General features: G+C 40.2%; 1 protein-coding gene across 1 annotated transcript; it reads left to right on the forward strand.

Moving 5' to 3' along the window:
• Nucleotides 1-4,247: 4,247 nt before the first annotated feature.
• On the forward strand, nt 4,248-86,984 carry adamts3 (ADAM metallopeptidase with thrombospondin type 1 motif, 3). The gene is made up of 22 exons (XM_036526971.1): nt 4,248-4,577; nt 5,285-5,306; nt 7,396-7,817; nt 19,298-19,454; nt 40,451-40,638; nt 46,415-46,498; nt 46,899-47,055; nt 49,595-49,700; nt 51,598-51,741; nt 53,559-53,691; nt 55,941-56,054; nt 56,149-56,294; nt 57,950-58,125; nt 59,139-59,272; nt 60,803-60,926; nt 65,797-65,877; nt 68,231-68,394; nt 70,913-71,069; nt 71,154-71,286; nt 80,054-80,261; nt 80,867-80,984; nt 86,437-86,984. Exons 1-22 carry the CDS (start codon nt 4,512-4,514, stop codon nt 86,958-86,960), a joined length of 3,558 nt encoding a protein of 1,185 aa, XP_036382864.1. The 5' UTR covers nt 4,248-4,511; the 3' UTR covers nt 86,961-86,984.
• The last annotated feature ends 57,195 nt before the right edge of the window (nt 86,985-144,179 follow it).

A 144,179-nucleotide genomic window follows, 5' to 3' on the forward strand; every position in this document is an offset into this window, starting at 1 on the left:
TCTTCTGGGTATTAGAACCAATAAATAGTCCCTCTATTTGTATGCAAACTATTACACATTCAGGCTTTTCTCTTCCCTCTCTCTCTGTTTTTTTTTTCTTTTTAGCAAGACCATTTATGGGCATTCATGCTTGTGTAATAGCATGGAAAAACCAAAGAATAAGCTGTGATCTGCCAGGAAGGGAGGGGAAAGGGTTTCCTTTCACAATATGACAAGCATGTTTTAAATTATGTCAAAATGTGTTGCTCCCCTGGTTCGTCTCTATTAGTACCAAAGAATTTGAATACTATACCTTTTCTCCATTCTAGTGACACGTAGAAACAAAACTGCCATTGATCCAAGGAAGGTCTGGACCCTGACCATTTCCATGTACATTGTCAGTGTGGCAAATCTTCATTGGCCGATCAGTACCCATTGTTTGCCGCAGTTTTGTTTAAGAACAAAGATAAAGGCAGAGAAACAGAGAGTAAAAAAAAACCCTTTAAGTGCCTGTTTCACATTCATTGGCTTGTTCAGCTTTTTGTAATGTAAGCATGGTCAGCATTGTCCAATTTGCTCTTTGTCGGAATCTGAGACAACTATCTCTTTCAAACCACAGACCGTCTTCTTGACCACTAATTGCTGCATGTGATGGAGTAAGCATTGAGGATATTCAACAATATGACAAACAGCGTAATCAACCCTCATTGTTTATTTTCACTGTTTTTTCCCCACAACCATATGGCTTTGAATCAGATTAGCTAAGTAAAGTCACTGTGATTTTATGAAGAACAGAAACATGTTGGTTCTAACACAGTTCCCACATATGTAAACACTTTAGATATTTTGGCACACATCTACACACATAGACATACAACTCTAAACATACACTAAGTGGTATTTTACAGTAGAATAACACTGGCTATGAAGCAATTTCTGGCTTGTACAGCCCAGTACACAAGAATGTTGGGTCTTGGTCTTCTGAAAAGACACACTTTCCTCAAGGATAGCAGTGTGTTAACATTTTTCAAATGTAAATACTATTGAAGACAGTTGCACTTCACTCTTCCAGTTTATGACCTCATTTTGCTGTTGATGTTTACAACTTCAATTCAGTCTGAACTGAAAGGAAACCCAAATGGGAGCTGGTTTATAGAATTAGAATTATAGAGTAAATCAAAAGACGTCACATTTTACTCTATAATGAAATCTCCAGGGCCCAGAAACCTGGACAGAAATGCTTTGTCATGTTCCCTTAGTGCTGCCTTTAATCAGCAATTCCAACAGTGTTGGAATTTTACAAAAGCTACCCACTTGCTACAGGAAATACAGCCACCCGCGGGCTCATACAAGGAAATCCTGTCATGATTTCCTCTCATAAATTAATCGAAAGGTGTGATCAATATTTCCCAGTCATTATCCTGTCTCCAGAATCTTCATATCAGGAGGGCCACAACATGCCCATATTAACCCAAATTAAATTTTCAAAATTGAATTGCTCCTTCTGTTGGAATGGACTGTGTGATTGCTATGTTGTTATTATTTGCATACTTAGTGCACACATGTATCCAGGATGGCAAATGCAGTTCACAGTTACAATATTATACATATATATTCAACAGGATTTTTAATGAGGGAATACTGTACCTTTTTCCAGGGTAAAATGACAGTGCCCACAGCAGCAAGAGAACCTGCAGCCTTGAGAGGATTACAAGCTCAGTTCATTGGTACCCGTTCTCAGAGAACCAAATGAGTGTAAATGTTCGCCATATTGTCCATGGAAAAGTTATGGCTGATTGGGAGATGCAGCAGTTCGCCGTCTGGATGGCGACTGGAAGCTTACCCACGTTTTGCGGCCCCAGAGGATGTTATTGGTGGAGTCTCTGGGCCCATGAGGTGTGCAGATGTGTGAGGGGGTTACACCTCCAGAACTGTGGCTCACCTGCATGCCAGCTGGAGAAACACATGGACTGAAGTACTTGTTTATGACAACGAATATGCGTGGAGAGAAAGTATATTAGTGTATTAGCACGGATGTCGGATCAGCTCTGTTATTGTTGTGAGTTAGTCTTCTGTTAGTCTTCTCCTCCATGTCTGGGGGAAAGGAGAAAGGAGAAAGATTTATTTGCCGCAAACAGAATTTCTTGACATTGCATGGATGGCCTCTTAGTTGTGTTCAGGAGAAAAATGCAGTGTGCGGTCATGTGTCGCACATGTGCGTTGTAGGCCCATCTCTCACAGATTACCTTTACTGCTACCGTAAATCCTCTGAGGTTTTTGGGAGTAGAGAAGATAGAGTGAGGAGAGAGGAGCACTCCAAACAAGAAAATCAAGTGGACACTACTGTCCTAATTAAATACAAAAAGAGAAATTGTATATGGCATTATAGATTGTTTCATATAAATCAGCATATTTCTTTACCATAAGCATATGTTTTGGATAGGTTTTGGTATGACCAGAAAACAGGCAATACATTGAGTAGCATATGGCTCCGCACATGCTCAGTTTAAAATCCTGTTATTCTTTTCCATTCTGTAATCAAATGGACCTAAGCGATTTCAGGAAAAAAAAAATGCTAACGCAGCTGTTCTTGAGACAAATACTGCTAGGACAGGCATTATACAATCAAAATTGAGGATTTATTTTGTGTTCTTCACATTCCAATTTATTGGACCTAAGCAACCTTGGAAAACACAGCTGTGCTCAAGAGAGACTAGTAACCGGGCAGTTGTTAATGGAACACTGGTGAATATATTTACCAGTATATACAGTGTGTGAGGCTTCTACTCAGAGAGAAATACCTGAGGCTAAGATACTGTCTGTATAGTACACAGAGAATACTGTTCAGTTTGCTACATTATTTTTAGTGTTAAGCCAATCTGGTGCTTTATGCCAATGATGTCATTGTTATATGATACATGAGAGCATAAGACGTGTCCTTAACTTTGTTATTATTATTTAATGTGAGAACAGTGTGTGTAGTTTGGCAGCTGTCTGGATGAGATATTTAACTTTTGCTGGCTTGATTACAGTTTGTGATGTAAATTCAAATTTTCCTTTTTTCAGCCACAGATTATTTTATGGTTGTTATTTCAACGTATATAAAGCTGAGACCTACCAAAACAGAAATACATAAAATACTGTATATCTAGTTACATTTCTTTCAGTGTCATAACTTGCCATATTTATATAGCAATCATAAATAGAAATGCAAGAAAGTACAAAGCTGTCAATAAAAATGTGATATAACTGCCCGGTGTTTATCTGTCTGGTAGTGCACCCTCTCATACTTTTTATGTATTTCAGAGGAGACGTTAAAATGATCCCTTGAATTCAGGGCAACCTTTGCAATCCACCTGCAGTAGTGTTGCTGCCCCCTGCTTGAAGAAACGAAGATAGAACTTCTCAACACAACGAGTGTATCTTGCCATAAAACACTCACTTCAAAGGGTATACACTGCAATGCGTGTGTGCTTCCAGTGAAGGTACATTTATTGTAAAGTCTACGAAATGTGTGTGTGTGTTTTTCAGTTTATTAGGAAAAGGCATTTGAGTCAAGTGTGTTTCAGGTTCAAACCCCATTAGTTGTGAAAGAAAAACCTCAACTAAAATTAATTTTTTTTCTGAAAAATACATGAAAAATCATTCATCTCTAAAATGAATATCTCCTTGAAAGCCACCATAGTCTTATTGTTGTAGTAATATGGCTAAATTGTTCAATCTGATTTTTTGTGCTTTACGGTATGTGCCGACACAGCGTAGATGGCCTTTGAATTCAGAGAAAACCATGGAATCATGCGCGCGTGAGAGAGGAAAATCCCATTGTTTTATTGTTCCTATGGTTGTTTGCCGTTTTTCTATGAATAATCAATTTCTTACTGAGACATACACTGGGCTATAATTAAAAACGAGCATATAACCACAGGCGTCGTTTTGGACTGGTTTATTTCCATCTAGTTGTAAAGCCTTGCTAGTTGCTTAAGGTGTCAAGCGCTGCTTGTTTGGTCAAAACAAAAACTTTTGTAAACTCTTTTAAGCTGTTAGTATGGTGTCAGCGGCCTGTCCTTCACACTAGTTCACTTCGAGGGAAAGTGCTACCATGTGTTTCTTTCCATCTTTCCGTCTTTTTTTTTTTTTTTACCATGTGTTCGGTGAAAAAAGGGAGACAGTGACGTCACATCAGGGCTGGTCTGTAGTTTATTAGCCAGACCGAAGTGCCAGGTTGCAAGAGCTCAGATACTGCTCTGTACAGAAAGCAGAGCTCACACTAACAGTCTTTTAGGAATTTTTTCCTACTAACAACTTTCCATACTCAAAAATAAAAAGATATACTGGCCCAAGATCTGCAACTTTGTAAACTAAATTTGAGTTTTAATTACTATCTAGAACGCTTGTTGAATATTCATTGAAGAGTAGAACTTTTGAACAAGGTGGACACTTTTTTCGTTTTGCTGGAGTGGAACATATACTCAGCACACATCAAATTTGGAACCAGTTTTCTTCGTTTTATAGCTAAGTGAAATCGACTCGTGATGGTTCTCCTGTCACTGTGTTTAGTTGTAGCTGGAATTACAGTGAGCCTGACTTCAGCTGACAAGGTAAGTGACCTCCTTCTTTTGCTTTGCATAGAGAGTATGGAGTTTTCAAGTTAGTCCACGTATGAAAAACAGCCTACTCGAACGTTAACGTGAACTCTTGAGTGCATCTGCGACCCACAGTGTTACAATAGAAGCAAAGCAGTGTAGATATGTATAGGATCGTCTGCTATACTATTATAACGGCAATGCTTGTAACGGGACGATATTGAAAATACCACAAACGCCGTGGAGCAGTAGTTTAAAATTTACCCGTTTGTGTGAAAATAACTGTATGGAAGTGCGTTTTTTGGTACAATATCTATTACGAAAGTTGTGCGCTGGAGCTGTTAAGTGCAGCTGAAGTTCACCAAGTACTCACAAAATAAAGTTGTCTCTGACCCACCTCTAGGAGAGAGCTGAGGATTCACCCTGAGCGTTCTGTCTGTATTACTCTCTTAATTGCTCTGCAGAATGAATACTTGCGCACGTGAATGTTTGTTGTTATTGGGTGAACAGTTTTACACTATCCTCTGAGCACGTGAAATCGAAAGTTGAACTTTTGCCAGCTCACTCATTATCCACTGGGGCTCCAGAATAAATCTGGTTTCTAGGCACGATCAGATGAATTAAGATTTAGCCAATGCATGTCTCATTTTGTGAAGGTTATTGTTGTTACTCATTTGTGTCACTACTGATTAAAAATATACTTTTTGGTTTCCCTTTTTCAGGCTGGCGAAGTAGATAAAGAAGGTAAGAATCAATTTGCATGAATCAACTCTTGATGGCCCTGATGATATTAAACGTTGGCTTATAATAAGTGTGTCATTCTAAGTCCATGTACACTCTGGTACTTACACTTTTTCTTGTTCCAGATTAAATACGATCACATTTCAGAAAAGTCTCACTGTTCTTTGTTTCATGGTGACATTTGAGAAAATGGGCACCATCGGGCGAGTGGTTTTATTGCAGATGGGGCTTATCCTCCCTTGCCCTATCCTCCCTAGCATAACACATCATTTTGTTGCTTTAGGTCCCCGTACATCTTTTACATCTTACATGTCTTGTTACTCATTTACACAGCCGGGGTTGGGCGGGCTGGAGCAAATGAGGTAAAGCACCAAGGGTGCCACAGCATTGACCCACCTGGGATTCAAAACCAAAAACTCTTTCCAGTTTCCCAACCAGCTACACACTCTGTCTTTTTATTAGAAAATGTTATGCAAAAGGACCTTTGACCTCACGGTCTCAAGTGGTGATGCCAACTTGTCTGGATGGTCAGATGGCCATGTGTGGCCACATTTCAGCCTTTGTACAGCATGTCACAGGTAGATTGGTATTTATTGATACATTTGATGTGGTTCCTCAGCTGCAATATGTAGAGTATCTATAGCGATAACACAGAAAAATTCGTAAGATGCCCAAAACTGCCGCCAAAAAAGTATGTTTTCAGTTCAGTGGTGCATTGTGTTGTAGGCTATGTGTGCCCACTCGTTCATCATAAATTTCAGTTTTAGGAATCCCCATCTGCAGTTTACTCACAAGCCGTTTATGACTTTTAGTTTTGGACACCCTTAGATGTCTTTAGCCAGACTACAAAAGAACATTGTCCATTGACCAGTAATCCAAATGTACTTGATTATCATCAGTCATTCAAGAAATGTCATGTGTAGAGTGAAAAGGTTTTATCTATATACCATACACATACAAAATAGTATTTAATTTTATTAAGCCCTGGATTCAATCATACATGATTGTGAGTGGTACTTAATTTTGTTTTAGGCATTTAAGCAACTGGGTCTGTTAAAATCCATTGATAAAAAACTGTGATAAAACAATACTTTAGCATGAACACATGTTTTAAGAAAACATTTGCTTACAATCTGAATGTCTGGTGTAAAGCTTGAAATATTGTCACAGGGCAATTTATGATCATCATTATTCTACAGACCACAGAGTGAAAAGAAAATCAATACTTTAATTTTTTTAAATCTAGTGTGTCAAAATGACTTCAAAGAAAGGAATTTTCACTGTGGGTATATAAGAGGAGCTTTCCTGTTAGTAGTATGATTATTAAGCCCTTATAACATGACATGATACTTATCTTAATATAGCCCACAATAAGACCCTGTTAAGTGGAGAGCTATTTCAGATCTGAACCAAAACCTAAACCAGAACTATCCTACAAGAAACTGGAAAGGAAATTGAAATTTGGCTGTTGGACAAGAAATATGAATTGGAAATTAGCTGGTAAATTTATTTACAGCATCAGTATGCATCAAGAAACAGAACACATTGCTGTGGTTTTCAGAGCATATCATTTGCTCAAGTGCATATTTCCAAATATCTCAAACAATGACATCTGCTTTTATTTCTTCTTCAGCGTAGATTACCTACAGTAAATCATTACCATCTTCAGAAAATCTGGCAGAGTTTTTTTTCCTCTCTCTTTCTTCTTTACATGCTTACCTGTTCGAAAGCCATCATTCTTGGGTCAAGAAGGCAGGCCAAACTTAGGTGGAAAATTGCTTTGAAATGAAAGAGACTATTTGAGGGTTATAAACTTCCTTTCACTGCTACCCTGACCACAAATGAGAGACTGAATGAGGATCTCAGTGTAAATCAAACAGTGTGTCCAGTTCAGATTAATTGCCACCCGGCATCGGATACCCTCGTTTTGGCCCTGCAGGTTTTCTCTGGCTATGCTCAGGGAAGTGGTGGAGCATTGACTGGATGGGGTCCTCACCCGTGCTAATTGCCTCGTTTTTAACAGCTCGTTTCTAACCTGTGGTGTCCAGGACTCAGCGTAATGTGTGACCTCTCGTGTGCCCGACTCTTGTAGAATTCCTGAAGAGCAGGCTGAGAGAGTATGGACTGATCACGCCCATCAGCACGGACTCGGAGGGACACTACCTGTCGCACCTTCTCTCCGCCAACCACAAGCAGCGCGTCAAGAGGGACTTGACCCAGGGGTGGGCGCCGAAGAGCGAGCAGCTCTTCTTCAACGTCACGGCCTTCGGGAAGGAGTTCCACCTGCGCCTGCGCCCCAACAACAGGCTGGTGGCCCCCGGCGCCATGGTGGAGTGGCATGACGAGGTCGAGGGCTTCGGGATCTTCATCAACGACACCGAGGGTGGGAACCAGACCAGCACCAGTGCGGAGAGGATACTGAAGAGGGAGCTCCTCCAAACCGACTGCACATTTATTGGAGACATCACCGACGTCCCTGGGGGCTCTGTCGCCATTAACAACTGTGACGGACTGGTATGTGGTTGATTTGTTGTCCCCCCATCCTCTATCGCTCCTCAAATTGCTGGTTTTCGGATACTTATTATCTTCACTCCAGAAAGTTTAACATTACACATCACATAGCACAAAGAATTATGTAGTGTACATGCAAACCCGCATAATTATTATAAAGCTGGCATGTGGCATTGGGATGACTGAACAGGTATTTGGAGGGGTGTTTGAGGAATGACACTTAAAGGTTTGGTTCAGCCCCATGGAGGATGAAATTTAAAATGGATCATTAGGGACAGTGCACCAGAGGATCTTCATGAACTCATGAATGATGAATCCTGCACTACAGATGAGCAGACTGTCATTACCAAATGATTTTAGAATATGTAATTATTGTCTGTATTTGAAAAAAAATGTTCCTGAAATTCCTAATGTGATGTGGTAATACCACATGCCCAGTTAGAGTACTGTGTTGTAAATACAGTACTTAACCTGCTTGGCCCCTAGTTGTTGCTCCTTGCCTCTTCCCGATAAAGTTTAAGATTGCCACAGATTAATGATGAAGGTTTGAATTTGAATCACTGAGATCAAGGCGAGGATGGACAGAATCTTTCTGAACAGCTGCACTGGGGAGTTCTGGCTTTCATAGGAAAAATCACAGCTTGCACAACATTAGCTAAGGGCATAGGTTGAAACCAAGTCAGTGAGTTTAGCTTTATAATTTTTAAAATTAAAACATGTCTGTTCATTTCTCAAGGAGGTCTTGCCTTCATGGTAATATTAGTTCCCTCCCCGCTCACAGCTATTACGCACAGGCCCCGCTACGTCAGACCCTATGAGGTCTTTTTATGTCCAGATGGATTTCTCATGGCTTTGGCCTTTATTCACTATGAACCATGTAACCTTGGAGCTAACAGCCAAGGGGAGGTCCTGCTTTGACTAACCCAGGATCACCCTGGTTTGCATGCATATTGGCTCTCTTCTGTGCCCCCTTGGGGTTTAATTTCGACCATGGGCTAAGCAGTCACTTCCTGAGCTAAACCCCTGGGGGGGGAGTTCCCCCTGTGGGGCTCCAGCATAGCACTGCGCCCAAACCAAGCGGCGGACAGTTCAGAGCATTCACAGAGGGAAGCGTGGAAAGCTCTTTTAAATTTAGCTAATAAGAAGCAAAATAAGAGATGTTTAGTAATCACAGGATGACCAGCATTGGTTTCGTCTGACCTCAGCTTAGCCTTTTAAGGTTCAGCCTGAGCTGCATATCTAATCAAGTTAGGGAAGAAACAGCACATTTTCTCTGCGCAAGAAAGTCAGTGGAATGTGCAGGAATGTCCCCATTTAATTGTCAAGAGTTACGCTGCAAAGGAAGTTTACTGTGGGACACATGGATCCGGAGCCTCGCAGTACCCGACTGCCTGTTTCCTGTGGTTGGTGTGTACAGTTTGTCCGTGCACAGCTGCGATTAGCATTCACTTCCTGTGTATTTGTATGACGGCGGCCAACGTCATTATCTGCCCACTTCAAATGAATCACTTTTGCAGTAGGAAGTTCTTGCACAATGTCAGAACCAACACTTTAACCATTAACTAACAGAGGGCAGGGACCCGAGGGAGAGGAATGACATATTGGGGCAAGCAGGGTGAGCTATAAGCGGATTTCATGCGCAAAAGTTAGTGGGTTTTTGACATAAGGGGTGCATCTGACACCTGGCATTGCACACATCATAAAATCCTACATGGATGGTTAAGGAATGACTGAGATTCTCTGTGAAAAGTTTGAAAGACATTTGTGGAATGTATCTGGGTTTGTGTGTGCATATTTGTGTGTGTGTGTGTGTGTGAGATAGAGAGAGAGAGAGAGAGAGAGAGAGAGAGAGAGAGAGAGAGAGAGAGAGAGAGAGAAAAAGTGAGTGTGAGAACTTCATATGCAACCCTGCAAACCTCACAGAGGCAAGATTGTCTGTTAACATCCAAAAAAGAATTGGCTGCAGTTGGAGCTGGTCACCCCGTGCTTTCCCTCTGAGGGTGGATATTGGGATGACTAAAACATTAGCAGTTCACAGGTCCCTCTGCTTGTGGGTAACACCACTGTGGTAATAGTTGTGGTTAACCAGCAGGACTGAACCTTCTTAAATGTTCACATCAGTGACTAATTTCCTTAAGAACATTACCTTGCCCCAGGGGTATAGGCCAGCTCAGTGCCTATTTAGGCATCTTGTACCTTGAGAGTTCTTATAAGAATATTATTGATATCATATTTTTTTTTACTCTGGTACATTTGTACAAAGGCTGAAAACATCATAAAGCCAAGGGATGTAGGGATCAAACAGAGTTGAAAGAAATCACCTTTGATCTTAAGCAGTACTTTTGGTTGTCTCTAGGTGTGTATTTTACAGGTGTTAATTATAGGCATTTTCAGAAGGGGATACTTGGCTACGACCTCATCGCTAATGCACATGTACCCAGTGTTTCCTTTCTTCAGAGAAATCGTAAAGGGATCAGGTTCCTCTGTGGCACAGATGTTTGATACTTCTGGAAATTGCTGTGCTGGTGTTAACTGCACTATACTGAGAAGGCATGCATCATTGCATTTTCCGAGCTTTTAGTTTGTGGGCTCTGCTTTAGCAGAACAGTTAAGGCCATAATTGGCCGAGACATTAATGCTGTAAGACCAGTCCTCACAAGATGATTTTGGCAAAGACTGCACATTTGTGCAGAGTGTACACCCTGTACATATCGTTGTGCATGTACAGGACATTGTTTAACAGTGTAATGCATGAATAAAAGATGTGTATAAAAGAATCCTGAACAGAGGTCATAGAGGCAGTGTTATTTACACAGGCCGACATAACGAACGCTAAACTGAGAGGTTGTCTGGATTAGACTGCGGTTTGTTTCATATTAAGCTGTCTTCAGTTAATCGTGTTGGCATAAATTCTATAAAAGTACATATTATGCATACCATTGAGATGTATTGTGAAACAGGGGAGTTAGCAAAACTCACTTGCACTCATAGCAATTTCACCCTGTCGGGGTCAGGCTTCTAGAGGAACTTTATTCCTGTCATTGATCGTTCATGTTGTACTGCAGTACACCATGCTTCATAGACCAACATCAGAAACCATCAACGGATCAGCCCATAAATACCGTCGTTGGATTAATGACACCAGCAGTCCCAGGACTCTACTTTATCTTGCACTACCAATAGCCATTTCATGTTCAGCTCCAGCATTTTTGGAACACAGTCAGACCCCGCAAAGGTCTTTGAACTCGACTGTTTCTCCCTTCATTCATGCCTAGCATTCCAGCCAAGTTGAACAAAGAGTATAGTGTTGAAATCAGCTTTGCTTCTGAATCTTAAATATGAGTTTGTGACATTTACGGTGTCTGCAGCCCGAAGATGAATTTGTAAACGCGGTTTCCGACAGTCCAGGGGAGCTAATTGCGGCCTTTGGGTTCGAGGCACACCTGTTCTCTGTTTAACTGGTTGAAGATGGGTGATTTACAAGCGATCTTCAGTCAAGCGTAAACACATCGGCGAAGAGGATTGATAGCCTCCGATGCCGTCATGTGCTCCGATGCCATATGTAACCCACAACAAGCAGAATAACACAAGCAAAGGGGGAATGCGGGGGCCCTGAAATTTCACAAGTGGGTGTAAACACGCTTTTCCTCTCTGACTGTTAACATTGCAGTGCGTCTTAACAGCGGTAATATATTGGTGTTCTCCCAATGTGAAGTGTTCAAACTCTCAGGCTCATATTTTCTGGCTCCTGTTAATTACCTTACTGTTACCATGCTCAGATCAGTGTGATATTCCTGAACAGCAGCATACAGTACTTTATACATTTTATACAATACATACATACACACTTTATACAATACATTTTGGTGAATGACATGGATACGTGGAAATTATTTAGTAGAATGTTTCAGGTGGATATAATATTTTGAAGTAAACTGTGCAACATTGCAACATTAAAGACATTTCATGGAATTGATAAGTTCATATTAAACAGTGAGTTTTGATGTCGGAAGAGTATCAGCCGCTGAAGACAAATATGGGAGTTACTTGATAAAACCATTCACACCTCATTTCAATTATTTGCGCACTATTCCAAAATCATCCGCCTTTGTCCAAAGGGTAATATTAAGTAAAAAATGTAGCAGCACAGTTCGAAGAATGCTGAAAGTAGCTTATATACCGTACGCTTAACAGTTGTAGCTGAAATGGAATATTTTTGATAAGACATGGTGTTTACAGAAGTTGCAAGATAACATCTCAGCTCCAGTCATCAAAACAATGGAATGCTACATTAGCCAGGTAACTAGTGCTGCCTGTCATTTTTTTCCAGAATAAATCAGCATTAATATGTATTAGGCATTATTAAGTTACAAACAATTGTGAAGTTAAGTGACATTTAGTGCCATTATATATGCATACCACCTGGCTAGTTACATATTAATACTGCAGAATGCATATTTGTGCAACTCATATTTCTCTCCAAAAAGAAATCCATCACCTCAGTGTATAAAATAACTGTAGAAAATACATGCTCAATTTCAGGGTCTGAGGACAAACTCAAGAGTGTGAAATATGCAAAGAATTTTACACTGAGCAGGACTACTGTAATAAAATGCCAAACCCTGTCACTCGTGGAAGTATGTCCCACATACTTGTGTGAATGTCTACAAAATATTGGCAGAAGTAATTGTTTTTCTGTGTCATCAATGACAGAAACCTGGATACACTTAGGTTCCCTGAGGTGCTAGGGCATAAACACAACCTCCATTGCACAACAGATTAATTAAGACAAATTAAGACACATTCTGGTTGTTGTTTTCTAGTTGCAATACTGACCTTTATTTATTTATATAACGGGCGATGTGAGTTTAATTACTCAATGACGTGTGCGTTACACCTGTGGACATTTTCAGCCTCTGAAGAACTGGTAGCGTGTGGAACACATAATGATATTTAGCCACCAGCACTAAAGGCGAATAGGCTGCTGCTATACATCAGCTCAAAAGACAACCTGTCTTTGAAATAAAACTCTGTCTCCTTTAATGTGTAATAAAAAGAGTTTTAAAAGTTTTATCGCTCGCTGCACGTTCCCCCATGCACCTTAAATGGAACTGAATGAGCATTTCCAGACTCTGTTAAGGAACTGGCCCCTTTCCCAAGATCCCCAGTGGGCACGGCTACAGTGGCAAAGTTTACTGTGGAGAGCATTAAGAAAAGTGACAAAGCAACTAAAGGAGGCTGTGCAAATAAACTTTGTACATTTCCAGTGGGGTCCAGTCCATACATCGAGTTTATTGTTTTTCCAGTTTGCTGCATGTCGTGCACTTTCACATAAAACACTCGCCCGTCGGACATAAAGACGTGATTTAGACGTGCAGCGGCTGACGTTTCTGGAGCTTTTGCAGGTTTTTTTAAATGTTCCTTTTGATTTCAAGAAGTGTACCCAGTTCCTTTTCCCGCTGAACTGTAGTAGGCACAAGAGTTGTATTCACTAATAGTTATTGATGTTCCTTGTTGATTCAGCTAAGGACTTGCCTGTTGCAGGAGTTTGACCCCAAAGCTGTTTTGGTATATGGTTTGAGGTACGAGAGGGGAGCTGCAGGAGGAAATGCAGAGGCAAGCTATTTCTTAAAGTTCTCTTCAGGAGATGTACTGCTCCTCAGTTCCAGCAAACTTTGCTGGCTGCTTTTATCAATGTATTTATACTCGTCTGCATTTTAATCATGGCCTTTGTAAACTGTATAACAGCCTACATGTGGTGTTGTTGTTGAACCGGACACAGCTGGAACTTGGTGTATGCAGTATTTTACTCAGACGCAAATCTGTATTGTTTTCTCTAATTAAATTACTGGAGCGGTTTGAGGTGACACTAATGCTTTTTTACTTTGGCTTGTAAATTTAGTGTCATCTTAACTCCCACCAGCAAGATGTTCGTCCTTCGCGGTGTAAAGCACCAGGGCCTGAAAAATTTGTTTAAGTTTCTTCAATAAAAAAGAGCTTGGCATTGACAGACGTGCTTGAATGGCATGCAGTGGTGTACTGTGAGAAGACACATGTGTTTCCATGTGTTTGAGTGTTTTTCTTCAGCTACGAATGTGTGACGTCTATGATAACATCTTATTCAAATAAATTGGAGTCTCATTTTATAAAATAAATAAACAGCCAAAAAAACTCCGTAGAGTTTACAGAGGAGGGGGGGGTTCTTTATTATGTTAATTCTCCCTAAGTATGCCTGTGAAATATTTTCGCTGGGTCTTGTTTGTTATTATTTTCCTTCCTAGAAATACAGAGATTCTACTCTTTCCTCTCCGAGACCGGTGACTTTTGCTTTTCTTTTTTCAGATCGAAAAGAAATTAGTTGGTGTAATTTTTCCTTAAAGTTCCTTTTAAAAGGGGATGAAAATGGCAGGTAATGATGACGAAGGTTTGCACACATTTCTAAACCAAACACACCTTTAAACAACACAGAGGGTGAAAGGTAGCAGTGTCTCGCCTGAATCCATGCCTTTTTTGCAAAGCGGCAGTACCTTTTTAAATAAAGCACGTTCATACCGGCTCCTTAAGAAGTTTAGACTGGAGGGCCGTCTTAGAAAACTGGACCCCTTCAGCTGAATCCCATATGTTTGTCTTGGCAGTGCAGCGATGTCTGCTTGGCGGGCTCTGATGCTGGGATATTAAACTGATGGAACACAGAACTCCTGATCCCTTTCAGAGGGGTTCTATTTAGGTATCAGCAGGCTAAGGCTCTGTCACCCACCTACAATTGTCTGCTCCACAGTGCCCTGTCCTTATTGGCTAGTGTGCACCAGCATGGGGTGGTGACGGTGGCCACGAGCAATTGCAGCCACAATAACGCCACACCTCTGTGGGTTAATTTTACTCTTTTCTGGTTATTTACCTTTACAAAATTGCACTTATTCTTAATAGCATGCATTCTTTATGCAATGAGGGGATTTATGTGAATGCAGTTCCACATGCGGTTATATCGTTTAGTACATAGTAAGAGTACATGGATCATACTTTTTGCTGTACATACTCGTTACTGTATTGTCAGCATCCTTTTTTGGAATGTTAGGTCATAATTTAGAAGCCTGTTTTCCTTCTTTTGTGAATGGAAGCTGTTGCACACACATTTGAAAATAGCAACATAGAAGCACTTCAAACATGCTGTGCATGAATTGAGCTGTGTTTCTTCAGGAATGCTTTATTACTGCAGCTGGAGTGAGCAGCCCAAGAGCTGGTGGAGTCCCTCACTCACTCACACACTCACTCAGTGCCCACTGAGACCACTTTGTAGTGTGAGTTATTCAGGAAATACCTAGTTATACTATTAGGCATTCAAGCCTGAAAGCCCATTGTTGTGGTCCTGCTTTTTTCAGGGTCCCTCAATTTCTCTTTCTTTTTCTCTTTTTCTTTTTTCATTTCTGCTTTTATTTCTTGTATAACTTGACAGAAATGTCTGCTTTAGTTTTCTCTCATATTTTCCACGCCCAGCAGCCACAATACGTATGCATGAAAACATTTAGACAGGTCTGATGTCACATCAGTGATGTCCAGTACAGTGACCAGTTATGTTATTCACACATGACAATATTATTTTACAGCATTCTCTTATCCTTATTTTACATCTGGCACATTTGTCAGGCATGGACTGTACATCGGAGCCAACTGCTCATCATAGTCATTGGTCCTTGGATAAACCCATCCGTGTCCAGCATGGTGTCAAAAAATGATTTTGCAGTTACTTCACTTACTGGGCAAGTGCATTTCTTCACAAGTGTCAGAGGTTTGACTCATTCATTTTACATTTTGCACTTTCATCAGTTTCTTTAATGTTAGGTTGTCAAGGCTCTAGCAAAAGCACAGTATGCTCACAAAGCACAGCATTTGCACATTTTCATAGGATGACTTCATTTAATTTGGAACATGTATTGCTCATAATGTCTAGATGTAAGTATGTGAAGCACATTTTCTTGTAGTTATAATGTGGTCATAATGCCCACCCAGTAGACCACCGGACGTGTTTTACGCTCATGAGCATAACTTCTCACAGCATTCACTCACTCCTCCCACATTTAGTACATGAAACAGGGATTGCATTAAATGGCATTTAAATTAGGTTTCCAAACTCCTGTCCCTGGCCATGTGCAATATGTACATTGCTAAACATACTTTTTACTGACCTTCATTCATTTATTCAGCCAATAGCGTTTCTCAATGCAATGAAGTTGAATCGCAAAGTAACCAGCAATGTTTTTGTTTTCATAAATTTCCACAAAGACCAGGATTTGCCAGGTATTAAATTGTCATGGTAATGCCATAGTGACATCCTTTTACGGACCACTTGCTTCAGCAAATGAGGAGTAGCTGTGTTTTCTTCTGTTTTGTGGTCTGACAGCACATGTAGTAATTTTAAAATCTAGTCAAATACTATAACCTGATACGCAAGAAATTAAATTTAATGTGAAAAGTTAATACCTTCTAAAAAATTATTTTTTAAATGCTACTTTATTGCATGTTTATATGGTATTATACTTTAATGCTGTATTACAGTTGTCCCATTAATGCTGTATTACAGTTGTCCCACTGGAGTACATAAAGACAACGTAAGATATTGTACACTGAACAGAAATTTTGCAAGGTTCATCTAACCACTTATATCAATGCCACAACTGACTAACAAGTGAAACAGTAAGTGGTGTGATAAATATTACCTGGACAGCAATATTAAACAAAATACAAGTAGTGTGCTGGCGGCAGCACAGACCCAGGTGTGCTGATACTTCAGTGCTTCTTGCCCAATGTCAAACATGCCAGGATCTCAAGTGTTCAAACACTAAAGCCCGTCTGGTTCTAATCACAAAAGCAAATCAGGAACAATGTATTGGGAAGAGGAAATGCTGCAGAAATGTGTTGTAAAAGCTCAGTCTGGAAGTGTGATTTGGAGATTACTCTCCCAACTGCAAGCTGCTGACCTTGTCAGATATCACAGTATAGGACTTCCTGCTGTTGTTTGGTGGAGGAGGGCTTCATACGGTATCAGTGCAGGCCAGACAAGACTCAGGTCTGTGGCTGAAACGTATATTCTGAAATCAATGTTCCATACATGTTAGAATATGACGCTGGGAAGATGTGACATCTTAAAAAGTGTCTCAGTCTCTCACGCTCTTGAAACTGTGGCACACCCTATTTTAATTCAGTGACAATTTTGTAATCTGACACAGAAAACATTTAAGTTTAGGTTCTGTGCATCGTACATTACATGTTGTTATTATGTTTTGTTTTGGCATTAAATAGGATCAATATATATCGTAAAGTGCATGTGTACTTCACGCTGCTGCTGTACAAAAGACATTTCAGACGATACTTCTAAGTACGCGGTTCCCCAAAACATATGGTGACTATAAAATGGCTGTCTAAACAGCGCACGGCACTACTCCGTCAAGTTGCTTCTATGGATTCCATGTTCCATCAGTAATTTGAATCATGTTTGGTATCCTTGTGGAGTTTCTGCTTTTTTGAATGTGTAGTCTTCACTTTTTTGTTATGAGCTGCAGACTGTAATCTCGTGTGTGTACAGTGATGAAATTGTACATCTGCATTGTTAAGCATGTTTTCGCTGACAAAAATGAATGCTTTTCAATCAAGGCACCTATGTACTTGTCATATAACTAACGGCATACATCAGTTGTTGACAGATTTTGTAATGTCTAGATCTCTGTGCACATTTGGTGATGTTTTATCATCTACCAGCACATGTGCACACGAGTGGTTCACTGTTAAGTACGTTTTTACCTTCAGGTTGCTACTTTACTCTCTCTGGGATATCTGATTGCTGAAGCTGCTGAGACATTCTAAGAACCAAGCAAGGCTACCAGTTTCCCATTCATTTTCCAAGCGGTTAAAAACATTCGCGTCTTACTGCCTCTCTGTGTTCAGACAGATAAGGCTGAAAGTCACAGGAAGTAGGAGGGAGAGGTTGTGCAAGGCCCTTGTGGAATTAAGTGAATGAGCCGCGCTCTCAGAGCACACAGGACGGCACTGACGAGGCCAGGGGGAGGCACGGTGATGGGAAGTGAGAAATGAAATCATGAGTGCATTCCAACGCCACTCTGAGAACTGAGGCTGTGTATATGAGGCCTGCACTGGGACCTGACTCACTGAGGGGCTGTTTCAGAGGGCCAGTGGGGAAGTCACACACACAAATACACACACACACACACAAGCACACGCACACACACGCAAACACACACACACACACACACACACACACACACACACACGTGCAAACACATGCACACACAACCACACGCAAACACACACACACGCGCATGCAGGCACACACACACACACTCTGACTCACACTGACACAAACACACAAATTAATGTGTTTATAACACACACATTCTCAAAACATATGCAAATGTGCTTACACAAAAGCATACATACTCAAGCACACGCATGTGAGTGCATGCACCGTCACACACATATGGACAACCATTTCTGCCTCAGGAATGGGCAATGAATGATGTAATGTTTTACTGAAACCTGTAATATGGGGTTGTTTTATGGCCAATTTATTTTAAAATGGAAAATTGCTCTACAATGAATTAATGGTTTGTAATATGTTGTTAGGAAATCAAGCATTATAAATCTTCAAAGCCTGTTCTTCAAAGAACAGTATGAAGATTCACTGTGTCTGCCTGTGACAGAAGACGTGTAGGACTATAAAAAAATGAACAGAGGAATATGAAGATCAAAAAGTAAAACAGACCAGTATAACATCACAGTATTTTCCTTGAATTGGTTGCGTTTGGCTGGGCTTTTCTGTCTTACCGTCTGTCCTATCTATCTGTTTTCTTGAAAGTTTATATCAAACCAGTCTGCAATCTGTAATTCTACTTATTGTGAGCCATTAGTCAAAATATTCAAATGTATCAATTTACCCAATTATTAGAAATACAATATCATTATTATTGTTCAGCTAAGATTAAAAAATAAATGACACGTTTGTCATGAAAGATGATGTGGAAGAATGACAAATCTATCTGTGTCTGATCAAGCCGAATCATTGATTAATGTCTGAAAACATCTGTGAAATGACAGTACATTTTAGTACAATTTATAATTTATAATTTAGAGTTTACACTTAAAACAGCATCCTCTCATGTTGCTTGATATTAGCTGATGTCAAGCATGTCGTGAATGTGAAAAGAAAAGATTCAAAGATAGTACCAGGCCAGCTCTTCTTGGAAGAAACTCCATGGTAAAAGCGGATGTATGAAGTCTCCTTCAAAGTAGTAGGAGTACAGGTTATCTGTCAGCATTCCTAATTTAACATGAAGGAAGAACGGGGTCTTTAGCCTGAAGAGGATTTACATTATCGTTCATGTTCAGCGGCCGTATCTCGTCAATCGCTGTGAAAATGCTGAGCAAAGTTGACCCGGAGTTGCTTAATGCTTTGCCTTGTTTTGTGTGACCAGGCTGGTATGATTCGCACCGACTCGGATGAATACTTCATTGAGCCGCTGGAGAGAGGCACACAGGAGCACGAGGAGCAGGGGCGGGTCCACGTGGTTTACAGGAGATCGGCCGTCCTGAAGCCTTCCTCAGACGTGTCCATTGACTACCAGGTCAACGGTAGGTTGCCTCCTGCTTTCTGTCAACAGCCTGTAAAACTCCCATTGCCAAAGACTGCAGGTTGGGTGCCTCAGACGAGTGCAGTACCAGTTTATTTAGCGCTTTACACAACACACTGGGGAGATACGAGACCGCTGATTTTTGATTAGAGACTTATTTCTTTAGCGATAGCAGAATCTGTCTTTCACAGCTTTGCATCAGATGCTTGGCTGCTCATTCGGTGAGAGACACTTCAGGAATGCAACCTTTTCCCATACTTGAGCTGTCACAAGGCTGAGGAAGACATTCATTTGCTCTGCTTTCCCAGGGACTGGTGCACTGCGTGTCCTGCTTTACTGTTGGGTTTACCAACAGCAGACCAAGCAGAAGGAAGTACAGTGTAGCACTCACAGTTAGAAACTTAGGAGCCACTGGGAGATATCTCAAGGTCCGTAAAGTGCAATCGCATTATTCTGAGCTCAATTTAAACCTAAGCACAATCGCATTATTCTGAACTGAGTTTGAATCTAAAAGAAAGAAAGTGGTTTGTTTTAGTAGCAGATTAATGGTTTTCATTATCCATGATTAATGACTGATTATTGGATTATTAAGGAACAAAAGCATCAAGAGAATGGTTCAGAGTTTACAAACAGCTGAGAAAGACCCAAATGTCAACTGCTATAGGTTAAGTACCCTTTGAATGCAATGCAGGATGGGGCTGTAGGTTGGTTTGAGGCACTTGCTCCAGATTTAAGCTCGCCAACTTCACTGTTATGCCCAGGTCCCACAGAAAACACAGTCCACAGCTAACAAAGTGATGCATGAATTCTGGAGGAACGACAAGAAGCTGTAACGCTTTGTGGTTGTATCTTTCACATACACATGTATATACACATGTACACACACACACACACAGATACAGACACACACACACACAGGACTGAAGAGGCTGAACTATTGCCAGTTCTTACTGTGCTGATTAAGATCTTACTGTGGCGTTTACATACTTACACAATGTCAACTTGGCTCTGCTGGGAAAATGAAAGACCCCAGATGTTGAGGAGTTTGTTTTTGAGGAGGTTTGTTTTTGTTTCGGAAGAAACTCTTTTGCAAACCTCTACCAACCTTGTCACAAAAGCATATGTTTCCTGTTGCAATCAGGCAAGCAGTTGGATTTTTGTGTTAATTCTGTGTCCTTGTGTTGAGGGGAGTTCACCCTCAACACAAGGACACAGAATTAACACAAGAGTTATCACAAAAATAGTGACTAATGCAATTTGAGTGCAAGCAATTTGGGTGGCTGTATTTACGGACTGGAGACATTCATCTCAAACAACTCAAGTAACATTGGTCTTTGTGAAGTGCCACAGAGGAACAAAGCAGACCAGCAATTGCAAAAAGAAGCACTCGCTGTCAGAAAAAAAGATGATTCTCGAATTTCTCTGAAGACATTTGGTCAGTGTTGGTGGCCTACCTTCTTATGTCTTACTCTTGGCCAGCAACTTTGCTGGCAGGTTTAGTTCACCCCTTCATGGTTCATCATCAGATAGCCTCGACAGCAGACCATCCCATTGAGTCCTGCGCATTCATTCAGAAACAGCTTTTTTTTTGTTTGGTTGTTGAAGTAATTTTGTAATTACATTCGAACAGTGGGAAACTCGGGGCCGGTCGGCCTTTATCGTTCCGTTCCCTTTCAACATTTCCTTATTCACTGGCTCTAAAGGGCCAAGTGCTTGTGTGGTTGTTGCTGTTGCCATGACAATGCGGTGGAGTGTCTTTGTCTCAGGTGGGAAATGCACAGGAGTGAGGAATGATTATGGAGTTGCTCCTGGTTGCTAGGAAATGGCAGCCGAGGAACAACAGGCAGGGGAAGGGACTGCTGTCCACGCAAAAGACCCCACAGATTTCCCAGACATCTTGCTGTTGTGTCTGACAATACAAATAGCCATACTGTAGGTGGCTTGCCCTCCTTTCTTCTCTCTGTCTTGTTAGTGTTCAGCTAAGGACAAAGGCAAATAACTTGGTTTGCTTTAGTTGTTATGCATATTAGAGGGCACAAGCAAGAATCCAAAACTTGAACCATTAAATGCCCCGGCTTGACAAAGAAGTTAACATTTTTTTCCCCCACCCCTCACCTGGACCTAAAGTAATTTATTTTTGCATACAACTTTGTCACACATAATTTGCAATATGTTTTCTTAAATTCTTCAGGATGTCACTGAACAACTAGTGAGAAAGTTGTCGCTTTTAATTATTGAATGAGTTTGTTTTTATTAGGAACATTTTGTTGTTTATAGCCTATATGTATGCATATACTTACTATATACACATTATATTCATATGTTGTTAAAATGGATGTTTATTCACTGCATGTTGCTTTACAGTCTATGTGTAAAATCACAGCTTGCATTTACAATCATAGAACAACACATTTAACCACGGTGGAATTGTATAATGGTCATCCTCTCACCTTGAACACCATGTGCTAGAGTATATTCTACAATCACAAAATATGACGTGAACTTGTTGCGCAGTTATGGCTGAGCAGTGAGGATAATTTTTTTTTTAACTGAAAACCGAACTTGTGGGGGGTGGGAGTGATGACGTGAGGAAAACAACGTGGGAATGTACTGAGTTCACACATCGCTGCCTGGTACACAGTTTGCTTTTGATTGGTGTGTTGGTGATTCATCTCCCCCCACCCCCCCCCTCACATCTTCTCCAGAAACCATCAATCCCTGTACACCAGCTGTTTCAATGTTGTTATTGCAAAAGCAAAGGAGATTTTGGGGACATGTTCCCTGCTCTGGGGATGCGCATCCCTGTCAAGGCTGTTCTTGATTCTTAGCCCCCCCCCACAGTGATGGAGTGAGCTCCTTGTATCAGCCAGAACAGCAAAGTTGCTGGCCATATTCCAGTGCAGACTGAAAACTCCCCTCTCCAGTATAGCACTTTTATATTTGGCACATTTTATGAAGTTCCCTTCACTGTGGTGCTTATGCTTAACATAAAGTGCTTGGCAACATTTTACTTATGTTATTGTAAGTTTTTTGTTTCTATATTAATGTCCATCTACTTTATCACTTTGCTCTGGAAAAGAGCATCTGATAAATTTGAAAAGTAATGTAAATGTGCAATACATCTTAAAAACCAGCGAGTAAGTTAATGAGATGGGAAGAGTTCATGTGATGCTTGTTAGCCCGAAAAATATGAAAAGGTTTCGCAGGTATGACTCACATACAGATAAAGAGAGCACAAAATATGGAAGTGTAACATGTAACTACAGATCATGTGTGGTTGATATGGTCCCTGATATGTAGTTGTCATCCTTCAGTGTCCTTTATGGCTTGAAACATAATTATCTGTTCTCAAAGGTAAGGTAACACTGACAATACATTTTCTCTTAGTAACAGGCAACCGTTTTCATAGATCAGGGGCAGTGTTTCTTTGAAGATAAAATGAATCCTTGAAGTGGATGGATGCAGTTGCATGAATAATGGAGGTACAAAGCAACTAGCCATTAGCTTCCAAAAAAGACACAAAGAAATGTCAAAGGCAATAGCACCAATGTCTTCTTAGGATAGCTAGTATGCTCTGTATTGTCAAATCAAATTTTAAGACAGCTGAAAGCATGTTTTTTCTAAACGACTGACTCATTTTTCACGTGAGGATGAACAACCCTGTAAAGTATTTATGTGAATATAGATGTATTTTTAAATTGCTTTAAAATGTTTGTTGGTGAGGCACCCACGACTGGAAGTGATTTTTCGGAGGTGAGCATGTTGGTGCAATGCGTTGAACATAGTTCAGTGTAGCAGGGAAGGTGTGTCAATAAGCCAGTGAATGGGTCCCTTAGTGAAGCCTCCTCTGCAGGGTTTTTCAGGGCCATTCACTTCACAGTCTCACTTGAATACCTGTGAAGTGGTTCAGCTCAGCACTACAGAGCTCTGGCATGCCAAAGGGCGGCTTTTTAATCTGCTCAATCCTGAGGGAACGTCTGGCCTAAAACACAGGGGCAAGGTCTTTGACCCAAGGTAGGAGAGTCCTGGCCTGGTTATTCGGATGTTTAGCTAATGAAGTTGGGACCAAGGTGATGTGAGAATAAGTCAACAATCTGGTAACGTCAAGAGCAGAAATTTACTTTTTTCCCTTTACTCTTTTTTCCCTTTGCATTAGCATTGTTCTGCATTTGTATACAACATGCATTTTCATTTTCATTTTTCACTTCATTTTCATGCATTTTCATTTTATATGAACATCAAATAGATTAAAACATATTGGGCCTCATGCAGCAATATTCTCTTAAATTTATCTTATATTTTCTCTTAATTTTCTGTTAAGAGAAAAAGTAAGAGAAGTCATCTCCAGATGCACCAAACTTTCTTAACCATCCAAATCTGCTCTTACTCAGGCATGTTGAATGATGAATCCACCTTGATCATAACTAGGAGGGGCGTGGCAGATTATTTGTTATTAGCATAGGTAACGCCCCCTAAACACTATATAAGGGCAGGTGTTGTGCCGTGTTCAAATACTCTGGCACATGCCCAAGAATTGGAGAGATGCCGCCAAAAAAAGGCTGTAAGAAGAAGAACTTCAGCAGTAGTGAAATTGACGTGCTGTTAAATAAACTTAAACAAAGTAAACATGATTTTCCAGAGCGTCAGTACTGGTGTTACAGGAAAATCAAAAACCCAGCAATGGCAAAACATTTGTGATGCTGTAAGTCATGATGCCGTGTCAGCAGAGGAACGCACAGTAACTGAAATTAAAAGAAAATGGTTTGACATTAAAATGGAAGCAAAAAAACGCATTGCCCAAGCCAAGCGCCCCATGATGACAACTGGAGGAGGACAGGAGGAGGTGAGCTCCTAAGAATTCAAGAAATAAGTGGAGCGGTGGCACTGACAGGTGTCCAGTCAGACGCTCCGCTTGACAGCGATGCCGCTGCAGGTGCACGGGGATTTGACCGGCGTGTGTTTCGCCTAGGTTGAGGATCCAGAGTACTGCACAAATCTAAAAGCAGTGCTCAGAAACGGCACAGCAGCCATCCGTCTCATCAAATAGATCTGTTCGATCTCTAGAAACGCATTCTCTGCGTAAGGCCTGGATGGCCAAAGCATCTAAGAGCAGTATGTAAGCCATTCAGAAGCTTAACGCACGCAATATCATCCAAGGGTTTTTATCGTCTTCATTGGGATCAATGGACCAATAGTATTTCTTTAGCCCATGAATTTAATAATCCAATCATTATAATTACTCTAAAACATATTATAATCTAAATTTGATTATATGATATTCATGCGCTTTTTATGTTCCTCAAATTTAAAACTTATGTTTCCTTGTGTTGGACAAACAATTTGTGGACTGTGAAAATGAGATTTTTTTTATTATCTTGGTAAGAGTGCTCTCGAACACTCGTAAAATTTTCTCTTACCTCAGAGAAGAGCAAAAGTAAGAAAACATTGGTGAATCCCAGAGATCAATGGGTACTAACAAAATAAGAACAAATCGTGGATATGAACAAAAATAAGAGGAAATTTGTTCGCATATTGCTTTCTGCATAAGGCCCAATGTTAATCTCTAATCTACATCGTGTGAGCTACTGGACATCTGAATTTCCCCAAGGGGATGAATAAAGTGTCTATCTGTCTATCTGTCTATCTACATGTTTTCTAAGAAAGCAAATTGTGCTTGTATATGTAAGGTTATGCAAGAGTTGTTGTATAAGTCTTTTTATATAAACTTTGTTTAACAGTATTAGTTGAGTGTTTCATGTCAACCTAATTTATTGTCAGTGTGTATAGCGCCCCTGGTGGTTATAAGGATGAGCTCACATGTCACAGTCTCAGCTGGTCAAATGGCTTTTTCAATACAGTTAATAAATAGGTTTAAAAACAAATAAGCACTACCTTTTCACCCCGTCTCTCGGTCCAACACTGTTAGCATAGAGAATAACACTGAACGCACACTCCCTTAACCTAAACAATCATGATCCAGCTCTGGTGCCGAGTAAAACACTTTCTGTGTTATTGAACTCCCGTGAAAACAAGACAGAAAGCAAGATTACTTGTCAGAAGTGCTAATGATCAAGTAAACTTTCTTACTTTCAAGTCTGATATTGTATAAAAATGGTGCTTAGTGAGCAGGTCAAGCAGCAATAGCACAGAATAACATCCTGCATGTCATTGTCCGAGAAACACTAAGGTTTGGATCTGAGGGAAGCACTCTTTAGACTGGACTGTCATTTGTTATATTCCTAAGCAGTTTCATGGAAATAGGAATGAGAATAACCTCTTCCCAGTTCACGAGAACAGATCAGAGAGACAGGGGGGACATTATTATGTTTTGTTTGTAAGTAATTTCCATATGATGTGCTCTGAATCTGAATGTAACAAAATTAATATCAATAAACTTAAAATTATTAGTTGTTAAAACTTGTTACTCAAAGGATAAAATGCCCTCCTGGTTAGATTGAATGCTGAAACGCACCCCCCCCCCCAAAGTTAATTTGTGAATTATACCAAAGTTTATAGCATATATATATTAATATATTAAAATAATGGTGTGTTATTAGTGTTGTATAACTTCATTAATGCAGAAAATGTGTGGTAATGTGCCTCAAGAACTCATAAGTTGTATATTTAGTCTTTTTTTTAGTAATGCGTGTTCTTATTGCATGTTTAGTATGTAACTCTATTGTCTGGGAATGTCGATTTTTTTTGTAGGTAGTATCAGTTCTCATAAAATTTATAATATGCAGAATTGAGTTAAGTCTTGGATCTAGGCTACTAGGTTTTTGCCAGCTGTGCTGTTTTGGTCTTTCATATTGAATTTACTGATGTCTATGAGCAGTAGAAAGGTCAGCATCCAAAACAATGGTTCTTAAAATGTTGTTGTTACATCATCTGTAGCCTTCCGGCTAGTTTGGCAGTCCTTCATCATCCACTAACTTATCAAGCAAACCAAATGTTGATTCGAGATTAGGGCATTTGGATGTGACGTTTTGAGTACACAAGCACAGTGCCGACCATCCAAACCCACAAACTCCTTCGGGGTCAGGATCGTAAACACGCCTCTGTGTTTATCCACTGTGGAAGTGTGGTGGTGTTGAAGATTTAGCTGATGAACAATTGAAAACAGACACGCCGCAGATGCCCTGGCTTGGGTGTCCCGCCCCACCATGGCAAATGGCACATTCAGTGCGGATGCAGCCTCAACCGTGGGTGTAGCCAAAGCCATCTGATACGCAATAAAGATGTGGCACCAGATCACATCAAAACACTGATGGATCCATTAGGTGTAAATTGCAGACAAGGCACCGGCAGCAGCACTTTGCTTCCCTCCTGAGGGAATCTGCCACTGCTTATGTGTCTATAATTTGTTATCCCGGGGTGGGGGGGTGGGGGTGGTGGTTGATTGAGCCTTGTTGCCAGTCTAGGAGAGATATTGAGGAAAAAACAATTAAGTTATTGACATTGATTTCCTGCCCTGTTCCCCCCATGGTGGGCCAAAATAAGATGTATTAGCGTTCCGCAGCCTGCGCAGACAGAAGGGAATATCTGAAACCATGTGGGTACGTGTGTTTGAGTAAACACACGGCGAGCTCGCCTCTGAAGGAGACTCATTTAAAAGCGGGTGAGACAGTAATTTCTGTAACAAGTGCCTTGATGACTTCCATTCTTTAAGGCCTAGGGAGCCATGCAGATAGGCAGAGCCTGGGGCGAGCGGTGGGGGCGAGGTGGTCTGGATTTCCACACTGCAGTTTCCAAGGGAGAAGCTCCTGAACTCTGGGGTGGAAAATCGTGATTTATATTTGTCACACAGCTGTGTTAGGCAGAGCGAGGGCTGCCGCGCTTGGAGGAATTTGGTGAGCTGGCAGGAATGAAAAACATTCAATGTAGGGAAAAAAGGAGGGGGAAAGGGGGTCTCTTAAATGCGTAATCCTTTTAGAATGTGCAAATGATGAAGAGAAAAAAAGTATTAAAAAAGTGAAGCAGTGCTAAAAATAAAGCCCTTTATAACTTTGTTCATACTTCAGATAAGTCGGCGTAATTAATCAAAGTTAAGCCGCTTAACAGTGTTTTTTTCATTAACTTTAACAGCAGTTGTGCAGTTAATTTTAATGCTGCAAGTGAAAAGTATTCTGTCACCTGTACTGAAAGATAATTTCCCACTGGATTGTCCAGCTTCCCAATTTAAACAAGATCACAGTGCTCCAGACAAACTTACCGAAAGAGGTACTAGGTCCCAGACTAAAAATGTTTGCAGAAAAATCTAATTTTTGCTTGCCAAAATAAGGCTCTAAACAAAAATTTGAGTGTATTTGAGTGTATTTGCTCAGACTGCATACAGTCTCACACTGTCTGCGCTGTCTGTCTGTATTGTCCAAGTGCAGGTCTGTCTGTTTTTCTCACATGGTTGTTTCTCTGCATGCTGTCATTGTGAACTTTTTTTTTTTGTCTTCATGACACTTTTGATTGACTGGTTGAACCATGAACAAAATTTGTGATCTACTTAATTATATACATTTAGCAGTTTTTTCCTTTTTATTAACTAGATTTGAGCTTAAGTCACCAACCATTACAATGTCAACATCACACGGCAAGGGAGTGTCGTTTGATCTTTCTCTTTTGTTTGTGGAGAGCCAATGCTTCATGCACAGTTCTGGACCAAACAGTTGAAATGAAGGGTCCTCTGTGCTGCTTCCCACTAAATACCCCAAAGTTCACGTATTCAGTACCTAGGATGAAGTACCTGAAGTTTGTTAACACTATACAGCAGATATTGGCAGCAGGCATGATTTCCAAAACAGAGCTATGGTCTGTACAGTTGATAATTATATCTGTGCAATGACATTTTTTTGTAGCATGATGTCCCGTAAACTGATTTAGATTTGACCATAAATTGAAGTTGAATAACATTTTAGATATTCTCCATTCTACTTGTATTGCTTCAACATAGCATCAACCTAAAAGCTCCTGGCACCATTTCAGTGAAATGTCCATCTAATCGTCATCAAAGGTAGTGATATCATCTAGCCACGCATCAAGGCAGAAAATTGAAAATCAGTGAAGGACTTTGGACCCCCTTGAATTTCCCTTTGCTGTTGTTACCCATTTCATATGGCTAAATCTGATATCTCTTATCCTCACAGTAATCTCCACAGTTTCATCAGTCTGTAAGATCAGATCATTTCAAAAAGTGTCAGAACTTTGAGGGCCCTTAAGTTGGCTGCCTTGAAATGTAATGCCACTAGAGCCATGACCAGCAGGCCTCTCCCTTCTGCTTGCTGTCTGAACCCACTGCTTATTTCCATCCTCTACGGTAATAATCTCTGCAGGTTACCGATTTTCAATGGCTTCTCCTTTAACCCTAGCGCTGTTCTTGCACAGCAGTAATGGCCTGGGGACGAATCACGCTATTCCTCTGCAAAGCTAGGCTATGCTTTGAGTCCTGTAAGGAATGATCGCATGAAATCTACATCAGTGGCATTTCAGCTCGCACTTACTCACTTACTACCCAACTTTCTTTGTTTGACACATGCATTCAGCTGGAATACTAACTAGCTGCTGGCTTGCACGTTATACTTAAGTTTTGACCGATTTTAGGAGCGCAGTCACGTAATCTCAGACAAGCAAAGCCAGAGGAAATGTCAGGGAGCATCGTGTTTTAACTTTGTTCTGTTATGTGTTGTTATATTATGTATATGTATAATGAAATTGTTCCAGGACTTGTAAAGGCTGGCATGTCCACAGACTGCCAAGTTTCCATGCAGGCTAGCTGCTCACAGTGTACGTACAGCAGGCCATTACACTGTGTGTTCACGTATAGAATAGGTTCTTTTGAACACACAGTGTTTGCTGATTGGGCCAGAAGGTCCCAATCAATACTGAGACTTCTTAAGGTAATTTTGTGTGACTAACATTTAATTGACCCAGATGCAAAAAAAGGAAAACTTGATGAGCAGCTAAAACTTCCTCCAGTGCTCCTGCACTGTATCAATTCAAACACATTTTTGAGCTCTTATCACCACCGGTGACCAGCAGAAAAAAAAAACAGTATTTTGCAGTTTTAGCTCCACCCTGAATGGCTCCACCAAAGTACCATTTGCACAGGCTCTGATGTTTCTCCAATGACCTCAGTGGCAGAAAAAAGGTCACATTAAAGCCCAGATGAAGTCTTGGTGCGTCAGAAGGCATTTTGAAAGAGGGTAATTTAGCAAGGAGGGCTGCAAGTCATTAACCTTCTACCACTCAGCCGTGTCTTTCGGACATTAAAAGTGACATAGCCTTTGGTATTTGGCAGAAAGAATACGCTAAATTACCACTCCAGAGTGGCAGGGGACATTATCATGCTCGTGCATGTTGCAGGCCCCAGAATGCATCTGGCCCCAGGTCTGCAGAGGTATTGAGTTTACTGAAGTGGTCGCCACAGCGCGGCGGTGCTTTCGGCCTGTGGAGCGGTGCAGGTGTACGGGGGTCCACCCAAGGGTCATTGTCCAGGAGCATCTGGTCTTCTCTGGAATGTTTCAGCGCTTGAATCCCCTTAGTGACGAGCCAACAACTGAGGACAATCGGGCTTTCTGGCACATTAGGGATCGACTGAGTAATGCTACAGTGGAAGGAAGTGAGCCATTGTGGGCGACGGACCATATTCTGAGTAATGGTATCGGCGACGGCCTGTTTTTGAAGTCCCTCCTATTGTGTGGTCAAAGGGACCGACATAAATATTTTCCCACATTGGGTAGTGAGATGCTTTGAAGTGCCTTTTTTATAAGGCTAAATAAAGGGAATTGGTCCTTTTCCCATTCCACATCGTTTGAGTCTGAACAATTGCTGATGCTAGGGGCCGAGCTGTTGCTATTGGCTGATCCAGAGGAGAGGAGGATCAGTATGAGAAAGGTTTATTTAGGTGAAAGACAGTACGGTAAAGGCCTGTGTCAGATATCAAAGGCGTTTGTATTGCTGAAGCATTCTTGTGTATACACTGTGCTGTGCGTGCTCAGTCATAGGTCACATTGATGTTTGAAGCAGCATTTTATCTAATTATGTAAATATCAATTGCAGGTCATGTTCATTGTGGAGTTGAGACTGTGGTAAATTCTACAGTAACAGGTTTTTCCACAGAGATTAACTTGAAGTCTTGCATAAGGATAGATATGTAATCTATTAGGTTTCCTTTTCACACATAAAGGGGGATTGTGCTGAAATGAACTCACAGCCATTTGAAAGCACAATTGCTCCAAAATGTACGGACTTGAGGTCACAGATTCCTATCATATCTGTGTAATTTACAGAGTTCTTGGAGGAAAAAGAAGGTTTTTGATGGCAGCTCATTGCTCAATGTTTATGGCAAGTGGACCTTTTGGAAGGGTTCCCCCCATTGGCCCCCTCTTGTGCTTTCGTAAGTGAAATTAGGCATAACATGCTCTGGTGCCAGTCTTTCTGACTACTGATTTAACTGGTTCTTTTGATACAGTTGATAAAACTAGTTTTGCATACAAAAAATACTGGAGTGCACTTTTTTTAACAGTGAAACGTTTTTGGGACGATATAGCATTATAAAGAACACAATAAAGCACTTTTATTTAACAGGTTATTGAGGGACGCTTTTTAACAACGCTTCAAGAAGACTGGAGGTAAATCTATGCAATGGCTTAGCGTCTGAGGTGGAGTACATGTTTCCAATTAGAAGCTCCCTTTAACAGGCTTCAAGAGGATGAGAGGATGGAAAAGGAGGGCATGGCCTTCGGTCTCTGGTTTCCATAATCCCTCTCATCCCCATGACCAATTGCTGGTCTTGAATTCAGAAAATGCTCGCCTGCAGTGCGGTCAGGCCCTCGCCACATTGCCGTCCTCTCGATTAGGTAACGGACACAGTTGTCCTCAGCGCTGAAACTCGGGGAGATATCTGCAGTGGTGCCTTGGCAGTTCTGAAATGGCGTCACATAATGCTAACCTGAGGGCTTGGGCTGCTCCAAAATCAGTAGGCCACCTCCAACCCTAATGAATGGGGAACTTGAGTAAACACTTCACTTCGAGGAGGGGGACATTGTCTCTTTGAGAAACCACTTCAGACATCAGCTTGCGCAGTTTTGTGGAAAAGAGCTGGGCATTATAACCAGGCCTTCAGTTTAATTACAGAACTGGCCTCTAAGCTGCTAGCTGCCCCTGCCATACTGGGTGGCAGGTAATGCAGAAGTCAGCAAGGAAATTGAAGGCACCTCCATTCCATCTCTCTCATTTGGAGGGTTGAAGTTAAAAGCATGGACTAATATTTCAAAATAAACCCTGAAATGGGAATGGATGTCATTCATTTGCTGGGACTGCAGTGGATTCCTCAAATGTGCGCAGGCAGGCGAGATCAGATTTCTCACATGGCCACATTTGTTTGGACCATGCATTGCACTGATTTGCATGCTGGGACTGTCACACATGGGTCGCTGAGGAGAGACAGAAGATAATTGCCCTCTTGGCGTGCCATTGCTCAGCAGCTTGTTGTAGATATGCAGTCATGCCAAGGCCAGGTGAAGCTCTAGTTGGCATGTCTTTATTTAGACAATTTATTCATTTGTTTTTATTGTAATGTAACTTTCATTTAACCAGGAAGGTCAACAAAGGAGAAATCGGGTCTCTTTTACGTGAGGAATTCTCTTTGACAACCTGAAGAATGGAGGTTGGATAGGGAATCCAAGGGATTGCGTAGCCAATCAACTGTCAGGGAGATGAGTAGGTGACCAGATGTGAGTCAGTTTGGGAATGTGACCAGGCCTCCAGGGTTAACACTCCCTCTTTTTGGATTAGTGCCATGGCATGTTAAGAGACCACAGTGAGTCAGGACTTTGATTTAATGCCCCCCCCCCCCCCCCCCCCCCGAAAACACAGTGTCATCATATTAATTAAACCAAGGATGTGAAAAAACACCACTGCCTGATTCTCAAGAGACATTGCATATGTCACACTGACAGTGACCTGTATGCATATAATCATTATTATCATTCTTTCCCAATCAGACAGATTAGAGTGCACATTTTATAGCATGAAAATCCATCATTTGTCTCATTGTTTTGTGTAATAAAATATCATGATCATGAGAAAAAAATACAAATCTGCCATTTTCCTTCTCGCAAAACCACGCATAATAGCAGAGGATCTAGACTGATTAATTCTTTCCATTAAAGCTGGTTATAATTATCCTTTCTAGGTTTGGTAAAAATCGCTGAAGTATGTGGAATGGCCTTGACATATTTTACATCCTTTTGTGTCAGAAACAGCCAGTTTTATTTAAAATTCTCATTTCCATGAATCATCTCATCATAATGTCATCTGGCACCAAAACAGGAAGAGCTCTATTACCATCCCCACAATACCTTTCTTCTTCTTTCCTGCCTGCGCGTGGCCTGCGTGCTTCAGTTGCTGAAAAAAATTTCCTTGAATTCTTGGCCCTGAGAATGATGTCATTGCCGTGGCATATTTCACTGCCAGAGATTTCATAAACTGGAATGAAAGAAAGGAGAGAAACCTTTCACAGCTGTGTGTGGCTTTGAAGTACAGAAGCTCTCATGAATCTCGAGACTGTTAATTTATCACCCTGAAGAACGATCCCGGTAAGCCCATATTCTGTAATATTTTGGGTTTCGAAATTACGGGAGAAAGACCTCTGCGTATTATCATAAGAGCGGCTCACTAGTACATTAAGCAACATTTTTATGCAGTGCTTTTCTTCAGAAGCACTGGAGTCTCTCCAGTGTATTTTTTTCCTGGAAATTACTCATATTTTCTCTTGTCACATTTGGATGAACAGCATGTTTTCATAAGATAGTACAGTACTACAAAGAAAGGAATTAATCCTTTAAATGAAACTCTTTTAACAAATGACAATACTGGTTTTGTGTTTTATCTAGAGTGATGGCGGTTGTCTACAGAAGTAGTAGACCGTCATTTTAATTAGTGGCATGGTCATTATGAGTTTTGTGTGGTCTAAGTCCTTTTTGTTTGTGTGATGTGTGTTCACCCTTTGACTACGGAAATAAATGTAGACCTCAGCAGCACATAACATAGTAGTCCTATAACCCTATGGCCAGGGGTTTTCAAAGAAATTTTGTTCAATTGAAAAAAATTGCTAATGTTTGCTGATGTCTCAAACTTTTTAGGATCCACAAGCAATGTAAACTCATAGTCTTGAAGAAATGTTTTTAAATATATAATTCATAGTGATGCATACATATTTGTATGTTTACACCTCCAAGCAAACAGTTACTCATAAACTGAGAAGACCTGTTTCAGATACACCTGGCTTATAGTAAACAAGGCCTAACATTAGGGTTTCTGTGCATTTCCGTCAAGGGCAGCCACAGCTGTTTTCGTTTAGAGAGAAGGAAGGGCCGGAAAAGAATGTTCTGATTGTGTGAGTAGGGACGTACCTCCTGCACATCTGGGGGGTGGGGATGGGGGGTGTTACAGCTTCTTTTTCACAAGCCACAGTCAAGAGAGATGACAAGCTGCTTTTTCGCTGTTTGGTTGACACACATTTTTGTTTGCATGTTGAATAGACTTGAAATGAATCCAAACTAATGATACTTGATTGTCAGCATCTTTGTTCATGGGTCCTTACAAATATAAAAAGCAGAGAGAAACTTACTTCCCCGTCTGCTGTATGAGGGTGTGTGTTTCGAAAGCTTTCTTTCCCATAAGAAGTGTTGGCTTTAGATCACAGCATGTGCTCATGTTGCAGTGTTTGTTGTTTGCTGGTGTTTTGTAGAAATCCACAAAGCTAGTCTTTGAGTCCTTGGAAGAACAGCTTGCTGAAATCAATGACTGAATTTTTTTTGTGTTTGTGGACTGTCTCTGTTTACACAACGTATAAACATGATACTGTAGTATATCATTCTGGTTGGACGCCTATGTTCTAAAGTTTCTGTCTCTCCGGTTTCATTAAATCCATACACTTGGATTTATCACAAGTAGTTGCTATTTCTCAGAAAGGATGTGTTGAGCAAAATAGAGCAATATATAAATGTCTGTCAGAGTTATCACAATAATTACACTGATGTCCATTAGATTCTTGTCAATACGCCTAGTGTCTTCTTCCCTTACAGTGGAAGAGTAACAAGTCTGTCATTTTAATAAAATATACTTCAGTTCACTTCAGACAACATGCGTTTACCAATGGACAGGTCAGTGTGGTGTTGAGGATTCTGACTGTCTCACAAATAACCTAATAGGGGCTCTCCAGATGGGTGCATTTGGATTGTAGACAGTCTCATAACATATGCATGGAGGTGTAAAATGACAGCATAGGTTAGTGCTTTATTAAATAAATATTTACAACCTAAATTACAGACCTCCAGCCTGTCAACCTTATTTTGATGTCGACATTGTCTTCAGTCACTGTCTTCTCTCCCCTCTGTCGTTGCTGAGATAATGATGGCAACTTCATAACGTATTCAATACTTGAGTTGTATTTTAAACATTCTATCAAGCAGTTATCATTAGGTTGTAAAGCGAAACAAATGAAAATAATTAAAAGTAATGAGTTGAATGCACATGCAAATATCTAAATAAAAAATAAGTGCTGCATAATTTTAGTTTCACAAAATGTTTGCGTAGAATAGACTTTGCATAATGAGTTATTTATTGATTTGAAATGACTCAGAAATTTAATTGAATGAAAAAATAGACATTCAAATGGGACTGACAAGTCTAGGGACCATGTAACTCTGGAAGAGAACGATTAAGGACAGGATCTCCCTGGGTTCATCAGATTCACATTAGACCAAGGAGTTGTACTGATACCTTTTGGAATTATTCCTAGTAAACTTATTATTTTTGGACCTAAGAGAGTTGCTGTCCTTAATTGTTTTCTCTTTTGTAATTATATTCATGATTATGTGGCACACTTATGTCAGAAAATACTGTATTATTATCAAGGAAACGGCCCCAAATAGCAACAATAATTTTCTTCTTTATAGACACCAGGAGTCAGTAACATCAAATCTCAAATTAACAAGATGAATATCCTTAGATATTATTAAAAGTGATTGTGCCCCTCTTTGCTGGAGTTCTAGTATTTCACTGCAGCCATGTGAAGAATCAAATTAGTTTGCAAACCATGGAACACATTCATTATTGAGAACAATCATACATCTTAATGTTTAGAGGTTTAGATCTGTACTGTAGGTTATATGGATTAACCAGATTAGCATCCATTTACAGCCAGATAACAAAACATTACACTACAATCGCATAAGCAAACAGAATCCATGCACATTATCTCTGTTTGTCAAATGTAGCAATTCTACTCTTACCACTGGTGCTGAAAGGCTTATGAAATGTGATGTGATTGATTGCACAACTCAGGCATTCAGAAGGTTTCTGGCATCTGTTCTCCGTCATGGGCCATTTGGTATTTCATTGCTTTTCTGTAACCATTGGGGGGTGTAATAGTTCCATGAATGTAATCATCGCTGGGCTGTATTGATAGGTATATAATGATAGCCATATTAGGTCTGTGATTTTTTTTTTATATTGCTAATCATTACCTTTGAATATACTGCAGTGCTGCCGGCAGGTTTAGATATTTCTCCTCTGTCATTATAGGCGTGACATTCAGATTCTGCATGCCTTTGCTTTAGGAAGCACTGCAAATAGCTTGTACTCCAAATGCTACAAGCACACAAGTGAGAGGCCAGGTGATTTGGACATGTAGGTGCTGATGTGTGGGGTGAAATATTTTAAAAATGTAAACTTCTAATGTGTAATGTCTGATGTCAGCGTCCAGGTCATTGGAGGAGCACACTCCCTCAACAGTCTGCTGGAGCTGATACTGGCTGCAGTAACATGAGAAGCCTTATTTAACCTCATCTGGCTCATTTTATTGCCTCTTTAATCGAACATGACCTGACATTAACCTTTCAGAAAGAACATCAACTAAGTATAGGTTATCTTCCTCATTGATTTGTTGTCCTTCTAATTGAGTACATACAGAATGTCCTGACAGAGGATGTTCTTGGGCTGAATTTAAATGTCGTCTTGAATTTAAAACGTGCGCTTTGTAACCCAAATTTCTGTCAGAAGTTTCCCTGAAGTTCACAGACACTTAGGGCTCAAAGGCAGTGCTCTCCGAGGAAATGACAAAGTGGTGTGTTAAACGTAAAACGTTTGAATTTGCATATTTCTGTAAAAGGAACAGGGTTGTTTTGTAAGTGTGAAACCTGGTAGTGGCTGAATGGTGCCTCGTTTAGAGGACTTCACTCCAGTGGTGTGGGAATGCCTCTGCTCGTGGCGGGGGAGGTCGGGGGCTGATCCTTAGGAGGTCTTCTCTGATTCTACCCCCCTCTTGCTCACCACAGTAAACTAAAGCTCACACATTGTTCACATGGTTAAAAACAGAAAAAAATAGATTCAGTTTCCTCCAAGACAAAGGATGTAGTGTTTTTGGTGTTTTATCAACATTTATTTCCTAATTATACCTGATGACAGAGAGTATGGTTGTGACATTTTTAAGCCTTCTGTAGCTCACTTATACAGCTGTCTTTTTCACTAGTACAATTAATGAATATAACTGGGCTCAGGGGCACAGAGCAGTTTTCCACAAGTAGTTGGCACCTAGTGGCCTTGGGCTCAGACTCCAGTTCTCTAAGCACTACACCTCCAACAAATGCTTGGCTTACCCTTGAATTCAAGTAAAATCCTTTGTGTGGATATCCTGCTGACAGTCACAGGCTCAGGGGAGGGTGGGGGAGAGCAAATCTCAGTTATTCATTTAAAACACAAAGCGACATGCGGTCTACCATATTCAAAGGCTGTGCTCTGCTTTTAGCTTAGTCTTGAGGCCATGCAGCAAGGTCCCGTCTCTGCCCTGTCAATTGCTCTGATGTCCGTTTTGAATTTCTGATTCCACCTCAAATGCTCAGTAACTCTGTCATTGCCTTCAGGCTCGCCGCAGAGGTCTCCTTTTTCAAACCAGCTGGAGTCATCCAAGTGGTGTAGCGCCCCGCGAAATCCCCTTACACCGGCCAAATCTGAGAAGATTTTAGCAATCAGCACGGCCGAAACTTTCACAATCACGGCAGAGACCCGTTCGGAGTCTCACACGCATGAATAAATGCATGAGTGAGAGTTATTTAATCATCACGGATATTGGATGCAAATTAAATGAGATTATATGTTCGGTATGCTCGGTTAAATCCGCTGCGCTTAGCCAGTGCGGTTTCATAGTGGCAAGAGACATGCGATTGCGGAGTCAGCTTGAGCATTACTGACAAGAGGCTCTGCACATCCGCATAAAGCAGAAACCTGTCTGAGTGCGCGCTCCAGAAGGGCCTCTTACCTTTATTCCTCCCTGAAAATGTGGAAAGAATTTAAGAACAGACTCCGTTGTGTTACAAGTCTCACAGAGCTCCTTTTACACCCAGAATATTCCCTTGGTTAATGTGTTGCTGTGGCCACTGCTAATTTAAAACTCAGCTGGAGATGAAATATTAATAAAGGTTTCCGTCAGACATCAAAGAGATAATAATTAACCTGAGATTTTTTTCCCTGCTAGTAACTAAGAAACCCATTTTGTAAGAGAACGGCACAAATTAAATCCAGTCATACACAATCTCATTAGTTGAGCTTGGAGACAATGAAGAAAACAGGGCAAATGGGACTCTTGTGAGCAGCAGTCCTAGAAAAGATCATGATTATATGATGCGGAGAACAATACCGCACAGGGCACATTAATAAACATATGGTTATATTGATACATGCTTCCTCACATGCATAATTCATTGTATCATATGACATGAATCTGTGCTGTACATTGAATATTTGATATACAGCTGTTTCTGACCCTCTGTAGTACTGTATGCATCTTAACTACAGTAACTGGGATCGTCCCTGTCCCTGTCCCACATCTAACTGTGGCACTTGGAAGAACTAAAATAAGCAAGTGTTATTTTAAAATTCACTGAAATCACTGAAATAACTAAAACTTAATCATATTAATTAATGTTAGTTAAGAACAGGAAGGAAAACAGAGGATTTAATGGAATCTGGGGTTTATCACATAATTTGGTAAATTGAGGAATCACCATGAAATTCCATCTGGGATATACCACAAACATGCTGTAAATCCCGAATGCCTTGATAAAACCGCCTCTGTCCACGATTAGAGGGGACCCGTTCATGGCGAGTCCATGAACAAGCGCTCAGTAACTTGTACGCAGTGGCATCACATGGTGCCATAATGATGCAGAGACGTTATCTTGAAGTGTGCAGCCAGTACTTAACAAGCTAGCTGGTAACTGCAATTCATATGCAAAAAAGCTCCAAAGGAAGCAGTAAAGAAACTCACAGATACAACCTCTTCGGCAAAGCTGAGGGCAGTTTCCAAATAGAAATGCAGTATATTTCATTTTGCCCTATTGTAGCTGTTCAGTTAACTACCCTTCTCAGTTTATATTTGCCAGCATGTGTTTGGGGGGGGGGGGGGGGGGGGGTGTAGAGGAAGCGGTTCTAAACTGGCAGTGTCCTTCACCCATTCAGTGATGGACTGTCTGAGTGAGAGATGCCCACAAATGATAACTGTTCCTCATTTTACCACTAGTAGGCAAAAAATGCTGGCAAAAATGTAGTTGCTGTTTTTGTTTTCAATTGTTTTGTGGGACTTTAAACGCTATGAGTCAGCACATATAGTTACATTTAATGTGGCTATGACACTTGTGTGATATCTGGAAGCTAATTATAAAAAAGGGAACATCACTTCTTTGTTAGCAAATATGCAGTGTCGCTGGAAGGAAGAATTAAGTACATTTCCTATACAGAATACTTTATTTCTGACAAGGAAGGAATAATCCTGTTTATTGGCAAACGCTAAGTGCATTGTAGCCCATAGCAGTTTGCTGCTTACCAGTGATAGGATTAAGAAAACATCCCACTGAGCACCCACAGTGCACCCAGTGTATTACCCTTTCAAGTGAACGTGTTGGATATTTTAACCCTAATGGACTACTTCAGCATGAAGGAGAGAAGCCTGCACTAGGAGTCGTTTCCTCCCAGTTACAAAGAAAATAAAGTAAGGAAAGGTCAACACACACACACACACACACACACACACACACACACACACACACACACACACACAGACACACACACACACACACACACACACACAAATTTTTCTTTTATTTCACATCTTTTGAATGTGAGGCCATAGAAGTCCGAATTTAAAGCTAGTGGAGCGATTAAAAGTTTGCTCTGGGATATTACATCACTGGTAGATTTCCACTGGAGATGGGTCTAGTGGCCCCTGTGAGCAGATGTCATTTTTAGAAGCAGGGCCGGGTCCTGCCACTGCCACGAGTATGCGATGTTTACGCTGCCATTCCAGGGCTGAATGCCCTGGGAGTGGGGGGGGTGCGGTGCCGCCCTGGGCCCAGCCTCCGGCACGGGACACACTGGGAGGCTTGAGGGAGTCAGAGGGAAGCCCTGGGTCTTTGAAGTGGGACCTTCGAGACCATGTTTACCTTTCGGGGAGCTGGGGCGTACAAGAATGCCTGTGTCATGACGAGACGGAGGACTGGAGGAATTCGCCTCACAATCCCCATACTGTAGGCTTGAGGAGAGTGAAGCGGCAGCCATATTTCTGTCTGTGGTGCATTTCATCAGTGCAGGAGTTGTGTGGCAGAGGCTTGTCCTCTTGTATCGTTTAACATGTAAACTGAGAAAAAAAAAAAACATTATTTGCTCATATGTTGCAGGGCATAATGGGCTACAGAACTAAGATGAAATTCTGAAAAATTGTTCATAAAACTTTGTGACTAAAATTTTATGTGTGTAAAAAAAATCTGAATGGTTGATTCTTAACTATTTGTATATCCAGCTCCAGTCACTGGTCTGAATAAAGGTACATTTCTTTTTGTTTTTTTGTTGTTTGTTTTTTTGATCTGCAGAATGAGCCTTGTGAGATGTGAGATGATGACATCCTTTCATGGATCACTGATCGCCTTGCCTTGTTTGTTGGTCCCTCAGATCCAGAGCTGGAAGTCTCGGGAGCCTTGCACAGCATTGCCGAGCAGGTGAACAAAACGGTCCGGAAGCGCAGGCATGCCGGCGATGATGACTACAACATCGAGGTGCTCCTGGGGGTGGACGACTCCGTCGTGCGCTTCCACGGGAAAGAACACGTTCAGAACTACCTGCTGACCCTCATGAATATCGTGAGTACAGCTGTCCGCCGAGGTAACTCTGGTATGGCAAGTGCCATCTGAGGGCCTCATTAGTTCACACTGTACATCTTACTAATGGGAGTTCAGAACGGAGCCAAAACCTGATGTATTCTGATCAAAGGTCTGCTGCAATGCATAATTGTGTTGCTGCTTTCAGGTACAAGCTCAGTCGATATTGAATACAGTGTTTAATGCTAACAAGCTAACAACCACTGTTTGTGCCAAGAAAAGCACAGACGGTAAATTGCAGCTGACAGCATTTGATGCCAGCCGTTTCTTGAGTTCGCCATTGATAGATTACCCTTACATGAGCATTAGTTGACCATATGCGATGCCATTTGTCGAGAGCCATACCATGTTGGCTGTCTTCTGTGGCATCTATTGGAAGTACCCACATGGGAGGAAAGACAGAAAGGCAGAGTTATAACAGCATACAACCCATCTGGAGCCTGAAAGAAAAGATATATTACACACAAACATTGAACTGTATTAGAAAAACAGAAAGTGTAACCCATCAGTCTTAGGAGTTATATTCTCTTATATATATTCTGTATACGTTATGATTTATATATAATAAATTCTTGCATATTTTTTAAAATACAATCACTGCCTTCCAAATTGTCTTTACCTTCAACTGCTAGATGTTTTACTGATTGCAGTCGAAAGTATGAGCACTAATGAAAGTGTCTACAGTGATTAAAATTGCCAATTAAAACGATACTATTAACTAGTCTGTGTTGCAGTGTGTAGTCATCTGAAAACGTTTTAACAGAATGACATTATTATGTAGTAATACTACTGTTGACAGCAAATGGCTTTTGAAGTTTTTCAGAAACATACCTAACTTTTGACTTTTGAGCTGTGTCCCAAAGTAAATGCAGTTGAAATTGCTCATTCAACCAAAAGTGATAGAGAGTGCATTTGTAGGAAAATCAACGTTAATTATCTCTGAAATCAATAAAGAGCAACAAAGAGTAATTAATTAAACTATCAGTTTGTAACACATTGAAAAATTTTTGATCAGTTTTTTTGAACACCATTACTGTGAGGACGTGAAAAGCATATAAACCCTGCTGTCATTTTCCCTGCACTTTGTTGTTTCACGAATATTAAAACAGTGTAATTCTTCTGTTCTTATGCCTTAAGGGTAGAGCTTCTTTGTACATACGGCAACTGCTCCTGCTTGTGAATGTGTGTTAGAAGAAGCAGGGGACTTATTTGTTTGCCCTGTAATGCGGGCCCTGATAACCAGATGGGCTGTTTTACAAAGCTCTTTGAATCGTTTTACTTTTTACAGCTATGCACAAGTTCCCCCAGTAGATGTCCCTACTGGATTTCCCTGTTTAGTGATAGTGAATCTGTTATGATTTCCAACCAGTGATTTTGGCTTCATTCTTTTATATTTTCATATTATTGTTTTTTTTTTTTAAATAGTCATTCCCTTACTGAAAAGCAACCTTTATTTATGAATTACTTTAGAAAAAAACAAGACTTGCCTGAGAAGTATTAGAACTAATTGCCATAATTTTCAGTTTATTATAATTTATTACAATAATTAGGTGCCTATAGATGTGTTTATAATGATTTCATGCCTGCTTTGTAAATGTAATTAAAAAAAAAAAAACGATGAAGTTTCCAGGCCAAATCTATCAAGTCCTGCCAGGCCGTGATAGATGGGTTCAGATTAAATTTTAAAGATTAAAAACAATGTGATCTGTTCTTTGAGTGAAAAGACAGAAAGTCTTACTGGAAGTCTGGCTGTTACTGAAAGTGACAACAGTAATGTTCAGTGATGACTATGACTTAACACTTGCTTAAATTTGTTGGTGAAACTCATGATCAAAGTGCATAGCAGTTACAGTAGATTGAGCCCTGAAGATTACATTCTTATTACAGGAGCTCATATTTCTAAGCAACCAGCCATCCACACTAAAACATCCCTGCTATTTTTAACCCCTAGAGCCCATAGGAGACTAAATTTCCCAGGCTGACAGACATCAAAATAAGTGAATATGCAGAGGGCGAAGGCAATCTGTGTTCACGTGCCAGTGAACAATCTAATCATCTGCCCGGGTACACCTCTCACCGTCCCCATAGCAAATTACCCAGTGTGCCCCACTGCGGGAGTCCCTGAACCCCAACCCTCTCACCCTTCACGACACACTGTCGGCAAAAGAGTACTCGTAAGGCTGAGATTGAATTAGCAAAGCTCTCTGTGCTTAAATTTTAATAACAAGATTTAGCAAGTGTTACTTCAGTATTTAATTTATTTAATGATTTCATTAGTATTGGTCTGCTGGGAGTCAGACATTACCCATTCTAATTGGTAACGGCCACAGAAGATTGGTCATGATGTTAATGGTGTCAACAGGCTCTAACCATAAACCTCTACACCCTGGGCTACCTGGGACTTGATAAGTAGAAATCTAACAAAAAATGTTTCATAGAACTGAGATGCCATATTTCAGGGTGTAGTCTGTCCATTGTGGTGTAAAAGAAGATGTTTTTAATTATTACATATACTTATTTTTCTCAAATTTCAAAACTCTAAATGCCTCCACTAAATCATGGCAGAAGAGCCCTGACATCATGTGTGCTAATCTGGGCCATATTTGTCCAATTAATAGCAAATAGGCATTTTGTACACCTGCTTTTTTGATATTTAATTCCCTCCATAATATTGAGTTCTGCTGTGTGTGACATTTGCAAAAGACATTTGCCTCCACCATGAAAAATTGTGATGCAAGAAACACAGAACCAAAAGCAAGTAACGTTACTTAATATGGTAATTTAAGTACTAGAAGGAAGCACCTTGTAATGTTATATGTATTCAAACCGTTAGCATGAATCTGGGCCTTACTTTCACTAACCCATGAACCAGCTGACTTTTCAAGTTCCCATGGCAGTTTTGCTAGATGCGTGCTCTTCACTGAATGTCATCAAGTATCTTGGTAATGATGATATCTTATCGCCGTCCCCTTCCCAAAAAACTGTGCTTGCTAAAAATATAATCTGATGGTAGAATCTGCGTGCTCATTTCAAAGCACGATAGATATGTGTCAAGAGTTGTCCTGTCAAATCTGCTGACAATGCAGGGAAGTAGTTAATGGACGTGTCAAAAGTATGCTAGGATGCCCTTCTATCATATTTGTCTGTTATGAAGGGAAGGAAATTGCTGTCAGCACTCAGCCTGAAATTCTGTGCCTTCAGCAGTATATAGAAGTTGGGGATTGAGTTTGTTTTAACAAAGAGCAATGTTTTTGTATTTTTAGTGGGAAATAGCCTTGGTACTTGGTAACATGTACAGTAATGCCGATCAGTTTTGGCAGTAGTAAGAGGGCATGTCCAAACAGCTTACGAAAAAATATTTTTGAAAAATAAAACAATGACAACAAGCATTCTTCATTAAGCCTGTTTTGACCTCTTGTAACCTGTGTGCGTGTTCTTCCATATAATGAAGCTATAATTTGAGATTTTGATTCCAGCTGAAGGCATAGCCTATATTGCTTATATGATAGGTCAGGGGTAGGTCAGCAGTCTCTCAGTATGTATTTTTGCTGCCAAACATTGACAGCAAAGAGGGCCTGCAATGACATAAGCGGGTAATTTATTCAGTCCCCAGAAAGGGTTCACAAGAGGGCCTTATTGCCTTGGCAACATTAAAGCGTCTTCCTCAGCCACGGGAGCACTGGGCTTTACAAAATAGGGAGTAAGGAATGGTAAGGACCGCTCTGGGTGATACTCTCCTCTCTAGTGAAGAAACATGTGGTATTGTTTTACTTTTGCCTTGAAGGATCGCATTAATGCACGTGTACACCAACCGCAGTATTTACAATAGAACAGATCGCAAAACAAATAGAGTACAGATGTGGGCTTCAAACACACAACACACGACCTGACTGTTTTTTTTTTTTTTTGCTTTTTTCTTTTTTTTTCGCTTAGCAAGGACTTTGGTACCATCTGTGTAGATTACAGCTCAGCTGGGCACAGCTGTGGAAGACTGTGCAGTAAATGTAGCTTTGCAGTATACTGTAGGTACCCCTGTGTATAAGCGGCTGGATGCTCTTTTTAATTCAGCAATATTCAAAAGACTTTGCAAGCTAAGAGAAAGTGGATGTTATCAAGTTTGTTTTTTTTTTTTTTGTCAGGGTATGTTTGCTTGCTCTACCACTGGGAATCATATTTATTCTGATCCCTGTGTACACAAATTTCAAGAGGCAGATGGGTACTTCACATAGCATACATTTCTTAATTGGAAATGGTGGTGAATCATTTTTTGCCTTGGGTTCTTTGTCCAGGTTCTCCTCTGTCCATGTCCATAAACGATGGGTAATGAGGCAAGTAAGCATGAGAAGAACTCACTGAATCAATGTTGAGAGCATAACAGAAATGCGCTCTCCTGACGCGTGCAGTCAGCCTCAGTTTTAAGTTTTCTTATTTGCACTTTGCTTGGAAGGCTTACATTATATTAACATCAGAAATGAAATGGCCAACATGGTGTTGTGGATCAGAGCGTGAACCATGAATGAATGTCTCAGAAATGTAACCCAAACCTACTTCTTTTATTTGAGTCATCATCCATTTCCCCACCAGACACCTTTATCTGGAACAAATTGCAATAGTTAGGGACTATACAGTATTTATTGTTTCTGGGAGGTGGGGGTAGGGCTTGATGTGAATATAATTTTCGTAATATAATTTTTCCCTCTTGTTTTCTGAAAAGCAGGGCAAATATGCATTTGTTTCATTTGAAGATATGTAGGCCTGCCACAATTTTGGACATTTGTTGTGGAATCTATGACTTTTTCCTAGTAATTGCATCCCGGTAGGCGGTAATGTGATTTTTAATGGATGAGGTCATGTAAAAAAAATTATAGTTTGGAGGAGGATAATGATCTTATTTTTATCTTGTATTTTTATATTATGCAGTTTCTTTGACTTTATCATTCACACTGTGTATGAGGTAAAACATCTTCTTCAGGGATTGCAGGAGCATGATCAGATGTTTAATCCACATGTGTGGGGTTGAGAGCCTGGTGCCCTAACCGCTACCCCACACCACTGTTGCTCTGTTCCCCATACACGTGGGAAAAACAACCTGGCCTTTATGGCCACCCCCACTGTGATGTTAACGACCCTGAGGCCTGTTAAGTGGCCATCCATTAATGCAGTGTCACTTGTAGACACTTTAGTCATCCATTCAAAAGCTCTGACCCGTCTCAGTGTGTAAAAGCTTCCCAGAGTTCTAATCAATGTGCTTCTTAAGCTCTCTGAGAAGAGTGGATTATGTTCAAAATTATATTCAAACAACCTGTTTTCGGTGAATTCGGAGACCTGCTGCGTGGGGCTTGTCTCATTTTAATTTTTTTTTTTTTCAGTCAGACTCTCAGACTGACTGACCTGACCGTCACGCATTATTTGAAACAAAGCCTGTATGACTCAACCACATTCCACATTCCGCATTCGGTCCCATTTGATATATTTTGCAAGGAAACATGGCGTCACTACCCTGTCAGCCGTTCAACAATCAAATCATAGCTGTAACACAAGGGGTGGGGGGTAAAAAAATGTTTTTGGACAGAATTTGGACCCCGAACACATATTTTACCTTATTTCTCACTGTTTGTGTGAGCAATGGGAATTAGCAATCAATAACATCATGTGAAAAATTCATGGACCTGTCTTGTGTGTTGCTGTTATGATGGGGGTATCCATTTTTTCAATGTGTGACTCATGATTCATGCCTTCTTAATTGTGTGTTTTTTAGGTGAATGAAATTTATCATGATGACTCATTGGGTGTCCACATCAATGTGGTCCTTGTGAGGATGATCATGCTAGGATACGCAAAGGTGAGGTCCTTATGTAAGAGTATGCCTTCACTGCACTGATTGAACTGTATTACACTACTTTTTTGCATAGCTATTAACAAGCACCTAGGGGAATTCTATGGGAAAATAAATTCAATGGGAAGCATTTGGTTGGGGGCACCAAGTGATTAAGTACAATACCAATTACTTTTCCTGGATTTACTTTAAAACACCTAATAAGTTATGTCAGAGGAAGAAAAGTTCATTTAAATTTTCAATCAGATATATATGTTAAAGAACAATAGTAAGTTAGACTACTAATGTGTTTTTTTGCAGTTGATGTGTAAATGTGCATTTGCTTAGATGAAGTGTGGAATAGTTGAATGTCCAGTGTTCTTTTCAAAAGGAAGGCCTAATATGGCTTGTGTGGCTGTCTTGCTAGTCCATCAGTCTCATAGAGAGGGGGAACCCCTCGCGGAGCCTGGAGAATGTCTGTCGCTGGGCGTTCGTCCAGCAGAAGGCTGACCCGGAACATTCTGAGCACCACGACCACGCCATCTTCCTGACCCGCCAGGGCTTCGGGCCCACCGGCATGCAAGGTAGGGGCAATGAGTAATGGTAAGGAGCAGTGCTTGTAAAAGGCTGCAAATTGGATTACTGGGATGGGGCGCTGCTGTTATACCCTTGGGAATGATACCTTAATTGCTTCAGTAAATATTCAGCAGTACAAATACAACAAAAGCATGTAACAATGTAACCTATGTGTACCTGTGTAAGTAACCCTAGATAAAAGTGTCTGCTAAGTGAATGTAATGTCATGTAATGTAAAAGGTATACTAATACACCCATATGTTTCCTGGAGGATTTGATCAGCCTTCACCCACATGCTTGTAGGTTGGTCAGTACTGTTGTCTGTGTTGCACAGACTAAACTTGGAAACTCTCCCAGTCCCCGCTCTACTGATTTGATCATTTTCTGCCACAGAAAGGATTCCACCGTCAGTTCTGACACCTCCAAAAAGCATCCTTTCAGAAAATCTGTTGGTTGTAAAATTGAGAAAATTATGTTACTAGAAAAGCACAGCAGAACAAAAAAAATTTGTGTGATGATGCATTGCAAACAAAAGTAACACTGAACTCCTGGGGCCTTAGATGGAATTGTGTGGTGTTGGGAATTTTGTTTTGTATGAATGTTGAATGAATTATTCAATTAAAACAGTTTGTCAACATGTGGCACAGCAGGTCTGGTCCCAGACAACATTAGTCACCATTACTAATTTCAGCAATACAAAGGTCCTGGCTTCCTTTACGGAAAAGAAAAATCACTTTATCTATATTGCACCCTCCAAAAATTGTCACAGTATCTGGCCAGTTTTTATTCTGCATATTCAGTTCCTAATAGCTGGAGCTTTGAGGGTTATGTTTGACAATCCTTTGACAATGATACTAGTGGTGATACATGCTGTCTGTGATCTCTGGGTGCAGACATATACCCTGCGAATAACCAGCAATAAAGTGGCATTAGTAATTCTAGACCAGTTTTGGATCGCGCTGTAAAAACCTTTTTGAAGTAAATTCTGTAACATCTATATTAAATTTATATTCTTTCTCTGGCAACAATTTGATCCTCAGGAACGATGTGCAGCATTGTACTGAAGGTACTCGAGCAATCTAATCCCCAGAGAAGACTGAGAAAATGATCCTGTTATCACAATTCTGTATCTTTGCTCCTATTAGTGTTCCAACTGAAGGGTATATTGAAGCAATAATAGAATGGCTGTAAAGCCATCCTACTGTGACAGGACTTCAAATGCACTCATTCTTAAGAAGTTGAAAAAGGACAATACATGGGGTGTTTATCGAAAATTTACTGGCATAGAGGCCACATGTAATTCTCCTCCTGTTTTGTTAGCATTATGCTATTTTACAGCGAAGAATAGCCTTTATAAATAAAATTAGTCAGATTTTATCAGAGATGGAAATAAAGCGAAAGAAATCAGTTAGTGATGTGAATGCAAGGTGATTCTAAAAACATTTTCCCTGCAAGACAGTTGTTGGCAAAGTAGTTCAAATTTAGTAGTGCCAAATTTAATATTCCCTTACGTTTAAAGGGGAAAAAATGGACCTGAAGCATACCTAAATGGCAACATAAGACACCATTGTGTCTCTCCTGAGGGGTAGTCCCAGGAGCAGATTGTAGAGATGTCAATCATGGCTGCCAAGCACAGCACAGGACTTGCTGGAGGCCTGGCAGTAACTTTCACACTCTCCGGTCCCCTGACAACAGAGCATCATTACCGGTTCACAAAGGCAATATGTTCCCATGGTTTCAGGGGTGACCCGAGAGACCCCGTGAGGAAGGGGTGTTATTCTGTTAATTTAAACTGTGCCTGGGCGTGATGTGCAGGGGCGGTGGAAGTTCACCGCACCGCTCCATGGGCTACCTCCCGGACGTCTCAGACAGCGAAAGATGCCATGTTAGTTCCGAGTGACTTCCACTGAGAGGTTGAGGGGAAGGTTTGATAGTGCAATCTGATATTTAATATCATTTCTCCTGTATGTTCTGAATGAAATCAGCAGCAGATGAAGAGGGCGAGAGGGGGATTGTCAGCCAGCTGTCTAAACCTGGGGTGGATTTTGTTCCCTCACTCTCCCCATCGCAGGCCCACATCTGTTGACCATCTCCTATTAGATACGGGTTCAGCCAGTGCAGCGCGGTGCAGAACACATTGTGATACGGTCCTGGCTGCATGCTGTCTTTTGAAGTGCTCACGTTAGCATTTCATTATGTGTGTGGATTTCATTATTCAGTTGGCATTTCTTGCCATTTTCCAAAAAAGAAACACTTGTTTTTTACTGAAAAACAATAACATAAATGACATTACCGTTATGCAGAGGAATAACTGAGAGCATCCATCACCCACAAACGTGACTTAATTGTAGCAGACAGCTGGGTTCGGATTCCGCTGTGTGATCAGCGTCAGTCAGTGTGAAATAGAACAAACAGTGGCGACTAATTGAAGATGATTTTGAGGACTGGATCCAGCTGTCAAAGCAGAGGGTGAGCGGGGACTGTGGGCATTGTTGTGACGAGATGAGCAGCTGTGAGCCAATGGCACCTCTCTCTCTGTGATGGCAGGGTACGCCCCAGTGACAGGAATGTGCCACCCTGTCCGGAGCTGCACCCTCAACCACGAAGACGGCTTCTCCTCTGCCTTCGTAGTGGCCCACGAGACGGGACATGTGTAAGTATCCCGGCGAGAGATTGTGTGTGTGTGTGTGTGTGTGTGCGCGCGTGTGTGTGTGGGTGGGTATGCATGTTGCGTAACCCGTCGCTCTGCGGATCGAGAGAGAAGACAGTGAGCGGCACTCAAGGTTATCACCGCTCACAGGAATGCAAATCGTACGCCGGCCATAATGAATACTTTCATCTGCGCTGATTACAGTCATCATTGTTTCGAGGCACAAAGTGCTTCTTCAGGACTTTTGCGATGATCCTGATGTTAAATGACACCGGGGATCCTCGGGACGTGCCAGTGCCCTCGTATCTGCCCCTCTGGAGCCCCCGCCAAACCATAAGATTTATGCCTCCGAGGTTTCGCTCCCCGTTGCAAGCGTCCAATTTTTCACGGCCGCAGCCCGGCTCGTCTGCCTTTTGGCGCAGGACGGATGGAGAGTGGCGCAAAACACCATCAGGGTAACAGAGTGCTCTTGTCACTTTGAAAAGTACGTATGTCTGGCTCTCATTTGGTCCATGTCGGATTGCCTGAAAATCACTTCCAATTTATTGTGAGTCTTGAGAGAAACATCAAGCTGTTAGAAACAGAAGTTGTTTTCATGCTCCTACCAGCCCAGAGGGCAGCGAATTAGTTCCAGTTTTTAATGTTGTTTCCTTCCACTTTTTCTTCAGGTCTGAGAGCACATCAATCTGTCCTCTGACACAGTCACAGCACTGCAGAGAACTTTCTTGTGTTTGGTCAAAAATAGAATAAAATAAATAAATTAAACCATGGAAAAGACAATACACCAGGTTGCCTTTAAACAGGGGTACAGTGGGAGCGGATATAGTAAGATACAGTACACAATGCTGTGTTTAGCAGGAAGTTATGCACTTTTTTTTGAAAACAACAACTTGCAATCTAACCGACCGGTAATCATCTTTGATTATTGGAGTATTTGGCACGTGTCATCGATCCAGAGTGGGAATTTACCCAGGAACCTGCAAAGGAGTGCTGTTCAATGCAATCAGTACTGTAGAATCTTAAGCTAAATCTCTCATTCCCTTGCTCCCGATAGATCACTGTGAAACAGTTAAAAAAATCTGTCACAGTTTATAGGATAGATTACACGATGAAGTGAGTTACACAGTCAAGGAGCAGACATGCTGTCACGATTTTGAACGGGACCAAAATATTGTTTTAATTAATGATGTCTCAAGGTCAAAAAAAGTCATTTAAAAAGCCTGTAAAGGAATGAAAGGAAGGCTTACGTTTTATAACACATTTTGCTAGGGCAGTAGCTTGTTCCATTATTGAATGTTACTCTTCTGTGGGCTTGCAGTGAGTACCACATTCAGGCATTTTTGGAAGCTCAATTTTTAGCAGAAAGTACACCTTTCATACATAAGGCTGTGGTGAGAACTAGTTGTACGTTGGTAATACTGAACCTGCAGAAGCAGGGTTATGTGTAGATCATCTTTCACAGGCTATATTAAACCTTCTCTCCAAAACCCCATTGCTTGATTTTTCTTAATCAGCTGTATTCAGCCTTCTCCATACAAGGAGCTTGCACATTACCTCACTTACACTCACACCAAAACTGGCAGCTGTTATTAGCTGTGGATATCAAGAATGGCTAACTGTGATTAATTGCACAAAATAATGCAGTGTTTTTAAATTAATCACAATTTAATACATTTGACACATTGACGCTGTACAAAAACATTCAAGAAGGTGATATTTATTCTACCACTGAGAAGATTCTCTAAAGGAGCTGTTTTTGGCCAGACACTGAAATAACTCCACTTTGCCCTCTGTAGTTCCCATGACCCCACTGGCATGAATGATGTGTTTACTGCAGACAGAGCTACAGGCAGAGTGAAAGATCGCATTTATCTGAATGAGCCTGCCTTGTCTCTGATAGGCTGGGCATGGAACACGATGGGCAGGGGAACCGCTGTGGGGACGAGACGGCCATGGGAAGTGTGATGGCCCCTCTGGTGCAGGCGGCCTTCCACCGCTATCACTGGTCCATGTGCAGCGGGCAGGAGCTGCGTAGATACATACAGTAAGTTCTCAAAGGTGGATGGCCTTGAGCAAAGCTGGGAAAATGTTTTCAGAGCTTCTTGTTTTTACTGTTATGGAGATAACGCAGTTTCAGAAAGGATTTTTGGGCCCTCTGACGTTCATGATACCATCAAGAAAGCCAGGAGCTTTTGTGAAAGCTTTGGCTTTTGGCTTTTAAAAGAAGTCTTGCTTAGACACAGCTTAGCACTATGGGCTTTCTTTAACCTAACACAATTGGACGTTGTCTCTTTTGGCGTGACCGTTTGCTACTGCTGTTTTGTTTTGACGTTTGACAAATTAAAAAGCACCGAAGAAAATTTCCAGATGTGCCTTATTCCCACTCATACTGTCACCCCAGCTCAAAATAAAATGGCAAGCAAAATCCTAATGTCGACATGAAAAAACAAACAAAACAAAAAAAGTAAATAGTGCACATGCCATGGAATGTTCCATTACAGGGTCTGCATGTCACAATGACATTAAAAATGCACTGATCAATGGGGTATCGTGGGTTTGATTTGGATGACTGTGGTATTTTGATGGAACTGGCACATGTAAAGTTTGTCGACGCACCTCTCAATGTGAGGAGCTCAGCTGACTTTTGACTCCAGAATATCTCAAAGTCTCTTTTCTGTGAAGGATGTCTATGAAGGATTTTAATGTAAAATGTACTGAAAGTGTGGAGGGTTCGTATCTCTGGCGCTGAGGGATGCTGAGCGTGAGATGACCTTATCATTAACCTGTCTCAGAATTCTGAAGAAAAAAATGCTGAACAAAGGGATCTCTTTCTCTCAAGTGGGGGTGCGATTTTGTTTGATTCATATTTGCATTTACATTTAGATGACTTGCACATCATTATTGAATACACTCTCAGCTCAATGCGCTGTTATTGACATAACAGTTCATATGCATCAGCATATGTGTTCCCCAAGGGTAACCATGTACGGTATATTTTTAGAGGAATAAGTAGAACAGTGAAAGAACAGCATGTTCCACTGTTTTAAGTCAAGTTTTCCATTTTAGCTGACAATTATCAGTGCACTCTTATTTATTTCACGCTAATAAGAGAGAATTTTTTTCCTGATACCTTCAGTTATTCTGTTATATTACAGAAAAGCAGACGTGATTGCAACAGAAAGTAACAGCATCTATCTTGTTAAAAGTTTTAGTGTACTTCAGTGGATTATTTATGCTCTGCACTGTCTATAGTTTGACCCTGAACAACAAGTAATATTTTTTTCATGCCATTGCTAACCTTTCCGGCTGTTTAGCTTACACACCAGGTGCACATTCACTGTGTGATTAAAGTTTAAAAATGGAAAATCAGAAACAGCAGTAAACTGATGATCACTCGAGGCAGTCTGTCTGTATGGTGTTATTAGCATTGTGTCCTTAATCAACCTTACATATAGGAAATATTTATGTGAACTGCTGGGATTTTCATCTTTGATCACATGTCTTTGGTTCAGAAGACCATTCTGTAAGTTAATTTGGCTGTATGTTGCCATAATGGAGGCAAAAAAGAAAGATTATTTGATATATGCTTATTTAGAATAGCAGGATTTATTAAATTGTTCATTAAATGGAAAACAAATGGCAGACATGTAAAACAATATTGTACCTTTACAGGTGTGCATATGTTTTATGTACAGACTGTTAAATAACATACAGATAAATTACAACATCTGTTTTGATCCATATGCCTTGTTTGAATCTGATTCAGTGTTGAATGCTTACCTTTTGTTTTTTATATATGTCTTTCGAAGTTATTCACGACTCTGATCTTTCTACAATGTGTTCTTATATAATACCTACCAGCTCCTATGACTGTCTCTTGGATGACCCCTTCAAACATGACTGGCCCCAGCTTCCGGAACTCCCTGGAATTAACTATTCAATGGACGAGCAGTGCCGCTTTGATTTTGGGGTGGGATACAAAATCTGTACATCAGTAAGTACTGCCAGCCTGTTTTGTGTACCCTTTTTATTTTGAAGAATCTCTCAGCTCATTTCAGGGGCCCTGAAGTTGAGGTGGGGCCACAAGGGAGATTGATCAGGGAGCTGCAAGCAACAGTGTGTCTGTGAAGTGTAAATTTAACAAGTTTTATAATTTATAAAGTAGAATAAGGTATGTTTACACCTAACACACACTCTCTCTCCTTCTCTCTTTCTCTTGCTCACACACACACACATAGATATATACAGCCTTTTAATTTGTAGATATTCAAATATGAAGATATTCAGTCACATTTTCATACATACTTACTGTTAATAGTGGCTGAAAGTACCTCTGTCTTGCGTTCTAAAGCTTCATTACCTTAGGCTAATGAAAATTGACTTCTCTTAAGATGTCCATGTTAGAGCATTTTCTCCATCCCTGTCTACAAATGATTTTTGGGAAAAGCAAAAAAGGAAAAAAGAAATCAAAGACAAAAAACCAAACTAAAACAAGCTGTTAGCAAGGTTATAAGATATTCTCTTTATGACAGTGACAGTTTTGTGGTGTTGATTAACACTGAGAGAAGTTCTACCTTTACATACCTTTACTGTACAAAAAAACATCATTTTGAGCCAAGTGCGTCATCCTCAGATATACGAGACAAAATATAACCACAACTACAGAACAGAGTCAAAAATTAATGGAACCAAATGACAGATATATAGTTATCACAGGCTGGGTCTGTAGCCTGCTGAGTGCTGAGTGCAGTGCTATATTTCAGTACTGATCATTCTTACAATCTACAAACTGGTTGATGAATCATACAAAGTTTGGTAATTCACAAAATGAAAGGCAGAGCAAATTGTATTTGCACAAATAATGATTTGCAGAAGCATACCAGTGTGCAGGCTGTGTATTATCATGGTAATTATCCATCTTACATCCAAGATAGGTGGGATGAGAGTGTGATTACCTGCATGTACCTACTGTGCAAACATTGACATTTTGCAAATGATAGCTAATCATACTCCCGCATAAGCTCCCACGTTGCTGATCAAAATGTATTTAGCAGATGCTGTGATTCCCTTTCTTTGGAAATTAATAGTTGATCAGAAGTTGTAGAAAATGGAATGGTATAAATGGATACCTTTGATAGTCACAGGCAGTAGTGCCACAAAAGCTCTCACTTCCAGTCATCACTGGGGATTCATTACTGCACTGATTTTGGGGTGGGGTTGCCAAGCTCCCCGTTGTTTGACTGCCGACTGATTATTGCTTTCTGTTGGTTGGCATCACAAAACGGTCCTTACAAAGTGCAAGATTTCAGTTGCCTCACGCTGTTATGTCAACACCTCTGTGAGGAGATCTCTGCACTGACAGCCTGGTGGCAGGATAAAATCTGGAAAAGAAAGGGGACAGTTAGATTGAGACCCTCTCATCTGCAAGACAAGCGCAACAATACAGAGGCAGGGTGATATTGTCTGTGCACAGGGGGGGCGGTTTTCAGGCCAGCAGCAAGGAAAGGTCCGCTTACGGCTCCATCAATGAGAAGTGCGATAAATGTGGCCGACGTCCAAACATTCCGAGTTCTCACCTGTAGAGCCCATCTTATTCAAAGAGAAAATGCCTGGGCTCTGCAGGGAACAGCTGAAAAAAGGCTTTTATACTTCAAGTGTGTCACTCACTTATGTCCTCCGGGGGTTCCTGCTTTCCAGTGGCTTATTTGATGACTTATTCACCTGATGTGCCTTACCAGTAATTATCCACAAAATGGAAAAAATACAATTTGTACTCTGCAGCTTCTCAAACTGCAGTTTACGTATCCTAATATTATGGAGATATGCCCCATATCATCAGTCATATATACATTTAAAAATAAAAAGTAATCTTGCCAAAGAAAAGCAGAACATGCTTATTTTTAAAAATGTTTAATATATCAGCACGTAATCATCTTAGAGCTTAAAGCACTATTGATTACAGGAACATCGAAAATGACGTCTCGTAGTTGTTTGAAGATTGTCAGCATGAGGAAGTCCCTGCTGAATTGTGAGAAGGAAAATCAATTAAATCTACATCAGATTAGTCGAGCCCCTTCCTGTCCCTGTAGAATAGCCACATGCGAATCCGTTCAGAAGGTCATTTTTGCTGTGAAAGCGAACCGCACACAAACGTCAGTGATGGTAAAAGCGGAGGCAGGCCAGTGTGTGAACCACGTATTGATTTCCCCCTGAGAAATTGCTCGTCTTTCCACCTTTTCCCAGTTTCGCACGTTCGACCCTTGCAAGCAGCTGTGGTGCAGTCACCCCGACAATCCGTACTTCTGCAAGACAAAGAAGGGGCCTCCCTTGGACGGAACGGAGTGCGCACCTGGGAAGGTAAATCCAGCATGCCCAGGATCGTCACGTGGTGACTGTCCCAGCCTCTTTGGTGTCTCAGTGTTGCTGACCGAGTTTGTGCTGTGCCCCCTAGTGGTGCTACAAGGGGCACTGCATGTGGAAGAACGGTGACCAGCTGAAGCAGGATGGTGCCTGGGGTGCTTGGACCAAATATGGCTCGTGCTCCAGGTCTTGCGGGACGGGGGTGCGGTTCAGGACCCGGCAGTGCAATAACCCAGCGTAAGCCACCTACAGATTCCCCCTGTCTCCCACGTGACCCCTCAACTCAAATAAAACTGCACCACACTGGGGCAAAGTAACCCAGATCTTAAATTCAGCCTAACATCAGGAAGTGTATCTCTGAGAGCCATTATTTATAAAAAAAAAAAAAAAACGTAAGGAATGTAAATGTATGGTACTGAGGTCTCGTGGGACTTGCAATGGAGAAAACCTCACTTTTTATTTATCCGTGTATTCTGGAAAGTATTGCGATAAAGAGTCAATTAAGCTGTTAATTTTTGTTAATGTTCCCAGCCACTGTGGGATTTGGCAATAAGAAAATGGTCGGGGTATTGCACTCATGGAAACCAAATGAACAGAAACAGGAAGCAGGCAGCTATGTGAGCAGTATTGAGTGACACATTATCATTATGAAAATCTCATTAAATGTTTCTTTACATTTATATTCACTTTACATTATATTCAGGAATTGCTACGCTGTGTGAGAGCAGATTTATGTACTTGAGTGTAACGTATTTAATACCCGTATAGTTTAATTTTGCAGCTAAGCGACAAATTCAATTAAATTCAATTCATTTTTATTTGTATAGTGCTTTTTACAACACAAGTTGTCACAAAGCAGCTTTACATTGTTCCCAGGCCTGAGACCCCCTGAGAGCAAGCCTAAAGCAACAGTGGCAAGGAAAAACTCCCTATCAGGAAGAAACCTTGCGCAGAACCGGGCTCATGGGGGGGGGCCCATCTGCTTATGGCCGGCACTGGGCAGATAGAGTTAAAGACAAGTTATACAATGTACTTTAAGACATTTACGATTGATAGACAATAGTAGTTAACAGCAGAGCGATTATAAGAATGTCTCCTAGGATGTCCGGTTCTTGGAATGCAGTTGGCTTTGATGGGCAGGGCAGCAGGACTGGAAAACGGGATGAGACGCTTGGGCTACAGCTCCGGACAGGAGCCCAGAGCAGGGATAGGAAGCAAACAGAAAACAGTGGTTAGTGGATGATAAGAATGGCAGGGATGTAGAACAGAGAGACAGGAGAGGAGGGGCAGTGAAAAAGGTGCCAGTGTGCAACAAGGAAAAACCCCGGCAGGCTAACATTATGGCAGCATACCTAGGGGACGGGAGGCAAGGGACCGGCATAGTCATGAGGGCGACCCTAAGACAGTCAACACCAGATCACGGCACAGAGTCCAAGAAAGCAATGACCACTTAGTCCACCAGAGACTCTATGATCCACGCCAAATGTGAAATGCAACTAGCTGCACTAATCTACATCATTTTGAGAATAACTGTTATTATGAAAGGTTTCCTCTCTAAATAGTATAAAGCCTTTGTATTTTGCAGATTCAAATATCTCATCAGGATTTTACTTATTTGCTCAGCCAGTTATTGGTGTGTATGTACCATGCACAGCTTATCAAATCATACAAGCATTACTTACGGTCGTCTTTCATTTTTGGTATACTAATGCAGCTATAAGCTATTGCATTTCAGAACAACATTCACTTTGACTGAAGCTGAAGCAGCACAAAGTCTTACAGTGATAGACTGTGCTGTAGAGACTGTGTAAAACAATGGAAGGACATGTACCGTCTTTTGTTTGTTAACAATGAAATGTGGTGGGGCACTTATTCATTCATTCATCCACCAGACCTTCCAATGGAGGTCAGGACTGTCCTGGAGTGAACTACGAGTATCAGCTCTGCAACACAGACGACTGCCCCAAGCACTACGAGGACTTCCGGGCCCAGCAGTGCCAGCAGCGCAACTCGCACTTCGAGTTCCAGAACGCCAAGCACCACTGGCTGCCCTACGAGCACCCGGATGGTAGGTGCCAAAGATGGGCACGCCGGTGTCCCACCCACCACCGTCAGCGGAGAGCGCTCAGACTTGCAGTGACGGCGGGGGCAGACAGGAGTCATCAGGGCTGAGGGAGGCCTGCAGGCCGTGTCTGGCAGCACATGAACACTGCACTGGGCATAGATATATGTGTGTCTGTGAGTGTGTGTGTGTGTGGCATCCTCCATCTGTATTCATTCCCCCTGATAAAATATGAACAAAAAACATTATGTAACAGAATAAATATACAAAACTTCTTCCTTTAAATGGTACAAAAATACTAAACTTTGAAAAAATATTCAGAGCAGAGTGCTTCTGCATGGTGTTGTACTAGAAGCCCTTTTAACGTGCTTTAAACATGCCCTTTTGTAAAGTGGATTAGTGTGTCTGAAAATCAAGAGGCTTCTTCTTCAGTGGAACAGTAAAGGTTCAGCACCGCCGCGCTGGGCATGCGCGGGCCCCGTTGTGGCGCTCTGCCGCCCTGCTTTTAAGACTGAGCTGCGCGCGTGCTGTTAATCGAAAGCCCAGCTTGACACCGAGGAAGCGGGCGACGTGTGACTCACTGAATGCGGCTGACAAAGGCACGTCCCTCAGGGTGTGCCCAGTACGGCTGTTCTTTTGCATGCTGCTTGTGCCGCAGTGTCGCAGGTTCAATTTAGTGATTTAATTACAGAGTATTAGAAGCGAGATTCCGCGACCCGCAGGTTTCCTTTTCATGTGCGGATGCGAGTGTCGTTTCCTCGTCTGAAAAGCGATATCACAGCGATATCACAAACAATATGACCTTTATCACTTCTCAAATTAAAAAAGACCTGTCCTTGATTTAGAGAATAATGTGCATACGTGCACAGCGCCAGAGACTCTAAAGTCTCTTAAGTAGAGCTCTGGAGGCAAAGCAGCTCTGCCGCTAGTGAAATCTTTTAAGGGATGTTTATTTGTCGGCAGGTAATCTTACTTTACTGTGTTAGACCTGTCCTTTTTCTTGTTTTTTTTTCTCCCAGCCAATAAAAGATGTCACCTGTACTGCCAATCAAAAGAAACTGGGGATGTGGCTTACATGAAGCAGTTGGTCCACGATGGAACAAAATGCTCGTACAAGGATCCCTACAGCATCTGTGTGCGAGGGGAATGTGTGGTAAGAAGCCAGCTGCATGCAGCTACTTTAGCATGCACATTATGAGCAACTTTATATGGTCTGTGCAAAGCTAAAACAGCAGTCACACAAATGCTTATGTGATGTCACTGAGCAGTAGTGTTCTTATTAATCATATTAATGAAAAAGCAAAAAAACACAGATAAAGCTGGATTCACTCTCAGGTTGAAAAATGAACTGATCCGATTCATGTTAATTAAACACAGTGATCGAGTGCACTGTTCGTATGTCCTATTTGCTCATGGCTCAAGATGGATTAACATGTCCTTTAGCTCAAAGACCCATGTCTTAGCAGGGTTGCACACATGTCAGATATATGATGAGGCGAGGATTAATGAAGGGAATGCTAAATAGTTAGATCCATGCTCAGGAAGACTGCACAGAAAATTCCGTCGTTACCACCAACAAATAACCAGAGGCATCTAGTTTTGTTGCATCTTCCATTCACTAAGAACAAGAGCAACCAGCATTTTTATAAGCTCAGAAATACTATGCCTGTGTCTCCAGCCTAGCCGTAAAGCATCATTATCCAGACAATAACAAACGATTTGATTTGTGCTCAGAAAAATCTCTTTTAAGCAACATTGCAAAAATAATGATTTCAATTGATATTTGTTGCATATCTAATGTCAATATTAGATATGGAACAAAAAATGTAAATAAATTATCCATACCTGAGTAAAATATAAATTAAATATCAAGCAAACTGGAATACTGTGGTAATGTAGTTGGCCATAACAGTTTATCAGTATCAGTGCATCAGTATTACTAAAAAAATGTAATGTCTGCTCTTGTGTCTGAAATCAGTTGCCTTGATTTTTGTGGATACAGAAATCGAGAAAACATACCTTAAAGGATGAGGTACAGAGGTTCCTAAGAGTACATAAGATTTCAAATCTGAAAATAATGGTTACCGCAGTAAAAAAGGCTAATACTAGCTAATGGCTATACATGAAACATAGCATTATTTCATAGAGGAATAGCACTACTTCTTTGTTCTGGCCTTGAAGAAGATTTTGTCTAATGAGACAGTATGGATTTGAGATAATGGTACAGTTTGTTATGATGGCCACTTAAAAACGCTGTACTGTAGACTTCAGAAACATTCCATGTATCCAGCTGGGAGATTTGCAAAGCAATTTAAAGGGTGGAGAAACTGGGTGTAGAGTGAAGAAGCAGTATATGGGAGTATATATTAGCACATTGCCTAGCAGTCCGGTCCCATTTTGTCTCCATACGTTTAGTTAAACTTTCACATCAGTGTATGCAGTGGAATAAAACATTGTAGTGTGATGGAATTTTGCATTCACATTGGAGAAGTCAATGAAAAACCAGCATACAGGGTACATCTCATCACCTTTCTTTTCTGTATTTTTCATAACCTTCTTAAGTACTCTACAACCTCAGGTGTCAACTGACATGTCAGTCCTTAAAAATAATGAAATAAACGAAAGAAAATAAAGTAACAGTGCAATCATTTCTCAGTCTTTCTGCCTTGTGCTCTTTTTGCAGAAAGTGGGCTGCGACAAAGAAATCGGTTCAAACAAAGTGGAGGATAAGTGCGGGGTCTGCGGAGGGGACAACTCGCACTGCAGAACAGTTAAAGGAACCTTCACTCGCACCCCCAAGAAAACCGGTAGGCCTCTTTTAACAGCAAACCCCATCCAAAGGGCAGATGCCGTATTAATAAACCATGTGACGAAGGCAGCGTGTTTGTCTTTCGCGTTGACCCTGGAACATTCCGCTCCTTGGTTATGCTCCCCATGACCTTTAGTGTGTTTCTGCTGCCCTGCGGTGTGCATTAATGTGCCGCTGTATACAATGGCAAGGATGAGTTTACTTTTCGGTCTGAGAACCTGCCTGCCATTATAATGAGATGGCGGTCATGGACTCTGGAAGCATGGCAGGTAATTAGTGATGATCTCGGACAGTCCGGCTCTGCGTGGCAGTGTTGCATTGAATATGGTCAGTCTACAATCAATAATACCAAAAGACAAAAGTGGAACTCCCTCATTTAAAATCGGCAAATGAAGCAGCAACAGGGTAGATCGTCATCTACTGCTTCACTGGTACTTCACTGGCCTGCGGTGGAGTTCTTAATCTAATTTGCTGTGGTCTTTACTTTTAGCATGTGTGCTAAAATCTGTTTCAGATCTTTCCTTGATTAACAGTGGGCATGCAAAGACGTGACCTCTAGTGTCACCACAACAACACAGGGAATTAACTTCACTATTGAAGTTATTGTTGTCGCTGCTGTTTGTGCTTGAGATTTTAAATGAGACATTCCATGTCTGGAATCATTGACAGTAGTCTGGCCTTGATCATCTCATAGCATTACAGGTATTTTCTGTCATGTCGTTTTGATTTTTTTGAACTGAAAAGATGAATTTGCAGACTGTATTGTTTTATCTTCCAGGGCCTGGACCGAATCAAAACTGTTTCTCCCAGTATTCACTAATCCCAAGCGACAGTGCAGAGTTTCCAAATTTGTTGTTGTAGTATCACTAATTTAATTAGAGGAAACACCAAAGGGATTAAAGGGTTTGATCAGCGTTTTGGCCCTGGTTAAATCTTCTCAGCTCAGCCACAAACTCTGCTCTCCGATCTATTATTGAGGCTTATTGAGGCTGTCAGAGACTTTAAGCACAGGGGGCATTGAGAGACCAGTTGAAGTTGTACAGTTGAGATTAAAGACTTCAGGGAATGCACAGACAGGAGAGCAAGGCAGAAGGAGCCATTGTGACCTCCTCTGACACAGACACAATCATTCAATGTAAAAATGTTACATTTCCCATTAGGAGACCCTGTTCTTTTCAGCTTAGTCAGAATGTCTAATGGACATCATACATGTCCTTTGTGTGATTTGACAGTGATTTCCCCCTTTGGTCCATTTTAATCCACAGCTGATTAATGAGAGGAAAGGCCAATGTGCAAATTGTTTGTTCTGGGTCCTCAGACATGAACGAGGAGAGAGTGCAGAATGTCTTTCAGTTCTGTACCCGGTATTCATTCAGCTAAATGGTTTATTATAGCCTGGATGAATACTTAAAGAAAGAGTGCGGGGGAGACAGCAGCATAATGGGTTTTAGAGGGGTATGCTGGTCTTGTAGCTGCTGCTTCGTTTCAAGTTGTAGATGGGCATTCTTACCGTAAAGTTGCAGCCTCTATCTCCCTGCAACATAATGGAATTTCTAGGGGACAAAAAGCTGAAATTTGTTATGCGCTTTCGAGAAAGACCCTTGTGATCGCTCAGATAAGCACTGAGGAATCGGGAACAGGCTATAGGCATCTTACAAGGGAACACAGTGTTAAGGTTCGTTCTGGGCTTATTTACTGTGTGTCACCGAAGCTGTTAACTCACAAATTAAAGAGAGGGAGGGCGTGCGCCCCATGTCAAGGAGGTGCAGACTGGCTAGTTATCTCATAATAAATACATGAGGAAAGTTACACACCCTTGCACTCCAATTTACATCTATTTAGAATGAAAGACCCCCATCAACACAAGCAGTGTCTTCTTGAGGGGAGACTATTTGTTTGCCTGGACATCATTTATAACTGGTGCAAGCGGTGTGAAATAGGCGTCAGTTTATTATAGGCGTCAATTATTCAAACCGCTTGTAAATGTGCGTTCATAATTCATATGCCAGGTTGAAGATGTTACCTATCCAGTTCTATTAAAAAGTATGCCTTGTCCAGTGGCTTCAAGTATATACCTGCAACAGGACAAATATCCTTCACCATGTCACATCTCCTTAAGGTCAAGCACAGCGTACCAGTACAGGCTGCCACTGTTGTTGTTATTGTGGAAATGTAACGATCTTTCCATGCTATGCCACTGCAAATGACATGCCGTCAGCAGCAGCGGTAGCACGCGTCTCTGGCGATATGTAAACAAGCCCCGAGGTGATCCATGTGGCGTGCCGGAGGGACACACATTGCAAACACACAGGGCCGCAGATACAGATTCTGCTTTTAGGAGGTCAGGGCCATGATAGTGGAGATTGATTGCAGCCTGTCGTGTGAGTGGGAAATTGATTTTATTTGTGGCCATTAAATGGCCGTGCGTCCTGAAAGGGGATCGGCATTGCGCCGCTCGCCGTGTTGACAGCGGTGTGATGCAGGGACAGTAATATAAAGGATGATTTCCTTTTGGCAAATGTCTGAGACTTCGCATCACCTCCCATAGCTTTCGAATGAGACCTGAATAACAAGCAGGGGCAACACGTGGATAATGGAATGAGCTTGGAAAACAGTACTTACCCTTTTCTCTCTTTCTCTCTCTCTCTCTGTCTTTTTGATTAAAATCACCTACCTCTTTTAACAGGGAAAAGGTTAAGCAAGAGATGCCATAAGGAAATCGATTTGTTGGAAAACAGAACCTGCAAGTATCCAGTGTTATCTGGTTTTAAAATGTTTCCTCCCCAAAGTAATGTTTTCTGTTTCATTGACTGTGTTAGTGACTGAGTTAGTGGAAAAAGCAAAAAAAAAAAAAAAACATCAAAATTTGAGGAACTGGTAATAAGAAAAAAACACAGAATCCCCAAGAACTAATGGAGTGTGACGTATCTGTTTGCCCCTTTGACTGTATGAAAGTAACTTCATAAATATTTATGATATTTATGGAATGAAACAGTCACTCGCAACTCAGTCAATTAAATATTGACAGGTATGTTCATCTTCAAAGCCTTTATGTATCTCATAAAGCGGGGTACACACACTTGCAAACCAGTGGGGGTGATGGTGTTGATATTGCTTGGAAATGTGAGAACTATCCAGTATGCATGTACTCACGCACACACACACACACGCACACACAAAGTGTTTCTGAGTAGGGGGAGGTACTTTCCAGGCTCTGACCATTTGCTTGCATTCATCACCCAGCGAAGTGATAGTTTTCAGCATTTTTCTTGGCATGTCTGTTTGGACTCAGTAAAATCAACTAGACAGACTTTGCAGCTCTGGCACATTCTTTTGAAGGCCTGGGATTGCGTTACATGAGAACAGATTGCGTAGTCGCACAGTTATTACCTGATTGCATGTGGACCTTCATTTCCAACGTGAAAAAAAAAAAATATACTTCATTTACACAGGACCCAGAGCTCACATGGTCTTGCACCTGGAGTAACGAGCTGTGACAGATCGGTTGTGACAGATTGGAGACGACTTGTTAGTCTGTCCTAACCATTTGCTCGCTCACTAATAAAGTAGCTGCCACACATTCCCTCTCTGTACAGAAACAGATACTGAGTTCCTTCCAGCCGTCATTCAGTTATGAGACCCCTGATCTTTGGACTGGGTGTACGAGTTAAAGCTGCTGCAGTGGGCGGACATTGTTAATCTTTGATAGGATGTTTAGGCAGCTCTCACATTCCCCCCAACGCCCCCCACCCCATCAGGTGTCACTTGTGTGTACTCGTCGGCATTATGGCAAAACAATACAGGCGAGCAGCTATCAGGGGCTACATAAAAAGCAGATCGTTTTCGCAAGTCCTGGCTCACCTCTGTCCTTGCCTCCATTAGGACTCTGAGGAAATGAATTAAGCTATTCCCGGGCTGCAACTCTGTGATTTAATCCTGTAAAGAAAACTGGCCGACTTTTTCTTTAGAACCAGTCACCTCAAGTTTACTCAGCCCGTTTTGGTCAAATTATCAAATTATCAAAAGAGAAGGGTTCGTTAAAAGGCAAATGACTGAAGTCAATGAAAAAGAAGCCATTATGACAGAAAAATAACAAGCTGATTTCATTTAAAGGGAAGACAAGAGGAGCGTTCTCATTGCCCAAAGGAGCTCGAAATGTGTATCTGAATGAAACGGAAGATTCTAAAAATATTCTTGGTGAGTCTCAGTAGGATTGCAGAAGGCTGGACATCCATGGAATAGAACAGAAGGCGGCTTTGCAGCTTTTGTGCAGTTGTACCTAATGCAGTTTTGCCTTGTATGGAATCTGACAAAAGGTTTATTCGTTCAATGATTTTCATTTGACTCGGTTTGCACTGCGCCAGCCAGATTACATAAGCTGTTGTTGCCTTTACTCAAGAGTTACCACCAAAAGCAATGTGGCCTAAATATGCCTAGGCAGATCTGGACATTTTGACTGTTCACGAATGTGGGTGCCATCATATGTTGCAGCAGAAGCTGCACAAATCTTCTTAATAATGACCCATAATTGAGCAAACCGTGTGTGAGCAGTTGGTGAATGTTACATAATAACATAGAAAATAATTGGTTTTGTCTGCCATACTGCTATACATGAATGAAGAACCTCTTGTCTGGTTTCAGCACTCTAACTTTCTTTTGCAGGTTGGCATGACCTTGCACAATGAAAGTTAATGTAGATTTGTACGTCCACTCTGATCTCTCAGCTTGTAGAGCAAAGCAAAATGCCCTCTGAGTAAAAGGATGTCCACCTCTGCAAGAAAACCATTTTATATTTACTTTTGCTCACTAACTGCTTCTATTATCTTTCCCAATCTTTGCTTTCGTCGCTGACGCAAACACACGCAAAGGTTACCTTAAGATGTTTCTCATCCCGCCTGGTGCTAGGCATGTAATCATCCAAGAGCATGAGGCTTCCCCTCACATTCTTGGTAAGTGGCATCTTATGTTGGATTTGAAGATTGTGTGCCCACACACATACATTAAATATTGCCCACTTTAAGTGCTGTCCATATGGTTGTGGTTCATAGACCCTTCATTTGCAACACTAAGCTAAACACCTCTTTTTATGGTTACATCAGAATATGTTGGTATATTGTAGCATTTTCTTTAGTTAAGCTCTTGAGACATTACATACACTTTTTTCATCAGCTAAGGCAACACTTCTAACTTGAGAGTTGTATGTACATGTACATCCTGTACAGGTTTTTAATGACTTTTGCTTTGTTTCATTAAGCTCACTCAACAACAGAGACATCAAGTGCATTACTACATGTTGATATAAAAATAGGTTGTGATGAAAAGGAGAACCAACAAATACTTTGCCTGGAATAGAACTCTATAATTATGGTAAAAACAGGCCCATTGTTTAGTGAGTATAAGCGCTTACAACAGTTTGGTTGATGTCTTACTGTTAGATGAGCACAAAGCTCACCACCACTTCATCCATATGCAGATTAGCTCTGTGTAGTACCTACTTACCAGTGAAGGCATGTGATTATGCCTGTAATGAACACACTACACTTCAGTAAACATGCCCATCATACAGCAGTGTATTCAAATGAAAATGTAAATGTAAATGTACTAAAAATAGTCCTGAGTCTTACTAATGTACAGTTTCCATTTATTTCACCGGTTTTCAGTTCATAATTAATTGTTAAGAGTAAATTAATCCCTGTGTTCCTAGTCTAGTAAAATAGCAGTACTGTTTTTGTATATCATGCAAATATGAGGTAACATGTAATCATGATTTAAAGTGCAAAAGAGACACATTTATGGAGGTCGAAACTGTAATTGGAATGACAAGTTGGGTGCAATCCATTATGAGCGCTGATATAACAAAGCGTGCTTTATTTTGCGCCAAATGGAATGTGATTCATTCGGCTCCAGTCGCATATCGACTTCCATCATGACTGAAGTGTCCTTTGTGCCGCTCGATTGCTTGTTTTGATTGGAAGTCCTATGGGTGCGACTTGAAGTCAAAAACCAGGAGATTTCATAAGGCATGCTTTCGGAAATCAAGTTTGACAGAAAGCAATCCAGCCAATATCAGAGATACAGAGAGGCAATATGTCAATGCCAGGCAAATATAACAATGTCTGGAAAACAATGCTGTCCTCAAGATACATGGCTGTCCATACCTCTCTGTATGGTTGATAAGACTTTAAGTGGATTTTGTTACCTGCATGAACATGAACCTGAACCCCTACTTTTTGCTGAGATTCATTCAGTTCTTCACCCTAATTAAATTAATCAATTGATCTATGCTTTAACATAAACCAACTCCACAGAGACTGCAGTTAGATATATTATTATAGCTTAATTTTTTGGAAGTAATGCTGTAATTGTAGCTTTATTTGAAATTCGAGTTACGTTCTGTCACATTTTCACCACAACAGACTTCACTAATGTCCATCATGTCAGAAGTTTTTATATGGTAATTTAAGATGACAAAGCTGATTATTCTTCATTCATAACCCTGGCAAACATTTTCACTGATTTCTACCACACTTTTTACCAACTTCCTAGTAACACTGCCCCTACACCTAACACTGCCATCTCCACTCTGACACCTCAGCAGACTCAAGCAGACACAGAAGCAGCCATCCATCATGTCACTTCATGTCTTGTGTTCAGTTTTGATATTTGATCAAAACTTCACTCTGTTGCTTTCTTATAGTCCCTGTAGTAGCTTCATAGAGATACTGCTTTAGAGTACTTACTTTACCTTAGAAATGTGCTGTATTGTACTGTTGTGTGATGTTTGAAAAGTGACATTTGAATATTGATGTTACTGCCAGATATATTCATGCATTTGTGTGTGACTCCCGCTTTTCAAAATGGAGCAGTTAGGTCAGTATGCACATCTCTATGCCAGTCATGCTCACCTCATAAGATCTGATGAGATTTTTCAGTCATAATGCAGACAGAGAATGTGAAATTACATTTAGCTGAGATACAATGAAACATGGGAGCAGTGGCATATGCTCAGTAGCAATGCAGATTGATATCAAGTAATTATCCCTGTAACCTGTAAAATTGGAAATCATGAAATTATGCATTGAAAAATCACCAAGGACAGAAATAAGAACTCCTTACCCAATAAATATGTTAAACTCTCTCTGACGTTTGGAAAAGATTTTTATCAGTAAATGCTCCAGATCTGATACAGATGATAAATTTAGTGACATGGACAAAATGTGTGTCTTCATGCCCCGGAACGTTCCAGCACCGAGGACATTGAGCTTTAGGTGAAAGCGACTCCTAACAAACTTTTGATTTCAGCAATCAAGAATCAAGCAACAGGACATTACATTCTGAATGGAAAGGGAGAGGAGGTGAAGTCGAAGAGCTTTATTGACCTGGGCGTGGAGTGGGATTACATCATCGAGGATGACGTTGAGACACTCCACACCAACGGACCCCTGCATGACGCCGTAGTTGTGCTGGTATCATTTTTCTTTTTAAATACCCAGGATTTAAATGTCATAGATTCAGAATGTGAACATATACATGTGAAAAATACAAACTGTTGCAGATGCAGGTTGTAAGTGCAGACTGAGAAAAATGACTTACTTAAAAGTCAGAATTCTAAAAACAACCTCTTCATAACAATTTCAAAAGACCCCAAATGAACCTCTGCTTGTAAAATCTCCCTTTTTCTTGTAAACAGAAGACTCCCTTATATTTTCAGCAATTGGCACTGTATTGAAACTAGCACAAAGTGCACTGCTTATTCTGTAGGTGTGATGCAGTCTGCTCATGAATCCTATATCACATTCAAACATTTCAACAAAGAAAGAAAAACATACTTTTATTTTCAGAACAAATTCTCAGCAGACATTCTTATCCAGGGCAACTTACATACTGTAGACTACATGTTATCTATTAAGACCACTTAGGCAATTCAGGTTTAGTACCTTTTCTAAGAGTACAGCAGCAATGGACTATCTGGGAATCAAACCTGAAACCTCTGGGTTATCAGCTATGCCCCTTACCTCAACAGCACACCGCTGCCCATTACACTATGTTACCCCGAAGGTCAGTAATATTAATATTATGAAAATGGCTGCATGAGTAATGAAATAAGGATGAAACCTTAAATCCAGATGTGACTAAATATCAGTAAGTGAAATTGTCTTATTTTTTTATTATTTTTTATTTAACCTTTATTTCACCAGGTTTGTCCCATTGAGATTAAAATCTCTTTTACAAGAGAGACCTGGCCAAGAAAAGTCTTATGCATCTGGGCCTTTGTTTTTCATCCACTCTGTGTGAAGTATGCGCATTTCTCAAAGCTAAATCCACATGTGAAGGTTTTAGTTTCGCACCCTTGCGTTAATTCCCCAGATACGACTTCATCTCTCTTCCTTTGGGAAGATTCATGTAGGAAACTTTCATATCCTGCCTCAGTGTGCTTGTCTGTCAAATTGGAGTTGCCAGGCAGTGGTTGTTATCACCTTTGATTTTCTCAGCCGTGATGTGTGTTCACTGGGACTGAGGTGTCTCAGACACAATAAATGACAGATATGTCAGACCTGATCCACAGGCTCTCAAAAGGCATACAGATCAATCTCTGGACTAGCGGCAGGACAGTCAGAAGACACACTTGACAGATGATTTGTTTATTATTCACTGCGATATACTGTGAGTGGTTGGCGCCACTCAGTACATGCAGGAGTCGGGAAGTATATACTGTTGCATAGATCTCTTCATTCAAAAAATCATCTGTTGCACATCAAGTGAGGACAAGCCATTGTTATTACATCTGGCCCAAATGCGAGGGGGTTATATGGATAAGCAGAGGAGTTTGTGGAGCAGTAACAGGAGAGATAAGGGCTGAAAAGGAGAACAGTCTTGGGAGCAGAACTGGAGGGTCGTAGTGGTGGTGGTGGTCGTGTTCCTCAAATGTTGGACAGAGCAATCAATAGATGCAGGTTAGAGCAGGGAAGCAAGCTGATTTGAATTTTTACTGTGTGTGATCTTCACGCAAGTGTCACTAATGTTAGATAAATAAGCATTAATAACTAAGAATTATCACACTTCATCCAGAAAGGTGGAGTTGTCATGGTTTGTAGATATAGTAATGCAAGGTAATGCTCTTTTTGTCAAAATAAAATCTCCAGTCGCTCACCCTCAGGTTTCCCACGTAATACAACACACTAAAATACTACAGAGAAAATAATAAATCAAACCAAATGTGGGAGGACCTACCTCAGACTTCTGGGATTTTGTGCCTAGCCGCCTTTCTCTCTGGTGCTCCATCATTCTTACGTATCATCCTCATACCTGGCTCCCTCTCCCATTCTCTCACTCCCTCTTGCTCCCATTTATATCTCTCTTTCTCACTCACATCTTAAAAACAAATACGAGTCTGTTTAAAAATACATGCAAATCTTTAAATTATTAACTTGCTGTACTGGAAACTAGTGTCATACTGGCAAGGTTTATCACACAGGTTTACTTGCACAACAGGGTCAGTGACACAGTATCCTTGAAAAAGGTGAGAATATCATCACCTTTTCTCTGAGTTTCTTGGCTGAATTGGTAGTATCCAGCAAATGTTTAGAAAGGGTTAATACTTGTCCTAGCATACCAAAATTGGACCCAGGCCATGGGATACACAGAAATATGATAATTCATGCATGTACCCTTTTTAAAATAGACAGAATACATGGCATAGATAGTAATACTTTACTTAAATATTTGTAATAATATGCAATAATGCACACAGCAGCATTATGCAGTATGTAAGATGGTTTTATTTTTTAATATTTTTGGATCATATTTCATCTGGAATGTGTCGCTGGAGTGTCTAGATATTGATTTGAAATTAAAATTATGGAATGGAATTAAAATTTGAATCATATAAAACCTAGTGAAAATGTTTAAATGCAGCATTTAGAATTTCAAAACATGTACTGTGGTTTGATATGTTTCTCTTTTTATGTAACATCTTCTCTGTAGATTATACCACAGGACAACGAGACAAGATCTACTCTGATGTATAAGTACATTATACATGAGGACTCGGTGCCAATCAACAACAATAATGTCATACAGGAAGACTCCTACGAGTGGGCTCTGAAAAGCTGGTCACAGTGTTCTCGGCCCTGTGCAGGAGGTAATGGCTTTCACTGAAGGAGAACCTCAGCTATTCCTGTGCTTTCTTGTACTAATGCAATCCCCTGTATATATCCCATTCAAGGGTTCCAATACACTAAGTACGGATGCCGTAAAAAGGGCGAAAGCAAGATGGTCCACCGGAGCTATTGTGATGTGAGCAAGAAGCCCAAACCAATCCGAAGGATGTGCAACCTACAGGATTGCACGCAGCCCCAGTGAGTCGGTTTTGGTGTTACCCTCCATGCTTGATCTCACAAAGGAAATGATAGGCTTAGTATTTGTAGGGGTATCAGTGGATTGATATTTTACAGTACATTTACTTAGCACAGAGTGACTTGTGCAGTTTACAAATCATCTATTCATATGGCTGGGTATTTACGGAGGCGAATCATATGAACTACTTTTCCAAAGGGTACAACAGCATTGCGGCACCAGAGAGCTGAACCAGTAACCTTTGAGTCACAAGGCCTGCACCTTACTCCTACACCACACTGCAGCCCACCACTTTACTCTGACTAGATATTCACCTAGCTGCTCTCTGGGTTGGATGTTTGTCTCATGTGTGCCTAATGTTTTGCACACAGTACTTTGATTGACATTGATTCATTAAATGCAGGGCTGGCATAACATCACCTTGTTAGCAGCGGTGTAGTGCAGCGATGAGCTTGTCTACAGCCATGCAGAATTTACATGGGTCAGGTGGCTGGGCAATTTCTACTAATTAGCTCACACCAACAGTTCATTTGCTGAGACGCATTGTTACCCAGTGGCGTGACAGTCTGTTTCATGTAGGCAGACCCAGCGTCAGGAGTGATTATAGTCCTGGTGTGAGCCTCCATCTCTAATGTGATAATAATGAGTGGAGCTGACACAGAGTTTGGGGTTACTTTCGATGTCTTTCACCTCCGCTACACTGGTAGCCGAATGATGCTGCAAGCAGACAAGGAACTACAGAAACTCCCTCTAACAGATGCCTTAATGAAGACAGTGTGAAATCTCCATTGGTGCTCTATAGCCATGTATGACTTTTTTCTAGGTCACTTAGTTATATTTATTTAAAATATGTATGAGTATGATATTTCTATGTCTTTATTCAATTGTTCTATTTTATCCTTTGCCATATCAACAATTTTTTATGTGTACTGCACATGATTTGTCTTAGTTGTTAGAAATCTCAAGATAATTACCCTGTGAAAGACATTTGCAATGCCGTAGGTTTTGCCAAAACATACGATTTTGTCGGCTTTCTTGGAGATATCACAGTTGCGTATCTCATTTTCGCATGGATATTAAAAGTACAAAAGCACTAGATTTCACCCCGTGGAAATCTAAGATAAAGCAAATTCCTCATTTGGGCATTCAGTTACTGTACATCTCTGTCAAGCAGCAGTAATTACTTTTTTTTTTAGGATTGGGTGTCAGAGCTCCATTACGGAGTTTATTACTTGCAGAGGCCAAGCTTGAAAGAGATCAATAAGAGATTAGACTGAATTCACTCACCAGCTTTGGAAGCTGGATAAGAAACAGCAGCGGAAGTTAATACTCAGCACGCAACGCGGGAGATGCTGGTGCCAGATATGAACACATTGCATCATGCCTTCAGCGCCTGTGCACAGCTGTAAAGTCTCATTTTTGGTCTCAACTTTGGTCTGTAAAGTAAACAGGGGTTTAATAGTGCAGGTGGCAGGAATGTCTAACTATAACATTTATGTTTACAGTTATTAGTCTTAGTACTTCTCTGAAGCATTATTCCCCTCTTTGTACGCAAAAGGAAAGCGGCATTCATTTATTCTACAATGGATGGACCATGTGCAGGGCATTTAGCTGATATTTAAAATATCAATAATATTAATAACGATAATTATGATGAGGGTAATGATAGCAATAAGGATAACAGCAATTAGAATAACAAAAAACTGGTTTTGTGCTTTTAGATTTTAGACCCTTTCCATTCACGGTTTTGAATATTCACACTAGACAGCACTCCCTGTTTCCGGCTTCATTCTCCTCAAGCCATTGCTGTCTTACATTTATTTTGCATGCTACTCACATTTGTAGCATTACTCATGTTTAATTTTGCTGCATGATGTTTTTAGACTGAAGCTGTGGTGAGATTGAATCCCTTTTGCACATAAAGTTTAGTTTTAGTACAGCTCTGTATGAGTGGCACAGGGTCTTCTGTAAGTACTCTGGCATCTGGCACTTCATAAATGGAAGCCATGCAACAGTCCCAAAAGATGGATCTTGAGCGGGAATTTCTAAATGCTTGTAGACATTTTTAGTCTTCTAATCCAATTGACCTTGGTGCTTTACAGAACTGAACTGAGCCTGCTCACTGACAAATCAGTTACCACCTGGTGCACTGACCAACGTCCTTGTTTCAGAGGGTGAGAGTTGTGACAGGGTTAATAATGACTTCAAACAATCAGGATTGTTGGGAGAAGAAGTTTGAAATGAGTTTGAAGCTTGAAGCCCTGTGTAGTTGATGTGAAAACGGGGTAGACATTATCCTTAACCTTTACATTGGCAACCAAGCAAGCAGCAGAGATTTAAACAAGTATTAGGCTGAGTAAGCACATTTAGACTTACCACAGAGAGTGGAATCGCAAAATCAACATGTGAAAAAGACGTGTATTAGAGCAGAGGGTGGCTTTTATCAAGCACTGTTTTAATCTCTGCCAGATTTCAGGAATGGAAAAAGAGACCTTGCATATGGTTATGGTGATGAAATGTTAACTCAAGGTCCATGACATCTCCTAATGCTCTCATTTCAGGTAGGATAATGAGCCATTGAAAGTAGTTTTTGTATATAGTAAGGAGGTGCTTTGGTCGAAAAACATCACCACATGAAGCATAATAATAATAATTATAATAATAATAATAATAATAACAATAATAAGGGCAATATTAAACTCAGAACTCACACACGTGGGAGTCTTTCTCTCTATAAAACATCACGGTTGATTTTAGGTGTGCGAGTATCTTGCCTAGAATTCGGTGAAGCAGCCAAGTTCACAAATCCACAGAGTTCTCCTGTGGTTCAGCGGTACAAATTGCTTGTAGAAAGACTGCCAGCTGGCTTAAGTGAGATTTATATTTGGGATTAGGGGCCTGTAGCAGAAGTTGAGATTTTGACACTTCCCTGAAGGGATTTTGTCACACTTAATGTTGAATGTGACATTTTGATGGTGAACCCCCTTTTCAGGCCCTCGATGTTGTGATATTTTGTTTATCAACTCCGCAACTTCATTGAAAGTCTTACAGAGTTGAAGCTGACAGCTATCCAAAAATGTGTTTTGCTGATCCAAGAGCACTGCTTATGGGTGACAGTTAAGGACAGCTGGTACAAATTGTTTGGCATTTTTGTGTGATTTTTGTTTTTGTTAATAATAAATACTTTCATCATTATTATTTTTACTAAATCAGGATAGAATAATAGGATTTAGGATTTAGAATAGCAGTAAAATTCATTGTATACTGTTTTAAAAGGAATAATCTGAGTTGCAGTTGACAGGAAGACTAGAGTCCTTTCAAAATATTGTGTCAACAAACTCTTTTCTTACAAATTCACAGCACTGGTGACTTCTGTGCTAAATTACTTTTCTTTTGAATTTGATAACCCACTATACATAGCAGATGTCAACTTCGTATTTGCTTCAGAAATGAAACACTTAAACAATTACACACCTGTTGCTTCCCTGACAAGCGTAGAAGAGCTTGAGTGTGATTGCTTCAGGCCGTAACGTAAGAACATGTGTACACAGGGTATCCAAGAATGAGGTTTATTGCTACTGTCACTACCACCCAGCACAGTCCCTGCAGTTTAATACCCAGGGTGCACATGTTTAGCTTTATATTTGCTTGTCTTTGCTTGTCTTGATATGCACGTGTGGTTATCCAAGAAGAATTGGTAAAGTTACCAACGATAATATGACAATAACAGTAACAGATTGAATAAATGTAACCAGTAATGTTAGTCATGAGCATGTGATCTGAATATGAATACAGCTTTAACAAGGCTTGATCTGAACAATGCTAACAATGCAAATTATAAATGTCTTTGCTGAAATGGAAATGCCTTGCAGAAAGGCATTAGAGTGCGAATGGAATGCATGTTGAGCAAAACGTTGCCATAGTTGTGTGGCTATGGCTGTCTTGATGTATGGGAAAGGATATGATGACAACACAGGATTTAAACTTCCAGCAGTTGCTTGAGCAACAGACTAATATGTAATCTTTCAGTTCCTGGTGGATGTGTTTGAGTGCACTGTTTGTCCCTTTTTGGTTAACTATAGCAATTTGCACAGGTTGCTTAAGCATGACATAATTCCTTTAGCTGCACTGTGGAACACAGTCATTAAAGACAGTGGTAATTCAAGCTTCTTCTCTGGAGGCAAGAAGTTGCTGCTTTCTACCAAATAGGCAGTGACAGCTCCCACACAGCACAAATAGAACAAAACACTGTAAAAGTATTCCCGCTCCTGTGCATTGTTACAATGTCCAGCCTCATGTTAATTTGCTAAAGATGTGCCAGAAAAGTCATATTTTATTGTCTTCAGAAGGATAATATAAATGCTGCTTAAACAAAATGTACTATAGAATGAAAACAAATTTGAATAAATCCAGAATGCTGTTGCTGAAATGAAAGTGAAATTAATATGCAGGCAGATTAAAAAATAAATTGTTGAACAGTAACAGACAGAGGGTATATGTTATGGGCATAGTTAGGCAAAAGGTAAAAACACAAGTCATTAGATGTGTGTGTGTGTGTGTGTGTGTGTGTGTGTGTGTGTGTGTGCGTGTGCACGCTATGGTGTAGACATAATTTTGCAGGTGTTATACAATGTGACGTTACACAACGCAGACAGATCCAATGCTGCCAGGATAGGGTGTTGTCTTGCCTGAAGTACCTTGTGTGAGGAGATTGACAATTACAGAAAGTGAAATGATAAGGACAAGATTGGGAAGACCACCCGGACATGAATATCAGGGTTTGTTTTTCTAGATGCATATACAGTCGACAGATAAAAAGAAGACAGTTAAAACCTACCTTTTTAAAAATGAAGGACAGAAACCACACTAATGAAATTAATGCAAAATGGTTTTGAAGAATGAAGCAAATTCTGGTTTAAGAGATTATAAAATACATTTGGAAAGGGCTTTGAGCACGATTTATTTGTCAGGAAAGTCTCGAAGTGTTAAATTCATTCCACCTTTCACAGAAACAAGGACAAGGATAAATGACTTTTTACCCATTGCTGTAAAGCAAAGCAAAGTAGTTTTACCTTGGTTTCAGCTATTGTGCTTGATTTTCTGGTACTGTGGTTCAGAGAAACAGTCGTTTCCTGTTAGCATATAGTCATCATCAGGTAAAAGATAACACTATACGAGTTGCATTGCAAAAAAAGTATTTTAATTACAGGATGAGGAATTTTCCCACTCAAATCAATTGTCTGTATACTACTTACTGTCATCCATCACCAAGTCTAAAGCAGTAAGCACATCACATCCATATAATTTTCTCTAGTCAGTATTGCACCGTGTATATTTACGAATAAAAATGTCTGTTCTGAGATTCTGTTGCGGCTGAGAAGGTTGGGATAGACATAGTTGGAGACATGTTTGGCTTGGAGTCTATGGAGGCGATCAGACATGGTGAGGGGACAAGGTACCAAAGCCCCCAGCTATTGTGGATGCAGTACCGGACAGCGCTGCAGTCTGACTGGCTGCAGAATTAGAGGGAAGCACCAGAGGCGTGCCAAACTGGGTGAGAGGACAGAGGACGTGCGACATTGACCTGAGATGGACGATGGTAGGGGTAGGAGGGAAAAAAGGTTGGCTGTGGGCGGTGCATTTGGAGACAGGCACAGACAGGACACTGGGACGACACTGTGGCCCTGGGCCGAGGGGACGGTGGCAGGTTTGCAAGGACAGGACAGACGACTCTCCAGGACTTTGGGGACTGTGGACCTGACAGGGCGGGGGGAAGGGGGAACGGGTTTGGGGGGCCATGACGAGGGGAAGCAGGGAATGAGAAGTGACGCAGCAAGTCACTGTCACTGGAGAGTGTAGATGCGGCTGGGATTTTGTGTTAGCTGAGAGCCATAGAATTAACGGGGATTAGATAATTGAGTCCAAAAGTGTCTGAAAAAAAGGTTTCTGAACTTTAGTGTTAAATCCATGAAATCAAAATTATACAGTGTAAACACAACACTCTGGCAGCAGAATGACTATTATATAATTAATTTGAATGAGTTCAAATCAAGTGTGACACCAAGCTAAAGTATAAAAGTGTGTGCTATGTATCATGTCAAATGTAGCCTTACCATGACATATCAACTGAGAATATCACGATAATGTCATGTATGACATGTATTTTGATGAGTTTGTGTTGGTTGGCATGTGCTAATAATAAATAGAGGCTTATGACTGCTTATGCAGTGCTTATGAAGGCAGTATGTTCTTACGAAGGTGTTATGTAACATGCAGGACCCCTCCTAGAAAGGGTTACCATTCAGTTCTGAGTGAAAGAAGAATGCCCTGAGACTTCATTGTGCTCGCATGGCTGGGTGAGAGAGGATCCTGAGCCAGGGACATCAACTTGAGGGCTGCGCCTGCTTTTGTGCCCTTCATGCTGCATCTGTCACTTAGCATTTCATGGTAACGGTCATGTCAAGGAAAACAAATATCCGAGCAAATTTATGTGTTTTCCATTTCTCTTTTATTTTGCCATTTCTTGTGACTATACAAACCTGGACTGCACAATAATTGGGTGCAAACCTATTTTTTACGTACCCTCAACTTCTGAACCAGGGCGTATCTCAGGATGCACAAAGCAATACCAAACAACCTTGAAATGTATTGAGGGAAAAAATCAATATAACTGACAATCAAACAGCATTCTTTCCCTAACAGATGTCGTAGAACTCTCCCCTCGCTCTGAAAGGAATACATTTCACATGGCAGTTTCACATGTTCAGGTTCTGTGGAGGACACGTCAATATGCGGGCAGCTCTGTGGAAAATATATACAGTCCATATATATGGTCCATTAGGATGGGCTTCGCTCTGCCACATCATAAAGGAGCCCATTATTTCCTGTTGTCAAAGAAAGGGGGGCTGCTGGCCACTGAAAAGAACCTCTGGTCTTGATTGTATTCGGTGCTCAGGCCAACTTCTACAAAGAACAGATAAGGACAAGATTAAAGTCAGTGTGTTTGAGGGAAGCACTCAGAGGGCAAAGTCATTTGAAATATTTCAGTGTTTCACTGCTTGCAGAAAATCAGAGTTGCCCACAAAACTAGACCTCTAGTTAGACTTAGCACCATACCTACTCACTACTCAAGCAACCATTGTGCTTTTTGTTACTTGGGGTGGTAACTAGGGGGTGGAGATCAGACTCTGACACCTTTGAGTACTTTTTTTCTGTTGGCTGGTAGCTTGTGATTGGAGAATGGGATTTAATGTTTCTTATTCACCAGCACTTGTTGAAAAGTTTGACTATTGCACTGTAGTGGTCACAAGTCAGTAAGGTCGGCATCACTGGGATTGAGCTTTGTAATGGTTAACAGCTACCTTGGTAAAAGTATGCATGTTAGCAGTAGTGTCACCGTGTGTCACATAGACAACTTAATCTCTATGACAGACTATGTCTGTTCCATGTCCCTTCACTTTGCACAGTGTGATGAAGTGTGGTTAACTGGCAGGCATGTTGTGATGATATTTATCAGTAAATGTCAAAGTTATTTTTTTCTGGTTATTTAATACTTGTATTGCAGCCAAACTCTTACATTTTATACAATGATAGTTCCACAGTGAATTCAGTAGGCATTTCACATAGTTATTATCCTACATGTCCTTAGCCAATAACTGTGACCTTTGTAGATGTTAGCTATACTTATCAAGAATAAACAAGGATAAACATAATAGTTATGTCTCATTAGCTCTTAGAAACAGTTTAGTATTTTTGTACTGGAGGAAGCCAGATGAACCCAGTAAGTGTAATGAATTGAACCTTTTCAATGAAACCGTAATTGTATACTAGAGATGTGGGATCACCATCAGGTGGGCTATCACCAATCTGAAGGTCGCAAATACTGTTCCATGCATTTGGAAATCACTGTCATTTGGCCTGGGATCATCTGCTGAAGTGGGTCACACGCAAGGATTTGTGCTCTGTATTATTTTCCTTCACCCATGAATATACTGAGGTTGTGAATGCTTCGGTTTTGTAGAAGGTGATGGTACAGATAGGGTCTTGCAGCTAGGATATCATCTGGATTATTTGAAAAGAAGGCAGCACTGTTACAAATCTATAGGGCATGGTTTGTTTAGTGTTGCAGTCTGAATTTCAGGAATAGATGTATTAATACAATACGCAATGTCTTTAAGTCCCGGTCACTGTGCAGGATTTCAGATATACTACAGTTGCAGACTACTGGCCATGCAATACTCTGACATTGAGACAAATTAAGGTAACTCAGCTACGCTGTCCAGAGTAATCTTGCTGTTGCTTTAGATAATTCTATGTAATCATTCATATTGCTTACTGCTTTCAATTATGAATTTGACAGTTAAAGCAATTAAAAGTGCAGATATTCACATACTCAGAATCATAAAATAAATGTCACACTATGATATTTTTTGCCATGACAGGCACCATTCAAAAGTGCAACAGACCGCTTCACAGAATCAACATTCACAGGAAAACAAACACTAATCATCCCTTTCAGTCAATAGTCCTGTTTCCAGCTAATATCTTCAACAGGGAATAGAAGCGCAGACAAAAATAAGAAAAACAGAAAACAACAATTAAGTCCCTGGGGATGCACTGTATGGATTCAGGTTGAACACCCCCTCCCCTTTCTTTCTGTCTCGTCTAAAAAAAAGTTCTTGGTTTCAGTCCTGGTAACCTTGGTTTTTCTTTGTGTGTGTTTGTGTGTGTGTGTGTGTGTGTTGTGTGTGTGTGCAACCGTGTGTCCAGGTGGATAGCCGAAGACTGGGAGCACTGCACCAAGACGTGCGGCAGCCTGGGCTATCAGATTCGCACTGTTCGCTGCGTGCAGTTCCTCCACGAGGGCACCAACCGCTCCGTCCACAGCAAGTACTGCAGTGGAGAGAAACCTGAGAGCAGGAGGCCCTGCAACAGAGTGCCCTGCCCCGCTCAGTGGAGGACCGGAGCCTGGTCTGAGGTAGGAGGGGAGAACTGCCCCAAAAGCTAGCCTAGTCAAGTTTTGGTCACTTGAGCCCATTGTGATTTACAGTTTTACCCATGGTGGTTAATTGTCCTTGGTTTTAAGATCATTATGTCATGTTTTTTAAGCCATGGCTTCATAAAACTTTTAGAAATATTGATATAGAGGTGGATGTAGAAGCAAAGAATATTGATGAGAGTGGCAGGGTTTTCTTATTGCAAATGACTACAGAAAAAAATTGCAGATATAGAACGTCTGTGTTGAAAGTGGCCTGTAACCATCCCTCTTTTTTCTCCTGCTACTTATTCTGCTTAGAAACAATGCAATACGCAATGGAGGCTAAGAAATTAATCACAGTATTTGCATTATTTATTTGGTTATTTGCCATGTTGCAGAGTGACCTACATAGTTTATATATCATGCATTTATTCAGCTGGATATTAACTGTGGAAATTCAGGTTAAGTGGGTTGGTTAAGGGAACATCTGCAATGCCTCCTATGGGTTAGAAGACTGCCTCAACGTGTAGCAGGTAGATCCTTTTGAAGGACAGCATATATGAAATTGCCATAGACACTGAGGCTCCCCCTTGTGCTTTTCACAGTGCTCGGTGACCTGTGGGGAGGGGGTGGAGCACCGCCCGGTGACGTGCCGAATCGGAGATCAGTGTAACGGAGAGAAACCGGAAACCTCCAGACCATGCAGGCCTGGGCCATGCCATGGTAAGCCTCTAGTGCAGAGAGACCTTACTGTTCATGGAGCTGAGTTTATTCTGACTGCCTTGAGTTTGGTCCTTGACTTGAAAGGATGTACTTTTAGGAAGACGCCACTTTTTCCTGGTTGATATAATCGGGTTGGTGGCTTGCTCAATTGTCTATGGTTTTCTAGTGACACACGGAAGTGTCTGGAATGATTTGATCATATTCTCCCAGATACAGATGATGGGATCTGTAAACTCACATATATCCATTCACGTGCCTGATTTTGTCTTTGCAGTTTCTCCAAATATGACTAATTGGAGCACTGTTATTACAGATGTAGAGTTTCTATGATGATGAAATTAAAATGTATTTTTTCAAGAACAGCAAGTCAGGTGACCAAAAATGAGTCGTAATAGGGCAGAGTCCCAGCTGAACTTGCCAGAAGGAAACTGCACAGCAGTATGGCCATTTAAGAGGGAGCACAACATCTGGAACAGAAACTGCTGTAGTATTTGTTAACTAATATACTTTGAGAGAAGACAGAACAGGATAATGACTGGTCAGACTGGTTTACGTTTGTCTACTCAATCAGCTAAATGGACGAAGAGAAAGGACAGTGAGCCTTAAAGAAGAGAGGGTGATTGAGAGCTAATAGTCTGATCTAAGGTGGGATGGAACAGAAAATGAATAAGGAAAAGATTGCAGCAAACCCACAATGGACTATTAGAATTACATATGCTCTCCTGCTTAAATGAATAGAAAAAAGTCCCTGCTTAAAATAAAATCAGAGAGAAAGCTAAGAGAAGAGACCCAAGAACACCGAGAAGAGACAGGTCACTTTCTCCACGCATTCTTGTTGAAAAAAATGTAGTTTTCAATCAGAATGTATTCCTGGTAATTACCTGTACCAGGCAACCTGGAAGCTGGGAGAAATCAATGAGCAATTGCTCAAGGACAGAAGTGCTCCTTACAATACAGAAAATATAATGCCTCTGTTATCACTATCTACCATTATGGTTAAGATGGTCTTCATACTTCTTATAATTAGCTTCTATTGTTATGACTAGAATCCATGCACTAGCACGGGTCACATGTTTTCAAGTCTATTTCTGCAGGTAACTCATTCAAAAGGCATTTCTAATAGCAGAGCATTTTTAAAATGATCTTTTTTTTAAATATATGTATATAAATATATAAAATATATAAAGTATACTGCATGTACATGTTGATAGCTTCAAAGCATCATGGAACCACCCCATATCAAACCACTGCATTTGCTAGATCACTGAGTAGTTTCTATCAATACAGTGTAGTAATGTATGAGGGAATGTATTAGAGTTTTATTTTGTCAACTTTTTTCAAGACAGCCTGCTGACATATTATGGGAAAATCAATACTATGATCTAGTATGGGTTTCTAAGAGCACAAAAGGCTGAAATGATGACAATGTGGCCATTACACATTTCATGTTCCTCTCTTAAATGTACGCACCAGCACAAGTTCCCATGAACCTATTCTCCAAACAAAATGCATTTCAAACCATGATACATTTTCACATCCTGAAAGGGGTTTTCACCTTAAAGAAAAAACAGCATTGAGACTAAAAATGTGTCATTTGTGTCAAATGTTTTTGATGGTTTTGTGTTGATGATGGCCCTAAAGGGGCAGCAGAATGTATGGAAATGGCCATTAATGTAGAGAAAAGAGGTGTCTAATGGTACCATTGCCATTGACTTTGCACAGTGCTATGACCAGTGACAGCTGGTGGTGATATTGGGTGGGTGGTCTAACAAATGCATTATGCCCATCAATAGTTCATGCTGCAGCATCAGCAGCATCACATCCGAGATACCAAGTCACAGCAACAACACTATATACCTTGTTATAGCAAGTGCTCTACAACAACACTATAGAGAAATGCCCACAAGAATGGCCTAATGCCAAAAAACTCTTTCTGTGTCTGTCTTTCTTTCTCTCTCTCTCTCTCTCTCTCTCTCTCTCTCTCTCTCTCTCTCACACACACACACACACACACACACACACACACACCATTTGACTATTTTTCTCTGTACACATTAGCACATGCCATTTTTAACAAAAACAAAATATGCAAGAATGATGGAATGATAGGCTACATGATAGAACAGAATGCTCTGTCATGTAGCCTATAATGTCAGAAAAGGGTCCACCTAGGGATGCACTACAAAACGTGTTGTGTAATGACTGTCAATAGATACTACAACTGTTTTTATCACAACCATTTTGCAAGCCATTGTGTCAAACATCATGTCCCGAATAAAACAATTTGGTAACGACAGCAAAAATAACGGTCATTATAGGAGAGAGACAGGCAATATGTAGACAGGAAAGCTAAAGGAAATGTGTGTGATTGTCTTTTAAGAGGTCTATAGGCTTGGGCCTGCCTTATTTGAAGAGGCACATCGTCGACCTTTCTGGGATGCAAACAGGCTAATCACCATGTCACTGAAGTCCGGTGATTTTTGGATGAAGTCCCAAAGGCTTGAATAGTTCCTAATAGTGGCTAGTCACAAGCAGCGTTGGCCGTTCTTTGAGGTACAAAAAATATCCAGCAACAACGTAAAAAGTTGAATCATTCTGATTTTTTAATTTTCAACTTGCTAGACCGATAAGCTAAATTTGAAGAACAGTCAGGGATTCATTTAACGGAGTATTTCCCATCATTTAGCTACCGTTTTTAAAAGCTTTGAGGGATAGGTCCAAAATCACCTCTTATTTTAACCAACAAAATAAGCCTTCAATATATTATCACTATATTAGATTGACAGATAGCTATATGACAGTACTAGCTAGCTAATGTTGGTTGACAAATAGTGAAAAGGTTATCCAGCTAGAGAGCTAGTGATAGCTTATGTCAGCTATTAACTAGCTACCTATTGACAGCCACTCTTTTTCTAGCCACTCTACTTTTGCTGTGATCATGTGATTATTAGAAGAAATGTGCAAAACAGTCAATAGATGTCAGTTACTTGTATTCTAGATGACAAATATATAGTCTGATACAGTAAATGATCTAGTTTTGCCAGACTTTCTCAGATACTTCTCAATAGTTTCCGATGGAAAACAGCATTCAAATTAACCAGGAAGTGACCGTCTGAGACTTCCGGATACTGGGCTGAATGAATTTAGCCCAAATGATCAGCAAATCAAGGGGGCGTGCCACGACAAATTTCACTCACTTGACACAGAAGATGAAAGGAAGCTGATGCCACTGTGTTTGGGCTGTAAAAAATAAGCCCATTGTGATACATCCTGTGTTTCTCTTGTGACTATTTGGTGCTGTTGCTGCTCTAGGTTCCACCAAAATTTTTAAAAAACCTGTTCTAAGGTTTTTTAACAATAATTTTCCCATTTTTATTGTAAAAGATAGGGAGGGCTTAGCCCTGTTAGCCCATTTATACCAGCCGTCCCTGGCTATGACGTCAGTTTTTTATCTGTATGGTTGACTCACGGAGATCCCGTGTGACAAGTTCCTGTTAACAAAGGAGGAGAAGGAGAACAAATTCGCAGATTCCGTGGGAAGAGGGTGTAGATGGCAGTATCATCTATTATGATATTGTCGGCTGGACCACAAAACCAAGTACTGTTGGACAGATTGTAGAAATAGCTGATACAATGATAGTTGTGAGATTCTTGATGCTGGCACTACTGTGCAACCATAAACAAAATCATAATGCCCAGGTTTCACTTTCTATACTGTTTGTTTCTCGACTGGAATCAGAAAAGTGTTGTAAATACCTGGAGACTTTATTTAACTGTAGGGTAAATGGTAGCTCTGCTTTTGAAAGAAATGAAGTCCAAATTGCTGAGCCATTATCTGGCTTTTTTCCTTGCTGTTTGGGAAGCATCAGGCCAGTGTGCTGCCATGAATTTCATTCATAGCTCCCACTTCAAAGCACCTGATGTCTGCCTGTTGGGTAGACAATGTTTTGGTTTACAAAACATAAGAGCGGTAATAATTAAAGAACATTTTTGGCTATTCATATTCACAGGCAATAGCTTTTTGTGTTAGTTTTAAGCATTCAGCATTCAATATTCGTGGATGTAGAGGTAATGAATACAGGTATTAGCATAGATTAATTACACAACTCAAATAATGATAATGATCAAACTGAAGAGACTGGGATAGTTAGAGATACTAAGGTCGGTTATGTTGTGAAGTGAAAAGTTACATGGGTGGACACCCTGTGTTGACAAATGAGTCACAATAAGGGGAAGGTCATGGCACTATGCACAGGATTTTCAATTGTACATGACACCATGAAAAAAAGCAATGGGACAGAGGGATACAGCAGTGACTTTTTTTATTAAATCACTGTAATAAATCCCATTGTCACCATGTAACTTCTTGTGACATTTAGTAATACTCTCTTACTGTGAGAGAATGTAATGTCAGCATGATGTCACATACTTTTCCAACTCAATCACAACTACATATGCATGGTTCTGTCTTTAATATCCAATTTGGGGGATTGCTTCTGTGCTTTGTAGTTCTCAAGAGATCAGGTTGCTCTTATTTATACACAGCAGATCTTTAAAACATTACAAGGAGGCGTTCCATAACCACAAAGCAGGGGGAAACACACAACCCTAACAAACGTCTAACAAAATGAATTCTTGAAATGTGCTCTGCTCCTCTGTAAACACATAAGTTGTCTCTTGAGAGGGAGCTTTTTTTTCTGAAGCTTTTCATCAGCGAAGTGAAGATCTCAGGTGTGACGAGGGAAACACAGGCAAACAAATGGCCTCTAATCCTAATGAGGGAAGAGTCTGTTACTCTATATGTGAATGGAAAGAGCACTTAGGGCAACGGGGGAGACGGAGGCGGGGGGAGGGTTCTGCTGAGGGCTTTATCTCAAATGAGGAGCCTAAGCTCTTTAGTCTATGGGTGTGACAGGCTCATCCAGAAGCACAACATGCCGTTACCTCAGACCGAGGGGAGGCTGGTGAACTTCCATCACACACAGAGTGTGAGGCTGCAGTAACTTTGCAAAGTGTATTATTTTATACTGACTTGTTAACTTGGCGTCTCTGTCTGGGTCGACATGCAGCTCTACGCACATTTTATGCATTCAACTGTGGCACACAAATAAGGTTTACAGAAGCAAAATGTTGAGTAATGAGGACAGTAAAATGAGGACTGCCAAGCACAGTATACCAAGTTAATCACTCACCCACAGTACAGGCCTAAACTCCAGTGTTATAAGCTTGCATTGGACAGCTGATTGCAGTAGCCCATAAATGGTGTGTGTGTATTTAGTAGTGAAGTAATATTAATTATTGTGAAGTTAATACCTGTGATAATGTATCTGAATAATCAGACTGAGCGATTGTGGGAGTGGGCTGACAGTGTTTTCCAAGACATCATTTTAAGAAAGGTAAAAAAATGACATTAATGTGTAATTTCATTTTTGAAATGTGCCCAATTTTGCAGATGAACCCTGCACTGGTGACAAGTCCATATTCTGTCAGATGGAGGTTCTGGCCCGATACTGCTCCATTCCAGGCTACAATAAACTCTGCTGCGATTCCTGCAGCAAGCGCAGCAGCACTCTGGCTCCGTACCTGTCCGAGGGGGCTGAGGAGGCCCGATTCGGGTCGGCCCTGCCCTCTTGGCTCCTAGACGCCTCATCGTCCGCCGCGCTATCCAACGGCACTGGTGCACTACCCGGAGGACCCCTCCGCCAAAGCCTCAAGGCAGGCACGATGTCGGGAAGCACGCCGGCCGACTCCACCCCGAAGGCGGTTCCCCCTGCCGGCAGTAACAAGACAAGCAGGCGAGGTGCACCTCCGATCAACCGCGGTGCCAGGGATCAGTTTGGCGCGGATGCCCGCCGCATGCCCTCTCCAAAACGAGTCAACGCGACAGCCCGACCGCCTCCCGACCCCAGCTCGCCCGGGGTGGACACGCCCCGTGAGAGCCGGTGGCCCGCAACATCTTCTGAAGTGGAGAGATGAAGCCAAGCCTCCCCTCCACCCCACCCCCCCCCCCTTACCTGAACTGTGTGTGTAGATATCCAGCTGCAATCTGCATCTTCTATTTCAGAACATCATTGTGAAAGAGAGCAAGAGAGAGAAAGAGAGAGAGAAAGAGATAAAAGTGCTGGTTCACTTTCGTGTTATAGATTCCTACTGCAGTTGTCTGAAGCAACATGCCATTATCACTTCTGTTTATGGAGAAGTGCCAAAGATTCTCACTAAGGCTAGTTGAACTGTCCCTGTAAACAGCTCGGTTACCAAGGTTCACGCGCCAGCCGATTCTAAGAGATGACAGAGGTACTCATTAGGAAGATGGTTCTAGTTGTATAGAATTACTGAATCAAGCTATTTTTGGTTACTGGTTCGCAACTGTTTGTTTGACAAATAGATATTTATAAGCTGTCCTGTAAATAATGTATATGTAAAATGTCAGTATAATTTTAAAGAAAGAAAGCTGATGATTTTATATATGTTACAAGGACACTTTGGTGTGTGTCATATACTAAAGAGCTTACATCCATACATTCCTGGACATGAAACAAAGTAACACTGACATGTTCAATTTACTAAGCAATTTACAGGCAAAGAAAAATCTTTTGCGATCTTTTTTTTTTTAACATGGGCAAAAGAATATGCTGACAAAATGGTGTTCTTATGGAACGTGTACTGCAATACCACTTACAAATAATGAATGATTTTAATTGTCCTGACTAAACATTTAGGACCAAAGTCAACAGAACGCGTTGAGTGTGTGATAAGCCTGGAATCAGTAAAACCTGACAGTACTGTAAAATTTCTGGGTTTTGTGTGCCACGGATGTTCAGCTTATCACCCCTTTGTGTAATTCACAATGTCTATTGAATCCTTAGTTTTAATACAATTTTTGTTATCAATGGGTACTGTATTCTCACGTAAACAGGAGCTGAACTGAAAAATGAGGGAAAGCATTGTCAAGACATGCATTTGCAAAAATTGTCATTGAACACAAAAAAAGAAAATTTTTCCTTGAGCATTCAAAAAGTATTTTCACATGGAAGGATTTTTTTATGGAGTACGTAAAGCTGGACTTACAGAGGCCTTTATGTAGAACATATTGATGAACAAGATGTCTTATGCTTTGTCTGAGAAAAAAAAAGGATAAGAAAGCTATTTATTTAAAAGGATTTTTATCACAACCACAATGCATCTGACTGCAATAGCAACAATAATATATTTTTTTGTTTCAGCCTTGTTCACAGTGCAACCATTCATACTCTCTCCTGTGTGTTGATGTATAGTACTTGTATATAGGATCGAGGACTTAAAATATTTATTAAAAGCTTACATTCCTTTTATGTTTGTGCTACATCAACTGGTATTTACCAGCAGTAACAATAACCAAATATCAGTTTACCAATTTTTGAAGAAGGCCATTTTTACCAGCGCAACTCAGCTCTTTTATTCAATTCCATTTGTATTTTTAGTAATTAAAAAGCAACGTAGTTCAGAGTAATTTCTGGAATTTAGATATGACAATGTTTTCAACAGGCAAAGTAAAATTTGAATAGTTTACAAAAATATGCTCATATTTTGAGTTAATTTGATTACAGAGAAAGCTGTTTATTACAGCAGTTTTAGTGTTAAATTAGCATTGAACCACAACAAAGCTGTTTCCTTACAGCCAAGTGTAGTGGTAGTCGGTAATAGTTGGGGTCCTTTTATTTTTCGTGAAACCACGAAACAAAAGTATTAATTTGTATGTTGTCCCCCTAAATCAAGGGCTGCGTAACACAAAATAGCTAGATGTGTGTGTAGTTGTCCTTCTCATCTAACAATTAAGCACGTAGTGCTTGTTACATTTTTTTATTTTTCTCATTTTATAATGTTGTTGACTTGCTGCCTATTAAGAATTGCTGCTAATGTTATGCAAGGCTTTCAAAGTTCAAAGAGAAACTAGTTTTTTTTTTTTAGATTTTATATTGACAATCCCTGAGCCTCAGACAGATATACTGTATAGGATATATGATTTATGTATCCCCAGTTCTATCCGTGCATTTTTGAGTATTAATGCTCTGACACCTGTCAGTATTTCTCATCTGTAGTTGCTTGCATTTTCTATGTTTTAGTTTTAATTTAAGTGTTCACTACTGATGCTGTTTGTTGTAATGGGGAGCACATAGCAATAAAGGATATACTAAACTCCTATTGTCTCTCTTATTGCTTGCTGTTTGGTAAATGTGTAAAATGTTGCCTTGTAGATATCAAATTTAATAATAAATATTAGATCCATGAATACACTCTGAGTTTCCATACCAAAACCACATGGTCCTACTTCATAATTGATACATATTACTTACTCATTTCTACCGCATTGCAAGAACAATTGCGCGTTAGTGACACAATTAACAATTGACATTTAGACTTTAGGGAGAGGTGGTGAAGGCTCTCCTTCACATAGAGCTTTAATCATGTACAGAAACCACTGATCACCTACATCTTACAATGTGTGATAGTTCCAGCACAATGCTGTAAGCACAATTTTACAGAAAAATATAACTTTTGAAGTGAATGAGAGATTTAATTTTTGTTTTAAATCTAGAAATTTGATACATCTGTATGGAGAAAACAAAACCATCGAGGTGTAACATCTCAAGAGATTCCAAAGGGAAAAGAAAAAAAAAACCTCATGAACACCAAAGGGTTTGTTCAACACAAAACAAATATGCACAATAAATTAAATTTTGTTGGTTGTGTTTCATACCACTCAAATCTGTTGATTATATGGTTTCATCTGTATGTCAATGGCTTTCTCTCCTAGAAAGAGACAGGAGGGCTCGTGGGAAATTTGGTTGAAGATGTGTGTGCCTGTGTTTATTTGTAATTTAAAAACCCCGGAAACAGCGGCTTGGTGGATACATCATCAAGTTGTCATTAAATGATTCATGATCTTACATTTTGGGGAGCAAAACAGAGTTGCGAAGTGCGATTAATCTTTTACACACTATTTACATTTTTACTATGACATTAAACACAAGTTTGTATCACAAACAAAAAAAAAGTTCTCTCATGCTGTAGCTAAACTAAACTAAACTTCTGGTCAGTCAGCAATCTAACAGGACAGTGGAGGACCGAGCTCCAGACAGCAAGGTCAAATGTGGGGCCCAAAAAAACTATCATCCCACACTTGAATTGCAGTATTAACCCCAGAATAAAGTAAACAATGGATGTGTTCAGAGAAATAGGATAAAAAACAGGAAGGGTCCATACTGCTTGGATTAGCTGACTTTGCCATGTTTTGTACCTCTGTAATCACAAGAGGTGTTTTTGCTGTATTGTTTGCTGTTGTGGTAGTAGGTTATTGTACTATTGTATTAAGTGTCATTAAAACAAGATACATATAATATCCACATGTTATTATCCATATGTAGTGTCATGAATACCCACAGGTGGTGTCATAATCCTTCTGAACACACTAATCAGGTATTTTTCTCTGCCAGTTGGATTCAACCTCTGCTCTGAATTTCTTCCAGCACTGTCTGCTCAATGAGTCTTAAAAAATGGAGATGGTGCCACCAGGCACATTGTTCAGATGAAAACCACCTGGGCCCACATTCATAAAACTTCTCCGTTTAGCTCCGGAGAAATGGTTCAAGCTTTGAGCTAAATGCACCAGTGAGTGTATTTGTAAATGCCATGTGAGAAACTCACAGTAGTGAATGATGATAAACTCTAAGACAAAATATAAAATGTGCCTTACATCACTACTGTGAAAGCCAAATCACATTCATGAATATGCACACTAAGGCTGCATTCCAAATATGAATGGACACTTTTGAATTCTTATGAAAATCTGTGAGACAGAGTAGCACAAGTGGTATCCCCATCTGTTACAAGTTTCAGTTATTACAGTTAATCTCTTTAGGTTATTTATTCACATAGAAATGAATGTGTGCATGCAAATGCTCATACTAAGGCATATACATGTTTGGTAGCATAGATGAAACTGTATCATATGAGTCCCTGGTAAAATTGATTAAACATATTACATATTTACTAGCTGATGAAAACAATGTAAATTTATTAAGTTATGGACAACATAAAACAAATCCAAACACAGTGCTATAACTATGTTTGCTTAGTCTCAGCTTTACAGTGGGGAACAGTTTTGGAATGGAAATTACTTGCATCAGTGATGTGATTGACTCTGTCACAAGCACAAAACTCCCGTACAGAATTTATGCCCTTTAAAATTTGTATATTGTTATTAACTGCAGAACTTCCGTGAGAGGTTCTGTGCGGGATGAAAATTGCAACTAGACAGAATGAGTCAAAACCATATCTCCTTGCAGAGCCAGTCACTGTGATGGATAAACATTAAATGTGTATGCATACAGTAAATGTATACAGTATATACATGTACAGTAAACAGTAAATGTATAATGTAAATGTGTATATATATACACTGTATGTATTGTTTACAAAATATATGCTACGAAAATGATTTTATATTCTGGTCTTTTTTTTCTTTATTTTCCAGCTCCTGTGGTCTGCTCAGAGAAACCAGACCTGCTTGTTGAGGCTATAACTGTGGCTTGTTAGACCTGACATATTACATAACCCATTTGGGAAGTGTTGTTTCACTGGGCAAAACTTGGTGCAGAGTCAAAATAATGATCACTGGCTCAATATAAGTTGAATCTGAGCCAAAAAGTCAAATTAGACCTTGCTGAACTCTTTCAACATCCAAATCATTGACATTCACTTTGACTCTTGTTGTGCAATGGATTTTGAACTAAATTGCTGTTGAAGCAAATATGAACTAAGTTTAGATAAAAATAAGCCCTTTATTTTGGTTCTGAATTCTTATGTTGTTTTGTATTTAGTTTCTATGTTGCACTTGTTTTTTTGGTTTGCTCTTGTATTTGAGTGATTTTTCTTCCACATGTTTTGAAAGGGGTTAGCCATTATTAGTTATAGATGAACTTTTAACTAGTTAACTACCATTTGAGTGATCGGTAAACCAGCAAACTATTTATAATCTGGAAAACTAAATGTTTTCCCTCTTAAATAATAATTATGATCATTTTCTAAATTAATAAGTTCATTACTGTTTAACTATACACAATTGCTTCCATTCAGGCAGCAGATTCATTGATAGTGCATGCCATTACATGCAGCCAGAGGTCTGCTCAGCCAATCAATTCTCTAACTTTAAACTGACAGCAGATAATTAACATCCTGATCTCTGCCGCTTCATTCAAATTCCCATTATACTCACTCACATTATCGAATGGCCTCATCAATTTCGCAGCTTGATTTCTGAGGCAGGGTGTCAGCTGGAGGCAACTGTCAAGCACTATCTGGAGCTAATGGAGGAAAGAGTTTGATCCAAGTTGTCATTTTTGCCAAGTCTGCTGATCTTTATATATCTGATTCAGGATAGATGGAGAGGTAAAATTGTATTTGGTGGAATATTTGCTGGAGTAAACCATTAATCTTGGTTAGATATCTGTGTTGATTAATTTTGCTAAAACCCCTGGACTACTTTCAAGTATCTTACCTGTGTTAATTAACGGCAGTGTACATTTTAATTAGTTTTGCGTTGTTATGACAGTGTTTTACTTACCACAATGAAATACAATGTTGACTTGAACATAAAACAACCTCCTATTCAAAGAGAATTTTTAAAATAGACAGAAATTAACTTTATCAAAGCAAAAACACTTCAGCAACCAACAGAGAAAATTTCATGACTAAATTCATGAATCCATGTTTTTTTTTTGTTTGTGCGGGAAGTAAAGGTGTATGAAAATGAAATGAAAATCTGCTTGCTGCTTATAGATATTCTATATGCCACTAGACCCAAAGTACACTACAGGAAAGCTAATACCAATCTGAAAATTTAGCCAGGATTTTTCACACTGATGTCAACACAGCATCTCACTGGCGCTGGGAAAAGATACAATTATGTTGACAATGCTGGAAGCACTTAATTCCATTTTGTTCATTTATTTATTGCACAATGTGTAAGTAGTTTTTTTGCTGGATTACATACAGGATCTCTCCTGGATTGCTGATATCTACCCCACTTACTAAGGGATGAGCACTGTGTGAAATAGCTGTTAGTTGCAGGTGATTGTATCGAGACATTCATGCCGTCACATGTTTTGTCCCAGATCATTCCTGCATGTGTGCCAGAAAGTCTTGTGGCAGGGTGAGCTTAAAGCTCAATAAGATATTCCAAAGCTGGGGAGACAAAGGGGCAATCAAGAAAACAGTGCTGTCTTTATGTTTTCAGAGGAAAAAATACACTTTATCTTCATGCTGATAAACTGAGCATGCTCAAACAGTAAATGTGCCCATTGTGTCAACAGGAAGCCACAAATACCATAGAAAAAGAGGAGCAATATTGGAAAAATGAGTGCTGCGGCCAATCACAGACATGTTGGGAACAGCTCAAGGCCATTGCTGTTCCTACTGTTCTGTGGTGTCATGTCAATACTAATCAGTTGTGTCCAATGTGAAAGTTGCAACACATAACCTCATTTGTGTCATGTCAATACAGCACAGAGGTGAAATAGTTCATTTATCAGACTGTGAATGTTGACAATCAGTAATTTTTATGGTAAATAGTTGCATTATAAAGTATAAAATGATTTCTACTCAAAACTAATTGCATTGGCTTCATATCATTGACATGCATTCTCATCGGGATAATTCCCACAACATATAACTTTAATGTATTGATGTTGAACAGGAGTAGGACTGGGAACATTTGGAATGTGTATAGTTACAACAGTAAACTTTCCTAAACACTTTCATTTGCTGCTTTGATTCAGCTATACGGTATTAATACACAATGTTAAATAAGAATATCAGTACAGGTGTGCACAGAAATAAAAATGAATAAAGCAAAACCTTGATTCATTATTTAATCAGTAAAAGTGTATTTCTACTTCACAGTGGATTGCTCTGAAAGGATATTAAGCCGTGAAAATTCCCAGAAAATCCATCTGAGGTCCAGTGTGCTGTCTCATGGCTAATTGCAGTGAACAAAGATTATGTTTCCTGTACTTCATTTTCAGGCAACTTGTTTTAATGAATTGGAAAGTTACTATGGTTACCTTATTTGAAGAGATGTGGAACAAAATAATGACCACTGTCAAAGTAACTATGGCTACAGTGAGTGTGTGAGAGAGAGACAGAACCAGAAAAATACACAAAGGGTGTGTGAGAGAGGGAAGGAGAAAGAGTGAGAGTGAGAGTGAATGAGGGAAGAATAGAGGACAGAGTGAGCTAGAATGTTTGTGTGTGTGGGAGAAAGAGAGAGGGACAGAGTATGTGAAAACGAGAGAAGAGAGAGAAAGAGAAAGAGAGAGGAGAGAGAGAGAGAGAGAGAGAGAAAGAGAGAGAGAGAGAGAGAGAGAGAGAGAGAGAGAAAGAGATTGTTGGCAGAGTTGCAGGCGAGCAGGACAGCTCTGGCGTGCAGCACGGCGGCTCGCCGCCAGGAGCTCCCTCCGAATCCAGATAAACACCTGGGATCAGCTGTCAGTCAGAGCCAGGTGAAACCGAGCTTTATGGAGAGCCAGAGGGCCCAGAGGTAGGGCTCGTGGCATGCGAAGCCAAACAGCAATAAAGCTGCCGTAGCGGGCGTGTGTCAGAGTTCACAGCGCAAGCCATGACAGATTGCACGCGGCGGAGGACGCGCCATTCATCAGGGAGGTGGCGAGCTCACGGGAGACCCCGTGCCTTTACAGTCAGAGACACGGCGACAAGGGCACACACCGAATGGCATGCTCAAACTGGAACTCATGAGACTCATTTTGATTTGAGTGACAGGTTCTTGTGCGCTCCAGGACTGCCCATCCATTTGTTGAGAAAGTTGTCATTTTGCCTTTCTGTTTTTGACCTCAAATGCATTATTTTTGGCTTACTGCACATTACTGGCATGACTTTCAGTGATGCTAATTAAAAAGTGTTTAGTAATTGTAATGTCTTCAAAAAATAGTCTTCATAAGTCATAATTTGGGAGAAAAAAAAACACTAGCAGAATGAGACCTGAGAGAAAACAGAAATTACATGAGTCAAAATAGATTGTGTGGTGAACAGGCACTAAATAAAGTCACTGTATAAAGATGCTCTGAGATAAACAAATTACCTGTGTCTATTAAATCTGACCTCTTCACTGGAAATGCATTAGAAAAGCACCTGACGACTATGCATTAGGACAGTGGGAAACAAAGCAGGAAGCGGAAGAAACTATGGCAGTGTCATCACAAATTATTTCTGCCAGTTCATAAAAGGCGATTGCAACAGGTGACAAAAAATGAATATTTTTGAAGGTGATCACTGTTGTTCTACATATCTTAAGACTTTTAAAACAGGATAGGTACAAGCAAAGACAAAATATAAAACATTGCATATTCATAAAGATCGCTATATTAGGATAAAAATAACTCAGCTCTCTTTGTGTTTTTTGAAATTGTGACCACAGCAGCAAGAAAGACGATGGCTTTCAGATTGGTTCACTGTATTGCTTGTATAAGTCTCAGAAAGTAATCAAACTGTCAGTGTAAATGTCATTTACCTTCTACCAAAGAGGTGTCATTTCCGTTGTGTTGACAGTAACACTTTAAATTACAGTTCCTTAATAAGCAAGCCTTAACCCTGAAATGTTCTTAGAAAAAATGTTCTGCTTGATAGATCTAATGACAATTTACAGACAATGACAGCTGTAAGAACTAAGTATTGCATTGCAAGGAAATAAGTAAAAGTAATCAAGTAATTCCCTTGTAGCTACAGTAGAAATTATATGCATGTAGATAACAAGAAGAGACAGACTCCCATTATTCGGATCTAGGACATGGCACTGGATTGCACTGGATTTCAGTGGAAAGATGCTCTGGGCTGGCGAGAGGAACATAACCAATTCAGTCTCAGACATGGCAAGCACTCCCTTGTTAGAAGCAAGTGTCAGTTTGCATTCGTTAAGCCTTTGTTCAGGTCTGTCACAGGTGTCATTGTTGGGAACAACAAAAGTTTCTGGACATTAGTTGTGTGTCCAGTTTTGATAATCCATGCGGAACCTGCCATAATGTAACAATGTTTCTACATAGATGCTGCTAGGTAACACCTGTCTGAGTGCACTGCTGTCTGAGTCCTACTTTCACTGCACTGCCATTGTATTTTCAATTAATGGGTCATTATTTCAATTTGACTGAAACTGGGAACAAGACTCAATACCTCTGCTAAATGTCATACATTAAGTTTTGATTACCATTCATTTGTTATCTATCTTTTCTTCAAATGAGTTTTCTTGATTCCTCATTATATTATTTTCTATATTAAATGCATTTTATTCATAGCCTCTACGCACCTAAGAAAATGTGTGTCTGGTATTAGCTAATTTCCAGTTATCTACACCCAGCCTCCTAAGATCTGATCTCCTGTGCCCAGCAATTAATGGTAAATGCCACCCTGGACCCTGGATCCAGACCCTGAATGATATCATTTTTAAATCAATGTTTCTTGTGTCAATCTTACCTTTAGACCTGTTAGACAGTTGGTCCAAACATACCCCAAATCAACCGAGTTCAGCTCATAATGGCTTGCATTAAATACCACCAATAGGTTTATTACTGAAGTTGAAGAGGACAGGAAATTCCAATGTCCGTATTTTCCTTCCACAAACTAAGACAAACGAAGAAATGATGTATATAATCTGCCTGATAACCTCCCTTTCCTCTTGCGTCAGCTGTTCATGTGCCCGGTCTCCTTGCCTCCTACCTGCGGGTTTCCAGCCAGAGCTGTGTTCTGTCTGGCTTTGACCTTCTCCTCGGTTGGATCCAGAGTTCCATTATCCTCATCCTAAGTCCAGGACTGGCTCCTTCTGCTTCAGATCCAGGGCGGCCTCTCAGCAGCGTCCTGCAGTTGTGCTAACATGATTGCCTCCCTGTAGACTGGACTCAGAATCAAGCCAGAGATCCCAGCATTAAATATGAGGCTCTGTTGCAATTTTCAGATCTTTCTTGTCATATGGTGCCTTGATCACTGACTGATTATTCAACCCTCTGCTGGTAATTTAATTTTCTTTTTTACTGTAAATCAGTCTGTGACGTCCTTGTAAAAATGTTATATATAAAATAAAACTTGATTCACTATTTGTTGCTGCACCCCATAAAATGCCTAAGAAATCTGTCAGCTCTGAGAATGTTTTTCCACGAAGGAAATGGTTTGGTTGCATACTAAAGGGAATCATAAAAATAAACAGCATTGTTTAGATGATGTGTCCCCAGATTGTTTTAATGATTTAACATGAAAAGCAATATGTGTGTAGTCAGCCAGCCTGTCCTCGTGGTTTCTCCAACAGCTAGGCAAAATAAATCCATTACACTTTACTTAATTGAAGCAGTGAGGCATTAATCAAAAAACAAGATTATTTTCTTATTATAGTCTTGCCAGTTGTGCTGCTTTATGGATTATCTGCTTTTATAGACATATACATAAATTTGATAAATGGATATTCACTCACAGAACATGCCTATTTCCACTTTTCTCTTTTTAAGGAAATTTCAAGAATCCTGTATACCATACAAAAATATTTATATAACAGGTCCTCATGATAATACTGTAGCCTAATTGATCTGGGAGCGCTAACCTCAAGGGGGCAATCCAACATGTATGCATTGTTTATTTATTTGACCTTCATTGTACTAGGAAGATCTCATTTATCTTTAACAGCGCTGACCTGACCTGGAGAGGCAGAGAATGCGTGGGATTGTGCAGCCAATCAACCGTGGCGATAGGGGGAGGGGGTTGATTAGTTGGCCAGACTGTGGGAGAAAATGTTTGGAAATTTGACAAAGACATCCAATTTTGACTAACCCACATGGCCTTGAAATGTCTAGCTGGCTCGGTTAAGGACAGAGGATGTTTTTCAAGGACTGAGAGCTGTTTCACTGTCTGTAGAACCAGGCTCCATGTAGAGTGGTGCTGTTTTCAATGGGACAACACCTTCATTTCTTCCAGTGATCCTGTACTTCCCATTAAACAACAGGGAGTGATGGTTTATGTTGCTACCTGAAGTGTCCTCCAGGAGGTAGAGGGTCAAGATTATTGATTATGTTCATGACTAGAGATCCTGATCGGAATATTATTTTAGCCTGCAACTGTGTTCTAACCCCAGGATCCACCTCTTTATACCCTCTACCTGTGGTTCTTTGCCAGCAGTGCATTACTTATGTGTAATTCTTAGTAATTACAGTTGCGTGTGACATGTTAAATACCATATTGGTGGTATTTATGTGTTTTGAGAAACCCCCGGGATAAACATTGTAAATGCCAGTTAGTATAATGGATGAATAGGATTTTTAAAAAATAAGTTTGTGGCTAGCTTGTTAAATAAATTATACTGTACAGTTCAGGCACAGCTTGCCGCATGAATAGTGATGAACCCTGACCCATGGTGACATGCACAGGAAGTGACTTTTTTGTAAGCACTGTATTAGCTCAAATAGTATAAACAAAAAGTCAAGAAAAATATACAAGACAAAAAAAAAACATGAACTGGGGCGAAAATAGCAAAGCAACTGCTACCTACAGTTTCTGCCTGCCATGGCTGTCAGAGAAATACAGCTGGCGACTTAAATGATTTATCATTTGAATTTGCACATGAACCAGAGCACTGGTTTCATACATGCTTACAACTTATGTTAGGGCAGGCCATTAAAAGTCACAGTTTGGCCATTTGGGAGTTAAAAAAACACTCCCAATGCATATCAACTCTTGAAATATCCTTCAAAACAGCATGCCAAGCTAGGCTGACCTTGGAAGTAGAAGACTCTGCCAGGCAAATTTCCCCTGAAGCTGTGGCTAAAACTGCTGGATGAGAAGAAATGAGCGGCAACTCGGTCTCGCAGCGTATTCCTTCAGAGAGGTGATTCACCACTCCAATTACGTTAACGTTTCTGGCTTCATATTTCAAATACAGAACGTGGTATATTGATATTTCCAGTTCACATTCGTTTTCCCCTGAATAGCTGTGAACAAAGTAGTAAGGTGATAATGAGTGAAGGTGATAATTTGGTGAAAGAGGCAAACCAGTTTTGCCGGTTCACACTTCAGGACCATACCGTGCGGGATCAGGTTTTTTTAAATCAAATTTTCATTAAAATGCTAATGAACAAAAACCTTCTGCCATGGACTGGAGACCAAAGGAAGTAGGACAGTAAACAACTTAAGTCAGGGTTATTTAGGGAAAGGAGCGGAGCATGATGAAATCCATCATTTGAAAGAGAGGAAAACTGGCAGGCAACAAATCGAAAGACATACATTTCCTAATTACAGTTTTAAACTGTGCTTGCATTAAGTGTCTGAATAAAGCAATTTAATGGTACTGTAGCGAAATATGAAATTTGGTTAGGGTGTGATTGTGTTCTTTTTCATAACCGGACGTGATCAAAAGCGCACCAAGCAGAGAATACAGCTGCACATGAAAGAAACTGAAGACTTCCTTCAGTCTGCCTTGTGGAAGGCCTGTCTTGTGTAGCAAAATTAATTGATATTCACCACAATGAGAGCGTCTTGGTGGGATGCACTTTGAGAAAATAATTAACATACCATTATCAGGCTTTCGTGTCTTCATAAGGCATGCTAAAATAAGCTTAATATGCCCTAAAAGAATGAATGAAATTCTAACATTAAGCAAATGTGCATTATAAAGCTGTATTATGGTAATGTAACATTCTGCAGTCAGTGCTGAAACCACTCCATTGCAAAAGTAAACGATCACAATAAAAGAAAATCTCACTGGCTCATTCAATTCATATTTCAAAGCTATACATTCACAATTTAAACACATTAAAGATGCTCTTACCTAGAAACACACACACATAATGCACATAAAAAGGCCACAACACTGCAGATCTGAAAAATGTCAGTAAAATATTAGCACAAAAGTGACAGTTTATAACAGCACTACAATGACCATGGTGGCATATTACAGAGACATATAAAGTGCTATGCAATTAAGAAAAACAAAATTTGCAATTTGTAAAACAGTGCAACACTCTAAGTGCAATAAGGAATTATTTTATCAATGCATTTGCTCTAGGGAAGGGGAGACTCATGGTCAAGGGAGTCAAGATGCAGCTGGAAGAGGTAAGTCATCAGCCTGCATCTGAACAAGGTCAGTGACTCTGCGGTTCTGACCATTGTCATTGCAGTGTGTAGTGGCCAGAGCACACAGGAGACATGACCAGGATGTGTGACTGACTCCACAGGGGGAAGGCATCCTGAGGCTGCAGAGTGAAGTGGTTTGTCCGCTATGTATGGTGTGGTGATTGATTGTAGATACAGAGGAGCCGTTCCCTAGGCTAGCAACAGCATTTTCAAAGGGACGCGAGCCATCTACCTTTGTTCCTGTGTGCCTCCAGTCCCAGGAATGCACTGTGAAACTGGCTTTGCCCTGTCTGACTCTTACCATAAAACACAGCTAAGATTCACACAGAGACAGATGCCACAGACACTAACTGGCTCAGTAATCAAAAATTGGACTAGATCTTCGCTAAGCAGATTGAGTGGTTGGAGTCTGAATATAAGCAAAAACGGTCGATGATAATAAAGACTGCAATCTTGCTCCACACACAGGGCATGCAGTGCCCATAAAATTCTGACATAGAAGGAGATGAAAGCTTGAGCTCGTTGACAGCAAGTCAGTGGTACAGTGCCCATTTTAAGACATTATCCAACATCAGACAGAAATCTTCAATCAACATCTAAAAAGACATCCTTTCACACACACTGTCATCTAATCATGTTTTATTCCCCATTCATTTCATCATAATAAACTCCTTCATCCCGAATGTACTTAAACCTCAGTCAAAAAGACATTGCTTCATGTGCTGTCATCCAATTAAGCTTAATTCTTTGTACCGAAGCTTAAGAGGCATCATTTCACATGCCATCGTCCAATTTGGCCCTTTCCCAAACTCTTTTATCCAAAACTCTCACATGAAATTGTCTCCAGCGGCCAATTTTTGCTGGTTAGATCATATAAGCCCAATAAAATTTTACATGCCCTGAAACTAAATACTATTAAGTTACAGTGGTTAATAGTAGGATTGTATTTTGACAGAGGAAACTGAAAACGATAAGTCTGCCAATTATGTTAATACAGCTAATGCTAATGAAAAGCAAACACCAAACTACTGTCTCCAAATGATGCCAGCTATCATAATCCTGTCATCATCAAACATATCCCATTGTCCTTTGGAAGGTAAACTGCATATATAGTTACTAAGCTAAACAAATGACCTCAAAAGTTTCACACATTGCTCTCTACCCTTCTATGAAAGCTCTCAGGGAAAAGATTGAATGGCAAATGACAAGTTGGCAGAGATGAGGACTGAGTGAATGTTAGAGTAATACAGTACCGAGGGATAATATGCAATGAGCCCTGAATACAAATTAGACTTTCGTAAATGTATCATTTCCCATAGCATTAACCATTCTTTTTTTTCTCCAAATCACAATTTCCCTGTTTTCTAACACGTCTAGAGATAATTTTTTCAGTTAGCCAAAACACCTTTTACTAATTTTGGAATATATTAAGTAACTATTTTTTTTTGGGAAAGTGTAGCAGCCCAAACCTTGGGATTCTCTTTCTCTGTATGGAATGTCTATGGCCATAGCTTTTCAGTCTTAATGCAATGTAAACAAGGGGTGTGTTTTACAGTGTTTTGTGGCTCCTGATTTTTCCCCCAGCTGTGGTTAGAAGAGGCACCACGGGAAAAGAGGATAAAGGATGGAACACTTACACTAACCAATTCAGAGCTGGAAATCAATGTAAGTGCCATCTTTAGGAAATTTATTACATGTTTACTGATATCTTTATGAATAATGATTATCTGTAGCTATTGAGATCAATATTTTAAAGGAAGAGCTGATGTATAGTCAATATTTAAGTAATGAAAACAGAATAGATGAATATGTTACAGTATTAAGGATACCGTCTACTACTAAAACATTACCTCATAAAACTGCTATCAATTTGATGTTTGTTTGCTCAGGATTTGTAGAAGAATCTGATGCATTCAGTGTTTGTTAAGTGATAAAAATGGGATCATGCAGCTTAGTGATTTGTAAAACAGTATTAAGATCAAGACTCATTTGTGAGTTGATTATAATATCAATGGCCACTTATAAAAATAATGCTGATCATTTCCACTGAACGCAATTTTTTTTATCATTAGCATTTTCCAGATCAAGGTCTGTTTTAAACATTATGTCAACAAAATGTACTCACAGTCTGCAACATGACTTAAATAAACACACCCCTCTTAGGAATGAACAAAAATAAATACAAATAAGAAAAAAGTAAAATAAACAATAAAAGGTAAAACAGTGAAGTGGAATGATTAAATATGTGTGTATTTAATTACTAGAAATGGTTGAACCGCTCAGTGATTAATTCTTAATCTATTTCACATTGAAATAGCCCATCTGGAATATTTGTGTGAAAATGTCATCCAGAAATCTTTCAAAGACCAGGTAACTGAAGACCACCTGCTCCACTGAGGAAAAGAAACCATCTGTATTATTTATGTTTACAATCAGATAGTCTTTCTGGCAGTATTTCAGTTTGGTTCAGTATGTCTGATATTACCAAAACTATTGCAGCTACATGTGCAATAAAAAAAAAAAATCTGTGGACACAAAGAAATGGTATTGAGTGCACACTCAATGCAATCCAACTTGAAATGTTACATAATGCATATGACATAATGCAATAATGTGATGTAATGCAACCAATGTATAATGTACATGGAAATATTATATTTTTGCTTACATAAAACTTGAAACATTTCTGCACAGAGGCACAAAACACCCCTGAATATATGAATATATACCATGGCCCAATAAGCCTCCTAAGACTTTAGAGATTAGTTTAAGAACATGTCCAACATTTAACATCTCATTTTTATATTCTAGTGTATCATATTTTGATTATTTATTCATTTGCATTTGACACATTTAAAAATGCAGACATTTAAACGCAGACATTTTCATCCTAAAGCCATGTGAAGTGCCAAAAGCCTGTCAAACTGTCAAACCATTACAAATTAGCACCCTTTACATGGATATGAGTCAGCGAACTGTGCTTATGCATCTCCTGGATCAATTTACTGCGCTGGATTAAATTCCAAACAGGACATTGTAGTCAGAAAAACAGCAGACAAATAGTGTCTCTCTCCAGTAATGCAGTACCTTTAAGTATGTCAGTTTCCCTTATGTTTAAAATCTATGGGCACGCTTTGTAATAGAGCTGCACATTACAGTAGGGCTTGGTTTAAGATTCACGACTGCAGTGGCAACAAGAATGGAAAGAACAATGTCAACAAACTCCATTCTAGGGAAGAATGACAAAGACAGAAAGGCTCATTGGCAGGTTTGCTTCACTACTTTGGGCAGAAAACTAAATAACAAGACATAAGTTGAATGAGACCAGTTGAAACAATACCCTCCACTCATACTCCTTCTGCAAGCCCCCAGCTCAAATCATAGAGCTATTATTACTGAAGCCTGCATTTCCAGCTAATTTTGCAACATGCTGTGTGTCTGGTAATAATCTTCGCAGTTTTCTATTATATTGAGCGCGCTAATGGATCTCTACCTGAACGTGTTTTAGCGTACTGTTCTATTATGAGTTATGCAAGTCGGCAAAGATCTATCCAGGTACAGAGTAAAGCTGAAGTGCTGGGTACCGTACACAAAACACAAGCCTCTATTAAATGCATCACAATAGCAATTTTGTTTTACAATGCCAGGAAATGGGGAACATGATTACAATCTTCAATCACTGTCAGAGTTTGTCTTGCTAAGGGCTGTTCTCTTTTGGGCATAATTGCGCACATAATTGCAATGGGTAAAAACCAAACTGACGCCACTGCCGTGCTTCAGTTATTGGGTTTTTTGAGTTAACAAGACCTAGGAATGCTTTTTGCATATGCTAGCACATTTTTCCCCCTGTCTTTCTCTCTGAGAGTGCACTTTTTCCTGCTGTCTCCTGCGTCCTCAATTTAGAGGCATTGACACAAAGTTGTACAGAGGGCAACTTTGTGCAGAGACGGAGCCTTATCTGTAGGCTGCAGACGTATACTCAGCCCTCCGCTTTAGTCCTTCCCCCATTCATTCACAAGTCTGAAAAAAACCTGCAATAAATCAAAGAATCTATAACCTTTTCATGTAGAATTGGAAAATTATCAAGAAAACAAGCATATTTATAAACACTCAGCTCTCATGCCATATTTTAAACACATATTAATGTGCTGAAGGGTTGGGAGCCTTACATAAATTGTTATGACACAAAATGGCAGAGGGACTTCTACAGCTTTTTCTGTATGGTCTATAGTATAAGGAAAGCCCTGGGCAAGGAGGGAGAGTTTTTGAGGCTGGGATGCTATGCGCACTACATAATACCATCTTGACAGACACTAAAACTTTCAGAATTTCAGTGGAACTTCACTGTAGATGCGAAAATGAAGTTGAAAATGACCTCGATTGAACTTGGAATTTGATCAATAGTAAAAACATAACAGCCAAGAAAGGGATAAAAATATAACTATTTTGAATTAAAAGTGAATGATTTTTTTTTCAATGTTAAACAAATTGTTTTGATAATTAGAAGCCTCAGAGGGAAAATGTATCAGACCTTTGCAGGGTGTTTATGGTATTGGTGCCAGTACTGATGACCACTAAAAAAAAAAAAATCTATTTAAGACTGTGTAATAGTAATTGAGTACATTGAAGATAAGAGGGGATACATTAACAGTCATGTCATTTAAAGTGTAAAATGTGGTGTTGCTCTAAGTGAATTCAGGGCAAAGGAGTGAAATGGTTGGCAGGTACTCTATGAGTGCACACTTTGTATAAAATGAAACACTAACCAAGCACTTGAAATTCCTGTTAAATATTTACCCTGCTTGTCCTGGGTTGTTTGTGATTAAATAGATCCCGCAAATGCTGATGATGATTTAAGGATTTTCCCCAGAACACTTGTGAAATTAAAGTTAAATATCATATTGATTAGATAGAAATGCTTTTTCCCCTAATCCTTTTGTCTTTTTAATGACACTTTTTTCTAAATGAAAGCAAATAAAACTGAATATAAGCATACTATAAGGGAAAATAGTAGTGTTCCCCAAGCATTCCATGCAACTTTACGTTATAAATTTACAAATTAGTATGCAGCTATGGACATTACTGACAACAGCAGAAAGTGCTATGTTGCACTGCAGGTGAGAAAGTACTCAACATTTTACTTTCAAACACTTGAAAAAAGAAAAATTATGACAAGGTAAACTTGTGTTGACAAACTTATTTGCCTCAGAAAAATAGCTCATGAATTCAAGCAAACAACTAAGTCTGGATGTGAAATAGTGGAATTGTGTCTGTCCAAGAAAGTTAGATGACAGGTTTTAGTTCAGTCAGTTTAGGTTCTGTCCTTGACAGTGCTCTGATCAATGAACTATCTCCAATCCATGTACTCCAAATGAAAAAATGAAATATTACAGTTCCATGTCCAAGTCTCCTAGCATTTGAGCCAGTGCAGCATAAATCACCACAAACACAGAGACCTTGCACAAGCAGATTTAACGTCTGCTTCAGTAGTGGTGGTCCACTCCAACATCAAACAAAATGTGTCCTGCTAAAGGCAGGCCTGCATGTCCACTGACCATAACTGTGGAATAGAGAAACCGTTTCATTAAAGTCTAGTCCTACAGAAAAGGCTCCACAACTGCTGGCTACAGATGGTCAATGATTTGGATATAAGCATGACTCAATCAGCTAAACAGGGTGAAGGCATCATTCACCCTTTCCTGCCAATACCTCTCCCACCACCATCACAAATGAGCCATTGCCATTGCTATGTCCCCACTAGACCTCGGGTACAATAAAAACAACTGTCAACATCATGGGCATTTAACGTGTTTGACTCTTACCAGTCCGTCAAAAGCCAGAGGACATGTCAAAACCTACACTAATGCTTCCACTGCACCTTTGCCCATCACAGGTAAATTTAAAATACAGCTCCAGTGCCAGGGCAAAAGAATGGTAACTTGACAATGTGCAGATCGTGGAACTGTCAGAAATTGCTCTACTCAGCTGTCATGTTGCTGCCACTTTTTATCTGGTTCAAGGGATCGATGAGAACCAGCAACATGCATGTGAAGCGGAGAATGAAATAATACCACAGATGGTGCCAACAATATCTCCTCTTTGCCTCTGTCAGTCAGTGATCTGGCTGTCTGCCCAAAGCAAACTCACATCACCATCACACCCTGATCCTCACTGAATCTCTCAAATCAGGGGGGCCATGGAAATGTCATATTATGGGCAAGATGAGATGGCACGAAATATCACTTCAGTAGGTATTCCCCGAGATCTTGCCATAGGACCACTATCCTATCTCTTTCTAACCAGATGCTCCTAGCTCAGTCCTTCTGCACAATAAATTCCACCTGATTCAAATCCATGCACTTCAGATGAGCTTGTTGTAAGTCATTACCATATCAAACAGGATCATAACAAGTTTTAATTCAGGAGACATTTTGTTGTTTCAGTTAGGGCATGTTAGAATGACCCTTTTCAATAGTTGCAAAAAGAAAACCTTCCTCATGTAATTGCTACTATTTTTATAGCTCCCAGTCATTTCAATGCTCCAAAACAATTTTCCATTCAATGAAATCGAGGGGGAGAATGCAGCTGAGCACTTGACGTTGTCATTCATTGCACACCAGGGGTGTTTCTCGCTATTGAAAAGATCAGGGGCTAAGTCAAGTCTGCCTGGGGCTAGTGTTTTTTACATTTTTTTTTTGAAGGGAGGTTGGGGAGGTTATATCTACCTTTATAATAAATAAATATTATCACACCTTCGGACGCTGCAAGTCAAGTTCCACTCTGTTACACAGTCTGTCTGTTGTTTTGCTATAAACACCTCCTTTTTCAGGGTGAAAATATGTGGGGCTAGGCTTAAAATATTCGGGGCTATAGCCCCAAATGATCGGACCTAATGACACCGCTGTTGCACACTGACATCATTTCCAAGACTTACATTTATTCCCTTTTTAATTACTTCACTTTATGTGTGCGCCTAATTTTTTTCGTGTTTCAAGAGTACAAGTGAGTCATTCATAAATCACTCTAGATTCAAACGTAATAGGAGCCTACTCACCGTTTCTTAGAATTTTCCTCTCTTAAGTGCTATGTTAAGAGAGGAAAGAAAGGGATATATAGCATGTATCAGTATGGGTCAAGATCAACCCAAGGCCAAGGATTTGCAGATATTTCAAGCAAGGCCAAGTCAACAGGAAGCTCAGTAATATTGATGTCCTATTTCATTTTAATTTGAAAGTTCCCTCAAAGCTAGTAAATAAATGCTAGAAATAATGGAATAAAGCACAAAAACCCTCAATGTCAGAGCATAGATTGCAGTTACTCACTTATTGCATACATTTTCTGCGTGTGTATTCTAATGAGCCTTTCAGCCTTGCAGGCCGCAGCATATGAAAGATTTCATTGGGATTGAAGTAATAGGAATCAATGTGTGAAAAACAGATTTTGGCATGGACCATAGCTTCAGAGAGCTCTTGCCCTGCATAGATTTGAAGGAAAGCACTGTGTCTGTGCCCACTGGCAGAAGGGCAGGGGAATGCTATGCCAGCCCCCTGGAGGTGGGACAGGAAGGTGGTGGTGGTGGTGGTGGTGGTGAGGAGGCGGCGGAAGAAATGGTTGATTCACTGAAACAGCAGATCATGGGTGATTGACCTTTCATAAGGTTACATTTTGCACTCATTAGCTGCTAAGGGAACACAGAGATCGAGATAACCAGCTATTCTCCCTGGTGGAACTTCTGCTGTAGCTCTGGTCTGATGAAATTCAATCAGCAATACAGCGGGTGTCAGTTCCTGATTAGTTTTGATATTACATGGCTTTGAGATTAGCTGCTTAGATCATTGTTGGTAATTTTTGATGTAGCTCTTACATAGCTCTTACATACGAGTATCGTACGTGCTTATCCAACACCCTCTGTCTTTTATTGCATTTTTGTCTGAAGATATTCAGAAGAAGAGGGTGTAGCGGACAGGATATCAAGGCATTTAGCAATGTTTCTGCAAGGGCCTCAGATCAAGTGAGAAGTGTGTGAGCAGAAGGGAGCTGCGGGGTACTGTGTCTTCAATCTGGGCTCTCCAAAAGAACCAAGGCTGTGGAAGAGAGCTGTTCGGAAGTGATAAAACACAGTAAGTCAGGTGCCTCTCCCTGCAGACTTCCTGTCTCAGCAACGCCTTTGATCCCACCACATCATCCCTTCGTTTCCTTTACAAAAAAAAAAAAAAAAGCAACACCTGGCATGGAGAGTGTTTGTGAATTTGCGAATGTCAACTGCGGCGAGCACCATTTAGTTGAAACACGTTTCCTGCTGCTGAAGCCCAGACGTGGTTACAGCTTGAGAGTGCTCTGACAAGACAGGCATTGTAGACATGAAAGACATAATGAGAGAACTGCATGATAGGGGGGTGTGGGGTGTGACGGTGTTGCTTGCGGGCCTCATCCTGGGAGTCACTGTTGATTGGCAGCCTATCTCCTTGTCGCACAGTGATCTACACTCAGGCGTTGAAAAAAAATGATCCACACCATGGAGCTAAGACTGGCTTGACTTTGTGTTGAAATCAAAATGGTGAAGGGGTCCTTTCAACCCTCTTTGGATATCACACATCTCCACATCAAAATAACACAGATGATGTATTCTTTTTCAGAGAAAGTAGACACAAAAATTGGAATCAGACAATCTTGCAAATACACGTGTAAATAAACATCTTCTGCACTGATTTTTTTTTCCATTTTTGTTGAATGCTGATTGTCAGTAAATGTTCATATCCAAATGTTGTGGTAAGCCTTTGATGAAATGCGCTGCAGATGGTCTGTACTTCTCTAAAGAGAGGGAAACCCTTTGAAACCCTAGTGTTCCTTATTCCACCTGGACATGTATCTCTGTTTTCTCCAGCACTGAAGCTGCCTTGTTAATAACAGAGCTATAAAAGGCTGCTGCAAAAGCCCTTGATATTTACAATTTGAGGGGCAGAGCTGAAGATGCTGGAAGTACACTTGTGCTATGAAACACAGCCCCACCTCATCACTCTAAGCTTTCAAGGAGTATGAACGCTCTGCCTCCATTAACACTCATGGGGGAAGCAGCTTTTGACAGCAGCAAGAGCATGTAAGACAAGACAGGAAAAAAACCCTCACTAAAACAAAACAGAAAAAAAAAGGTGATCACACAAATCTTTTAAAAAAATAGCAGTCAGCCATAAATTACAAATCTCTTACGGCTGGCAATTTGTAGCCCTGCACCAGAGGAGGACACGCATCACTGACTCCCAAACTGATGGTCAAAGAGCAGATTTAGCCAGTCCCTGAGTCCCTGGTGCAGCACTCCTATCTCACAAGTCTTTTTTTCCCTTTCTATTAGGCTGGCCCCGTTATTTCTGGGGAAGAATCAGTGGGAGGCAGTGTGTGTGAGAGAAATAAGAACGAATCTGTTTTAGCACTAATTATAAATACCTGGACACCCGTCTACTGCATTTACTCAGACTATTAACTACGTAATTTTATATCTGGGCTATATTCATTGTCTGTATTATTACAGTCTAACTGTAATAGTATGCAATGTGTCAAAATAAGTAATAAGTAAGGGAGCCTCTTTTAAAAAGATGAATAGACAGGAAGGCCTCCAGCAATGATTTTGTCCATTAATTTTTGTCCTTCACTGTGATTGCTACAGAATAAAATGGCCTTAATAATGGATAGCCTGCCCTTGATGTTTTCGTAAGGCAGCGCTGAATGTGAGATGTAGGCCTATCACACATTATTCCCTTTCTTTCTAAGACACAGGGTAATATTTCACCTCCGCTGACTAATATAAGTGCACTGACATGTGAGCAGTTGGCTGGCCCCGGTGACACTGCTCCACCGGTTCAGCGGCATGATTAAGTCCCCCCTCAGACAGCTCAGTCGGTCTGTCACAGGAGCCGACGAGAATGGTGAGTGTCGGGGATGACACCCGGTGCCATGCTCCAAAAATACCAGCAGTGTCTGAGAAAGTGCACATTGCTCAAGTGAATATGACAGGAACCCAATGAAACCCCGGTAACATATACCAGCTGTGACATTTTGGGTGCTTTCCTCGGAAGCCACTTGCTCATTACATTACTTTATTTATTTGCATAGCAGACACCCACCATTCAGGATAACTTACACAACTCACATTTTATGCATAAGACATTAATATAGCTGGACTTTCCCTGATGCAATCCAGCATAAGACCCATGCTCAAGGGTACAGTTGCAATGTTCCACCTGGAATTCAAATGTGCAGCGTTTGGGTTGCAAGCTGATCTCCTTTGACCAGTATGCCACACTGTCACCCATATGAATAGAATAGAATAATCTTTATTGTCATTATACTGAGGTACAATGAAATTTTGCATGGCTTCTCCCGATGTAGTTAAAATAAAACAAATAAATGCAACAAATAAATAGAAGCAGTGCCAGAAAGACAGCAGTAATAGCAGCTTAATGTTTAGAGAACACTGTGGTATTAGCAGCTTAATGTTTAAAACAAAAAGGCACAAATTATATTTACACATTTACAGAGTTGTAGAGGTTGTAAATAAATTGTGTCTGTGGTAGCAGTTCTGGGGGTGGAGGTGGGTGTGTGTGCGTGCGTGTGTGTCACAGTCCCGTGTGTGTGTGTGTGTGTGTGTGTGTGTGTGTGTGTGTGTGTGTGTGTGTGCTCTCACAGTTCCTGTACTCTGTTCTGTGGTTGGGCAGGAAGAGGTGTGATGGAGGCCACAGCTCTGGGAAAGAAGCTGTTCCTCAGTCTATTGGTGCGGGATCTTATTGCTTTGAACGATTTCACGGATGGCAGAAGTTCGAACAGGGAGTGGACGGGGTGTGTGTTGTCCCTGATGATGCTGCCCGCCTACTTTCTCAGTCGACTGGCATAAATGGTGTCCAGTTTTGGGAGCTCCATCCTGACAATGCACTGGGCCACCTTCACCACACCATGCAGGTCCTTTCGCTGGGTGACTGTGCAGCTGGCATACCACACAGTGACGCAGTTAGTCAGGATGCTCTCGATGGTGCTCCTGTAGAAATTCAGCAGCAGTTTCTGTGGGCCTGTTTCAGCTTCCTGAGGAAAAAGATCCTTTGTTGGGCCTTTTTGGCTAGGCGTGAGGTGTTGGTGGTCCATATCAGCTGTTTTGACACAGTGACTCCAAGGAACTTTAGGCTTTCCATGCTTTCCACTGCTTCTCCATGTATGTGGGGTGGGGGTGGACTCTCTCCTTTGTTCTCCTGAAGTCAATGATCATCTCTCTTGTCTTCGAGGTATAAAGGGCCACCATCCGTGAATTTAATTATGGAGTTGGAGGTGTGGATGAAGGTGCAGTCGTGAGTGAAGAATGTGAAGAGCATAGGGCTCAGCACATAGCCCTGTGGGGTTCCTGTGTTTAGGATGAGGGTGGAGGAGGTGTGTTCACCAATCCTGACTTGCTGTGGTCGGTCCGTGAGGAAGTCCATGACCCATGTGCACAGTGAGGAACCAAGGCCCAGGTTGTTCAGTTTGCTGACCAGTTTGAATGTGGAGCTAAAGTCCACAAGTAGCATCCTCACATAACTGTTGGGTTTCTCTAAGTGTGTAAGAACGGTGGAGAGCTGTTGTAATGGGGTCCTCTGTGGAGCGGTTTGCCCAGTAGGCAAACTGGTGCTTATCCAGATCTGGTGGGATGATGGTTCTGATATGTGAAAGCGTGAGTTTCTGTCTTCTTGGCTATGGGTGTTAGTGCCACTGGGCGATAGTCATTCAGACACTTCACAGATGGTTTTTTGGGCACTGGAATGATGGTGGAGGTTTTAAGGCATGTTGGAACAGTAGCTTGTTGTAATGAGAGGTTGAATATCTTGGTAAACACCTTGGTAAACATGCTTTCTGTACCCAGCCAGGCACTCCATCTGGGCCCGCAGCCTTGCTTGCATTGACCTTCCTCAGGGTGGCCCTCACCTGGTGGTGCTGTAGAACCAGTGTCGACTCTCTAGCAGGTGGGTTGATATGTGGAGCAGACCCTCCTCTCTGGGTGTCGAAACAGGCAAAGAACTGGTTCAGGACATCAGGCAGTGTGGTGTCATCACTGGGCAGCAGATTGTTGGTTTTGTAGTTAGTCAGTGCCTTGATGCCGTTCCACATGCTGCAGGGGTTGTTATTGTCAAATTGATCCTCAATGCGCTGTTTGTATTTGTGCTTTGCATCCCTGATGCCTCTCTTGAGTTTCCCCCGTGCTTCACTGTAGGCTTGTTTGTCACCTGACCTGAAAGTTGGATCCCGCTCTTTGAGTAATGCCTTCACATTGCTGTTTGTCCACGGCTTTTGGTTAGGAAACACCTTTATTGTCTTTTGTGTTAGCACATTTTCTGTGCAAAAGTTGATGTACCCAGGACTGATCCAGCATATTCCTCAAGGTCTGTTCCTTCTGCAAACAAATCCCAGTCTGTGCTAACAAAGCAGTCTTGCAGCATTAAGGTGGCTTCCTAAGACCACACTTGTACTGTCCTGATAGCTGGTTTTGTTCTGCAGACCCGTGTTTTGTAAGCTGGGGTCAGAGTTAGGGAAATATGGTCTGATTGTCCTAGATGTGGAGATGGGGTTGCTTTAAGTGCTCCCGGGATGTTCGCGTAGACTTGGTCCAGAACGTTGTGCTCTCTTGTTGGAAAATTCACATTTTTATGAAATTTGGGCATAACCAGTTTGAGATCCATGTTATTGAAGTCTCCTGCTACAATGATCACACCATCTGGGTGCGCCATAAACTATTTGTTAATGCTGTCTTGTAGCTTATCCAACGCTAACTTATCCTTAGCTTGTGGGGGGATGTATACTGCCATGGTTGTTATTGTCATGAATTCCCTCGGGAGAAAGAACGGTCTGCACCCTACCGTTAGGAGCTGTAAATCTGGGCAGCGGAGTTTATCCACCATGTCCGTGGCTGTGCACCAGCTGTCGTTTACGTAAACACACAGTCCTCCTCCTCTGCTATTCGCGGCGTCTCTCGTGCGGTCCGCTCTGTAAACAGAGCAGCCTCCTACCTCGATAGCAGCGTCCTGAACGTTGTGATTCAGCCAGGTGTCTGTGATGATCTTCACACAGTGAGGCATATTTCTCACTTTGATCTCCATCTTGTTGGTGATAGACCTGGAGCTGGTGAGGAACAGGCTTGGTAGCGCTGGTCTATATGGGTTAGACTTTAGCCTGGCACGTATCCCAGCTCGCTTCCCCCGCTTCTGTTTCCTCTCCATCCACTGCCCGCGTTGTTTCGCTGGTGGGATGCCACTAAGGTATTTCAGCTCAATTGTCCAGACATTTCCTCATAACTCTTGACATTCAAACTCACATCCACAGTCACTTTTGCAATTTTGTCCAGTTAATGAAGGATTTGGATCAGGAGTATTTAATCTCATGTTTAAATATGAAAATAAGATAAATAATCTCATTCAAAAATCATTATTTTGCAAGAAAAATAATGGCTCATACTTGATAGTAAACCTAGACGTTATAAGTCACATATCTAAAATACATAGTGCAAAGAGAGAATAATAATAATAAGCATGTAACGGTGTAATGCTATCAATATCTATGCTGCTCTGCACTTCTTTAGGTATCCCTCCATCTCACATCTCTATCCAGTACATTTTTTGGAAGCTGTGCTTCCACTGACCCACCTTATGTTTAGGTCAGCTACACCTCAGGCAAGCTGGAGGCATTTCCATAGAAAAGTGACCAGGGAATACAGTATGTTGTCCAACCACTGATACAACAGTAGGTTGGCCCAGGGCCCAGGTGACTCAAGCAGAAGTAGGTGTGTTTATCCTTTGTAAAATACCATTTGCAGGAAGGCTTACCTCTGGCGTACTACTTAACTCTTGCTCCTGTTGCAGTACTGTAACATTGAAGGATTATGAAGGAAAATAAGAAATGTAACTCCCCCATATTCCCACCATATCCATGTAGAATCAGTTTCATGTTTCAGCTTCTCCAAAACTGTAGTGACAAAAGAACAGACGTCAGTATTTCTTCCCTTGAGCTAGTGGGCAACTACACAAACCTGGTGAAAAGCCTCATTCATTTTCAAACAAATGCGAAATACTGGAGGTGGGGGTAGGCAGTACCAGGAAAAGTTCACCCTCAAAGATGTTCTGGGGTCAGCAGCACCTGAGGCGTTGATGAGACTTTCTTAGGATGAAACATAAGCCACCTCACTGGGTCACGCTGGAGAGATGCAAATACACAGCTGAGGCAGGTCAGTGGAAACCAGGCATGACAGGGTCAACATGAGCTATTAGGCATGGGACCCATGGAATCCATTAGAGACGGTTTCTCTTTCCCTCTCTCTGTTTCTCTCTCTCTCTCTCTCTCCTTGTTTTTCTCAATTTCTATAAATTGCTGGTGCAGTGAGTGACACAAGGATGTGCACAAAAAGCCTTTGCCCCACATCACCAAAAAATATACATAGCTCACTCTACATGTGCCTAAATCTGAAACAGCACCGTGTGATTACTCCCCAGATGGAAAATAGACACTGGCTTTTTTTTTTGGAACAGTGGAGCATCTACTGCCTCTAGAGAGGTAAATCGCCTGCTCCCATCTCATGGTATTATTATCACTTGCGCTTTATGGATCCATTACCCTCAACTCCACTGTGCTCCATGGTGTGTCTCATTATCATCATGGAAGTGCTACAGCTGCCTGTGCAATGGCTATGGGTCAACATCCCTATCACCTACAGAATACATATTTAACCAGTCCAGATGCTTTCCACCACACAGTTAAATATCCTGACCTAGTTCTCCTCCCCTGGGGCTGAGGGCTTCTGAATCTTATATATAGTAAAAATTGAAAGCTTTTTTCAGTGCTTGTGACTAAAGCTGTGCCATATTTCCTCTATTCTTCTAAAACTATGAGCCATATGCCATTTTTTAAACACAGCTGCCATTCTAATGAACGTCTCCTATCCTTCAATTGCTTCATGCATGTTTACATAAAATGCCAGTGTTTTCCAATTAAAAAAAAATTTCAAAGCTATCTTAAAATGAACATTTCTCAATTAAAAATAATTGATAAGTGTTCTAAGTGTATCAAATGCCCACTGTCTACAGTCTATAAACATCTGAAAAGCAATATACCTAAAGTGATTCTGTTTAGCTGATTCCCACATCTATGTACCTAAATAAAGATTAAATAGCTGAAGTAATATTGAAAATAATATTGAAACAATAAAATAGCTTATAGTTTCCATACCTGTGTTGTGTGCCCAAATCATTCATGTGAACCAAATCATCAAACCAAATCATCTGTGATGTTGACTGGTGCCAGATTAGTGTCCATTTGACCCTGGCACTGTAAGATGCAGTGATATAATTATTTTGTACACAGTCACTTTCCATCATGTTGAAAGTTATTGAAGATGTGACAGGATGTTAAGCTTTTAATCTTACTCTTAAATTATCTCTAAACACACATTTTGGCATTAATCCTTTCATTTTAGTGTGATTTTGGTGCGTACAGTCGATCACGCCTCGTTTTATCATGGTCCATCTGAGAAACAATGATACATAATCTCAGTGCTCGCTTTGGGTTCGATCCCAGTAGTAATTTTTCCTGTCTTTTATCTTGTGTTGTTGAAAGCATTGATTAACTGAAGGAAAAAAAAAGCTTTTAGCCCAGGTATAAACATATGAAGATGCCTGAGCCTAAATAATCTGACCACTTTTCCATGAATGTAGAGATAAATTTTCATTTCATTTCATTTTCTTCCATATACAACTATTTTGCCATTACAAGAGGAGGTCAGCTGAAATGGGAATTCTGTCAAAGAGAAGGATGATGTACGCTCAACTTTCAATAATTTATGTTAGGACAGCCAACGTTTTCACTATGAGATTCCCTGAACTGGCTAAATTAATCAAATAATGTAGGTATTCTTTGAACAACCCTGCCACTGATCTTCTCAAAACACATAACTTTAATGATTCCATTAAATGTCCTTTCGGCACCATTGTCCTCTTCACCTTCCATAACTTTGATGAATATTGTTTGATGTTCAGGAAAACCAAGTGACCAGCATACACATGTACACAGTAAATGTGATATAGAAAATTTTACATTTTGAATTTTTATAGTAAACCATTATTTTCCATTAGAAAGATGTAAATGTAAACATATCATGCTTTAAGAGCATCACAAAAAGCAAAATAATGGATATAATTCAAGTATGTGCAAATATCAGTTGCAATGCACTGTCATTTCTGCTCAGGCTAGCTGGTCCTCAAGCATTGCTTTGACAGAGGGCTCACTGTGATGTGCTCACTGTGCCAAAACCAGAAAACAAGTTGGGTTCTGAAAGGGTGCTTATGGATGTGAAAATGTATTTGGGAATGGCTCCACGTTGGCCCATTTGTCTCGCCTTTTCTATTACGAGCCATGAAGAGCCTCACGCGCATGTCTATCCTTAAAAATGTCCGTAAAGATGTATTGTTCAATTCAAGTGCAATTCCGCCATTGAACGAACCCATCAGATGAATTCCATTAGACAAGTCAAATTTATATGTTGTGACTACTGAAAATAAATGAAAGCTGTCAATAATAATTTCTTACTATGGCAGCACCAGTTAGGGTAGGACATGGAAGTTACTGACAATTCTGTTCTAGACCAGAGGGATAATATAGCTGTAAGTTATTATGTGGGTATAATAGACAGTAGATGTGTGTCATGAAATCCACTCTGGCTGACTAGTTTGCATTGTACCTTTGTCTATTGTGTTATTCACAATGATTCACGTCACTGACATACAACACAACAAGAAAAGACATTAAAAGCTTTGGCACAAATAAAATGGCTCAGGAGTTGTTTCCCATTCTACCAGTTCATATCTTGTTTACTGTGTCATGCATTCTTTTTTGCAGAGTTCATCTATTTATGTACATGTAATTTATAATGTTATATGAGTACAGCAACAGCTTAGAGATCGCAGAGATACTCTTGTAAAGCTTGCTTTACAAATTAGTTTTAACTTGGTATTTTACATGAAATCTGTAGAAATCCATTGAGTTTTTTTCTCCATATTCAACACAAATGATGCCACATTTTGCAAATACATTTTAAGTCTCAACTAAGAACACACAAATTTTCTCTCCGTGTCTTTATGCTAATACATCTAGTGTGTCCTGCCACGGCCTGACCTGGTCCTCAAGAGGACTTTGAATATCCCCCTTATTCCCCCTTATTTAAAAACATTCAGGTTAGTATAAGAGACCCCTATATCTTATGTATAGCTTTCATTTAAAAACCTACCTACTAAGGCTATAGTTCAAGTAGGAGATAATACTCAGTCAAGTCTGTAAAGTGTAGATTAGCTGTACTTTTTCCACATTTCCCCAGATGCATTGTGGGAGAGAATATAATCTGTAGTGGGGGATGAGGTGGTGTGGAGAGAAAGAGACAAATAGAAAGATTATGAAGAGAGCAAATGGAGCTTTGAAAAAAAATATATTATTTTCCTTTTCCTTTTCCTCTGTCAGTCATCCTCAGTGTTTGGATGATAAATTAATAACTAATAGGCTTTTAACTCTTGATCGTTATCATAGTGAACTGCAGATCTTTATAGCATTTTGAGATTTAATCTTAGTTTCAGGGTGGCACACAGAACAGTGATAAACTAACATTTCAGAGAGCATGCCATTTGTATGAGAATTGCACTCTATTAAAAACAGCAAAACAATGTACTGCAAACTTGTATTTAATACAGCTGCATCTACCTACACATAATAATAATATAGCAACCTTTGTGTCTGACATTGCCTGCCAGAACGCTATGAAGCGTATCTTGATTCATTCTCATCTTCCACATCTTCATTTTCTGGAATCTTCTGTAACATACTTGATAGGAAATTCAACCTGCAAAACCAGTCGGGTATTCACAGCTTTGTGCCCCCCAGTGCTATTCTGGTTCTAAGTTGTGAGGCATTGTGGCATTTTTCCCCATCTTTTTGTAATTGCCAATTGTACAATAGCCTCATCTCACTGGAACCTTGGCACACATGCAGGAGTGCAGGTCATATCTTATAATCCTCTGATATACACACATACCAACCATTTTTCACACTACAAGCATGATTTATTTTTTTTTTTGGTTCTTCTTCAGTGTGATTGATAATGTGTAAGTGTACTTCACAATTCTATGTATTGAGAGATGTGGAGGTTTACATCAGGGTAAGTGGTAGCATTGTATTTGGAATGTTATAGTCCCTATGCCATGCATATTCATTGCACTTCAATGACGATTTAGACGTACATGTGTGAGTTCAGCACTATGCTTGACACTGAAGCTTATTCATATGTGGTTAGTAATGTCCTGTTGGTGCAACGTCTCCTACTATTTTATTAGATGCACTGTGTAAGTTGCTCTGGATAGGATGACTTACACAGTGCATATAAGCTAAATGACAATGTGTGTTACAAAAATGTAATGTGATAATGTTAAGTACACCAGGAAGAAAGCATTATCTGATACCATCTGAGAAAATCATAGGCACTCCAAAGAGTCAAAAGTGGTGGTACTTGGGAATCCAACATTACATGCACCCCTATTGGTGGAATAAAACCAGTTTGGGCTCCTGGTAGCTGTCAGCAAATGACTTGGCTAGGCTCAGGCTTGCGCCATAGTACTCAGCCAGCACTCAGTACAGACTCCGTAACTGAATGAGCCACCTGGGACCTCCCAAAAATGCCTTATTATTGATAAAAGCCTACTTATATGTGAGCGTGTAGTATCAGCCTTAAAACAGTTACAGCAAGTCCTATTTAACCCTTAAAAGACCGTTCACCAAAACAGCATCATGAGTGCTCAGTCTGAAGCCTTATCTGTATTTAAATTTCCTAATGAACATCATCTGCTGGAATGTGTTTGTGAATTAATTTCACCCATCCACTCCCACTGCTACTAACAGGACATATTTTAAAATGGGCATGAGAACAACAGAAATTATAGAGGCTGCATCTGAATCTTCAAGTGTGAACATAATTACTCTGGATGTGGTTTTTACTGGGATAACTTGCTAAGTGTGAGAATTTTCATTTTTTACATGACCAGCAAAATCAAGCTGTAGGTCAAATACATATGCAAAAAAGGACTCCAAAGCAAAATATGCTATACTGTTATCTGATACATTATAATTAACATCTGCCAGAGGGAATTCTTCTGTTTACTAAATGAAACTCAGTTAAATATGCCTTGTGCTGGTGTGCTCTGTAGGAAACAACACTATTCAAAAAGGCAGCACTCATACTGTATATTGCATACTGATTCATAATATATTGCTGTATTTTGTTAATGATACAGAAGTGATCTTAGTTAGACCAGTCTCAAACACCCAGAGGCAAAGAAACCTACATTAAAGCAAGTTGCAATGTTTTTGCTTCTTTAGCAGTATCTGTGGAAATTTGTGAAAATCTGCTTCTGTACAGGTTTCATGCACTAATCTGTCAATAGCAGGGCTGACATATGCTGTAATGTTGCCATTTAAAAGTTAAAAGTCACCAGTCTAATTTTAACCATAACCATTTGAAATATTCTTGGTTCAACTCAACCAGCTTCCCCAAGTTACAAAAATCTCCAAAGAAGTGAATTAAACAAAGAACAAAGAAGACTATATAAAGTATGTCACTGTGTATCTTGAGCTGAGCTGTGTCGATAAAAATTCTATCATCAGTCACACTCTGTCTTTGTCCAGGATATTTATGTTTGTTTCGGTAGCAACTAAAACACATAACAAAATGGTCCAAGATAATCAGCTTTACAGTACTACCACTGACCCAGCCACTTTGGTTACTTACTGTTGTAACACCCACTGAATGTTAGATGTCCATAAACACCTCTGATATTGATCTTTAAGATAATGGACTTGGACTTGCCATTAAAGTGTTCTTTTTCCAGAACTTTCTCAATATATATACTTTGTGACAGAGAAACAAAAATGTAGCTCATAATGGTACACTTTATACAGCAATATTTATTTTTCAAAAGTACTGTGTATGGGCATGAAACATATAAACCAGCAGTATCTTCAGGAAGAACCAAATATCTAAAACTTTGAAATACCGCTGCCTTGACATATGAAAGTTAAAAATGAGTAGCTTATGCACCTATAATATATCTGAGAAATGACTTCAGTAAAATTCTTTTGTAATGTGATGCACACAGCCTAATAATACCAATTCACTGCTTTGGAAGCCCACATCTGTCATCCACTTTGACAGCTATTATAAACCGGTTACCATGTACCACTATTATATTAAGTTTATTCACTGCTGATTGAAATAATAAGACTCTGCATGTGGTTGAATGGTGTTATCCACAATTGAAAATGAGATTTTGATAGGAAATTAAAAAGCAAAAACAAAATTTTACTGAAATGCCTTTCAGTTATTGTGCCCGAGAACTTTAAATTGTTGATCCAAACAGAAAATGAAGCAATAAAAAAACATAAAAATACAACTCTCATGAAAGTGTCCTTCTCATAGGGTCCTTCCTGTTTGTTTTTGCACAAGAGCAATGGTGATTTGGAGCGCTTCAACTGCATACATTGTGGCTTCCGCTTAAAATTACAGATAATCTAAATGCCTAACCTAATCTCAGTGGAGAAATTAACATGAGCGTGTCATCCTAATTGCATCTGAGGTTTGTTTGGCAATCCCTAGCCCCCTCTGTGACCCAGATTATAGTGATGCTGGAGGGAGCTGAGAGCAGTGCATTGAAGCATACTCAATAAAGGAGCAAACACCAGCCGCGGCAGAGGGGAGGACATGAGCAGCCATGCAAACACAATCACAGCCTCGCAGCCGTTACACCCAGGCGAGAAAATGCCCAGCGCCGGCTCAGAGAGGGTTTAAGCCTCCACCATATCCAAGACCCATGCCAAAGGAATTTCCTTGCAGGAACCTGAGAAAGGTTGCTGCCAGAGTCTGTGCAGGTGTTCTGTGATCAGCTCTGCATGGCCTCCGCATATGGCTAAATAGAAAATCGTTCCACGGTTTATACCTTAACATAAATGACTGAAACAGAGTGGCCACAATGAAGGGCCTTTTCAGACTGTAATGTATCGTCCCAATCAGCTGACTGTGCTAAACTCACCATAGACAGCATGCTAATAGATGATGATGACATTAACTTAAGAGTTGCATGATTAATATTTTCCGTTCCTGCATATGAAATGTAATTTTGATTGCAATTGTGAAGAGGAAAAAAGGACACAACTTCCAATCTAACCTAAGATACCCTCAATTTAATTACTGTTATTTAGGTGATAGCTCATTCTGATTGGTTATTTCCACCTGCCAGGGTGAGCTAGCCTTAGTTTTAATATTGTTTTTAGGTGGTATCTTATTTTGGTCAATTTTAATATGAGTAGCTCATTCTGAGCTTGTAGCTCTTTTTTCTCTGGCAGTCTGAGCACCAGGTAGCATATGCTGGTGAGGGAGCTCAGATTTCCAGAACATGGGCTCCAGGCATAAGCCATACGAGTGGGTGCACAGGGTGACGGTGTGTCAGTGTTTTTATTTATTTATTTTTATTAAGGCAAAGGGGTGTGCCCAAAATCACATAAAACTTTGGACAATTTTACAATTATGTCTATCATACGACTAGTTCCTTTGTGAAAAATAATGGAACATTCTAAAAATAATTATGAACTGCTTAATTGAGGGAGTCATTTGTAATTACATTTGGATTGGATGCCACTATTGCCAATCTATACACGAACACTGTGATTGGAGAACACATCTCACACCCACCTTCTGCCTCCTAGCTGCCTGGCTAGCTATTTACCTAACATTCAGCTTGGTTCATCAGGTGTTGTTAATATTTGAGAAACACATTTGGATATTTAGAAGGTTATTTACAGTCAAATGACACCTTTGAGAGGGAAAGAACTGTAGCCTACACAACCCTGAACAGTTTTGAGATGAGTAGCTATTGTTATATTACAGCTATAGTATCCCAAAGCAGAGAACCCAAAGTTTGTACACACTCATATTGTAGTAAAAAAGGACAGTAAAAAATGACAACTTAACTTACCTGTGTAGCTGAAACATATTTAGGTAGTCATTCTCTTGTCAGCATTGTGCTATCAGACAAACTATTGCAGAGTGCACCCTGACAATAACAACTGGGAATCAGTGTATTTTTGTCTATGTTAGTGCTGTTTTTTTTCTGACCAAGTTATAACTGGGTTCAGGTGGAGGAGGGGTCCTTTTGCAAAATCTTGCCTTAAGGTACTAAAATTGCCAGGGCTAGACCTGATACCTCTTGTTATACAACTTTGAATTCCTCTTCCAGTGCGTTTTGTCCAGCAGATTCTGAAGGCCCAGTTACATAAGGATCATAGTTCCAGTACTTCATAGTTATTACGCCTGGTGCCAGTTTGAAACCTTAACTGGTATTATTATACTTGTAGGTTGATTTACTAAGGTGATATTGTTTAAGATTTCACAGGAGATATTTATATTTCATACACTCTTTGACTTTGGTTAATAATAGAAAGAAACTAAATTTCTTACCTCATTCCATGGTTATGCTTCAGAAATTCCCTCCCGGCTGGCTCAGCAGTTGTAAGGAAAAAAGAACATAACTCCAATCTGACAGGGGAAATGAATGCAGTTATTCAGTGCATATTTATTCTTTCATAATCATTTGTAATATCCTTCTCATTTTCAGTGCGGAACCGTCAGGGCCTTTCAGGCCTTCAGAGAAAGCCTAAGCATTTGTAAAAATTGTTATCATTATTATTTTATTTATTTACTTTAATTTCTATTTAATCTTTTCAATGTTCTGATTTCAGCTCCTCACTGAGGAGGGAAGGCCTTGCTGAAGAGAGAGGGAAATCCTCTGGGGAGAAAAATCTAGCTAGCTCAGCCACTGGTCAGGACTTTATGACAATTTCCACCTTGTGAAATCACTAGCGAGCCCAACAGTTGGTTAGTTTTCCCACATTCTGCTGACTTAGCATTTTTACCTGTAGTCTAAGTTTAAGTTTCAAGTTTATTGTTTATTGCAACATCATTACCAGTTCACAATCATTACCATCATTACCAATTCACAACAGTGCAGTGCAATATTGATATAGTTAAACTGACTAGTGGTAAACAATGTAACTGGTATAAACATTACTTTCCTTAAAGTGGCCAATTTTTTGAGGTGATGCTGCCAGTCAGGATACTCTCGATGGTACACCTGTAGAAGTTGGTGAGTATCCTGGGATCCACGCCGAACCTCCTCAGCCGCCGGAGGAAGAACAGCCGCTGCCTCGCTGCCTCGCTGCCTTCACAACCACACTTGTGTGGTGTGACCAGCTCAGATCCTCGCTGATGTTAATCCCCAGGAATCTGAAGCAGCCGACCCTCTCCATTGCCTTCCCTCGATGTGGATGGGGGTACGATGTCAGGGCTCTCACCTCTGGTCTATAGGCAGACTCGTCTGTGATGCAGCCGATGATGGTGGTGTCGTCAGCAAACTTTATCGCAGTGTTGGAGCTGTGTGTGGCCGTGCAGTTGTGGGTGAACAGGGGGAACAGCAGGGGACTGAGCACACATCCCTGGGGGGCACCAGTGCTGAGTGTCAGTGTGGAGGAGGTGGCGTTGCCAATCCGCACCACCTGTGGTCTGCCCGTCAGGAAGTCCAGGATCCAGCTGCACAGGGAGGGACTGACGCACAGGTCTCGGAGCTTCATGACGAGTCTGGACGGCACCATGGTGTTAAAAGCTGAGCTGTAGTCAATGAATAGCATCCACACGTAAGTGTTTCTCTGGTCCAGGTGGGAGAGGGCAGCGTGCAGTGCGAATGCTATTGCATCGTCTGTAGACCTGTTTGGCCGATAGGCAAACTGGAGGGGGTCTAGTGTGGTGGGCAGGGAGGATGTAATGTGGGTTTTGACTATCCACTCAAAGTACTTCATCACAATGGAGGTGAGTGCTACTGGGTGGTAGTCATTTAGGCAGCTCATGTTTGGCTTCTTTGTGACTGGGATGATGGTAGTCTTCTTGAAACATGTGGGGACTACAGACTGGAGCAGGGAAAGGTTGGAGGTGTCTGAAGACATCTGCCAGTTCGTAGGCACATGCTTTGAGAGCACAGCCCGGGATATTGTCCGGTCCAGGAGCTTTGCGTTTACCTTTTTGAAGGATTTAGTTTAATGATAGGTAGCTGGCTAGCTCCCTATTTAGCTAAATTGACTTATTTGCTTACCTTATTTAAAGTCATTTAAATTGGCTGGGTAAGTGTAACTAATCCAAGATTCTGAGTCATAGAAACATTCAAACTGAAATTACTATTAACTTGGCTTGAAAAAGTAAACTTACTGTTCTAATTTATTTCTTCTTATTCTTTCATCATATTTTCTAGATGCATCTTCTCCCACAGCTGTTCAGCTTGTAGAAGATATCTGAAGAAAAGACCTTTGCAGTAGACTAAATTATACAGTGGTATGCTATTACGCAACACATTAGACAAATATATAACAAACATAACAAGATTAATGCATCATTTTTTGATGAATGCAACATAAATGCTAAATAAACCGACTGCTCTCAACTGATTGTGAGTTCCACATTCCATCCCATTAGTTCAGTGCAAACCTTTTTTATCTAATCCAGAAGAGTTTTATCTGATATCACACTTTCACAGCTTCGACAAACTTATATCTCTTGCTTCAAACAGAACCTCACAATGATTCACTACCATAGATAAGCTTGCATCAGATTGCCAAAGCTGTTTATTATCATTATTAATTTATTTGCTCATGTATTTATCAGTTGCCCTCATTGAGGGTGACTTACAGAGCATTAGAAGCGCAGAATAAAAATACCACACAGCCATGCACAATAGAATAGCAAACAACAATCTCCATAGCATACAACTGCCTAAAAGGCAAATCAAGCTTCAAGTCTAGGTGAGCTCATTGACCCTATGACAGGTAGCGAGTTGAGAGTGTTGCTTTGCAACTTAATAGATGTCTCCATTGACAAGGAGAACTGAACATGCTTGTGTTGGCTGTGACTCCTCTGCCGACCTTTTCTGCCCAGATTTGAAAAACGTCACAGAGGGAGCTGCTCATTCAGTGGTTCAGTCTGTAAATGAGAAAACCACAGTCACGGTGAGTAATGCTACTGGTTCTAGGGCTTCTTCCTCAAGTCACAAAAAAAAAAAAAAAATTAAGTCATTACCAATGGGCAAGGGTGGTGTAGATAAGGAGAGATCTATGGTGTTGGAGAGAAGTCTGGTATAATCTTCATCTCCTCAGACAGAATGAATATAAACCCAGTCTATCAGATGAGAGATCATGATTGCATTCTACAACACTGTTTGCCCATGCAAGGAGGAAACCTTGTTTTATTTCAGGCATAATTGGAGGAAGCATTCCAATCAGTGTACTGCACTGTGAGTCTGAGTATGAGAATCAGATGGTTCCTCGATATTTAAATCTGCATTTAAATATCCAAACTTTAGCCTCTCTTATAGTTGGAACTGATAACCAGTTGGACTGATGGATTCTGGGGCAGTGCATGCCGTTACTTGCTGTTGCATTCATTGGGCAGTTGATTTCTCCATTGTATTGGATCATTGTTGGATGGCTTTAGGCATATCGTGGGTTCAAGGCAGTGCACTGCCTATCACAAAGCCAAATATATTTTCTCACTACCCCACATCATGAGAATTCATCTTTTTCATTAACTCCAGCCTCTGAACCAAAATTGTGTCAAACGTCTCTCTCCTACCACTTGCTGGTACCTTATGTTATAGGGCACTGAATACCTGTCTCCTGTTGAGCACCTCATCAACACACAAAACCATCTGCCCAAGAGTCCATGTACTATGTGCAGCCAACAATGACTGCCTTTTGTGTATACAATGTTTCCTTTCATGGTTGCCATCAAAGGGCCAGGAGCAATCTGACCTCTCAATCAGGTGAATTGTAGAAGGAGATAGTCAGTCATGTTGAGGTTTCCCCCTCCCTCACAGAAATGGAGATATCCACTGCCTCCGGCTCTGTGAAAACACGATACCTGACATGAAAAGGCATTCCTCTGTGCTTCATGAGGAAGAACTACAGTACACACTTAATTGAGAGATTCCTTTCCACTGGTGTGTCTTTTTGTACTCTTCTACACACATGTTGATGCTCTCTACATGCAACTGGCATTGTGCTGTCTGCCCAGACAACCCAGAGAAACATCCTTCATTACTTCCTCCATCATAGTTCACATTGAATACATTCACCCTGAAGTCATTTATATCTGCTGCATAATTGTGTCGCCCATGTGTAATTTGAAGCAGCACACACCTAGAGGGAGAAAACAATAGAAATGTTTCATTGAGTACTGTGTTCTCTACTTTGTGATTAATGAAATGTATGCACAGAAATATTTTAAGGAATAAGTTTATAAGAATGCCTTACTACACCTCTGTTGAGCAATTTGCTGATCACTGAGACTAGAACATTTTTGGGAGGAGGGGTTGTTTGCAGAAATGTAGTAATCCAAAAGACTAAAATACACCATTACACAAGCCCCACTGAAAATGCATCTCTCTTTCTCTCTTTTTTTCTCACATCTATATGATGTAAGTGCATAAGATTACTAGCCATTTTCAGGCACAACTACAAATTCCAGACAGACTCTACAGCAGAGCCACCAGATAAATGATTTGAGTTTTTGACAAATGGGTGTCATACAGAAAATTAGAATACTTAGAATACTTATTCTCCCTGACTTTCCAGATTGAATGGGATTATCTATCTTCTTTTCTCCCCATGAATGGACATAGCCATGTCCACCTACCTATTGTCAGTTTCAGGAGGAGGACCTGTCATTATCTCCAAGGCCTTATAGAGGAATATGTCATACCTAATGATGATTTGCACCCTGAAGGGGATTCGGCTGAGCTGGTCGCTGTGCCATTTTCTTTCCAAATCACCATTAGCACTAATGCTGCATGGCATTTTTTTTTACTACACAATCAGAATGGCATTTTCAACTTAAAAAATTATCACAGACCAGGATTAAAAAAAACTTCACATACTTAAATTTCTATTTCACACTAATTCATGTAACTGATAGAGGTCAACCCCTGAGGCTCTGTGGGGCAGGGATTAGGTCTCTCAATCAGATCAAGGATTATGCCACTATAATTTGCTCATTACCATTAAACAAGCATCGATTCATTTTGTGCTATTTTACAATTCCCTGCAGCTACTTACGATCCATTTCAAAACACCAGATTCTGTAAGGTAAGATTGGCCCTGGTTGCCCTTTATCGTTGTAGGGTGCAAATGCATTAATGTAACACACATAAAAAATCATGTCCCTGGTTATCAAAAGCAAGTATCTATTGCAGGTATGTCAAATTCTCATCATAGGTGCTGTGCTTGCTGATTACACTAGCCAACCTACTGCTGCTGTTCTTAATTTCTTAGGCTGTCTGAACCCCAGTGGCATTCAAGGCATTTTATTGAATCATGACATCTCTCCAGAAGAGATATTTCTGTCTGTCTGTGTGTTAGTTAATATGGGATGTGAAGACCCTGGTAATACCTTTGAGTGCAGCAGCAAGGTGAAAATTGCTATGACCTTTTGGGTGGCAAGGTGTCCCCAGAAACTGACTGTCAGCAGTGCAGTTCTCTACTCAAGCAGTGTTTCAGCACATTCCAAATCTATGCAGCTCAAGTTTCAAAACCATTTCTAAATATTTTCAGTTTCCTCCCCTCATATCTCTTGTCTATGTATGTAAATGCTCAATGTATAATACATTTACAGAAAATGCATAAATAACCATTTCTGTGAGGTGGGAACTATGATTGACTGGTTATCTTACTGTCTCTGTTATTTCTTTCAGGTTTGTACACAATTTAGTGAGATTTTGATGTAGAAATACTTGATATGAACCTTAATGAATGACACCAAATAAATATAAAGCACTAACCATGGAGTTGAATAAAATTCTTGGAAACTCACTCCTGCTTTTTTTTCCCCAGACTGCTCTTTCTAACATCTTCTGAGTCCTTGAAACTGTACTACACTATGCAAGTATTGCACCTCATGTCATCATTACAAAAAGGGCTACCTTGGCTTGCATGAAGGACACATCAGTACAAGTGCTACAACTTTCATCAAACACCATTACATTCTGAAAATAATTTTGTATAAATTAAGCATTATCTTTGATGATTAAGAAAAATAATTCATAAAATGCAATGTACATTGTTTCAGGAATCTTTGTGGTTTTATTCAAGATAGATAGATCTATAATGAATGTTTTTAAAATTGTATTTGTGTTTATAACTAATTTGCTTTGCTGAAGCTGGTGTAGCATTTGAAACTCTATTTTACCCTTTACATATACAATCCTAAGCATTACCCCAAGGCCAGGCCCAAACAACTATGAAGCACAATTTCTTTATAATTAAACATGCATGTAAAAAAACTGCAGCAACCAAGTACAACCAGGTACAGTCGTGACATTTTTAGAGAAATTGTGTACCTTTTTTGAGTTGGGAAGGTGTATGACTTCTACAACTTGACACAAAGCAAAATGATAAAACTGGGGGCCTTGATTGAGCTGGTGTTTGAAATTGCACTGCATTAACCTTGTTCACAACAGTCGAACAGTTTTGAATAGCAGTGATAGGTTGAAAAGCGATGTCAATAAAGACATGACAATAAAGGGCCACAGATCTACTGTAGCCATATGTGCCATTTGAAGAAATATAAACTATGTTTTGAAATGACTGAGAAAAGGTAAATCATTTATGATACCCTGGTGTAAAAGTCAAATGAAATCATTTTGCAATGCAAGTAAATGTATGTTATGTTTCCATATTTGAAGCCGAGACCTTCCTTGCTTCAAATATATGCATCATTAGAGAAAAATAACTTTGACAACGTGACAGTTTCTGGCAGGCAAACTGGAATGATGTCCTGATTCTGCAGCCAAGGGAAAGTTCCAATTAGAAAATGGTTTTGATTAGGGAACACAATAACTCAGACTAGATTGATCATAGGTCACCAGCGGCTAGTTAAAGGCACATGAAGTCTTGCAGTGAGTCCTGGCGTGAGTTCAGGCTTTCGAAATACATTTATTCTTTTAAAATAGAAAAGCATGCATTATTAATGTCATTATCAGTCATCATTTTGTTACTGCACATTAGCGACAAGCAGTGTCATGATCATCATAGTATTTTGGAGTGGATACCAGCGGTGTACCCTGCTTTCATTCTAACTGACCTCTTTAACAGTCATGCTGGATTGATCTTTTCATCTACCATTGGGACTAAGTCATCTAAGAAAAAAACATTTTGTTCAATGTGTTTTTGCAGGCAGTTAAAATGTTTGCTTTTTCAGCTTCTTATTTTGATTGCCTTAAGTAATTTAATGAAGCACATTACCGTTGATCTAAATTCAGAGCATTTGCAAGCATTTAGATTGAAAACCCTCCTGTGCAGGAAGAGGAAAAAACGCTGCAGGCTCACTGAAATTGCATTGTTCAGTTGAAATGTACAATTAAAAAAAGACTGGAGAGATATAATGTCCTTTGCATTCCTCCATACTTTGTTCAATCCCTCTCTGAAAACTTGTATACTTGTATAAATATTTTTATATACATTCCATAACCTATTTTGGGTTCCTGCAACATTTACTTTTTGAATGAACATCCATACAGTCTGAAAAAATCTTACAGTACATTTACAGTACAAAATATGGCTGGAATTACATGTACAAAACAAAAAAAGTACATTTCAAAATACCACACCATGTACATTTTATATTTGAAGTTTATACATTTGTTCACTACATTACAGTAGAACATAAATGTATCCATTCAAATTTAAACGAGTAACAGTGTCAGACCAGGCTAACAACACTCCCAGACCAGTGAGAGTCTGCTTAACACCATTGAAGCCCTACCACAAGTTAACTTGTGCAATCTGACAGAAGCCAAGAATACTATGATACAACAGTCCTCTAGAACACAAAATATAGCACAATCCTATACATTAAATAAAATACTAAAGGCAGAAGGTGGGGATTGAAGTAGGACCAAGATGCAGGCTGAAGAGATGGTAGAAGCTCTTACCCAGAGTGACTTACATCAGTTACTATTATCCATTTATAAAGCTGGATATTTACTGAGGCCATTGGGTTAAGTAACTTGCCCAAGGGTACAACAGCGGTACCCCAGTGGGGAATCGAACCGGCAACCTTTAGGTCACAAGTCCTGCGCCTTAACCACTATGCTACACTGCCACCCGTGTTGGACAATGGAAGATTCCGCTGTCCTGACCTCTGTGGGGAGTGCATTCCACCACTGAGGGACCAGTACAGTTGGGGCTTGTGTCTGAGAAGAGTGACCCAGTCGTGTTGGAACAGTTGTCCTATAGATGCAGAGCGCAGCAATCATGAGGGAACATAGGGTTTGAAGAGGGGTTGTAGGTATGAGGGGGCTGACCCATTCACTGTCCTGTATGCCAGCACCAAGGATTTGAACTTGATGCAAGCGATGGCAGGAAGCCAGTGAAGAGATGTGAGGAGAGAAGTAACTTGACTACGTTTAGGGAGATGGTAGACAAGCCATGCAGCTGCATTCTGGATTAGCTATAGAGGTTTGATTGTTATAGAAATATAGCAAATGCGGCGGTGAAAACTATGAGAAGCTTAGTAACGCTAATGAAAATATAACGAACCATGTAACGTAACACGCGCTACAAAGCATCAAATAAGTTACGTGCGAAAGGGTTAATAAAAATTCATTGAGGAAAAGGTGCAACAAAATGCATGTTCCAATGTCCACGCTTGAACTCATGCTGAGTAGCCTATTATTAAATATTCATTAGTAATCACTCATCATGACTCTTCCAAAGTACTCTCTATTGGTTAAATTGATTAATGAATGGTTAACACTCGCTGTTTATACTCATCTTAATTGATATTTCTGTTTTATTCTTATTGAACTAATTATTTACCAGGCTTGTTCACAACACCATGTGATGTAAAACTTTTTTTTCTGTTTAACAATGTAATATAGGGTTACAAGAAATGTTATTGTAGTTTAAAAATAATGACACACAAATATCATACATTTTGAACTTTATTTGTACATGTATAATAATGTTAAAAGTAGGCCTACTGCTGATTTAAAAGGCAATATGGTGTTTTGCCAAGTGGTGGTGCTTGACTTACTACAGCCCTCAGAAGTACGTAGCTGAAATGCGTGTAAGTCAAGGGCAGACTAGTGTAAATGGTGTTTACATAAGAAAAGCCCAGATTTTGGGGTTGCTCTGCCTGAAGCATGTAACTGCCTTCAGGACACACATCATAGACTTAAGTCAAGGGGAGAATACGCGTAGGCTGAAAAGTGCATAGCTGTGTGCTTTTTTTGACTTATGGGAGAATACAGCCCATAGTGTCTATTTGTTTTGTTCAGTTGTTAGCAGGTAATAATTTCAGTTATGAAGACGATCATGCTTGATGGTAATCTCGGTTGTGCCTATCCTGTGGATAAACCTACAGACTCAAGGCTACATTCCCACATGTACCATTCAAAGCTGTATTCAGTGTTACATCTGAATATAGAGGTAGTACCAAGGTGTTAAATCTCAAATCATTCATGTGCACAGAAGAGTCAAAAATGAATTAAGCGGTGCCCATTTGCAATGTCATTGTGCTTGCACAATGACAATAAAGTTCTTGAATCTTGAATCATTGTTTATGATGTCTCTTCCTTATATATCATCTAAGTCACAGAATATTTCTATAGAAATGCATAATGAGCCACAACACTTAAAGAATAGTACAAACTAAAAGAATAATAACAAAACAATGTGATTGCATAACCTTCAATGATTCATATATTAATTACCTATCAATAACTTTGCATAATATTGCATTTGCTTCCTTGTTATTATCTCTGCCATGGTTTAGGAACTACAACCAAACATTGATTTAATTGTTTTTTTACTGCTCTCAATATTAAAACTGAGTCTGTGTAATTCCTTTTGCACAACAAAGCTCATATTGTCCATACTATTCCTTTTCAACTTTGATAGGGGCATAATAGCCAAAAAAGTCAACTCAAGCATTAAATTAGGCACAAGAACATGGGCTCAAATCCTTTGTGTGTATGGTGTGGGGGGTAACAAGGTTGCAACTGAATTGCAAACCAGCTTTTGCACTGAAGCAATTTGCCCCACTTTTTTTCATGCATGCTACTGAGTCCAAAGACAGAAGACCAATCAAAATTAATGTCAAAGCAAAGGATCATATGTGAAAACAACCTCAATATGAATATACACTCACAAACACATGTCAAAGATGCATGATCAAAGGTAATAATTAATGAATGCAATTAAAATTTCACAATCTAACTGGCTTGCCTTATAAATAAGCTTACAGTACAGAACATTTTTCTTCTTACAATATGCAAAATATTTGTTGGATAAATATTACATTAGGTTAATGAACATTCTCTATACAGGCAGATACGTAGTAAGATATCACAGACTATCTTTACTTTGTCAAAGCTTGTGTTCTTTTCATGGTGCAGAGAATTTAATAAATGTAGACATAAATCTGCCTTATTTTTTGTTTTGTTTTTTAAATCCATGTTTCCTACTTTACTGCTGTCAAAGTCTTCTGAGTCATCTTCACCACAGGCAAACCTAATCATTCTCAGTGACTAACAGCAAGCAAAAAGGCAAGATTTGCTAAGGTTACAAGCCTGGTATGGCACAGCTGTATGTGAAGAAGTGATATAATTAAGCAAACCTCAGAATAGTAGGAAAATCAGACAAATTGATAGGTGGAATTGCTTACGCTTACATTGACTCATTCTACAGATGGATGTACTGTACTAGTCTCTTTAGAAAGCTCCAAAAGGCAATAAAAAGGGTCATGTGGGGCAAAGTAGTCAAAGTCCTTATCAAGAGTTAGTAGAGCCTAGTGCTGAGGGTCATCAAAGTACCCTTGTGACATCTGGGATTAAAGGAGGAAAGCCATATTGTGTAACATAACTCTGTTCCTGGTCCAAGCCTGATTTAATATATCACACTGGGCAACCATGTTGACCCTCTCGCTGATGGAGTTTAAGACAGTCCTTTTCAGTGTGTGACTGATGGCTGAAACCTCCTCACTGACTTGTTACTCATAGCCATTTTGACTCAGTAGTCATAGACATACTTCTGAGTCAATGAGCAATTAGAGAGAAACAGGGTTTTACCCCATAGTGACTAGCAAAGGAGCTAGCTCAGGAGGACAGGACATTTCTATATGCACACCTACTCTGGACTAATCCAAAATATGAAATGATGTATCTAAACCGCCTAATAACCTCTCTGTCCTGCTGCAACCACTCAGTCTCCTCTCTCTCCACCTCTTGTTCCTGTCCTTGTACTTGCAGGTCTCCATCCAGGGCTGTATTTCATGGTCTTCAATCTGGCTTTGACCCCCTCACTTTGGCACTACTATGTTACCAGCACTCCTAATCATATTTTGGCACAGTCAAGCAATATAAGCTATCCACTTTTTCTGCCTTCAACTTCCAGGGATAGAGAATCCTCCCCTTGCTAACATTGCTATCACCTATGCTCCTATTAAGCTACCTCTACAATTATGGGCTGGCTACAAAGCATACACGGACAAGGCCCTCCTGGGGTGCAGTGAATGCAGAATCACACCTTCAGTTATACTTGTTAGTGAGACAGAACACAGGCTGTCAAGAATGGATGTACCTTTGATAAACTCAGTAGTCGACAGGCACAAAAGAGATTGTGGAGATGAGAAATGTCACCTGGATAATTCAAAACAGCGGCAACCTCTCTGGGGTCCACTTGAGTGCCATCTGTGCTAATCATAGCCTTGATGTCTTTGCATGGAAGAAAGAATTTCTCAAATTTCTGATTTCTGCCTGAATCAATCATTTAGAAGCACCATTCAAATGGCATTGCAGATGGGCTTTGAACAACAGTAACAGTTGGGCCTTCCTTCTGAAGACACCTCATCCTGGCAGGGCCTGCAACAAAATTTTAGGGAGATAAATCGCGATGCCCCTGACACATATTCCAGGGCATCATCAATGCCAGACAAAAAGCATGAGTCTTTCCAGGTCATGGCATTCAGCACTTAACAGCCCTAAGGAGGACTTCAGGGCATTCAAGATCCCCACAGCATCCATATCCTTTATTTTCTGCTCCGCTTCCTTCTCTTTAGCCAGCAGCAAGAGATGAGAATGGGAGTGAATGGTGGTTGCATAATCAATGTTGAGTACTATAGTATCTGCATGAAAGTTGCCTCAAAGTTGGAAAGTTAGTTTGGTGAAGGCACTAGACAAAAGCAGCCCAAACAGGCGCCAGGGCAGTGCCCTCCTTTGCATTTGTATGTCTGTATCTTGATTGGATACAGGTCAAACTGAAGCCTGTGCTGCAAACGGCCCCCTCACAATCTTCTAATGTAAATAAGTTAACAGTATTACTGTGCAATCCTTATTTAGCATTTTGTTTTGTGGATGGGGTCCCAAGGACTTGAAGAGTTAATGAACTATTAGGTAATAAGATAGGTTACAGGGTACATAAGCTTACATCAGTGTCTCCATACTAATATGAGCAAAATATATTATAGAAAATATATTACTATTATTAATGCTTATTTTGCACTGTTTGTTATTGACATCAATTCACTGCTTTGCCTCTGCCAAAGGAGAAACTACTCACTCTTGACGAATTTATGAACCATTAAAAGTAAACTATGGGAAAGTAAAAAAGTCTGAAAGGGCAACAAAGATTTTTTCCTATCAAATTTTGCTTGTTTTTCCTTTTGAATTTATTAGACTTGAGCAAGAACTGGGGAAGATATGTATATTTCATCCCTGGAGTGTGCACACTTTTCTCCTTGCCCTATAGCTAAACAAACAATTGCCCAAAAGACTTTGATTTGCACCTGGCTGTTTTCTGAGTACTGCTATTCCCAAACCATCATATAGCACGGGAACATCCTGGTTGTTTTTATCCTTTTTTGTGAAAAATTAGCTCGCTATCCCTCTTTCAGGAACAAAACCCTGCTTGTAACATTGAGTCTATGGGGAGAGAACAATCCATTTTCAATGTTCCCATTCATGACAGCAACACACTGGGCCTCATGCAGGAAGTGATATACACACAAATTTCCTCTTATTTTTGTTCATATCCACAATTTGTTCTCATTTTGTTAGTATCCACTGATTTCTGGGATTCACCAATGTTTTCTTATTTTTGCTCTTCTTTTAGGTAAGAGAAAATTTTACGAGCGGTTGAAAGCACTCCTACCAAGATAAGAAAAAAACATCTTGTTTTCACAGTCCACAAATTGTCCAACGCAAGGAAACATAAATTTTAAATTTGAGGAACATAAAAAACGCATGAATATCACAATCAAATTTAGATTATAATATGTTTTAGAGTAATTATAATGATTGGATTATTAAATTCGTGGGCTAAAGAAATACCATTGGTCCATTGATCCCAATGAAGACGATAAAAACCCTTGGATGATATTGCGTGCGTTCAGCTTCTGGATGGCTTACATACTGCTCTTAGATGCTTTGGCCATCCAGGCCTTACGCAGAGAACGCGTTTTTAGAGATTGCACAGGTCTATTTGATGAGACGGATGAAAGGCTGCTGAGCCGTTTCCGATTGCCAAGAAACTGCTTTTCGATTTGTGCAATACTCTGGAGCCTCAACTTAGGCGAAACACACGCCGGTCAAATCCTGTGCCTCCACACCTGCAAGTGCTTAGTGTACTTGGAGTTTTAGCCACAGGATCCTTTCAGAGAGAGATAGGAGACAGGTCAGGCATTTCACAGTCTTCTTTGAGTTGTGGGCTTCCGAGAGTACTGAAAGCTATCATATCATTCATGCCCCAGTACATATCATTTTCGTACAGTACTAACCAACAGACAGAAATTAAGAATGCCAATTAAGAATGGTAATTTTTTTTGCTATAGCTGGACTCCCAAATATCATTGGCGCTGTAGACTGTACCCACATACGCATCAAAGTGCCCTCTCCAGATCCACTCCCATTCCTCAGCCGTAAGCTGTACCACTCCATTAATGTCTAATAATATCAGAAGCAAACTGCCACCTTCTGAATGTCATGGCCCATTGGCCAGGGGAGCATACGATTCCTTTGTGCTGCAGAACAGCTCAGTGGGGATACATCTACCTCAAGGAGCTGGTGGAGATGGGTGGCTGATTGGTAAGTGATTTGTAATTATGGAAACCACTATCCAGTTTAACCTTTATAAAAACTCAACTTTATAAAAATTTAACATAGCTGATCGAGGCTATGCCCTCACTCCATGGCTCATGACCCCGCTTGCAAACCCCCAGACCAGACAGGAGTGCACGTGTGCTTTCGCTCCGTGGCAGAGCACACAATTGGAGTGCTGAAGGCCAGGTGGATGCGCCTTGATTCCGCTGTTGGAAAGCTTGTATACACCCTGGAGAAAGCTTGTCTAATCACAATGGCCTGCTGTATGCTGCACAATGTGGCCATGAGACGTGGTGTGCCACTTCCAGATCAGATACCAGATCAGATGTGGAGGAAATGCCAGACGATCCAGTGGACGCACCTTATGGAGACGGCATCATCGTTCAGCAGCAGTTAATTAACCACTTATGAGGTAGGCTAGCATATGGTTTTGTATACCTGTGGGCCTGTAAAGCCCTTTGAGACTGTAAACAGTGGTACTGGGCTTTAGATAAACTTGAACTTTAAATGGTGGCTACATTATGGATGGCAGTGTGCCTTGGGCCACGATTTGCGAAGTAATCAACAGATTTTATTTTCCTAAATTCCATAAGATGTGCTGTCTGATTTGCAAAATCCGCATGCATCTTACATCTTGCCTGTGTATCTCTGAGTGTGTTGTTCAATAGTGACTCTGAGCCCCAAGCACAAACACACAGATTCATAATTGTAATTATACATATCTAATGCTTTGCACTTTTGTCACAAAGGAATAATGTTGAAGTATATTGCATATGTTTGCCATCCATAATGTAGCCACCCTACCACATTATTCTTGTACTTCTAATTTCCAATTTCCCAATTTTTAAATTTTATTCTTTTCCATGTGAGCTGTCCCATCTGTGTCATGTACAGATCTAGAGAAAATTGTCTGCATTGAAGCATTGGGCCGATGAAGTACTTCGCCCACATACAAAATTGTTTCTTTGAAGTCTATTGTCAGCTGAAAAGAACACCAGCCGTGCAGGGCAATCAAAACTTCAGGCACTTGGTTTGAGAATACAAAGCTGAAACTCAGCTTGGATAATAGATTTTGAATAAATTTATGTGAAACTGTGGACCAACCGACCATATAAAGTATAACTTTGGACAAACTTGACATATTTAGTGAATTGGAGTCTTTAAGTCTGATGCGTTTATAGTACATTATAAGTTTGGAACAGAGCTCTCCAGCTCCAATTGATGACACAAAGTGTGGTTAAAACTGGCCAGACCTATCATTAATGTAATGGAATGGAGAACTACAAAACCCAGTCAAAACCTGCTTTTTTACAGATAGTTTTGCGATCTCTGAAAGGCACCAATAATTATGTTTAGAGAAATAACTATCTTGCACATTCAGTGAGACATTTCTGGCCTAAAGACATAACTGTTCTCTGACATTATCCAGCCTTGAAAATCTTGATGGCTTGAAGATGTTATTCCCTTGTTCCTGTGGGAAACATTCCCTCTTTTTTTACAGGGCTTTCAATAGATTTCACATTCAACAGAAGAAATCACTTCACCTCCTGCACCTAAGCCCCTCTATAAGTAAGGAGGTAAGGCCATGTTTATGCAATTTTCAAAAGTCACTGGGGCACATCAGTCAGACATGAATAATCGATCAACAGACCCCAAAACATTTAGTAATTACGAAGAATGCAAAATGCTTTACTTTTAAAGGATGCATAACACACTTATTTTGGTGGTCAGTGCTCATTTTAAGTTTGAAATGAACAGAAAATGTCTAAATAAAAATGACAAAATCAACACTCTACCTGAACATTTTTAAGCATGATAGTCTTGCAAAAATAACTCAAAGTTCTGTATGAATAAGATAAAGAATACATAAATCAAGGAGCATGCCTCATTAAACACACTGTTTTGCACTGAGTGTTACATGAAACCATGCAAAGACAAAAAAGCCAAACCTGAGGTGTCACCCATTTCTTTCTACATCAGCATGGCACTTATGATAAGGGAAACTAAAGGGGTCAGGGGTGTGCAAGTGAAATGTATACCAGGTGAAACAAAAGTGAGAATTGAACCATGCATCCACATACACAAGTGAAAATGAGTACATTTTCACCAGACATAGTATTGAAAATCCGGTGTAACACAAAATATATACAGTTGACCCTTACCTTTACAGATTTGCAACCTTTGGCATCATTAAACAAATATAGACATTTAAGATATTACATTTATACAGATGTCAATGAAAAAAAATGTCCAATATGTGTTTGCAATGTAGCCAATCATTTAATTGTACACCATGTTGCTTGATGCACAGCAAAATCAATAGAGTTAATTCAGTGGTATACTGTATATGCTAATTTAACTCTGAAAAGTGTCTATGTTGTCACACTTTTAGACTTACATTGAATTAACGCTACTGATTTTGCTGAGAGCTAGCAGGTCTTCATTTATAAATGTTGTCATTACTGTCAATATACAGTATTGAGGTTTGGGTTTGGCTCAGTATGCTTTTCATGATCTAGCTGTGAACCAGAGCTGGACACAGCCACGCCAACACACACAAACACACACACACTGTGGGAGGGATAGTCAGTTCCTCAATACTATGTATCCACAAGAACAGGAGAAGAAATCTGTTGCCCTCTGCAAACTAATGTAGTATACATTGATATCATTGACATGACAAAATCACTCCTCAGGGTTTCCCAATTCTGAGCTGCAGCAAGTTACACATGCCCTTTTAGAAAACTCAATTTTGCACTCACTCACACCATCTCCACTTAGCTAACACCATGCTATATTTACATTCATGCTGTTAAGGGTCGCTCAATAGAAAAGCATGCATTTGCCCCACTTGAGACGGTAGCAACTCCCACGTACTCTAATTCTAGCCAAGTAATCTGTGTGGAATGGTTTGCCTGCTGCAGACAGAGAAACACATTGTACAGAAGACTCACATAAACGTACCATTGTTCAAAGTAGGCACAGACAAACACTATCAAATATTATTTTGGATAACACTACACTGTCCACATCAAGCTCAGTTATAAACTCATGCATATTGACACATATTAACTGTCTGCTCTGGAGTGAGATATGGAAAAAATCTGTAAAGAGCAAGCATGGTATTCCTGAAACTCATGCAAAAATGGCAGCAACAGAGGTCTAGACAGCTGCAATTTCATGAGTTATTAAGCAATCATTTTTCATACCACTGAAAACTTTGTTTGGCTTCTGTGAAAACTGAAACTTGGCCATACCACTATATTGACTGAGCTTTATTTGTGTCATTCAGCTGAAAAAGAAGCTAAAATTCTCATTGATTTTTTTTTTTTTTTTTTTGCCTTTTATCTAACACAACACAGGTTGACATTTTGCAGCATTTTCTTGAAATGGCATCCGGCTTTCAAGAAAGTTGTCTCTAAAAGTGCTCTGACATTCAAAAAATGCAGTACACTTTTTCACTCAGGCAGACTTTAACATTACATTTAAATATTACCTTCAGCCATCTTACAAATTTCAAACTTGAATGCAGGCTATATTATTTTACTACACCAGTTTATGTTTTTTTGAGTATATTTTTTCTAATAATTGCTGGATTGCTTGAAATCATCTTAATGGAGTTTAAACTTACTTCAAAAGTCTCTTCATAGATATTGAATTTATGGGTTTCTGTCTTGGGCGAGTGGCCACAGTTACTGTAGTCACTGTGGAAAATGACAAGGTCTCTGTTCTTCAGTGTACAGAGTACAGAAATCATCAAAAGGATCTCTTCACCCCAAAACATGGCTCCACTAGTTTTACTTGTTTTTTTCTGTAGATCTTTTCATTATCTAAAATGTGCAAAGGCTGGAAGAGGCTGAGCTTTGTATCTGGTATTTAACTTACTTCTCAAGACACCCTGACAGATGGACCATGGGCCTATATATCTCTGATATACATTGTCATATTTACTATATGTTGGGAATTTCAGGGAAAGTATTTTATACCCGGCAGCTATTCTCTATATTACAGATGCTCTGTATTACATCATGGCTGTATTTGTGTTCAGTACACAAAGAGCCTGAATGTGTCCTCTCCATTTTTCTTTTCCATCCCCCTTAAATTATGACTGCTTTATATTTCAGTTGCCTTTGTTTTATGTGCTGCAATACAGACTGTCAACATAATGAAAAATTATACTACAGAATCAACAAATACACTCACTTTAGCCACTGCAGCTAATAATAGCTGAAATAACTGCCAGATTGTTCTTGTATGGCCTCCTATTGTAGTGCATAGCCATGTGAAGCTTAGCGTAGTGCATAAGAAATCCCATAGCAGACTTCACCACATATTTAAACAAAAAGTATCCAAATTAGAAGATACATGAAGTGCAAATCTGAGCCTAGTCTTGAAATACCAGTCACCTTTTAAAAGCCATCCTATAAAAGCCTCCAAAGTTCTATGTGTGGTGATGCCATTCAAGTTGTGAATAATTATCTCCCTCATGCTTTTAGGTAAGAAGCCCTGCAGTTATGACCTCTCATCCATTAGTATCTTTTAATTGTAATGTCGGCCGCTACCAAGGCTGAACTGGGCTTCTACTGGCAACTTTGTTCAAATAATAATTGCAGGGCATTTCCCTTTACAGTATATGGTATTTAGATTCTCTGAATGATCCACATTCAAAATAAGTCACAGATTCAAATGTCAATATGTTTCATTCAGTTTGACTGCATTCTTGAAATATTAAGAGGAGACATTCAGAGATGACATTCGGTCAGAGAACAGCAAGCCTTTCATGGTTGAATTTGTTATAACATCCTCAAGTCCACATGATTTGGTCCTTTCACCATTCCTGGTATGATGTTTTTGCTTCAAAAATAAGTATAGCTGAAGCCAGGGTTGAGGTTAAGAGAAGCCAACCACTGTTGGGAGACAACCTATTTAGTGTGATTGCGATCCCTTTTTCCCATAGACTCCCATTCATTTTCAAAATCACCCCCCTCACACTTCATGGCCTTCCCACTCCCACCTTCACACCATTGCCACCATACCTCACATGTTGCCTCGAGACAAATCCTCCAACACTCATCCAAGACCGTCTTGACCTGCACTCATCTTTTTGTCGTTCACTCATCCCTCCATTCTCCCATTGACTTCAATTCATGTTTCAAAGTCTTACCACTCAGTTCACCATTTGACCAATAGCCGTGGGACCCGATATGCTGCTTTGGGTCATGTGACCCAACACTCAAAGGTGGGTGTGTCCCTAGCAACCATATTGTTTACCCTAGAAACCGCCTACCAACCACTTACCAACACTTTGGCAACCACCCATCAACGCCCTAGCAATGTCCAGCGACCATATTGTTTACCCTAGCAACCACTTAGCTACACCCTGGCAACCACCAAGCAACACCCTAGCAATGCCCCAACGACCATATTGTTTACCCTAGCAACCACCCAGCAACACCCTAGCAAGCACTTAGCAACACCCTAGCAAGCACCTAGCAAGCACTTAGCAACACCCTGCCCACCACCCAGCAACACCCTAGCAACCAGCTCATATACTTTATTAAACATCTAGCAAAGCCCTAGCAACCACCTGGCAACAGCCTAGCAACCACCTAGTAACGCTCTGGCAACCCCCTAGTAACAGCATAGCAACCACTTCACCACATCCTAGTGATTGTCTCATATACGTTAGCTGCATTTTCTTCAGGAAATGCACTTTCTAATTTAAAGCTGCATTTCACGTTTCAACTCCCCAGTCATTACTGCCTGCCTGCAGTCTTTGTGAAAATGTTTTGTGTTCCCCGACATGAATGGGATTGTCATGAATAATAAACTTAATAATGATTAGAGAAACATAATTTACATCACAATAAGTATTACCTTTGGTCAGAGGAGAGAAATTTGTAAAAAAAAAAAAAATCAATAAAAACGAGAAAATATTCTGTTGCTCACAAAATATGAATAATGGGCATGTTTATGTGGTATGATTGGAAGTTACATTTTCCCTGTGGTCATAACATGTTTTCCTCTTGTCTTGTTTTTGTGGGAATGCTGCATTTGGCTTGGCACAAGCAATTATGCAAACGTGTTTTTGTACTGCAAAACAGCACAAGCAGGAATGGGTTTGATGAATTTAATTGATTGTTTCACTTTTAGATTCTTGACACTTAAAGCCCCCTTCCCTTTGCATGTGCCAAAATAAAACAGGGTCTAAGTGGAAAAACATTCTTTTATTTATAAGCTAAAAAAAGCAATCTTTTAACAAAGGCATTGACACAGTCAGTAAACCCTTATCAGGACCGTGATGAATTACACAGTCTCTAATACAAACACACACACGCACACACACACACACACACACACAGCTAAGTTAAAACTGTTTTTATTCTCTACCTTTGCTTAGCACAGCATTCTCTAACTTTCTTTTCTATGCTGTCTGGACAAGAACAAATAAACAAGACCTACCACTGGTTTCTTTAAATGAAACACCTGTAAGAAACATCAAATTACCAGAGGAATGTATTGTCAATTTTTATGCTTTTGGATTTGCTCCAACTAGCCACATTTATACCAAAATGTTGCCTGGGTTTAAAGGTAATATTGCCATTACATGTTATGGGCTGTATTCTCCCGTGTGGGTAAGTCAAAAAAAGCACACAGCTACACACTTTTCAGCCTACGCGTATTCTCCCCTTGATTTAAGTCTATGATTTGTGCACCATGAAGGCAGTTGCACGCTTCAGGCGGAGCAACCCCAAAATCTGGGAGTTTCTTATATGAACACCATTCACGCATATTCTGCCCTTGATTTACACGCTTTTCAGCTACGCGCTTCTGAGGGCTGTAGTAAGTCAAGCACCACCACATGGCGAAACACCATATTGCCTTTTAAATCAGCAGTAGGCCTACTTTTAACATTATACATGTACAAATAAAGTTCAAAATGTATATTTGTGTGTCAGTTTTAAACTACAATAACATTTCTTGTAACCCTATATATGTTAAATAGAAAATGTTTTACATCACATGGTGTTGTGAACAAGCCAGGGTAAATAGCTCAATTAGAATAAAACAAATATCAATTAAGATGAGTATAAATAGCAGAGCGTTACCTATTCATTAATCAATTTAGCTAATAGAGACTACTTTGGAAAACTCATGAGTGATTACTAATGAATTTTTAATAGGCTAACTATTCAGCATGAGTTCAAGTGTGGACATTGGAACATGCATTTTGTTGCACCTTTTCCTCAGTAATGCATTTTTATTAATGAATCTCCACACATCAAACATGTCTTTATACATAAGCCCAGCACATGTGTCATTTAGTATATGTACTTTATTTTTGGGTTTATGTCATACATAGAAACAAATGCTTTCCTCTGAGTCTGGTTTATGGTTTGAATGGATTTCAATGACATTCACTTGGTAAATGCTGTAGTCCACGTTCCACGTTTTCCCGACAGCCAAAATAAACGAGGTTGTGACTCATACTTCTATTTTAAATAAATCACACCCCTTTCATGAGCCCGCCTTCATTCAGAAGTTAAGCGCTATGGGCGTGATCGGAGTGCGTAGGGGAGAATACATGTAACTGAAATGCCCGTAACTGGAGGAGCGCAAAAAAGGACTTACATGCGAATGGGAGAATACGGCCCTTATATGAATAGCTAACATCTTGCACAAAACACCACACCAAGTTAAACTAAGTCCAACATTTGACTGGCAATCCATCACATTACCATTTCTTTTCAACTGTTGAAAGATA

The sequence above is a fragment of the Megalops cyprinoides genome, chromosome 4 (assembly GCF_013368585.1).
Source record: "Megalops cyprinoides isolate fMegCyp1 chromosome 4, fMegCyp1.pri, whole genome shotgun sequence".
NCBI lineage: Eukaryota > Metazoa > Chordata > Actinopteri > Elopiformes > Megalopidae > Megalops > Megalops cyprinoides.

Coding starts and splice junctions, on each gene's coding strand:
- adamts3 (XM_036526971.1), top strand. CDS start 4,512: ATGGTTCTCCTGTCACTGTGTTTAGTTGTAGCTGGAATTACAGTGAGC. Junction 7,818..19,297: donor TTAACAACTGTGACGGACTG/GTATGTGGTTGA, acceptor TTGTGTGACCAG/GCTGGTATGATTCGCACCGA. Junction 58,126..59,138: donor GCCCTACGAGCACCCGGATG/GTAGGTGCCAAA, acceptor TTTTTCTCCCAG/CCAATAAAAGATGTCACCTG.